The sequence below is a fragment of the Coregonus lavaretus genome, assembly GCF_964263955.1.
Source record: "Coregonus lavaretus genome assembly, chromosome: 16".
Taxonomy (NCBI): Eukaryota; Metazoa; Chordata; class Actinopteri; order Salmoniformes; family Salmonidae; genus Coregonus; species Coregonus lavaretus.
Window position 1 is genome coordinate 3,134,770 of NC_140003.1, and position 144,179 is coordinate 3,278,948.

The 144,179-nt window shown below is 44.0% G+C and overlaps 1 protein-coding gene across 1 annotated transcript; it reads left to right on the forward strand.

Annotated features, from left to right (window-relative positions):
• Window positions 1–37,316: 37,316 nt before the first annotated feature.
• LOC311143386 (phospholipase D1) lies at window positions 37,317–103,347 on the forward strand (the record flags this gene model as incomplete). Its single annotated transcript, XM_084179220.1, is given in 31 exon segments — window positions 37,317–37,367; window positions 37,371–37,479; window positions 37,648–37,778; window positions 40,703–40,756; window positions 40,758–40,849; window positions 41,427–41,544; window positions 45,344–45,413; window positions 56,147–56,201; window positions 56,475–56,567; window positions 56,911–56,962; window positions 56,964–56,967; window positions 57,129–57,225; window positions 57,536–57,685; window positions 58,074–58,157; window positions 58,297–58,378; window positions 58,573–58,683; window positions 67,710–67,907; window positions 71,622–71,712; window positions 73,842–73,997; window positions 78,162–78,280; window positions 80,984–81,091; window positions 81,206–81,316; window positions 81,595–81,684; window positions 97,328–97,446; window positions 97,807–97,819; window positions 97,823–97,856; window positions 98,223–98,350; window positions 98,352–98,358; window positions 99,273–99,426; window positions 102,029–102,125; window positions 103,132–103,347. Coding segments are annotated over 31 exon segments (2,994 nt in total).
• Window positions 103,348–144,179: the final 40,832 nt, after the last annotated feature.

Consider the following 144,179-nt stretch of genomic DNA (forward strand, 5'->3'; position numbering starts at 1 on the left):
TATCCATCCGGATCTTTGCCACCTAGGAAATTTGTGTCACTGGGCCATCTCAAATAGTAGTTGAGAACCCCTGACATAGAATGACCAGGTGAATCCAGGGGAAAGCTATGATCCCTTATTGATGTCACTTGTTAAATCCACTTCAATCAGCGTAGATGAAGGGGAAGAGACTGGTTAAAGAAGGATTGTTAAGCCTTGAGACAATTGAGACATGGATTGTGTATATGTGCCATTCAGAAGGTGAATGTGCAAGACAAAATATTTAAGTGCCTTTGAACGGGTGCTAGACGTACTGGTTTGAGTGTGTCAAGAACTGCAATGCTGCTGGGTTTTTCACGCTCAACAATTTCCTGTGTATATCAAGAATGGTCCACCACCCAAAGGACATCCAGCCAACTTGACACCACTGTGGGAAGCATTGGGCTCAACATGGGCCAGCATCCCTGTAGAATGCTTTTCGACACCTTGTAGAGTCCATGCCCCGACGAATCAAAGCTGTTCTGAGGGCAAAAGTGGGTGCAGCTAACACAAATATATGGAAATGTCTACTCTATCCAAAATTACAACCAACTAATTGCAGCATTACTGCAAAGATGGAAGAGGCAAGTGGAAGAGGGAAAAAGTAAGGAACTTGTCTGTCAGCCCTACATTAAAGACCAAAATTGATTAAAGAAAATTGTGATAAATAAAAATATATACCAGTTTCATTTCAGGACCAAACAATTGACAGCTGTGCCATATAGATTGCAAAATAGTTGGTGTACCGATTCCATGGCACATGTAATTTGCAAATGAACTGATACGCAAAACGACGCCGGATTCAAAACGTATAATTTTTCTATTTAAATTATTATACAAAATTATTGCAACCAATAGAATGTTATATATGGGGGATACAACCTTCCCAGCTCTGCAGATTTTGCAGCGAAGAGACAGAGTCATTAGATCATTTATTTTGGTACTGGCCATATGTAGCTTGTTATTGGTCACAGGTCCAGGAATGGCTGAAGAATTGCAACATTTAACTGGAGCTAACAATACTGGGTGATTTGAAAAGTCATAGTCAATCGATCAATAATGTAATAATACCTTTAGCAAAAAAATGTATCTTTAATTTACAATCTGTAGAAACTATGAGAATAGGAGGGTTCAGAACTTTTGTAAAGCAACACAGCACAGTTGAAAAATATATGGCCAAATAGAAATCCAATATGGATGGTGTTAAGAGATAGATGGGAGGGGTTGAATGGAGCTGAAGGGTGGGACTAATAACACAAGATAACAAATGTAAAATATACTGTGTCTGTAAAATGTATATAGGTTCAGAACTTTCGTGAAACAGCACAGTAAGAAATACATGGCAAATAGAAATCAAACTGGATGGACATCAGATATAGATGGGAGAGGTTGAGGGTAAAGGAAGGACTGGACTAAAAACAAACAAAATATAACTATTGTAAAATAGATTGTGTCCGTAAAATGCATAGTATATACAGTGAGAGAAAAAAGTATTTGATCCCCTGCTGATTTTGTATGTTTGCCCACTGACAAAGACATGATCAGTCTATAATTTTAATGGTCGGTTTATTTGAACAGTGAGAGACATAATAACAACAAAAAAATCCAGAAAAACGCATGTCAAAAATGTTATAAATTGATTTGCATTGTTTTGAGGGAAATAAGTATTTGACCCCTCTGCAAAACATGACTTAGTACTTGGTGGCAAAACCCTTGTTGGCAATCACAGAGGTCAGATGTTTCTTGTAGTTGGCCACCAGGTTTGCACACATCTCAGGAGGGATTTTGTTCCTCTTTGCAGATCTTCTCCAAGTCATTAAGGTTTCGAGGCTGACATTTGGCAACTCGAACCTTCAGCTCCCTCCACAGATTTTCTATGGGATTAAGGTCTGGAGACTGGCTAGGCAACTCCAGGACCTTAATGTGCTTCTTCTTGAGCCACTCCTTTGTTGCCTTGAACGTGTGTTTTGGGTCATTGTCATGCTGGAATACCCATCCACGACCCATTTTCAATGCCCTGGCTGAGGGAAGGAGGTTCTCACCCAAGATTTGACGGTACATGGCCCCGTCCATTGTCCCTTTAATGCGGTGATGTTGTCCTGTCCCCTTAGCAGAAAAACACCCCCAAAGCATAATGTTTCCACCTCCATGTTTGACGGTGGGGATGGTGTTCTTGGGGTCATAGGCAGCATTCCTCCTCCTCCAAACACGGCGAGTTGAGTTGATGCCAAAGAGCTCGATTTTGGTCTCATCTGACCACAACACTTTCACCCAGTTCTCCTCTGAATCATTCATATGTTCATTGGCAAACTTCAGACGGCCCTGTATATGTGCTTTCTTGAGCAGGGGTACCTTGCATGCGCTGCAGGATTACAGTCCTTCACGGCTTAGTGTGTAACCAATTGTTTTCTTGGTGACTATGGTCCCAGCAGCCTTGAGATCATTGACAAGATCCTCCCGTGTAGTTCTGGGCTGATTCCTCACCGTTCTCATGATCATTGCAACTCCACGAGGTGAGATCTTGCATAGAGCCCCAGGCCGAGGGAGATTGACAGTTATTTTGTGTTTCTTCCATTTGCGAATAATCACACCAACTGTTGTCAACTTCTCACCAAGCTGCTTGGCGATGGTCTTGTAGCCCATTCCAGCCTTGTGTAGGTCTACAATCTTGTCCCTGACATCCTTGGAGAGCTCTTTGCTCATGGACATGGTGGAGAGCTTGGAATCTGATTGATTGATTGCTTCTGTGGACAGGTGTCTTTTATACAGGTAACAAACTGAGATTAGGAGCACTCCCTTTAAGAGTGTGCTTCTAATCTCAGCTCGTTACCTGTATAAAAGACAACAGGGAGCCAGAAATCTTTCTGATTGAGAGGTGGTCAAATACTTATTTCCCTCATTAAAATGCAAATCAATTTATAACATTTTTGACATGTGTTTTTCTGGATTTTGTCGTTGTTATTCTGTCTCTCACTGTTCAAATAAACCTACAATTAAAATTATAGACTAATTTCTTTGTCAGTGGGCAAACGTACAAAATCAGCAGGGGATCAAATACTTTTTTCCCTCACGGTATATATATATATATATATATATATATATATATATATATATATATATATATATATATATATATAAGCTGGAAATAGAAGCCTAAGTGTTGTTGTTCATTAGTTTACTCCAATTAGGGGAGGGGTGGTAGGGTTAGTGAAAAATAATAAAGGAAAATATATTTTTAAAAGACGTGTGTATGTGTGAATATATATATATATATATATATATATATATATATATATATATATATATATATATATATATATATATATATATATATATATATATATATATATATGTATGTATGTTTGTACAGTACCAGTCAAAAGTTTGGAAACGTACTCATTCCAGGTTTTTCTTTATTTTTTAAAATGTTCTACATTGTAGAATAATAGTGAAGACATCAACACTATGAAATAACACATATCAAATAAAATTAAATTTTATTGGCCACATGCGCCGAATACAACAGGTGCAGACATTACAGTGAAATGCTTACTTACAGCCCTTAACCAACAGTGCATTTATTTTTAACAAAAAAGTAAAAATAAAACAACAACAAAAAAAGTGTTGAGAAAAAAAGAGCAGAAGTAAAATATAATAACAGTAGGGAGGCTATATATACAGGGGGGTACCGGTGCAGAGTCAATGTGCGGGGGCACCGGCTAGTTGAGGTAGTTGAAGTAATATGTACATGTGGGCAGAGTTAAAGTGACTATGCATAAATAATTAACAGAGTAGCAGCAGTGTAAAAGGATGGGGTGGGGGGGCAGTGCAAATAGTCCGGGTAGCCATGATTAGCTGTTCAGGAGTCTTATGGCTTGGGGGTAGAAGCTGTTAAGAAGTCTTTTGGACCTAGACTTGGCACTCCGGTACCGCTTACCGTGCGGTAGCAGAGAGAACAGTCTATGACTAGGGTGGCTGGAGTCTTTGACAATTTTGAGGGCTTTCCTCTGACACCGCCTGGTATAGAGGTCCTGGATGGCAGGAAGCTTGGCCCCAGTGATGTACTGGGCCCTACGCACTACCCTCTGTAGTGCCTTGCGGTCGGAGGCCAAGCAGTTGCCATACCAGGCGGTGATGCAACCAGTCAGGATGCTCTCGATGGTGCAGCTGTAGAATTTTTTGAGGATCTGAGGACCCATGCCAACTCTTTTCAGTCTCCTGAGGGGGAATAGGCTTTGTCGTGCCCTCTTCACGACTGTCTTGGTGTGTTTGGACCATGATAGTTTGTTGGTGATGTGGACACCAAGGAACTTGAAGCTCTCAACCTGTTCCACTACAGCCCCGTCGATGAGAATGGGGGCGTGCTCAGTCCTCTTTTTTTTCCTGTAGTCCACAATCATCTCCTTTGTCTTGGTCACGTTGAGGGAGAGGTTGTTGTCCTGGCACCACACGGCCAGGTCTCTGACCTCCTCCCTATAGGCTGTCTCATTGTTGTCGGTGATCAGGCCTACCACTGTTGTGTCGTCGGCAAACGTAATGATGGTGTTGGAGTCGTGCCTGGCCATGCAGTCATGGGTGAACAGGGAGTACAGGAGGGGACTGAGCACGCACCCCTGAGGGGCCCCCGTGTTGAGGATCAGTGTGGCAGATGTGTTGTTACCTACCCTTACCACTTGGGGGCGGCCTGTCAGGAAGTCCAGGATCCAGTTGCAGAGGGAGGTGTTTAGTCCCAGGATCCTTAGCTTAGATGTCGAGATGTGTAGCTGCTGCTACTCTCTGTTTATTATCTATTATCACTTTAATAACTCTACCTACATGTACATATTACCCCAATTACCTCGACTAACCGGTGCCCCCGCCCATTGACTCGGTACCCTGTATATAGCCTCGCTATTGTTATTTTACTGCTGCTCTTTAATAATTATTTTTTATTTTTTTTAGGTATTCTTTCTTAAAACTGCATTATTGGTTAAGGTCTTTTCACTGTAAAGTCTACACCTGTTGTATTCGGTGCATGTGGCAAATACAATTTTATTTTATTTTATTTGATCGACTGTTCAGACGAGACTGCGTGAATCAGGCCTTCGTGGTCGAATTGCTGCAAAGAAACCACTACTAAAGGACACCAATAAGAAGAAGAGACTTGCTTTGGCCAAGAAACACAAGCAATGGACATTAGACCGTTGGACATCTGTCCTTTGGTCTGATGAGTCAAAATTAGATTTTTTTGTCCGAACGCCGTGTCATTGTGATACGCAGAGTAGGTGAAATGATTATTTCTGCATATGAGGTTCCGAACGTGAAGCATGGAGGAGGAGGTGTGATGGTGTGGGGGTGCTTTGCTGTCTGTGATTTATTTAGATTTCAAGGCACACTTAACCAGCATGGCTACCACAGCATTCTGCAGCGATACGCCGTCCCATCTGGTTTGTGCTTAGTGGGACTATCATTTGATTTTCAACAGGACAATGACCCAAAACACACCTCCAGGCTGTGTAAGGGCTATTTGACCAAGAAGAAGAGTGATGGAGTGCTGCATCAGATGACCTGGCCTCCACAATCACCCGACCTCAACTCAATTGAGATGGTTTGGGATGAGTTGGACCGCAGAGTGAAGGAAAAGCAGCCAACAAGCGCTCAGCATATGTGGGAACTCCTTCAAGACTGTCGGAAAAGCATTCGTCATTAAGCTGATTTGATTTGTTTAACACTTTTTGGATTAATACATGATTCCATTTGTGTTATTTCATAGTTTTGATGTCTTCACTATTATTCTACAATGTAGAAAATAGTAAAAATAAAGAAAAACCCTTGAATGAGTAGGTGTGTACAAACTTTTGACTGGTACTGTACGTGTGTATATTGTATGTGTATATTTATGTATATGTGGGTATGTATGTATATACTGTATGTACACTACCATTCAAAGGTTTGGGGTCACCTCGAAATGTCCTTGTTTTCGAAAGGAAAGCAATTTTCTGTGCATTAAAATAACATCAAATTGATCAGAAATACAGTGTAAATGGCTATTGTAGCTGGAAATGGCTGATTTTTTGTGGAATATCTACATAGGCGTACAGAGGCCCATTATCAGTAACCATCAGTCCTGTGTTCCAATGGCACATTGTGTTTGCTAATCCAAGTTTATCATTTTAAAATTGATCATTAGAAAACCATTTTGCAATTATGTTATCACAGCTGAAAACTGTTGTGCTGATTAAATAAGCAATCAAACTGGCCTTCTTGAGACTAGTTGAGTATCTGGAGCATCAGCAATTATGGGTTTGATTATAGGCTCAAAATGACCAGAAACAAATAACTTTCTTCTGAAACTCATCAGTCAGGAAGCATGGGGTGAAATCTCTTCAGATTACCTCAACAAATGGACAGCTAGAATGCAAAAGGTCTGCAAGGCTGTAATTGCTGCAAATTGAGGATTCTTTGACGAAAGCAAAGTTTGAAGGACACAATTATTATGATTAAAAATCATTATTTCTAACCTTGTCAATGAATAAATTTCCAATTCATTTTGCTATATTTCCTATTCGAACTCATTTCATGTATGTTTTCTTGGAAAACAAGGACATTTCTAAGTGACCCCAAACTTTTGAATGGTAGTGTGTATATATATATATATATATATATAATTTTTTTTTTTGTAATATATACAGTGAGGGAAAAAAGTATTTGATCCCCTGCTGATTTTGTACGTTTGCCCACTGACAAAGAAATGATCAGTCTATAATTTTAATGGTAGGTTTATTTGAACAGTGAGAGACAGAATAACAACAAAAAGATCCATAAAAACGCATGTCAAAAATGTTATAAATTGATTTGCATTTTAATGAGGGAAATAAGTATTTGACCCCCTCTCAATCAGAAAGATTTCTGGCTCCCAGGTGTCTTTTATACTGGTAACGAGCTGAGATTAGGAGCACACTCTTAAAGGGAGTGCTCCTAATCTCAGCTTGTTACCTGTATAAAAGACACCTGTCTACAGAAGCAATCAATCAATCAGTTTCCAAACTCTCCACCATGGCCAAGACCAAAGAGCTCTCCAAGGATGTCAGGGACAAGATTGTAGACCTACACAAGGCTGGAATGGGCTACAAGACCATCGCCAAGCAGTTTGGTGAGAAGGTGATGACAGTTGGTGCGATTATTCGCAAATGGAAGAAACACAAAATAAATGGCAATCTCCCTCGGCCTGGGGCTCCATGCAAGATCTCACCTCGTGGAGTTGCAATGATCATGAGAACGGTGAGGAATCAGCCCAGAACTACACGGGAGGATCTTGTCAATGATCTCAAGGCAGCTGGGACCATAGTCACCAAGAAAACAATTGGTAACACACTACGACGTGAAGGACTGAAATCCTGCAGCTCCCGCAAGGTCCCCCTGCTCAAGAAAGCACATATAAAGGCCCGTCTGAAGTTTGCCAATGAACATCTGAATGATTCAGAGGAGAACTGGGAGAAAGTGTTGTGGTCAGATGAGACCAAAATCGAGCTCTTTGGCATCAACTCAACTCGCCGTGTTTGGAGGAGGAGGAATGATGTCTATGACCCCAAGAACACCATCCCCACCGTCAAACATGGAGGTAGAAACATTATGCTTTGGGGGTGTTTTTCTGCTAAGGGGACAGGACAACTTCACTGCATCAAAGGGGCGATGGGGATGCCATGTACCATCAAATCTTGGGTAAGAACCTCCTTCACTCAGCCAGGGCATTGAAAATGGGTCATGGATGGGTATTCCAGCATGACAATGACACAAAACACACGGCCAAGGCAACAAAGGAGTGGCTCAAGAAGAAGCACATTAAGGTCCTGGAGTGGCCTAGCCAGTCTCCAGACCTTAATCCCATAGAAAATCTGTGGAGGGAGGTGAAGGTTCGAGTTGCCAAACGTCAGCCTCGAAACCTTAATGACTTGTGGAAGATCTGCAAAGAGGAGTGGAACAAAATCCCTCCTGAGATGTGTGCAAACCTGGTGGCCAACTACAAGAAACGTCTGACCTCTGTGATTGCCAACAAGGGTTTTGCCACCAAGTACTAAGTCATGTTTTGCAGAGAAATACTTATTTCCCTCATTAAACAAATCAATTCATAACATTTTTGACATGCGTTTTTCTGGATTTTTGTTGTTGTTATTCTGTCTCTCACTGTTCAAATAAACTTACCATTAAAATTATAGACTGATCATGTCTTTGTCAGTGGACAAACGTACAAAATCAGCAGGGGATCAAATACTTTTTTCCCTCACTGTACATTCTGTTACACGTTTCTTCAACAACATCTCAGTTGGCACTCCCTTCTTTTATGGTATTATCTTGTACCCCAAGTCAGTATATTACATCTATCAATCATTCTAAGATAAACCCCAGTAATCTCCCTTGACATACTGGAATCCTTGTTATTCAGACTCTGCGACACCAAGAGTCACATATCTACTAGATTTAACCTTGTTCCCACAACACTGTGAAAATACATCATAACAACTACTAAGTGACTGCGATTGAATCGCAAAATAATCCACTTTAACTACAAGTCATATTGGAAAAAATGTATGAACAGTTCTAATAAATGAGTCAACTAGACAAAATGATCATGAGCAGCACTCACCTTAACTTAATAATAATAATAATCTATTAAATGTCTATAGCACTTTTCATAAGAATTTCAAAGCGCTTTAAAGCAAAAGACAAGCAAGCAATACATCATCATGAATACCCTGGTTATAGCTACAGTGGGGAAACAAAGTATTTAGTCAGCCACCAATTGTGCAAGTTCTCCCACTTAAAAAGATGAGAGAGGCCTGTAATTTTCATCATAGGTACACGTCAACTATGACAGACAAAATTAGAATTTTTTTCTCCAGAAAATCACATTGTAGGATTTTTTATGGATTTATTTGCAAATTATGGTGGAAAATAAGTATTTGGTCAATAACAAACGTTTCTCAATACTTTGTTATATACCCTTTGTTGGCAATGACACAGGTCAAACATTTTCTGTAAGTCTTCACAAGGTTTTCACACACTGTTGCTGGTATTTTGGCCCATTCCTCCATGCAGATCTCCTCTAGAGCAGTGATGTTTTGGGGCTGTCGCTGGGCAACACGGACATTCAACTCCCTCCAAAGATTTTCTATGGGGTTGAGATCTGGAGACTGGCTAGGCCACTCCAGGACCTTGAAATGCTTCTTACGAAGCCACTCCTTCGTTTCCCGGGCGGTGTGTTTGGGATCATTGTCATGCTGAAAGACCCAGCCACGTTTCATCTTCAATGCCCTTGCTGATGGAAGGAGGTTTTCACTCAAAATATCACGATACATGGCCCCATTCATTCTTTCCTTTACACGGATCAGTCGTCCTGGTCCCTTTGCAGAAAAACAGCCCCAAAGCATGATGTTTCCACCCCCATGCTTCACAGTAGGTATGGTGTTCTTTGGATGCAACTCAGCATTCTTTGTCCTCCAAACACGACGAGTTGAGTTTTTACCAAAAAGTTATATTTTGGTTTCATCTGACCATATGACATTCTCCCAATCCTCTTCTGGATCATCCACATGCACTCTAGCAAACTTCAGACGGGCCTGGACATGTACAGGCTTAAGCAGGGGGACACGTCTGGCACTGCAGGATTTGAGTCCCTGGCGGCATAGTGTGTTACTGATGGTAGGCTTTGTTACTTTGGTCCCAGCTCTCTGCAGGTCATTCACTAGGTTCCCCCGTGTGGTTCTGTGATAATTTTGACCCCACGGGGTGAGATCTTGCGTGGAGCCCCAGATCGAGGGAGATTATCAGTGGTCTTGTATGTCTTCCATTTCCTAATAATTGCTCCCACAGTTGATTTATTCAAACCAAGCTGCTTACCTATTGCAGATTCAGTCTTCCCAATCTGGTGCAGGTCTACAATTTTGTTTCTGGTGTCCTTTGACAGCTCTTTGGTCTTGGCCATAGTGGAGTTTGGAGTGTGACTGTTTGAGGTTGTGGACAGGTGTATTTTATACTGATAACAAGTTCAAACAGGTGCCATTAATACAGGTAACGAGTGGAAGACAGAGGAGCCTCTTAAAGAAGAAGTTACAGGCCTCTCTCATCTTTTTAAGTGGGAGAACTTGCACAATTGGTGGCTGACTAAATACGTTTTTCCCCCACTGTAGGTTAAATCAATAGAGGCCAAGTTAGTCTTTGAGTGCATGCATCCTCCAAAGATGGAGAGGGACAGTTCATGGCTTGATCAGAGGAAGGTGGTCAGGAAGATGGTTGATGAAGAGTCTGATGACAATCATGTAGGGGGCTACTCTGGGAACCAGCCTGAGTCGTGTAGCTACTGGACTTCTCCTCCTTCACAATGTATGGCACCCACTTGGGTGATGCCTCAGCAGCTCTGGGCGCCAGAAAGAGCACCTCACAAAGTTCAGAATAGTAGACAGTCATCCTCACTACGAGCCATCTGCCTCAGCACTGCATCTCCCATTCCTCTCATGCTTGATGTGACATCTCAATTTATGTTTCCAAAAGATCATAAACTAGCTGCCAGGTGAAACAAAAAAGCTGGCACAGTGTCCAGATGCATCATTCAAACAAAAACAATTAGCCAGCTAGCTAGCTAGCTAGTCAAGCCAAACGTTGATCTGCCAGTCCATCTGCAAATCTGTGGGTCAAAACATATTTACAGGAGCTCTCTGCTTAGGCTGCTACTAGGGCGCCATGGCAACTATATCATACTATATATAGCTATACTTAGCTAACATTTCCACAGCCTAATTGTAGCCAAACCAATATCCAAATGGAGATTCAGTGAAAAACAAAATCTGACATTGATTGATTTATCAAGACCCCACGCTTGTCTCAAAGCAGTGCAAATGGTAAAGAAATAATGTATTATGACAATTGGATGACTTTGGTCATTTCCGTAAGTGTCACGCCCTGGCTCTGGGGACTCTTATATGTTGAGCCAGGGTGTGGATTTTCTATGTTTTGTTTTCTATGTTTTTTTGGTTCTAGATTGTGTTGATCTATGTTGGCCAGGGTGGTTCCCAATCAGAGACAGCTGTAGCTCGTTGTCTCTGATTGGGGACCATACTTAGGCAGCCTGTTTTGCACTAGTGGGTGTGGGATCTTGTTCCGTAAGGTTTTGTGTATAACCTAGGACTTCACGTATCGTTTCGTTTGTTGTTTTGGTTTGTGTGTGTACTTAATAAAGAATGTACGCTTATCACGCTGCGCCTTGGTCCACATCTGTCGACGATCATGACAGAAGATCCCACCACCAGAGGACCAAGCAGCGTGCCCAGGAGGAGAAGTTGGCGATGTCCCAGGTGGGCGAATGGTGGTCATGGGAGGACATATTCGTGGGCAGAGGGCCATGGGCAAAAGTAAATGCCCAGGCAGGAGAGGAGAAACGGCGCCAACCGTGCCGACGTCGGACACGCGAGAGGCAACCCCAAGTAATTTTTTTTGGGGGGCACACGGCGTGGACGACGGGGCTGCTGGAGGCAGCTACAGGGCGAATCGGCGGACTAGGAGAGGAGGCCACCAGGTTTGGGGGGCTGGAGGGGTGGTTGGCGGAGCCTAGAGGTAGAGCAGAGCCAACTCCCCGTACTCAGGCTAGGCAGCGTGAGACTGGGCAGGTTCCGTGTTATGCGGAGCCACGTACTGTGCCGCGAGTGTTCCGGCACAGTCCTGTACGTCCTGTGCTAGCACCACGCACGTGTCGTGCTAAGGTGGGCATGCAGCCAGGACGGAGTGTGCCGGCTCAACGCTCGTGGCCTCCAGTACCCCTCCTCGGTCCCGGATATCCTGCGCCAGTGCCACATGCTGTAGCGCCAGTACGAGTGCACAGCCCTGTACGTCCTGTGCTGATGCCTCACGCATATTGTGTGGAGATAGGCATTCAGCCAGGACGGGTTGTGTCAGCTCTCCGCTCCAGACATCCAGTCCGCCTCCACAGTCCAGCCCGGCCTGTTCCTGTCCCTCGCACCAAGCCAGTGGTGCGCGTCGTCAGCCCGGTCCGGCCCGTTCCTGCTCCCCGCACCAAGCCAGTGATGCGCGTCGTCAGCTCGGTCCGGCCCGTTCCTGCTCCCCGCACCAAGCCAGTGGTGCGCATCGTCAGCCCGGTACGGCCCGTTCCTGCTCCCCGCACCAAGCCAGTGGTGCGCGTCGTCAGCCCGGTCCGGCCCGTTCCTGCTCCCCGCACCAAGCCAGTAGTGCGCATCGTCAGCCCAGTCCGGCCCGTTCCTGCTCCCCGCACCAAGCCAGTGGTGCGCGTCGTCAGTCCGGCACGGTCCGTGCCTGTTCCACCGGTGCCTGGTCCGGCACAGGTCAGCTGCTCCACACCGGAGCCTGAGCAATCCGCTCCATGGGTGTCCAGTCCAGCTCCGGCCAGCGGGGCCAGACCAGACCAGGGGCGCTACGGGGGGGTAGAGAGAGAGTGGTGGTCACGCCCGGAGCCGGATCCGCCTCCGAGGCGGAATGCCCACCCGGCCCCTACCCTCTTGTTTTTGTGTGGCGCGGTCGCAGTCCGCGCCTTTGGGGGGGGGGGGGGGTACTGTCACGCCCTGGCTCTGGGGACTCTTATATGTTGAGCCAGCCATTCAGTGACATTTATTCTTGTTGTGGTTTTAAAAAATTGTGTTTGTGGTGGGTTCTGCGAAGAGATGGGTGAAGTGACATGCCTTGCAAAGTTTAGAACTGCCAGGATGATAGTCGTAATGGGCACTGCCTAGCAACTCTCAAGCGCTTAAGAGTGTAGTGCGTGCCAATGCGGCCTCAGCATTACGGCTACATTTCAGAACTTTACCGCAATCATGAGTAGGTCGGTTGGCGGAAATAAAAGTATAGGCTTTGTCGCCGGCTATAATAAAACATAAAAAAACGTTGCCGGGATGCTAAAGTTGGCGGCAAAACGTCTTAGTTTGAAAGGTGTATTGTGATTGTAGACAATGTAGCAATGGTTTAACACACTACTGAAGGGATGAGGTTCATTTTGACCAAAATCTATCTTTTATAAGCTGCAAACGTAAAAGTTCAAAGGCTAGTATATTTGAAATAAACATATCAGAGATTGTGTGTGTGTGTGCACATAAATACATGTGAATGATATCCCTTCATCTTCACCCCCAGCCTCTGCAGATAGGCCTGTCTGCATATATAATATAGTCACTACTCCTTTTGTTCTTCTTCTTTTGATACAGACACTGAACATGTTCTCTTCTCTTAGTGCTTTGGCACAAAATAACCCCTCTCCAAAGGTCAATCCTCTCATTATCCCAATGAGAACGTCTGGTAACAGAACTTACCACAAATATTATCCTCCCTTTGATTTCAATGGAACAAAAGCAGCGGGAACAAGACACTTAAAGAAACTCAGAACACTCATGATTGGATATGAATTTCTATCATATATTTTTTTTTTGCAGTAAATCAAACCTAAATCAAAACTTAAGAAAAATGTATAATGAGACGCTATAGAGGTATCTCTGATATCACACTTAGATCACTAATACCAGCAGTGATATCATTATGGGCCCAGTCCTGGCCATGGTCTGCCGAAGTATGTAACGTGATAATCTTAATTAATGCAGATAGGCTCTCTCATTAGGGAGTGACTGTAATGCTGGCTCCAATACCCCTATGGCCAAAGACAATAATAGAATTTCATTATCTTTGACTGCGGGGGCTTTTTGAATGAATTAACAAGCTGTTAGCTGGACTGGTTACCATAACGATGTGAATTTCTGGAGCCAGAGAGGTAGAGAGGGGGAGGAAGAGCGTAAGAGAGACAGAGAGATGGAGAGAGAGAGGGGGGGGGACTCAAGCTCAAACTCTATCTCATTATTATCTAATGAATCAGAAAACTGATGAGCAAGCGCTTCTCCCACTGCCAGGGGACATAAGGCCTGTGCATATACAGTAGGTGCCATCTTCCATCACGTATACACGTCTCTATGAACATGGTGTGTGTGTGTGTGTGGGTGTAAGTGTGTATGTGGGTGTAAGTGTGTGTGTGGGTGTGCGTGTGTATACTTTTTGCATGTCATCTATAAGGAGAGGTTAGTAACATATAGGTGCAGTGCCTCATTGTCTGAAGTGGAATGTAACCTGATTGTTAATCCCACCAGCTGCCTAGCATGGCGGGAGCTTTAGACAATGTGGCCTATAGCAAGGACATGTTGTTAACTGTCTTTTATTCAATAGACTTATATAGACTCATTTACATTTACATTTTAGTCATTTAGCAGACGCTCTTATCCAGAGCGACTTACAGTTAGTGCATACATTATTTATTATTTTTTTCATACTGACCCCCCGTGGGAATCGAACCCACAACCCTGGCGTTGCAAACGCCATGCTCTACCAACTGAGCTACATCCCTGCCGGCCATTCCCTCCCCTACCCTGGACAACGCTGGGCCAATTGTGCGCCGCCCCATGGGTCTCCCCGTCGCGGCCGGCTACGACAGAGCCTGGGGAATTTTACCTTGCCTTTGCCTGCTGTGGTTGGATGTCTATGCAATAGGTAGACAGTGCGGAAAAATACCCCTATTGTCAAGGATAGCAGGGTGTTCACAAGCTTTTGAAGGTGTATTCATTGTATGTTTGAGAGTGTTTGAGAGAGAGGAAGATAGAAAAAGAGAGAGAAACAGAAAAACATGATAGATAGAAAGAGAGGGAGAGAGAGAGACAGAGAGAGAAGGTTCGAAGACAGAGAGGCCCTTCGCAGGCTGTTGGATTTTGTGCTCCATTTCACCTGTCATTGCTCGGGGTGGACTAGGACTCTCCCTAATGGCCATAGCAAGGGGCCCAGGGCTGTAGAGGATGGGGAGGGAGGGGGTGGAGGGGGAGGGAGAGGGAGAGGGTGGAGTGGGTGACCGCTCACATTCTAACCCCTAAACTGGGTCTTAAGTTTGGCTAGAGAGAGATACATGCATTCAGCAAGTAAGCATACTGTCACTAGGAGTATATTGTCAAATACCTCACAGCATCCTAACCAGCAGTTCAGAGCCAGTATATAAAACATAGCAAATCACACCAGTTCAGGATTCATACTGTAATGGTCAAATTCATCAATTAGAGATGGAATTGATAAGGCTATTTGGAGACTGTGGGATGTTTTAAAGGCCTCTGAGATTAGAAGAAGCAAACGTTTGACGTTGCTCTTAGCACATTCCAAAATGACCCAATTATATGACTCCTAAATGACACAACATGGTTATGATTGTGACGTTTCAAGTTTGTTAAATCCAGACCTCATTGTCAGAATCATAATATGGTGACACATTTAACATAATGCTTAAAGTTATAGATCAACTTTATTATCAACTAACTGGAGGTAGTATGAGACACTACATCTTTGTATCCATATTAGGCTAATGGTAAAAAAAGTACATCATATTAATTCATAAAAACACATGGAATCAGGTACCAGGGCAATATCTTTGTGACATTGCGTGATACTCAGTCATTTCCTCACTTTCACGCCATTTGACCCTGATCTTTCCTTTCTGTTGTCATTACATGTACCGTCAGACTGCTCCCAATCAATGTAGGCCTACCTTTGGGGGATCACAAGACATTAGGTCCCCCCTGTCCTCCTCTGGCGTGGCCTGTCACACCGCATTTGGGCCACTAGGCCTTCTGCGGGGTGATACAGGCACATCCCCCCTCATTACCCCCCACCCCTCCTCCACCCCCACCACTGCCCAACACCCCCTGTAAGTGATGCAAATCTCTGGCTGGTTGCCTGTCTGTCTGTGTGGCTGGATGTCTGTCTGTCTGTCTGTCTGTCTGTCTGTCTGTCTATCTGACGGAGGGAGGGACAGAGGGGTATGAGGCGGGCGAGTGGATCGGCTGACTGACTGAGTGATTGGCTCACTGTCTGTCTGTGTAGCTGGCTGGCTGCCTGTCTGTGTGGCTGTCTGTCTATCTGACGGATGGAAGGACAGAGCGGTGTGTGACGGGCGATCGGATCGGCTGAATAACTGACTTTTTGGCTGGCTGACTGACATGGCAGACAGAAAGGGAGACATGAAATCCATACTTTATGCATTTTGCATTGGGAGGTAATTAGTGTATATATTTGGCAGGTGTACTGAGTAGAAACTGGGAGTTAATTGCAACCACCAAGCAGAACTTAACAAGCAGTTGTGTTAGTACTGGTTTTCTTCAAACCTTTCCACTAGATGTTGGAACATTGCTGAGGGGACTTGCTTCCATTCAGCCACAAGAGCATTAGTGAGGTCGGGCACTGATGTTGGGCGTTTAGGCCTGGCTCGCAGTCGGCGTTCCAATTCATCCCAAAGGTCTTGGATGGGGTTGAGGTCAGGGCTCTGTGCAGGCAAGTCCAGTTCTCCCACCAATCTCGACAAGTAATTTCTGTATGGACCTCGCTTTGTGCACGGGGCATTGTCATGTTAAACAGGAAAGGGCCTTTCCCAAACTGTTGCCACAAAGTTGGAAGCACATAATCGTCTAGAATGTCATTGTATGCTGTAGCGTCAAGATTTCCCTTCACTTGAACTAAGGGACCTAGCCCGAACCATAAAAAATTACCCCAGACCATTATTCCTCCTGCACCAAACTTTACAGTTGGCACAATGCATTGGGGCAGGTAGTGTTCTCTGGCATCCGCCAAACCCAGATTTGTCCGTCGGACTGCCAGATGGTGAAGCGTGATTCATCACACCAGAGAACGCATTTCCACTGCTCCAGAGTCCAATGGCAGTGAGCTTTACACCACTCCAGCCGACACTTGGCATTGCGCATGGTGATCTTAGGCTTGTGTACGGCTGCTTGCCATGGAAACCCATTTCATGAATAAATTTGACAAACTGACTTGTTGGAAAGGTGGCATCCTATGACGGTGCCACATTAAAAGTCACTGAGCTCTTCAGTAAGGCCATTCTACTGCCAATGTTCGTCTATGGAGATTGCATGGCTGTGTGCTCGATTTTATACACCTGTCAGCAACGGGTGTGGCTGAAATAGCCGAATCCACTCGTTTGAAGGGGTGGCCACCTACTTTTGTATATATAGTGTATGTTGGAAGCTTGTGGAGCACAGCTTTGTAAACAAGAAGGGAGTAATGAAGTGATCTACGGGACTTTAGTGAGGTCCAGCCGACCTTCTGATACAGGATGCAGTGATGAGTATTAAAACTGTCACCAGTAATAAAGCGAAGGGCGCTATGGTAGACAGCATCCAAAGGTTTAAGAGTAGTGGCTGCTGCATTCTGGTACATGGTGTCACCATAGTCAAAAACTGGCAGGAAAGTTGACTGTAGAATCTGCTTCCTGCCGTTGATGGAGAGGCAGGATCTATTTCTAGAAAAGAAGCCCACTTTCAAACCTAGCTTTTTAACTAGCTCATCAGTATGTTTTTAAATGCCAAACGCCGAGATATTTATAGGCTGGAACCTGCTCAATGAGAGAACCATCCAGTGAGAGAATTTGTAGCCCATCTGACAAATTTTCCCTGAATTAGAGAACAACATGCTGTATATTTAGTTTTGCCCGCATTAAGTACAAGTTTTAAATCAACAAGGGCTTTCTGTAATGTAACAAAATCAGATTGCATCTCTAACATAGCTTGGTCAACAGTCGGTCCATAATCAATCAATCAACCAATCAATCAATCAAATTGTATTTATAAAGCCCTTTGTACAGTCGTGGTCAAACGTTTTGAGAATGACACAACTATTGGTCTTCACAAAGTTAGCTGCTTCAGTGTTTTTAGATATTTTTGTCAGATGTTACTATGGTATACTGAAGTATAATTACGAGCATTCCATAAGTGTCAAAGGCTTTTATTGACAATTACATAAAGTTTATGCAAAGAGTCAATATTTGCAGTGTTGACCCTTCTTTTTCAAGACCTCTGCAATCCGCCATGGCATGCTGTCAATTAACTTCTGGGCCACATCCTGACTGATGACAGCCCATTCTTGCATAATCAATGCTTGGAGTTTGTCCGAATTTGTGGGTTTTTGTTTGTCCACCCGCCTCTTGAGGATTGCTGACAGGTGTTTGAACAAGAGTTGGAAAATAGAGGTTGTGTTTTCTCTAGCAGGAGGTAAGCTTGGCTTCTTATATGGTGTTGAGTAAAGCTTAAACCATGTATTTAGATTGTAGGTAGGTATTGTAGTTAGGTATTATAGGTAGTTTACTCAGGTAGTTATTGTAGGTTATTATAGGTAATTATTGTAGGTAAGTATTGTATTCGGCGGACCCCGGCGAAGCACGAGGCTAGCTTACCCACTACTTGGACCAACAAAGCTAGCTAGCTAGCTAGCGGGTAGCTACTGGTAACTTTTAGCAACTGTGGTTAGTTGTTTCCAATGTTATTTCACGCTTAAGAGTACCTGTGATTGAGCCAGCTAGCTGCCACCATTCAGCTGTTTTTCTAACCTCATTATCCGAGGCATTTAACGTTAGGTGGTTGGTAGCTGCTGTACTTAATTACAGCTACTGATTGCAGTCTGCCAGTTTGGCTTTATACATAGCTTGGGCTTTGTCGAGTAAGGCTTAAACTATGTATTTAGATTGTAGTTAGGTATTATAGGTAGGCATCGTGGGCTGTATATTATTAAGTAGTATAGGTAGGCATCGTGGGCTGTTGTGGGTAGTTGTTGTGTAGTTATTGTAGGTTACTTTTGTATTCGGCGGTGCCGGGTGTAGCACGAAGCTAGCTAGCTAACTCACCTCCTGGATTAGCTGGCGAGTAGCTATTAGCAACGGTAGCAACTAAAAATAATATCCTTTTAGCCAGCTACATTCGTTCGCAGCGACGCCGTTTTTCAAACAAAGTCAACACAGCAGCCATTGCTAGCTAGCCAACACTACCAGCTGGCTGTACTGTAGTAGCTAAATACAATATCTTTGTGCTAGCTACCCAACGTTTAATCATTGCTGCGTTATGAAAGGTAAGCTTGGCTTCTTATATGGTGTTGAGTAAAGCTTAAACCATGTATTTAGATTGTAGGTAGGTATTGTAGTTAGGTATTATAGGTAGTTTACTCAGGTAGTTATTGTAGGTTATTGTAGGTAATTATTGTAGGTAAGTATTGTATTCGGCGGACCCCGGCGAAGCACGAGGCTAGCTTACCCACTACTTGGACCAACAAAGCTAGCTAGCTAGCTAGCGGGTAGCTACTGGTAACTTTTAGCAACTGTGGTTAGTTGTTTCCAATGTTATTTCACGCTTAAGAGTACCTGTGATTGAGCCAGCTAGCTGCCACCATTCAGCTGTTTTTCTAACCTCATTATCCGAGGCATTAACGTTAGGTGGTTGGTAGCTGCTGTACTTAATTACAGCTACTGATAACAGTCTGCTGTAGTTTACAACAATTCTATTTTCTAAAGTGGAAGTTGGGAGAGTTTTATTCGGGTGGTTCAGTGAAACAATTATAGTTTCTGAGGTGGAAGTTGGGAGAGTTATATTTTTTTGGTGAGGGAGGCCTGCTCTCTCCTTTCCCAGATGTTTAGTTCATTTCATTCCAATCTCCTCTGCATTATTGTAGCCATCTGCTGCAGCCTGTCAACTATGCCTCTGCCTATCCCTGTTCTCTCCTCTCCGCACAGGCTACACAAACGCCTCACACCGCGTGGCTGCTGCCTCTCTAACCTGGTGGTCCCTGCACGCACCACACACCTGGAGTTCCAGGTCTCAGGCAGCCTCTGGAACTGCCGTTCTGCCGCCAACAAGGCTGACTTCATCCCAGCCTATGCTACCCTCCAGTCCCTCGACTTCCTGGCGCTGACGGAAACATGGATTACCACTGAAAACACTGCTACTCCTACTGCTCTCTCCTCGTCTGACCATGTGTTCTCGCATACCCCGAGAGCATCTGGTCAGAGGGGTGGTGGCACAGGAATCCTCATCTCTCCCAAGTGGTCATTCTCAATTTTTCCCCTAACCCATCTGTCTATCTCCTCATTTGAATTCCACGCTGTCACAGTCACTAGCCCATTTAAGCTTAATATCCTTGTCATCTATCGCCCTCCAGGTTCCCTTGGAGAGTTCATCAATGAGCTTGACGCCTTGATAAGTTCCTTTCCTGAGGATGGCTCACCCTTCACAGTTTTGGGGGATTTCAACCTCCCTACGTCTACATTTGACTCATTTCTCTCTGCCTCCTTCTTTCCACTCCTCTCCTCTTTTGACCTCACCCTCTCACCGTCCCCCCCTACTCACAAGGCAGGCAATACGCTTGACTTCATCTTTACTAGATGTTGCTCTTCTACTAATCTCACTGCAACTCCCCTCCATGTCTCCGACCACTACTTTGTATCCTTTTCTCTCTCGCTCTCCTCCAACACTACTCACTCTGCCCCTACACAGATGGTAACGCGCCGCCGCAACCTTCGCTCTCTCTCTCCCACTACTCTCTCCTCTTCCATCCTATCATCTCTTCCCTCTGCTCAATCCTTCTCCCTCCAATCTCCTGATTCTGCCTCCTCAACCCTCCTCTCCTCCCTTTCTGCATCCTTTGACTCCCTGTGTCCCCTATCCTCCCGGCCGGCTCGGTCCTCCCCTCCAGCTCCGTGGCTTGATGACTCATTGCGAGCTCACAGAACAGAGCTCCGGGCAGCGGAGGGGAAATGGAAGAAAACTAAACTCCCTGCCGACCTGGCATCTTTTCACTCCCTCCTGTCTACATTTTCTTCATCTGTTTCTGCTGCTAAGGCCACTTTCTACCACTCTAAATTCCAAGCATCTGCCTCTAACCATACGAAGCTCTTTGCCACATTCTCCTCACTGCTGAATCCTCCCCCCCACCCCCCCCCTCCTCCCTCTCTGTGGATGACTTCGTCAACCACTTTGAAAAGAAGGTTGACGACATCCGATCCTTGTTTGTTAAGTCTAATGACACTGCTGGTTCTGCTCACACTGCCCTACCCTATGCTTTGACTTCTTTCTCCCCTCTCTCTCCAGATAAAATCTTGCGACTAGTGACTGCAGGCCGCCCAACAACCTGCCCGCTTGACCCCATCCCCTCCTCTCTTCTCCAGACCATCTCCGGTGACCTTCTCCCCTACCTCACCTCGCTGATCAACTCATCCTTGACCGCTGGCCATGTCCCTTCCGTCTTCAAGAGAGCGAGAGTTGCACCCCTTCTCAAAAAACCAACACTCGATCCCACTGATGTCAACAACTACAGACCAGTATCCCTTCTTTCTTTTCTTTCCAAAACTATTGAGCGTGCCGTCATTAGCCAACTCTCTTGCTATCTCTCTCAGAATGACCTTCTTGATCCAAACCAGTCAGGTTTCAGGACTGGTCATTCAACTGAGACTGCTCTTCTCTGTGTCACGGAGGCTCTCCGCACTGCTAAAGCTAACTCTCTCTCCTCTGCTCTTGTCCTTCTAGACCTGTCTGCTGCCTTTGATACTGTGAACCATCAGATCCTCCTCTCCACCCTCTCCGAGCTGGGCATCTCCGGCGCGGCTCACTCCTGGATTGCGTCCTACCTGACCGGTCGCTCCTACCAAGTGGCGTGGCGAGAAGCTGTCTCCGCACCATGTGCTCTCACCACTGGTGTCCCCCAGGGCTCAGTTCTAGGCCCTCTCCTTTTCTCCCTATACACCAAGTCACTTGGCTCTGTCATATCCTCACATGGCCTCTCCTATCATTGCTACGCTGACGATACACAACTAATCTTCTCCTTTCCCCCTTCTGATAACCAGGTGGCGAATCGCATCTCTGCATGTCTGGCAGACATATCAGTATGGATGACGGATCACCACCTCAAGCTGAACCCTGGCAAGACGGAGCTGCTCTTCCTCCCGGGGAAGGACTGCCCGTTCCATGATCTCGCCATCACGGTTGACAACTCCGTTGTGTCCTCCTCCCAGAGTGCGAAGAGCCTTGGCGTGACCCTGGACAACACCCTGTCGTTCTCCGCTAACATCAAGGCGGTGACCCGATCCTGCAGGTTCATGCTCTACAACATTCGGAGAGTACGACCCTGCCTTACACAGGAAGTGGCACAGGTCCTAATCCAGGCACTTGTCATCTCCCGTCTGGATTACTGCAACTCGCTGTTGGCTGGGCTCCCTGCCTGTGCCATTAAACCCCTACAACTCATCCAGAATGCCGCAGCCCGTCTGGTGTTCAACCTTCCCAAGTTCTCTCACGTCACCCCCCTCCTCCGCACACTCCACTGGCTTCCAGTTGAAGCTCGCATCCGTTACAAGACCATGGTGCTTGCCTATGGAGCAGTAAGGGGAACGGCACCTCCGTACCTTCAGGCTCTGATCAGTCCCTACACCCAAACGAGGGCATTGCGTTCATCCACCTCTGGCCTGCTGGCTCCCCTTCCTCTGCGGAAGCATAGTTCCCGCTCAGCCCAGTCAAAACTGTTCGCTGCTCTGGCACCCCAATGGTGGAACAAGCTCCCTCACGACGCCAGGACAGCGGAGTCACTCAGACATTTGAAACCCCACCTCTTTAAGGAATACCTGGGATAGGATGAAGTAATCCTTCGACCCCCCCCCCCCCCCCCCCAAAAAAAAAAAAAAAGATTGTTGTAAAGTGGTTAACCCACAGGCTATAGGGTGAATGCACCAATTTGTAAGTCGCTCTGGATAAGAGCGTCTGCTAAATGACTTAAATGTAAATGTAAATGTTAATGGGATTAAGGTCTGGGGAGTTTCCTGGCCATGGACCCAAAATGTCGATGTATCGTTCCCCGGGCCACTTAGTTATCACTTTTGCCTTATGGCAAGGTGCTCCATCATACTAGAAAAGGCATTGTTCGTCACCAAACTGTTCTTGGATGGTTGGGAGAAGTTTCTCTCGGAGGATGTGTTGGTACCATTCTTTATTCATGGCTGTGTTCTTAGGCAGAATTGTGAGTGAGCCCACTCCCTTGGCTGAGAAGCAACCGCACATATGAATGTTCTCAGGATGCTTTATTGTTGGCATGACACAGGACTGATGGTAGCGCTCACCTTGTCTTCTCCGGACAAGCTTTTTTCTGGATGCCCCAAACAGTCGGAAAGGGGATTCATCAGAGAAAATGACTTTACCCCAGTCCTCAGCAGTCCAATCCCTGTACCTTTTGCAGAATATCAGTCTGTCCCTGATGTTTTCCTGGAGAGAAGTGGCTTCCTCGCTGCCCTTCTTGACACCAGGCCATCCTCCAAAAGTATTCCCCTCACTGTGCGTGCAGATGCACTCACACCTGCCTGCTGCCATTCCTGAGCAAGCTCTGCACTGGTGGTACCCCGATCCCGCAGCTGAATCAACTTTAGGAGACGGTCCTGGCGCTTGCTGGACTTTCGTGGGTGCCCTGAAGCCTTCTTCACAACAATTGAACCTCTCTTCTTGAAGTTCTTGATGATCCAATAAATGGTTGATTTAGGTGCAATCTTACTAGCATCAATATCCTTGCCTGTCAAGCCCTTTTTGTGCAAAGCAATGATAACGGCACGTGTTTCCTTGCAGATAACCATGGTTAACAGAGGAAGAACAATGATTTCAAGCACCACCCTCCTTTTAAAGCTTCCAGTCTGTTATTCTAACTCAATCAGCATGACAGAGTGATCTCCAGCACTGTCCTTGTCAACACTCTAACCTGTGTTAACGAGAGAATCACTGACATGATGTCAGCTGGTCCTTTTGTGGCAGGGCTGAAATGCAGTGGAAATGTTTTTTGGGGATTAAGTTCATTTTCATGGCAAAGAGGGACTTTGCAATTAATCTGATCACTCATAACATTCTGGAGTATATGCAAATTTCCATCATAGAAACTGAGGCGATAGACTTTGTGAAAATTTATATTTATGTCATTCTCAAAACCTTTGACCACGACTGTACATCAGCAGATGTCACAAAGTGCTATACAGAAACCCAGCCTAAAACCCAAAACAGCAAGCAATTCAGATGTAGAAGCACGGTGGATGGGAAAAACTCCCTAGAAAGGCAGAAACCTAGGAAGAAACCTAGAGAGGAACCAGGCTCTGAGGGGTGGCCAGTCCCCTTCTGGCTGTGCCGGGTGGAGATTATAACAGTACTTGGCCATTAAGGCCATTAAGGCTAGCAGGGTCAAATAATATTCACAGTGGTTATAGAGGTTGCAACAGGTCAGTACATCAGGAGTAAATGTCACTTGGCTTTTCATAGCCGGGCATTTAGAGGTTGAAATAGCAGGTGCGGAAGAGAGAGAGAGTTGAAAACAGCAGGTCTGGGACAAGGTAGCACGTCCGGTGAACAGGTCAGGGTTCCATAGCCGCAGGAGAACAGTGGAAACTGGAGCAGCAGCACGACCAGGAGGACTGGGGACAGCAAGGTGTCATCAGTCCAGGTAGTCCTGAGGCATGGTCCTAGGGCTCAGGTAATCTGGGATGGGATGGAGAGAGGGAGAGAGAGAGAATTAGAGAGAGCATACTTAAATTCACACAGGACACCGGATAAGACAGGAGAATAACACCAGATATAAAAGACTGACCCTAGCCCCCCGGCACATAGACTATTGCAGCATAGATACTGGAGGCTGAGATGGGGGGGGGTCGGGAGACACTGTGGCCCCTTCCGACGATACCCCCGGACAGGGCCAACCAGGCAGGATATAACCCCACCCACTTTGCCAAAGCACAGCCCCCACACCACCAGAGGGATATCAACAGACCACCAACCTACTACCCTGAGACAAGGCTGAGTATAGCCCACGAAGATCTCCTCCACTGCACGAGCCCGAGGGAGCGACAAACCGGACAAGAAGATCACGTCAGTGACTCAACCCACTCAAGTGATGCACCCCTCCTAGGGACGTCATAGAAAGCACCAGTAAGCCAGTCACTCAGCCCCCGTAATGGGGTCAGAGGCAGAGAATCCCAATGGAGAGACAGGAACCGGCCAGGCAGAGACAACAAGGGCGGTTTGTCGCTCCAGTGCCTTTCCGTTCACCTTCGCACCCCTGGGCCAGACTACACTCAATCATAGGACCTACTGAAGAGATGAGTCTTCAGTATAGACTTAAAGGTCAAGACCGAGTCTCTTACATGGATAGCAGACCATTCCATAAAAATGGAGCTGTATAGGAGAAAGCCCTGCCTCCAGCTGTTTGCTTAGAAATTCTAGGGACAAGAAGGAGGCCTGCGGCTTGTGACCATAGCGTACGTGTAGGTATGTACAGCAGGACCAAATCGGAGAGATAGGTAGGAGCAAGCCCATGTAATGCTTTGTAGGTTAGCAGTAAAACCTTGAAATCAGCCCTAGCCTTAACAGGAAGCCAGTGTAGAGAGGCTAGCACTGGAGTAATATGATCAAATGTTTTGGTTCTAGTCAAGATTCTAGCAGCCGTGTTTAGCACTAACTGAAGTTTATTTAGTGCTTTATCCGGGTAGCCGGAGAGTAGAGCATTGCAGTAGTCTAATCCAGAAATGACAAAAGCATGGATTAGCTTTTTTGCATCATTTTTGGACAAAAAGTTTCAGATTTTTGCAATGTTACAAAGATGGAAAAAAGCTGTCCTTGAAATATTCTTGATATGTTAGTCAAAAGAGAGATCAGGGTCCAGAGTAAAGGCGAGGTCCTTCACAGTTTTTTTTAGGCGACTGTACAACCATCAAGATTAATTGTCAGATCCAACAGTAGATGTCTTTGTTTCTTGAGACCTAGAACTAGCATCTCTCTTTTGTCCGAGTTTAAAAGTAAAAAATGTGCCGCCATCCATTTCCTTATGTCTGAAACACAGGCTTCCAGGGTAGGCAATTTTAGGGCTTCACCATGTTTCATTGAAATGTAGAGCTGTGTGTCGTCCGCATAGGAATGAAAATTAACATTGTGTTTCCCAATGACATCACTAAGAGGTAAAATATATAGTGAAAACAATAGTGGTCCTAAAACGGAACCTTGAGGAACACCGAAACTGACAATTGATTTGTCAGAGGACAAACCATCCACAGAGACTAACGGATACCTTTCCGACAGATAAGATCTACACCAGGCAAGAAATTGTCTGTGTAGACCAATTAAGGTTTCCAATCTCTCCAAAAGAATGTGGTGATCGATGGTGTCAAAAGCAGCACTAAGGTCTAAGAGCACGAGGACAGATGCAGAGCCTTGGTCTGATGCCATTAAAAGGTAATTGACCACCTTCACGAGTGCGGTCTCAGTGCTATGATGGGGTCTAAAACCAGACTGAAGCGTTTTGTATAAATTTTTTGTCTTCAGGAAGGCAGTGAGTTGCTGTACAACAGCTTTTTCTAAAACTTTTGAGAGGAATGGGAGATTCGATGTAGGCCGATAGTTTTTTACATTTTCTGGGTCAAGGTTTGGCTTTTTCAAGAGATGCTTTATTACTGCCACTTTTAGTGAGTTTGGTACACATCCAGTGGATAGGGAGCCATTTATTATGTTCAACATAAGAGGGACAAGCATAGGAAGTAGCTCTTTCAGTAGTTTAGTTGGAATAGGGTCCAGTATGCAGCTTGAAGGTTTAGAGGCCATGACTATTTTCATGAATGTGTCAAGAGATATAGGATTAAAAAACTTGAGTGTCTCCATTGACCTTAGGTCCTGGCAGTTATTTGCAGTCTCAGGACAGCTGGGCTTTGGAGAAATACGCAGATTCAAAGTCCGTAATTTGCTTTCTAATGATCATGATCTTTTCGTCGAAGAAATTCATGAATTCATCACTGCTGGAGCGAAAAGCATCCTCTCTTGGGGAATGCTGCTTTTTAGTTAGATTTGCAACAGTATCAAATATACATTTTGGATTGTTCTTATTCTCCTCAATTAGGTTGGAAAAATAAGATGATCGAGCAGCAGTGAGGGCTGTACTTTCTTTCCAAGCTAGTAGGAAGACTTCCAGTTTGGTGGAGCGCCATTTCCGTTCCAATTTTATGGAGGCTTGCTTCAGGGCTCGGGTATTTTCTGTATACCAGGGAGCTAGTTTCTTGTGACACATTTTTTTTGTTTTTAGGGGTGCGACTGCATCTAGGGTATTATGCAAAGTTAAATTTAGATCCTCAGTTAGGTCGTTAACTGATTTTTGTACTCTGACGTCCTTGAGTAGGTGGAGGGAGTCTGGAAGTGCCTCTAGGAATCTTTGGGTTGTCTGAGAATTTATAGCACGGCTTTAGATGGTCCTTGGTTGGGGTCTGAGCAGATTATTTGTTGCGATTGCAAACGTAATAAGATGGTGGTCCGGTAGTCCAGGGTTATGAGGAAAAACATTTAGATCCACAATATTTATTCCACGGGACAAAACTACATACAGGGTATGACAGTGGCAATGAGTAGGTCCGGAGACATGTTGGACAAAACCCACTGAGTCGATGATGTCTCTGAAAGCCTTTTGGAGTGGGTCTGTACACTTTTCCATGTGAATATTAAAGTCACCAAATATTAGAATATTATCTGCCATGACTACAAGGTCCGATAGGAATTCAGGAGGAGCCCTGTAAACAGCAGCTATAGAAAGTGATTGAGTAGGCTGCAGAGATTTCATGACTAGATGCTCAAAAGACGAAAACGCAGTCATTTTTTTGGGGGGGGGGGTAAATTGACATTTGCTATCGTAAATGTTAGCAACACCTCCGCCTTTGCGGGATGCGCGGGGGATATGGTCAGTAGTGTAACCAGGAGGAGAGGCCTCATTTAACACAGTACATTCATCAGGCTTAAGCCATGTTTCAGTCAGGCCAAGCACATCAAGATTATGATCAGTGATTATTAGTTCATTGACCATAACTGCCTTGGAAGTGAGGGATCTAACATTAAGTAGCCCTATTTTGAGATGTGAGATATCACAATCTCTTTCAATAATGACAGGAATGGAGGAGGTCTTTATTCCAGTGAGATTGCTAAGGCAAACACCGCTATGTTTACTTTTGCTCAACCTAGATCGAGGCACAGACACAGTCTCAATGGGGATAGCTGGGCTGACTACACTGACTGTATTAGTGGCAGACTCCACTAAGCTGGCAGGCTGGCTAAAAGCCTGCTGCCTGACCTGCACCCTCTCTCATTGTGGAGCTAGAGGAGTTAGAGCCCTGTCTATGTTGGTAGATAAGATGAGAGCATCCCTCCAGCTAGGATGGAGTCTGTCACTCCTCAGCAGGCCAGGCTTGGTCCTGTTTGTGTGTGTGAGTCCCAGAAAGAGGGCCAATTATCTACTAATTCTATATTTTGGGAGGGGCAGATCCCCTCCCAAAAACAGTTTTCAACCAGTGATTGAGTTGTGAGACTGCTGTAGAGCTCATCACTCGCCCTAACTGGGAGGGGGCCAGAGACAATTACTCCATGCCGACACATCTTTCTAGCTAATTTACACGCTGAAGCTATATTGCTCTTGGTGACCTCTGACTGTTTCATCCTAACATCGTTGGTGCCGACATGGATAACAATATCCCTATACTCTTTACACTCGCCAGTTTTTGCCTTAGCCAGCACCATCTTCAGATTAGCCTTTATGTTGGTAGCCCTGCCCCCTGGTAAACAGTGTATGATCGCTGGATGATTATTTTTAAGTCTAATATTGCAGGTAATGGAGTTGCAAATGACTAGGGTTTTCAATTTGTCAGAGCTAATGGTGGGAGGCTTCGGTGGCTCAGACCCCGTAACGGGTGGAGGAGAGACCTGAGAAGGCTCGGCCTCCGACTCGTTGCTTAATGGGGAGAACCGGTTGAAAGTTTCTGTCGGCTGAATGAGTGACACTGGTTGAGCATGCCGACAGCATTTCTTTCCAGAAGCCTTGAGAAGATTGTCCGGCTGCGGGGACTGTGCGAGGGGATTTATACTACTATCTGTACTTACTAGTGGCACAGACACTGTTTCATCCTTTCCTGCACTTACATTGCCCTTGCCTAACGATTGCGTCTGAAGCTGTGTTTGCAGCATGGCTATCCTCACCATAAGGCGATAGTTCTCCTGTATATTATGAGGACAGCGACTGCAATTAGATGGCATAGTGTTAATGTTACTACTTGGAGGTGGAGGTCCTGTAGAACCATGTCCAGATAAAGCGTCCGGGGTGAAAAAGTTGAATGAAAAAAGTAGAGAGAGTAAAAAATATAAAAATAACTAAGACGTTGGTAAAATGTGTTAAATGAAGATAGATTAAACGGTTAAAAAAAAAACGTAAAGTTTGGCAGGTAGCCAAGCAGCAACAAACAGCATAGCAGACAAGTGACGCGCTCAAAACGGAAGTGACAAACCTCAAAAGTCCTAGCGTGTACAACTATAATGATTTGATGAAAAAAGTCCTATGATAAACCAGAAGCAACAATTCAACTTTTTCATAAATATATAATTCCAACTGCGGAGGAACAATTCGAAAGCTTTCTACACTCTCCAAAAATCTGAAAGGTAAAGGTAAAGACCTGTCATCTTTTCACTCCCTCCTCACATTCTATTCCTCTGTTTCCGCTGCTAAAGCCACTTTCTACCACTCTCAATTTCAAGCCTCTGCCTCTAACCCTAGGAAGCTCTTTGCCACCTTCTCCTCCCTGCTGAATCCTCCTCCTCCTCCCCCTCCCTCCTCCCTCTCTGTGGATGACTTCGTCAACCATTTTGAAAGGAAGTTTGATGACATCCGATCCTCATTTATTAAGTCAAATGACACCGCTGGTCCTGCTCACAGTACCCAAGCCTATGCTTTGACTTCTTTCTCCCCTCTCTTTCCAGATGAAATCTTGCGACTTTTGATGGCCGGCCGCCCAACAACCTGCCCGCTTGACCCTTTCCCCTCCTCTCTTCTCCAGACCATTTCCGGAGACCTTCTCCCTTACCTCACCTCGCTCATCAACTCATCCTTGACCGCTGGCCATGTCCCTTCCGTCTTCAAGAGAGCGAGAGTTGCACCCCTCCTCAAAAAACCTACACTCGATCCCTCCGATGTCAACAACTACAGACCAGTATCCCTTCTTTCTTTTCGCTCCAAAACTCTTGAGCGTGCCGTCTCTAGCCAACTCTCCTGCTATCGCTCTCAGAATGACCTTCTTGATCCAAACCAGTCAGGTTTCAAGACTGGTCATTCAACTGAGACTGCTCTTCTCTGTGTCGCAGAGGCTCTCCGCACTGCTAAAGCTAACTCTCTCTCCTCTGCTCTTATCCTTCTAGACCAATCCACTGCCTTTGATACTGTGAACCATCAGATCCTCCTCTCCACCCTCTCCGAGTTGGGCATCTCCGGCGCTGCTCACTCTTGGATTGCGTCCTACCTGACAGGTCGTTCCTACCAGGTGGCGTGGCGAGAATCTGTCTCCGCACCATGTGCTCTCACCACTGTGACCACCACTGGTGGTGTCCCCCAGGGCTCAGTTCTAGGCCCTCTCCTATTCTCTCTATACACCAAGTCACTTGGCTCTGTCATATCCTCACATGGTCTCTCCTATTATTGCTACGCAGACAACACACAATTAATTTTCTCCTTTCCCCCTTCTGATAACCAGGTGGCGAATCGCATCTCTGCATGTCTGGCAGACATATCAGTGTGGATGTCGGATCACCACCTCAAGCTGAACCTCGGCAAGACGGAGCTGCTCTTCCTCCTGGGGAAGGACTGCCCGCTCCATGATCTCGCCATCACGGTTGACAACTCCATTGTGTCCTCCTCCCAGAGTGCAAAGAACCTTGGTGTGACCCTGGACAACACCCTGTCATTCTCCGCTAACATCAAAGCGGTGACCCGATCCTGCAGGTTCATGCTCTACAACATTCGCAGAGGACTACCCTACCTTACACAGAAAGCGGCACAGGCCCTAATTAAACCCCTACAACTCATCCAGAATGCCGCAGCCCGTCTGGTGTTCAACCTTCCCAAGTTCTCTCACGTCACCCCCCTCCTCCGCACACTCCACTGGCTTCCAGTTGAAGCTCGCATCCGCTACAAGACCATGGTACTTGCCTATGGAGCAGTGAGGGGAACGGCACCTCTGTACCTTCGGGCTCTGATCAGTCCCTACACCCAAACGAGGGCATTGCGTTCATCCACCTCTGGCCTGCTGGCTCCCCTTCCTCTGCGGAAGCATAGTTCCCGCTCAGCCCAGTCAAAACTGTTCGCTGCTCTGGCACCCCAATGGTGGAACAAGCTCCCTCACGACGCCAGGACAGCGGAGTCACTCACCACCTTCCGGAGACATTTGAAACCCCACCTCTTTAAGGAATACCTGGGATAGGATAAAGTAATCCTTCTACCCCCCCCCCCAAACGAGGGCATCCTTCTACCCCCCCCCCCCCCCCAAAATTGTAAAGTGGTTATCCCACTGGCTATAGGGTGAACGCACCAATTGGTGAGTCGCTCTGGATAAGAGCGTCTGCTAAATGACGTAAATGTGCCCTTGAGCAAGGCACTTAACCCTAATTGCTCCTGTAAGTCGCTCTGGATAAGAGCGTCTGCTAAATGACTAAAATGTAAATGTAAATGTCTAATCCAGGCACTTGTCATCTCCCATCTGGATTACTGCAACTCGCTGTTGGCTGGGCTCCCTGCCTGTGCCATTAAACCCCTACAACTTACCCAGAATGCTGCAGCCCGTCTGGTTTTCAACCTTCCCAAGTTCTCTCATGTCACCCCGCTCCTCCGCACACGCCACTGGCTTCCAGTTGAGGCTCGCATCTACTACAAGACCATGGTGCTTGCCTATGGAGCTGTGAGGGGAATGGCACCTCCTTACCTTCAGGCTCTGATCAGACCCTACACCCAAACGAGGGCACTACGTTCATCCACCTCTGTCCTGCTAGCTCCCCCACCTCTACGGAAGCATAGTTCCCACTCAGCCCAGTCAAAGCTATTCGCTGCTCTGGCACCCCAATGGTGGAACAAGCTCCCCCACGACGCCAGGACAGCGGAGTCACTGACCAACTTCCGGAGACACTTGAAACCCTACCTCTTTAAGGAATACCTGGAATAGTATAAAGTCATCCTTCTACCCCCCACTCACAGCCAGGATGGGCCTGGGAGGGCATAGGCCCACCCACTTGGGAGCAAGGCCCACCTCGTGGGGAGCCAGGCCCAGCCAATCAGAATGAGTAATTCCCCACAAAAGGGCTTTATTACAGACAGAAATACTCCTCAGTTTCATCAGATGTCTGTGAGGCTGGTCTCAGACTATCCCGCAGGTAAAGACGGCCGTGGATGTGGAGGTCCTGGGCTGGCGTGGTTACAAGTGTTCTGCGGTTGTGAGGCTGGTTGGACATACTGCCAAATTCTCTAAAACGATGTTGGAGGCAGCTTATGGTATAGAAATTAATATTGAATTGTCTGGCAACAGCTTTGGTGAATATTCCTGCAGTCAGCATGCCAATTGCACGCTCCCTCTAAACATGAGACATCTGTGGCATTGTGTTGTGTAACCAAACTGCACATTTTAGAGTGGCCTTTTATTGTCCCCAGCAATAAAAGGCCAAGATGGCGTAGTAGTGCAGTTCTGTTTTTTGTCGTGTGTCTGTAAATAGCCTGTAAATACCCTGTTTTTTGTATTTTTCGTACATATTTCCCTATCAGACTTTTCATCCTACAAAATATACTTTCCTGCAACCCGCCTCACTCAATGTGGAACGGATTCTATTATTAACTTACCTTTATCTAGAATCTCCAGTTGAAACTAGCTAGCCAGCTAACTAGCTACCTGCTATTAGCCACAGTTAGCGGTATTTCACCCAGAACATTGGATTTTTCACCATTGTCCGTGGCCTGCACCACTCACCAGCCAGCTCTAGTCTGGACTATTGTTCGGCCAGTCTGCACAGCGCGTTATCGACCCAGAACATATCAGTTTTTCTGCCGGAATCACTGAATCACTGGACCTTTAACTCCGGATTCATCGCTCCCAGCTAGCTGCAACAAAATGGACGCTGTGGTCTGGCTAATCATCCTGAGCTAGGCCCATCTCCCGGATATCTACCTCTCTGTCAACCGGACGGGACCACCTAGTGTTGACACGGAGCCCCGCCGATCCTACACGACTGGTCTGCCGACGAAATCGTCTGATGTGGTTACGACGTCGACCACGAAGTTTCCATCTGCTAGCCCCGGCCCGCTAGCACACGCTAGCCGTGGCCTCTTACTCGCTAGTGCTTTAGCAGCCTCCGAACTATCCTATTGCTGTTCACCGGACCTTATGATAACTCAGCTATACAGCTGATGTCTGCTGGACTGTTCCTTTTTACGGTACTGCATCCTGTTTATGTTTAGCCTCAGCCCAAACATGGTTAGCTTATTGTTGTTTCGGTTATTTCTAATTGTACTATTTCACTGTAGATCCCCCAGCCCAGCTAAACCTGCCTTAGATAGCTCCTTTGTCCCACCCCCCATACACGCGGAGACCGACTCAATTGGTGCCTCCAGTGATGCTATCTCTTTCATTGTTACCCAACGCTTAGGTTTACCTCCACTTTACTCATATCCTTCCATATCCTTGTCTGTACATAATGCCCTGAATCTATTCTACAACGCCCGGAAATCTGCCCCCTTTACTCTCTGTACCCAATGCACTAGAAGACCAGTTCTTAAAGCCTTTAGCCGTATCCTTATTCTAGTCCTCCTCTGTTCCTCTGGTGATGTAGAGGCTAACCCAGGCCCTGCAGCCCTCAGTATCACTCCTACTCCCCAGGCGCTATCATTTGCTGACTTCTGTAATCGCAAAAGTCTTGGTTTCTTGCACGTAAATATCAGAAGTTTACTTCCTAAGTTTGAGTTATTCACTGCGTTAGCACACTCCGCCGACCCTGATGTTCTAGCAGTGTCTGAATCCTGGCTTAGGAAGGCCACCAAAAATTCTGAAATTTCCATCCCCAACTATAACATTTTCCGTCTAGATAGAACTGCCAAAGGGGGTGGAGTTGCAATCTACTGTAGAGATAGCCTGCAGAGCTCTATCATACTATCCAGGTCTGTGCCCAAACAGTTTGAGCTTCTACTTCTAAAAATCCACCTTTCCAGAAATAAGTCTCTCACTGTTGCCGCTTGCTATAGACCCCCCTCAGCCCCCAGCTGTGCCCTGGACACCATATCTGAATTGATTGACCCCATTTATCCTCAGAGTTCGTACTGCTTGGTGACCTAAATTGGGATATGCTTAATACCCCGGCCATCCTACAATCCAAACTAGATGCCCTCAATCTCACGCAAATTATCAACGAACCTACCAGGTACAACCCTAAATCCGTAAACATGGGTACCCTCATAGATATCATCCTGACTAACTTACCCTCTAAATAAACCTCAGCTGTCTTCAACCAGGATCTCAGCGATCACTGCCTTATTGCCTGCGTCCGTAACGGGTCCGCGGTCAAACGACCACCCCTCATCACTGTCAAACGCTCCCTAAAACACTTTAGCGAGCAGGCCTTCCTAATTGACCTGGCCCAGGTATCCTGGATGGATATAGATCTCATTCCGTCAGTAGAGGATGCCTGGTTGTTCCTTAAAAGTAATTTCCTCTCAATCTTAAATAAACATGCCCCATTCAAAAAATACAGAACTAAGAACAGATATAGCCCCTGGTTCTCCTCAGACTTGACTGCCCTTGACCAGCACAAAAACATCCTGTGGCGTACTGCATTAGCATCAAATAGCCCCCGCGATATGCAACTTTTCAGGGAAGTTAGGAACCAATATACACAAGCAGTCAGGAAAGCAAAGGCTAACTTTTTCAAACAGAAATTTGCATCCTGTAGCACTAACTCCAAAAAGTTTTGGGACACTGTAAAGTCCATGGAGAATAAGAGCACTTCCTCCCAGTTGCCCACTGCACTGAGGCTAGGAAACACTATCACCACCGATAAATCTACAATAATCGAGAATTTCAACAAGCATTTTGCTACGGCTGGCCATGCTTTCCATCTGGCTACCACTACCCCGGCCACCAACTCTGCACCCTCCGCTGCAACTTGCCCATGCCCCCCCAGCTTCTCCTTCACACAAATTCAGACAGCTGATGTTCTGAAAGAGCTGCAAAATCTGGACCCCTACAAATCAGCTGGGCTAGACAATCTGGACCCTTTCTTTCTAAAACTAGCCGCTGAAATTGTCGCAACCCCTATTACTAGTCTGTTCAACCTCTCTTTCATAACGTCTGAGATCCCCAGAGATTGGAAGGCTGCCGCGGTCATCCCCCTCTTCGAAGGGGGTGACACTCTAGATCCAAACTGCTACAGACCTATATCGATCCTGCCCTGCCTTTCGAAAGTATTTGAAAGCCAAGTTAACAAACAGATCACCGACCATTTCGAAAACCACCGTACCTTCTCAGCTATGCAATCCGGTTTCCGAGCTGGTCATGGGTGCACCTCAGCCACGCTCAAGGTCCTAAACGATATTATAACCGCGATTGATAATAGACAGTACTGTGCAGCCGTCTTCATCGACCTGGCCAAGGCTTTCGACTCTGTCAACCACCGCATTCTTATTGGCAGACTAAATAGCCTTGGTTTCTAAAATGACTGCCTCGCCTGGTTCACCAACTACTTCTCAGATAGAGTTCAGTGTGTCAAATCGGAGGGCCTGTTGTCTGGAACTATGGCAGTCTCTATGGGGGTGCCACAGGGTTCAATTCTTGGGCCGACACTTTTCTCCGTGTATATCAATGATGTCGCTCTTGCTGCTGGTGACTCTCAGATCCACCTCTACGCAGACGACACCATTTTGTATACATCTGGCCCTTCATTGAACACTGTGTTAACAAACCTCCAAACGAGCTTCAGTGCCATACAACACTCATTCAGTAGCCTCCAACTGCTCTTAAACACTAGTAAAACTAAATGCATGCTTTTCAATCGAACGCTGCTGGCACCCGCCCACCCGACTAGAATCACCACTCTCGACGGGTCTGACCTAGAGTATGTGGACAACTACAAATACCTAGGTGTCTGGTTAGACTGTAAACTCTCCTTCCAGACTCACATAAAGAATCTCCAATCCAAAGTTAAATCTAGAATCGGCTTCCTATTTCGCAACAAAGCCTCCTTCACTCATGCTGCCAAACATGCCCTCGTAAAACTGACTATCCTACCGATCCTTGACTTCGGCGATGACACTCTACTCAGCAAATTGGATGTAGTCTATCACAGTGCCATCCGTTTTGTCTCCAAAGCCCCATACACTACCCACCACTGTGACCTGTACGCTCTTGTTGGCTGGTCCTCACTACATGTTCGTCGTCAAACCCACTGGCTCCAGGCCATCTATAAATCACTGCTAGGCAAATCCCCGCCTTATCTTAGCTCATTGGTCACCATAACAACACCCACCCGTAGTCTGCGCTCCAGCAGGTATATCTCACTGGTCATTCCCAAAGCCAACACCTCCTTTGGCCGCCATTCCTTCCAGTTCTCTGCTGCCAATGACTGGAACAAATTGCAAAAATCTCTGAAGCTGGAGACTCTTATCTCCCTCACTAACTTTAAGCATCAGTTGTCAGAGCACCTTACCGATCACTGCACCTGTACACAGCCCATCTGAAATTAGCCCACCCAACTACCTCATCCCTATATTGTTATTTATTTTGCTCTTTTGCACCCCAGTATCTCTATTTGCACATAATCTCTTGCACATCTAGCATTCCAGTGTTAATACTAATTGTAATTATTTTGCACTATAGCCTATTTATTGCCTTACCTCCATAACTTGCTACATTTGCACACACTGTATATATATTTTCTGTTGTATTTTTGACTTTATGTTTTTTTTTACACGATGTGTAACTCTGTGTTGTTGTTTTTATCGCACTGCTTTGCTTTATCTTGGCCAGGTCGCAGTTGTAAATGAGAACTTGTTCTCAACTGGCTTACCTGGTTAAATAAAGGTGAAATAAAAATAAAAATAAAAGGTGCACCTGTGTGATAATCATGCTGTTTAATCAGTTTCTTGATATGCAACACCTGTCAGGTGGATGGATTATCTTGGCAAAGGAGAAATGCTCACTAACAGGGATGTAAACACATTTCTGCACAGAAGCTTTTTGTGCGTATGGAACATTTCTGGGATCTTTTATTTCAGCTCATGAAACATGGGACCAACACTTTACATCTTGCGTTTATATTTTTGTTCAGTGTAGTTGCAGTAGCGTCTTTTGAAATAGACATGTTTGTAATCTAGTTATCTGCTGTCACTTCAAGCAGAATACAATATTTCAATATGAAAACAACATAATTTTGACATCCCATGCTAAATTCCACCAACTGGGGTGTAGCTTCTACTCTCCTGTCTACATTTGATCATTATTGCTCGACAGCCTCTATGCTTTGTTTATGCCAGTGTATGACTACAGGTAGTCCTCTGGGACTGCAGTTACTTGTACAAACCCGTACTGAATCAGGCCCAACTCTGCTGTCTGTTGTCAGATGGCGTCAGTGAGAGGCAGACAAAGAGCTCTGGCTCTGGTGCGTCTGGAGTGAGTCATGAGCCAGTTCTCTGGTAGTCTGGATTGCTACGATCTGCCCGACGACACCAATGAGGAAGTGGCCCTCTGCTGTCATGGCGACCATTGCGATAGGAAGCTACCAGGCCAGTGACTGGTCAACTTTCACCTCAAGATGCCTGGAACACACACGCATGCACAGACACACACAGGCACATACAGACACACACACACTATCATTCAGCTTTCATAAGTATAGCTTTGATTCAGCATGTTTTGTTGTTACAACTGTAATCCTATTCTTAATTTTTCAGAGACGAGAATCATTCCTTTTCAAGCAATTTACAACTTTCTTCGGTTCAAGTCCTTTGATTGTGTGGTGTTTCTGGAGAATCCTATCTTTGTCCGGGTGACTGAGGTGGAGCGTTTTACATCCATAACAAGGGTGAGTGGAACATACATGTATGAACATGTACCCATAGGCTACATACAGATAAGAAACCATATACCTAGTGTGTCACTGTATCTACACTGAACAAATTTATAAACATAACATGTAAAGTGTTGGTCCCATGTTTCATGAGCTGAAATAAAAGATCCCAGAAATATTCCATACGCACAACAGGCCTATTTCTCTCAAATGTTGTGCACAATTTTTTTTACATCCATGTTAGTGAGCATTTATCCTTTGCCAAGATAATCAATCCACCTGACAGTTGTGGCATATCAAGAAGCTGATTAAACAGCATGATCATTACGCAGGTGCACATTGTGCTGGGGACAATAAAAGGCCACTCTAAAATCTGCAGTTTTGTCACACAACACAATGCCACAGATGTCTCAAGTATTGAGGGTGTGTGCAATTGGCATGCTGACTGCAGGAATGTCCACCAGAGCTGTTACCAGATAATTTAATGTTAATTTCTCTACCATAAGCTGCCTCCAATGTTGTTTTAGAGAATTTGGCAGTGCGTCCAACCAGCCTCACAACCGCAAACCACGTGTATGGGGTTGTGTGGGCGAGTAGGTTGCTGATGTCAGCGTTGTGAACAGAATGCCCAATGGGGGCGGTGGGGTTATGGTATGGGCAGGCATAAGATACAGATAACAAATACAATTGCGTTTTATTGATGGCAATTTGAATGCACCAGACGTCACCCATTGAGCATGTTTGGGATGCTCTGGATCGACGTGTCCGACAGTGTGTTCCAGTTCCTGCCCATATCCAGCAACTTCGCACAGCCACTGAAGAAGAGAGGGACAACATTCCACAGGCCTCAATCAACAGCCTGATCAACTCTATCCGAAGGAGATGTGTCGCGCTGCATGAGGCAAATGGTGGTCACACCAGATACTGACTGGTTTTATGATCCACGCCCCTACATAAAAAAAAAAGGTATACGTGACCAACAGATGCATACAGTGAGGGAAAAAAGTATTTGATCCCCTGCTGATTTTGTACTTTTGCCCACTGACAAAGACATGATCAGTCTATAATTTTAATGTTACGTTTATTTGAACAGTGAGAGACAGAAAAACAAAACAAAAATCCAGAAAAACACATGTAAAAAATGTTATGAATTGATTTGCATTTTAATGAGGGAAATAAGTATTTGACCCCTCTGCAAAACATGACTTAGTACTTGGTGGCAAAACCCTTGTTGGCAATCATAGAGCTCAGACGTTTCTTGTAGTTGGCCACCAGTGAAGTTGTCCTGTCCTCTTAGCAGAAAAACACCCCCAAAGCATAATGTTTCCACCTCCATGTTTGACGGTGGGGATGGTGTTCTTGGGGTCATAGGCAGCATTCCTCCTCCTCCAAACACGGCGAATTGAGTTGATGCCAAAGAGATCGATTTTGGTCTAATCTGATCACAACACTTTCACCCAGATCTCCTCTGAATCATTCAGATGTTCATTGGCAAACTTCAGACGGGCCTGTATATGTGCTTTCTTGAGCAGGGGGACCTTGCGGGCGCTGCAGGATTTCAGACCTTCACGGCGTAGTGTGTTACCAATTGTTTTCTTGGTGACTATGGTCCCAGCTGCCTTGAGATCATTGACAAGATCCTCCTGTGTAGTTCTGGGCTGATTCCTCACCGTTCTCATGATCATTGCAACTCCACGAGGTGAGATCTTGCATGGAGCCCCAGGCCGACGGAGATTGACAGTCTTTTGTGTTTCTTCCATTTACGAATAATCGCACCAACTGTTGTCACCTTCTCACCAAGCTGCTTGGCGATGGTCTTGTAGCCCATTCCAGCCTTGTATAGGTCTACAATCTTGTCCCTGACATCCTTGGAGAGCTCTTTGGTCTTGGCAATGGTGGAGAGTCTGGAATCTGATTGATTGATTGCTTCTGTGGACAAGTGTCTTTTATACAGGTAACAAACTGAGATTAGGAGCACTCCCTTTAAATTGTGCTCCTAATCTCAGCTCGTTACCTGTATAAAAGACACCTGGGAGCCAGAAATCTTTCTGATTGAGAGGGGGTCAAATACTTATTTCCCTCATTAAAGTGCAAATCAATTTATAACATTTTTGACATGCGTTTTTCTGGATTTTTTTGTTGTTATTATGTCTCTCACTGTTCAAATAAACCTACCATTAAAATTATAGACTGATCATTTCTTTGTCAGTGGTCAAACGTACAAAATCAGCAGGGGATCAAATACTTTTTTCCCTCACTGTATCTATATTCCCAGTCATGTGTAATCCATAGATTATGGCCACATTTATTTATTTAAATTGACTGATTGCCTTATATGAACTGTAACTCAGTAAAATATTTTAAATTGATGCATTTTGCATTTATATTTTTGTTCAGTATAGTTTAGTGTTTCTAATTTAGACTCCAAATTCTCATTAGCCTATTTGCTTTAATTCAGTTATGGGAAAGCTATCCCTAAGCATATCCTTTCCATCATAATAATAATAATATGCCATTTAGCAGACGCTTTTATCCAAAGCGACTTACAGTCATGCGTGCATACATTTTTTTTTGTGTACGTGTGGTTCCGGGGATCGAACCCACTACCTTGGCGTTACAAGCGCCGTGCTCTACCAGCTGAGCTACAGAGGACCACATGTAATACTGATGCAATATTTTTCAAGAAGAGTGAAAAAGCTAAAGTAACCCTCTTCATACAATATCCAGTTGCGACCCTTTTAGTATTTTCACTGTGACTTGCGAGTGTCACACTACTAAAACATTTCTTAATGTCACGATCTCTCCAAAAAAACTCTGCTCTGTGGAAGATACACATTATTGTTTTGTTTTTCCCATCTCATCTCCTCCAAAGTGCTTTGTAAGGCAGTATTGACGAGTGTTGACCTGAACTGGTGTCTTTTGAAACGTTCACCTCAAAGGTGCTGAATCCCAACCTCTACACGATTGAGCTGAGCCACGGGGACTTCACGTGGAAAAATCAACCGCCGTTTCAAGCACTTCCAAGCTCTTCATCAGGAGCTGCTCAAGTTCAAGGCACTTCTAAAGATCCCTCTGCCAACCCGGATGTAAGCACTTCTCATGTACTTACCTTTCACAGTACGCTTACAGATACACACAGCACAGGGGCACACACACGCCCTGCATGTGCAGAGAAACACAGGCACAGGCAAAGGCACAGACAGGCAGACAAACAGACAGACAGACACACACACACACACACACACCAACACACACAGTTCTAGTCCATTAAATGTTCTATATTCCTTAGTGTTCATTTCTCAGATGAGGGTGCTCAAGTTATTTCAGATATATTTACTGTTGTTCACCTGCATAGAAAAATACACCATGTTCTCATTGACAATGGCAAGCAATTCGTAGAGTAGGTTTACAGATGGAAGTCAAAATTACTACTTCTAATCCAAATGAAGTCAGGCAGGGATAGTATGGGAATTTGAGGTGGTTAATTAGTGTAGTAATTATTCAAGATACATTTATTTGATATTTAATTTAGCCTCTTTTATCCAGGTTAATTTCATTTCAATAAGATGCGTATTTAACAGAGATTTGAAAAAGCAACAATGAATTATCCGTTCTTGAAGGCATTTGAGATTGCTGTTAATTCTGTCCATGTGTCTCCTCCAGCCACTCAGTGAAGAGGAGATCCTTTAAATGCCACAAGCATTTCCAGGGAGGACACATCCCGACATTACCACAGAGACCAGATGCCCGGGTCAAAGAGGAGCAGCTCAACAGCAGAAAAGTCAGAAAACGTTTACATTATTATTAATCTTGTGTGTGTGTGCATGTGTGCGCACATGTACAGTGGGGAAAAAAAGTATTTAGTCAGCCACCAATTGTGCAAGTTCTCCCACTTAAAAAGATGAGAGAGGCCTGTCATTTTCATCATAGGTACACGTCAACTATGACAGACAAATTGAGAAGAAAAAAATCCAGAAAATCACATTGTAGGATTTTTTATGAATTTATTTGCAAATTATGGTGGAAAATAAGTATTTGGTCACCTACAAACAAGCAAGATTTCTGGCTCTCACAGACCTGTAACTTCTTCTTTAAGAGGCTCCTCTGTCCTCCACTCGTTACCTGTATTAATGGCACCTGTTTGAACTTGTTATCAGTATAAAAGACACCTGTCCACAACCTCAAACAGTCACACTCCAAACTCCACTATGGTCAAGACCAAAGAGCTGTCAAAGGACACCAGAAACAAAATTGTAGACCTGCACCAGGCTGGGAAAACTGAATCTGCAATAGGTAAGCAGCTTGGTTTGAAGAAATCAACTGTGGGAGCAATTATTAGGAAATGGAAGACATACAAGACCACTGATAATCTCCCTCGATCTGGGGCTCCACGCAAGATCTCACCCCGTGGGGTCAAAATGATCACAAGAACGGTGAGCAAAAATCCCAGAACCACATGGGGGGACCTAGTGAATGACCTGCAGAGAGCTGGGACCAAAGTAACAAAGCCTACCATCAGTAACACACTACTCCGCCAGGGACTCAAATCCTGCATTGCCAGACGTGTCCCCCTGCTTAAGCCAGTACATGTCCAGGCCCGTCTGAAGTTTGCTAGAGTGCATTTGGATGATCCAGAAGAGGATTGGGAGAATGTCATATGGTCAGATGAAACCAAAATATAACTTTTTGGTAAAAACTCAACTCATCGTGTTTGGAGGACAAAGAATGCTGAGTTGCATCCAAAGAACACCATACCTACTGTGAAGCATGGGGGTGGAAACTTCATGCTTTGGGGCTGTTTTTCTGCAAAGGGACCAGGACGACTGATCCGTGTAAAGGAAAGAATGAATGGGGCCATGTATCGGGAGATTTTGAGTGAAAACCTCCTTCCATCAGCAAGGGCATTGAAGATGAAACGTGGCTGGGTCTTTTAGCATGACAATGATCCCAAACACACCTCCCGGGCAACGAAGGAGTGGCTTCGTAAGAAGCATTTCAAGGTCCTGGAGTGGCCTAGCCAGTCTCCAGATCTCAACCACATAGAAAATCTTTGGAGGGAGTTGAAAGTCCGCGTTGCCCAGCGACAGCCCCAAAACATCATTGCTCTAGAGGAGATCTGCATGGAGGAATGGGCCAAAATACCAGCAACAGTGTGTGAAAACCTTGTGAAGACTTACAGAAAACGTTTGACTGTGTCATTGCCAACAAGGGGTATATAACAAAGTATTGAGAAACTTTTGTTATTGACCAAATACTTATTTTCCACCATAATTTGCAAATAAATTCATAAAAAATCCTACAATGTGATTTTCTGGAATTTCTTTTCTCATTTTGTCTGTCATAGTTGACATGTACCTATGATGAAAATTACAGGCCTCTCTCATCTTTTTAAGTGGGAGAACTTGCACAATTGGTGGCTAACTAAATACTTTTTTTCCCCACTGTATGTATGTGTGTGTGTGTGTGTGTGTGTGTGTGTGTGTGTGTGTGTGTGTGTGTGTGTAAACTCATGTACAGTTGAAGTCGGAAGTTTACATACACTTAGGTTGGAGTCATTAAAACTAGTTTTTCAACCACTCCACAAATATCTTGTTAACAAACTATAGTTTTGGCAAGTCGGTTAGGACATCTACTTTGTGAATGACACAAGTCATTTTTCCAACAATTGTTTACAGACAGATTATTTCACTTATAATTCACTGTATCACAATTCCAGTGGGTCAGAAGTTTACATACACTAAGTTGACTGTGCCATTAAACAGCTTGGAAAATTCCAGAAAATGATGTCATGGCATTAGAAGCTTCTGATAGGCTAATTGACAACATTTGAGTCAATTGGAGGTGTACCTGTGGATGTATTTCAAGGCCTACCTTCAAACTCAGTGCCTCTTTGCTTGACATCATGGGAAAATCCAAAGAAATCAGTCAAAACCTCAAAAAAAAAATGGAGACCTCCACAAGTCTGGTTCATCCTTGCGAGCAATTTCCAAATGCCTGAAGGTACCACGTTCATCTGTACAAACAATAGTATGCAAGTATATACACCATGGGACCACGCAGCCATCATACCGCTCAGGAAGGAGACGCGTTCTGTCTCCTAGAGATGAACGTACTTTGGTGCGAAAAGTGCAAATCAATCCCAGAACAATAGCAAAGGACCTTGTGAAGATGCTGGAAGAAACAGGTTCAAAAGTATCTATATCCACAGTAAAACGAGTCCTATATCGACATAACCTGAAAAACCGCTCAGCAAGGAAGAAGCCACTGCTCCAAAACCGCCATAAAAAAGCCAGACAACGGTTTGCAACTGCACATGAGGACTAAGATCATACTTTTTGGAGAAATGTCCTCTGGTCTGATGAAACAAAAATATGACTGTTTGGCCATAATGACCATCGTTATGTTTGGAGGAAAATGGGGGGGCTTGCAAGCCGAAAAACATCACCCAACCGTGAAGAACGGGGGTGGCAGCATCATGCTGTGGGGGTGCTTTGCTGCAGCAGGGGTACCAGTCACTTCACAAAATAGATGGCATCATGAGGAAGAAAAATAATGTGGATATATTGAAGCAACATCTCAAGACATCAGTCAGGAAGTTAAAGCTTGATCGCAAATGGGTCTTCCAAATGGACAATGACCCCACACATACCACCAAAGTTGTGGCAAAATGGCTTAAGGACAACAAAGTCAAGGTATTGGTGTGGCCATCACAAAGCCTTGACCTCAATCCTATAGAAAATGTGGGCAGAACTGAAAAAGCGTGTGCGAGCAAAATTCACCCAACTTATTGTGGGAAGCTTGTGGAAGGCTACCCGAAACATTTGACCCAAGTTAAACAATTGAAAGGCAATGCTACCAAATACTAATTGAGTGTATGTAAACTTCTGACCCACTGGGAATGTGATGAAAGAAATAAAAGCTACTATTATTCTGACATTTCACATTCTTAAAATAACGTGGTGATCCTAACTGACCTAAGACAGGGAATTTTTACTAGGATTAAATGATCAGGAATTGTGTACACTATATCTTTGCCATATAGGGTGATGATCTAGCATTGCTAAATTCAGCAATTGTTTGGCGACTTGTTTAACAATCTGTCTGTCCGTCTGTATCATATGCTCAGTGTTAGGGAAGCTACTCTGAAAATATTGTTTACCAAGCTACCAATTACTTCACACTGGAAGAAGTTAAGCTACACTAAAGCTACCCTTAAGAAAAATATTGTTTACCTAACTAAAGTTACTTTGTAAAAATGGTTCACTACATCCAAACTACTTCATGAAAAATTATAATATCTAAATCTGAAATGCCATAGACTACAAATTGCAAGAACATATCACTCTGGAGTCAGATGTTAACATAATGTGTAATTTAGCCTATTAAACACAAAATGTTTGAGTTAGGATGGTCTGATGCTAAAAAAGAAAGACAATTCTTGCCTACTTCAACTACCAACAAGCTACTGCGAAATTTCATAAAATGACTAGTTGAACTCAATGTAGTTTGCTACTCCCCAACACTGCATATACCTGTAAAAAAAATCTGCATAACTCCTTCACAATACTTTTTTCCAATAGTTGCAGTTGGAGGTCTATCTCAGAAACATCCTGAATAGAACCGTGTACAGGATACACCCTGCTACGGTGAGTCATTGACTGTGAGGTCGTCGTCGGGTGAGGTCGTCGGGTAAGCTTGGCTTTATACATAGTTTGGGCTTTGTCGAGTAAGGCTAAAACTATGTATTTAGATTGTAGTTAGGTATTGTAGGAAGTTATCGTGGGTTGTTGTATGTAATTATTGTAGGTTAGTATTGTATTCGGCTGAGCACGAAGCTAGCTGTATTCGGCTGAAGCTAGCTGGCTAACCCACCACCTGGACTAGCTGGCGAATAGCTACTGGCAACTATTAGCAACGGTATAGTTGTTTCACGCCTGAGAGTGCCTGTAATTACGCCAGCTGGCTGCCTACAATAGTTACATACAATAATTGCCTACCATTCAGCTGTTTTCTACCATTCAGCTGTTTTCTAACCTCATTGTCTGAACCGTTAACGCTAACTAGTAAACAATAGCTGGAACGACCGAGCGAGCAGACGCGAACTGGCTGAGTCAATTCAGTGGCTAGCTTTGCACTTGGCTAGCTAACAGTAGCTGCTAGGGGTAAGTCATAACCTACATATGTATTTAGATTGTAGTTAGGTATTGTTGGTAGTTATCGTCGGTTGTTGTATGTAATTATTGTAGGTTAGTATTGTATTCGGCGGCGCCGGGCGTAGCACGAAGCTAGCTGGCTAACCCTCCACCTGGACTAGCTGGCGAGTAGCTATTAGCAACGGTATAGTTATTTCACGCCTGGGAGTGCCTGTGGTTACGCCAGCTGGCTGCCTACAATGATTACATACAATAATTTCCTACCATTCAGCTGTTTTATAACCTCATGTCTGAATCGTTAACGTTAGGTAGCAAGTGGCTACTGTGCTTGAAATTTAGCTAGCTTGTTGCTACCTGGATAGCTACTAGTAAACAATAGCTGGAACGACCTAGCGAACAGACGCGAACTGGCTGAGTCAATTCAGTGGCTAGCTTTGCACTTGGCTAGCTAACAGTAGCTGCTAGGGGTAAGTCATAACCTACATTTGTGTTTAGTTTTTTACATATTGATAGCCCGAGTCGTTCAGGGAATTTGGGACATGGGTGACTAGTTAACGTTAGTTTGGCTCTCTCTGTGTGTTCGTGCCGTGAAAGGAGGGGTTCTTCTTTGTCTGAAAGCAATGGCTAGCTAGTTTGCTAGCTATTCTAGCTAACTAGCTGTTCACGGAATAATGCTGCACCTAGTTAGCTAGCTGAGTTAGCCTATTCTTAGAAAACATTGAACCGCTGTAGTTTACAACAATTATAGTTTCTGAGGTGGAAGTTGGGAGAGTGATATTTGGGAGTTGTGGTGAGGGAGGCCCCGCTCTCTCCTTTCCCAGATGTTTAGTTCATTTCATTCCGATCTCCTCTGCATTATTGTAGCCATTTGCTGCAGCCTGTCAACTATGCCTCTGCCTATCCCTGTTCTCTCCTCTCCGCACAGGCTACACAAACGCCTCACACCGCGTGGCTGCTGCCTCTCTAACCTGGTGGTCCCTGCACGCACCACTCACCTGGAGTTCCAGGTCTCAGGCAGCCTCTGGAACTGCCGTTCTGCTGCCAACAAGGCAGAGTTCATCCCAGCCTATGCTACCCTCCAATCCCTCGACTTCTTGGCGCTGACGGAAACATGGATTACCACTGAAAACACTGCTACTCCTACTGCTCTCTCCTCGTCTGACCATGTGTTCTCGCATACCCCGAGAGCATCTGGTCAGCGGGGTGGTGGCACAGGAATCCTCATATCTCCCAAGTGGACATTCTCAATTTTTCCCCTAACCCATCTGTCCATCTCCTCATTTGAATTCCATGCTGTCACAGTCACTAGCCCATTTAAGCTTAATATCCTTGTCATCTATCGCCCTCCAGGTTCCCTTGGAGAGTTCATCAATGAGCTTGACGCCTAGATAAGCTCCTTTCCTGAGGATGGCTCACCCCTCACAGTTCTGGGGGATTTCGACCTCCCTACGTCTACATTTGACTCATTTCTCTCTGCCTCCTTCTTTCCACTCCTCTCCTCTTTTGACCTCACCCTCTCACCGTCCCCCCCTACTCACAAGGCAGGCAATATGCTTGACCTCATCTTCACTAGATGCTGTGCTTCTACTAATCTCACTGCAACTCCCCTCCATGTCTCCGACCACTACTTTGTATCCTTCTCTCTCTCGCTCTTCTCCAACACTACTCACTCTGCCCCTACACAGATGGTAATGCGCCGTCGCAACCTTCGCTCTCTCTCTCCCGCTACTCTCTCCTCTTCCATCCTATCATCTCTTCCCTCTGCTCAATCCTTCTCCCTCCAATCTCCTGATTCTGCCTCCTCAACCCTCCTCTCCTCCCTTTCTGCATCCTTTGACTCTCTATGTCCCCTATCCTCCCGGCCGGCTCGGTCCTCCCCTCCAGCTCCGTGGCTTGATGACTCATTGCGAGCTCACAGAACAGAGCTCCGGGCAGCTGAGCGGAAATGGAAGAAAACTAGACTCCCTGCGGACCTGGCATCTTTTCACTCCCTCCTCTCTACATTTTCTTCATCTGTTTCTGCTGCTAAGGCCACTTTCTACCACTCTAAATTCCAAGCATCTGCCTCTAACCCTAGAAAGCTCTTTGCCACATTCTCCTCCCTGCTGAATCCCCCCCCCCCCCCCCCCCCCTCCCTCTCTGTGGATGACTTCGTCAACCACTTTGAAAAAAAGGTTGACGACATCCGATCCTCGTTTGTTAAGCCAAATGACACTGCTGGTCCTGCTCACACTGCCCTACCCTATGCTTTGACTTCTTTCTCCCCTCTCTCTCCAGATAAAATCATGCGACTTGTGACGGCAGGCTGCCCAACAACCTGCCCGCTTGACCCTATCCCCTCCTCTCTTCTCCAGACCATCTCCGGTGACCTTCTCCCCTACCTCACCTCGCTGATCAACTCATCCTTGACCGCTGGCTATGTCCCTTCCGTCTTCAAGAGAGCGAGAGTTGCACCCCTTCTCAAAAAACCAACACTCGATCCCTCTGATGTCAACAACTACAGACCAGTATCCCTTCTTTCTTTTCTCTCCAAAACTATTGAGCGTGCAGTCTCTAGCCAACTCTCTTGCTATCTCTCTCAGAATGACCTTCTTGATCCAAACCAGTCAGGTTTCAAGACTGGTCATTCAACTGAGACTGCTCTTCTCTGTGTGACGGAGGCTCTCCGCAATGCTAAAGCTAACTCTCTCTCCTCTGCTCTTATCCTTCTAGACCTGTCTGCTGCCTTTGATACTGTGAACCATCAGATCCTCCTCTCCACCCTCTCCGAGCTGGGCATCTCCGGCGCGGCTCACTCTTGGATTGCGTCCTACCTGACCGGTCGCTCCTACCAAGTGGCGTGGCGAGAAGCTGTCTCCGCACCACGTGCTCTCACCACTGGTGTCCCCCAGGGCTCAGTTCTAGGCCCTCTCCTATTCTCGCTATACACCAAGTCACTTGGCTCTGTCATATCCTCACATGGCCTCTCCTATCATTGCTACGCTGACGATACACAACTAATCTTCTCCTTTCCCCCTTCTGATAACCAGGTGGCGAATCGCATCTCTGCATGTCTGGCAGACATATCAGTATGGATGACGGATCACCACCTCAAGCTGAACCTTGGCAAGATGGAGCTGCTCTTCCTCCCGGGGAAGGACTGCCCGTTCCATGATCTCGCCATCACGGTTGACAACTCCGTTTTGTCCTCCTCCCAGAGTGCGAAGAGCCTTGGCGTGACCCTGGACAACACCCTGTCTTTCTCCGTTAACATCAAGGCGGTGACCCGATCCTGTAGGTTCATGCTCTACACAGGAAGCGGCACAGGTCCTAATCCAGGCACTTGTCATATCCCGTCTGGATTACTGCAACTCGCTGTTGGCTGGGCTCCCTGCCTGTGCCATTAAACCCCTACAACTCATCCAGAATGCCGCAGCCCGCCTGGTGTTCAACCTTCCCAAGTTCTCTCACGTCACCCCGCTGCTCCGCACACTCCACTGGCTTCCAGTTGAAGCTCGCATCTGTTACAAGACCATGGTGCTTGCCTATGGAGCTGTGAGGGGAACGGCACCTCCGTACCTTCAGGCTCTGATCAGTCCCTACACCCAAACGAGGGCATTGCGTTCATCCACCTCTGGCCTGCTGGCTCCCCTTCCTCTGCGGAAGCATAGTTCCCGCTCAGCCCAGTCAAAACTGTTCGCTGCTCTGGCACCCCAATGGTGGAACAAGCTCCCTCACGACGCCAGGACAGCGGAGTCACTCACCACCTTCCGGAGACATTTGAAACCCCACCTCTTTAAGGAATACCTGGGATAGGAGAAAGTAATCCTTCTACCCCCCCCCCTTACCCCAACCCACCCCCCCCCCACCCCCCCTAAAAAAAAAAAAAAAAAAAAAAAACACATTGTAAAGTGGTTGTACTACTTGCTATAAGGTGAATGCACCAATTTGTAAGTCGCTCTGGATAAGAGCATCTGCTAAATGACGTAAATGTAAATGTAAATGAAATAGTTTGTATATCTTTACAGGAATTATATCAGGTATAATCATAGGAGGTGATTGATTCCTTAAAGAATTACCTTATAATTAATTGTACAATAATAATGATCCTCCGTCCCTGTCAGAGCTCTATTCTGTGTGATACACCCCTAGTTGGATGGAGAATGAGTTGCATTAATAAGATGATGCACAGCAGGTGGATGGAAGGAAACTATCACTTAAAGAACCAAAATGGCCTCTAATATCCATTATATACAGTATGAAAATTATGAGGGTGACACATTAAGATAATGATACATACAGTGGGGAAAAAAAGTATTTAGTCAGCCACCAATTCTGCAAGTTCTCCCACTTAAAAAGATGAGAGAGGCCTGTAATTTTCATCATAGGTACACGTCAAATATGACAGACAAATTGAGAAAAACAAATTCAGAAAATCACATTGTAGGATTTTTAATGAATTTATTTGCAAATTATGGTGGAAAATAAGTATTTGGTCACCTACAAACAAGCAAGATTTCTGGCTCTCACAGACCTGTAACTTCTTCTTTAAGAGGCTCCTCTGTCCTCCACTCGATACCTGTATTAATGGCACCTGTTTGAACTTGTTATCAGTATAAAAGACACCTGTCCACAACCTCAAACAGTCACACTCCAAACTCCACTATGGCCAAGACCAAAGAGCTGTCAAAGGACACCAGAAACAAAATTGTAGACCTGCACCAGGCTGGGAAGACTGAATCTGCAATAGGTAAGCAGCTTGGTTTGAAGAAATCAACTGTGGGAGCAATTATTAAGAAATGGAAGACATACAAGACCACTGATAATCTCCCTCGATCTGGGGCTCCACGCAAGATCTCACCCTGTGGGGTCAAAATGATCACAGAACCACACGGGGGGACCTAGTGAATGACCTGCAGAGAGCTGGGACCAAAGTAACAAAGCCTACCATCAGTAACACACTACGCCGCCAAGGACTCAAATCCTGCAGTGCCAGACGTGTCCCCCTGCTTAAGCCAGTACATGTCCAGGCCCGTCTGATGTTTGCTAGAGTGCATTAGGATGATCCAGAAGAGGATTGGGAGAATGTCATATGGTCAGATGAAACCAAAATATAACTTTTTGGTAAATACTCAACTCGTCGTGTTTGGAGGACAAAGAATGCTGAGTTGCATCCAAAGAACACCATACCTACTGTGAAGCATGGGGGTGGAAACATCATGCTTTGGGGCTTTTTTTCTGCAAAGGGACCAGGACGACTGATCCGTGTAAAGGAAATAATGAATGGGGCCATGTATCGTGAGATTTTGAGTGAAAACCTCCTTCCATCAGCAAGGGGATTGAAGATGAAACGTGGCTGGGTCTTTCAGCATGACAATGATCCCAAACACACCGCCCGGGCAACGAAGGAGTGGCTTCGTAAGAAGCATTTCAAGCTCCTGGAGTGGCCTAGCCAGTCTCCAGATCTCAACCCCATAGAAAATCTTTGGAGGGAGTTGAAAGTCCGTGTTGCCCAGTGACAGCCCCAAAACATCACTGCTCTAGAGGAGATGTGCATGGAGGAATGGGCCAAAATACCAGCAACAGTGTGTGAAAACCTTGTGAAGACTTACAGAAAACGTTTGACCTGTGTCATCGCCAACAAAGGGTATATCACAAAGTATTGAGAAACTTGTTATTGACCAAATACTTATTTTTTCCACCATAATTAGCAAATAAATTCATAAAAAATACTACAATGTGATTTTCTGGAGAAAAAAAATCTCATTTTGTCTGTCATAGTTGACGTGTACCTATGATGAAAATTACAGGCCTCTCTCATCTTTTTAAGTGGGAGAACATGCACAATTGGTGGCTGACTAAATACTTTTTTTCCCACTGTAAGTGCAATGTAAGCATCTTTAGCTACAGTGATTTTGCCTTCAAAAATTGCGAGCAATACATGGCAAATCAAAAATGGATATAGATACCAAATTGCCTGGAATGACATGCTGGAATGACATCCAGGAAGTACAAAGACACACTATTCAATTAAAAAAACAGACTTATGAATAGCATGTTCAGCATATTTTAATTCATTCGCCCTAGGCAGACTGAAGAAGCAGTGTTTGATATTTCTGGATCACACGTATATCTTATAAAGGCTTAATGAAGCCTTTATAAGCGCTTTATAATGTCTACATAGATTCTTCGCAAATAATAATAAGCAATGTCATACTATAAAAGGGGAAAAAAGATGTAAGGACATGTTATATCACTCATGTCTAATATAACAATTGCATAAACTATTTGTGAAGCATGTACAGTATGTGGGCTATAAAGTGTCATAAAGCCTTATGAGTTATACTTTGTTTAAAGAGTGACCTGTTTCTGGTTTGTTTCAGCTGGAGTTGTGGTAGAAATATTTAACTCAAAAGTATCTCTCAAAACACCGGAACTTGTGAATTCAAAGATATACTTTATTATAGTGCAACAAAGCCGAGCTGGTCCATGGAGCAACTGCCTGCCCTGACTCTGTGCTCTCCTTTAACACAGAATCAATGCATAGTCATGTTGATACAACCTACACAGTTACTCCCTTATATGTACATGATTAACAAGTCAAATCAAATCAAATCAAATTTTATTGGTCACATGCGCCGAATACAACAGGTGCAGACATTACAGTGAAATGCTTACTTACAGCCCTTAACCAACAGTGCATTTATTTTAAACAAAAAAGTAAGAATAAAACAACAACAAAAAAAGTGTTGAGAAAAAAAGAGCAGAAGTAAAATAAAGTGACAGTAGGGAGGCTATATATACAGGGGGGTACCGTTGCAGAGTCAATGTGCGGGGGCACCGGCTAGTTGAGGTAGTTGAGGTAATATGTACATGTGGGTAGAGTTAAAGTGACTATGCATAAATACTTAACAGAGTAGCAGCAGCGTAAAAAGGATGGGGAGGGGGGGCAGTGCAAATAGTCCGGGTAGCCATGATTAGCTGTTCAGGAGTCTTATGGCTTGGGGGTAGAAGCTGTTGAGAAGTCTTTTGGACCTAGACTTGGCACTCCGGTACCGCTTGCCGTGCGGTAGCAGAGAGAACAGTCTATGACTAGGGTGGCTGGAGTCTTTGACAATTTTGAGCGCCTTCCTCTGACACCGCCTGGTATAGAGGTCCTGGATGGCAGGAAGCTTTGCCCCAGTGATGTACTGGGCCGTACGCACTACCCTCTGTAGTGCCTTGCGGTCAGAGGCCAAGCAGTTGCCATACCAGGCGGTGATGCAACCAGTCAGGATGCTCTCGATGGTGCAGCTGTAGAATTTTTTGAGGATCTGAGGACCCATGCCAAATCTTTTTAGTCTCCTGAGGGGGAATAGGCTTTGTCGTGCCCTCTTCACGACTGTCTTGGTGTGTTTGGACCATGATAGTTCATTGGTGATGTGGACACCAAGGAACTTGAAGCTCTCAACCTGTTCCACTACAGCCCCGTCGATGAGAATGGGGGCGTGCTCATTCCTCTTTTTTTTCCTGTAGTCCACAATCATCTCCTTTGTCTTGGTCACGTTGAGGGAGAGGTTGTTGTCCTGGCACCACACGGCCAGATCTCTGACCTCCTCCCTATAGGCTGTCTCATCGTTGTCGGTGATCAGGCCTACCACTGTTGTGTCGTCAGCAAACTTAATGATGGTGTTGGAGTCGTGCCTGGCCATGCAGTCATGGATGAACAGAGAGTACAGGAGGGGACTGAGCACGCACCCCTGAGGGGCCCCCGTGTTGAGGATCAGTGTGGCAGATGTGTTGTTACCTACCCTTACCACCTGGGGGCGGCCCGTCAGGAAGTCCAGGATCCAGTTGCAGAGGGAGGTGTTTAGTCCCAGGATCCTTAGCTTAGTGATGAGCTTAGAGGGCACTATGGTGTTGAATGCTGAGCTGTAGTCAATGAATAGCATTCTCACGTAGGTGTTCCTCTTGTCCAGGTGGGAAAGGGCAGTGTGGAGTGCGATAGAGATTGCATCATCTGTGGATCTGTTGGGGCGGTATGCAAATTGGAGTGGGTCTAGGGTTTCTGGGATTATGCTGTTGATGTGAGCCATGACCAGTCTTTCAAAGCACTTCATGGCTACAGACGTCAGTGCTACGGGTCGGTAGTCATTTAGGCAGGTTATCTTAGAGTTCTTGGGCACGGGGACTATGGTGGTCTGCTTGAAACATGTTGGTATTACAGACTCAGTCAGGGACATGTTGAAAATGTCAGTGAAGACACTTGCCAGTTGGTCAGCACATGCTCGGAGTACACGTCCTGGTAATCCGTCTGGCCCTGCGGCCTTGTGAATGTTGACCTGCTTAAAAGTCTTACTCACATCGGCTACGGAGAGCGTGATCACATAGTCATCCGGAACAGCTGGTGCTCTCATGCATGCTTCAGTGTTGCTTGCCTCGAAGCGAGCATAGAAGTGGTTTAGCTCGTCTGGTAGGCTTGTGTCACTAGGCAGCTCGCGGCTGTGCTTCCCTTTGTAGTCTGTAATAGTTTTCAAGCCCTGCCACATCCGACGAGCGTCAGAGCCAGTGTAGTATGATTCAATCTTAGACCTGTATTGACTCTTTGCCTGTTTGATGGTTCGTCGGAGGTCATAGCGGGATTTCTTATAAGCGTCCGGGTTAGAGTCCCGTTCCTTGAAAGCGGCAGCTCTACCCTTTAGCTCAGTGCGGATGTTTCCTGTAATCCATGGCTTCTGGTTGGGGTATGTACGTACGGTCACTGTGGGGACGACATCATCGATGCACTTATTGATGAAGCCAGTGACTGATGTGGTGTACTCCTCAATGCTGTCTGAAGAATCCCGGAACATGTTCCAGTCTGTGCTAGCAAAACAGTCCTGTAGCTTAGCATCTGCGTCATCTGACCACTTTTTTATTAACCGAATCACTGGTGCTTCCTGCTTCAGTTTTTGCTTATAAGCAGGAATAGAATCAGGAGGATAGAGTTATGGTCAGATTTGCCAAATGGAGGGCGAGGGAGAGCTTTGTATGTGTCTCTGTGTGTGGAGTAAAGGTGGTCTAGAGTTTTTTTCCCTCTGGTTGCACATTTAACATGCTGGTAGAAATTAGGTAGAACGGATTTAAGTTTCCCTGCATTAAAGTCCCCGGCCACTAGGAGCGCTGCATCTGGATGAGCGTTTTCCTGTTGATTAATGGCCTTGTACAACTCATTCAGTGCAATCTTAATGCCAGCATTGGTTTGTGGTGGTAAATAGACAGCTATGAAAAATATAGATGAAAACTCTCTTGGTAAATAGTGTGGTCTACAGCTTATCATAAGATACTCTACCTCAGGCGAGCAAAACCTCGAGACTTCCTTAGTATTTGATTTTGTGCACCAGCTGTTGTTTACAAATATACACAGACCGCCACCCCTTGTCTTACCAGAGTCTGCCGTTCTGTCCTGTCGATGTAGCGTATAGCCTGCTAGCTGAATGTTATCATTGTTGTCGTTCAGCCACGACTCCGTGAAACATAAGATATTACAGTTTTTAATGTCCCGTTGGTAGGATAACCGTAATCTTAAATCGTCCATTTTATTCTCAAAAGCTTGAACGTTGGCTAGTAGGATTGCTGGGAGAGGCAGTTTACTCGCTCGCCGTTGGATCCTTACAAGGCACCCGGATCTGCGTCCGCGATATCTCCGTCTCTTCCTCACGCGAATGACTGGGATTTGGGCCTTGTCGGGTGTTTGTAGGATATCCTTCGCGGCCGCCTCGTTGAAGAAAAAATCTTCGTCCAATGCGAGGTGAGTAATCGCTGTCCTGATATCCAGAAGCTCTTTTTGGTTATAAGAGACGATGGCAGAAACATTATGTACTAAATAAATTACAAATAACGCGGAAAAACACACATAATAGTACAATTGGTTAGAGGGCTGTAAAACGGCAGCCATCTTCTCCGGCGCTGTTCATTCGCTTTGATCATTCGCTTTGATATATTTGTCACGCCACCACCATCTTCCAAAGTCCAAGTACCACACATAGTTTCCTTACAAGGGCTACGTGCACTTCTCTAGGTGGGGCCTCTGTCTCTTATCCTATTATATTGGTGGCGTGACTCAGACACTTTCTTAAAAAATAATATTCATACACACATTACAGAACAGTTACACACTGCATTGACTATATTCACTATTCAAGCATGCATCTGGATTACAAAGTATCAATCATGTTTACTATGTTTTACCTTTATCATTTCACAACATTTGTATTAGAAAATGATCTATAGAGTTCTTAGAAGTCAGTCAAATGTATTTTATCCGGGACCTGGGACCAAAAAGAATGTAAGAGTGTCTTCACCTAATCATTATGTTACAAAACTTCAATTTCTACAATGAAAAGACAAATGCTTACTTCCTTTACCTCCTTCATTTAGCAAGAATAGCAATTGGGGATGTAGCAAATAATGGTGCAATGTCAGTCTTTTGTGGTGGTTCAGTATATTACAGTGACAGTGAAAGGTATGCATTTTTGTTATGTGAGCTTTATGTACAACACACATTGATTGATGCCATTCTCTCTCATGTTGTTCTGATGTTTTGTGTATGTATCTAAAGTGAAGTTCTGATCCTGAAGAAGTCAGGAGGAAACCCGTTCCCTGTGTGTTACTGGTGTGGCTCCAACAGTGTGTGTTACCGCTGGTCAAAGAGGTAAGAGGGCAAATGTACGATTTACTGAACAGACCTGAATAGTATTGTTTTCTTTCAAATACTTCAGCTGCACTTGATTGAGATTGCCTGGTGCAATGCAACTAATGGAAAAGTCTCAAATGTGTGTGTGTGTGTGTGTGTGTGTGTGTGTGTGTGTGTGTGTGTGTGTGTGTGTGTGTGTGTGTGTGTGTGTGCATGTGTGTGTGTGCTTGTGTGTGTGTGTTTGTTTGCTTGTGTGTTTTCTTATGTGCTTGTGCATGTGTGTGTGGTGTGATGTGGGTTTGTGTGTGCATGTGCGTATGTGTGTGTGTGTATATGTTTGTGCATGTGCATTATACTACAGATGGCTGCTGGTGAAGGACTCTTTCGTCCTCTACATGCGGCCAGGGGATGGCTAAGTGTAGTCCCGTGTAGCTCAGTTGGTAGAGCATGGCGCTTGCAATGCCAGGGCTGTGGGTTCGATTCCCACAGGGACCAGTATGAAAAAAATATTATGCACTCACTAACTGTAAGTCGCTCTGGATAAGAGCATCTGCTAAATGACTAAAATGTAAATGTAAGTAGGAAAGGTAATTTTGTATGACAAGGGCTTCCACATCAAGATAGGCACCCAGGACACAAGTGTTCGACATGGAGTCACCATCGAGAACCCCTTCGGGCATGTTCTAAAGACACAACAAATCACTCCCTAAGGCTGTGGTCATAAGTAGTGCAATAAATGGGGATTATGGTGTGATTTGACTTGGATATAATGTACTGTACTTCATTTGAGCTGTCATACATTACTGCACATTCTGTCATTGATGTTGCATTTGGCAAATGCCAAACGAAAAGTTTACTGATGACAAATACATTTATACAAATTATATTGATACTATAATTGATACTATGGATGTTCATCAATTGCTGATGTTAATTTAATAAATACACAAAAAAATGTATAAATTTCATTGACTTTTCTTCTTCAGGGCACTCACCATCAAGTGCTCCACATGCAGGCAAGCTCGCTGGTGGGGTCACTCCATCGATGAGTTTGCTCAGAAGTACGGGAAAGACTTCCTTCAGGAGAACCGGCATGGATCCTTTGCTCCAGTCAGAGAAAACACCAAAACACAATGGTGGGAAACATCCCTGATTTTCTCTCTGTGATGCCCAACCTTTTCTTGAATGGCTTGCAATGCCACCTGGTTTGTCAGTGAAATGTCTGATCCATTAAAGTCATTTTGACATCAGACGACAGTAATTCAACATAGGCAAGCTATGTTTGTTACGTCCAATATGGTTAATTTTTCAGTTTTGTGGCATATTATATTATGCCACAACCTTCAGATGATATTGTAAATCTGCTGTTGATACCACAGCGAGAGCTCTCTATCAGCTGGTTGGTGCTCATGTGTTTCACCCCAGGTCTCCTGCGTGCTGCAAGACCATCTTAGCCTGCTGAGATAAAGCCAAGGCATTTCATGGCTCATGCAACATGGTTCACCACCTCTGTTACATTTGCAGGTTTGTCAACGCAGTGGGCTACTTTGACAACATCGCTGACGCCCTAGAAGGAGCAAAAGAGGAAATCTTAATCACAGCCTGGTGGTACAGAAAAGTTTTATTTAGCATGCCATTTTTTGGGCATTCAATTATTTATATCTGTGAATACCTTATATTGGGGTTTTGAAGGCTTTATAAAGCATTTGCAGTTATTGTTCATTATTGGAACCACATTCTCTTTCAGGTTGAGTCCTGAAATCTTCTTAAAAAGGCCTGTGGTTGATGGGAACACCTGGAGATTGGATTATGTTCTGAAACGTAAAGCAGTAAATATTACTAGTGGTGAGAGGAGCATTGATTATCACTGATTTACAGTGTGGTCCAAATGACTTAATTCCATCAAATATTGCGATTGACTGAATTACATAGTTTAGTAAACTACTGTATATGTCTGACATTACATGTAATGTATGCTCTGGGAAGCCATCTGTATACATGGTCATTTATTATATCCCTACAGGAGCAGGAGGTTAATATCTGTGTTCTCCTCTACAAGGAAGTGGAGGTTATTCTGGGACTGAACAGCGAGTATACCAAGAGAACCCTCATGGGCCTCTACCCAAACATAAGGGTAAGAGAACCTGCATGGGCTTCCAGCCAAACATCAGAGTAAGGGAACCATCATGGGCCTAGACCAATGTTGGAATTCTCCAAGATGGCGCAGTAGTGCGGTCGTGTATTGTGTTATGTCCTCATGTAAATAGCCTGTCTGTTATTCGTATATATTTCTCTATCTCACTTTCCATCCTTTAACTAAATATACTTTCCTGCAACCCACCTCACCCAATGTGGAACAGATTCTATTATTTATTTATTTTTATCAAGAACCTATGGCTGAAACTAGCCAGCTAGCCAGCTAACTAGCTACTTGCTATTAGCCACCGTTAGCGGTCTTCACCACTGTCCGTGTCCTGCACTACCTACCAGCCAGCTCTAGCCTGGACAATTATCGCCCAGTCTGCACAGCGCGCTGTGGAAACACTGAATCACTGGACCTTAACACCGGACCATCGCAACTAGCTAGCTGCAACCGAATGGCTGTTGTTGGCTAATCACCACTTCCCGACGTACCAGTTAGCCTTGAGCTAGCCACGAGCCAGGCCCATCTCCCGGCTATCTACCTCTCTGTCAACCGGACGGGACCTCCTAGTGTCGACACGGAGCCCCGCCGATCCATCCATCTCTGTGTCACGGAGTCTCTCCGCACTGCTAAAGCTAACTCTCTCTCCTCTGCTCTTGTCCTTCTAGACCTGTCTGCTGCCTTTGATACTGTGAACCATCAGATCCTCCTCTCCACCCTCTCCGAGCTGGGCATCTCCGGCGCGGCTCACTCCTGGATTGCGTCCTACCTGACTGGTCGCTCCTACCAAGTGGCGTGGCGAGAAGCTGTCTCCGCACCACGTGCTCTCACCACTGGTGTCGCCCAGGGCTCAGTTCTAGGCCCTCTCCTATTCTCCCTATACACCAAGTCACTTGGCTCTGTCATATCCTCACATGGCCTCTCCTATCATTGCTACGCTGACGATACACAACTAATCTTCTCCTTTCCCCCTTCTGATAACCAGGTGGCGAATCGCATCTCTGCATGTCTGGCAGACATATCAGTATGGATGACGGATCACCACCTCAAGCTGAACCCTGGCAAGACGGAGCTGCTCTTCCTCCCGGGGAAGGACTGCCCGTTCCATGATCTCGCCATCACGGTTGACAACTCCGTTGTGTCCTCCTCCCAGAGTGCGAAGAGCCTTGGCGTGACCCTGGACAACACCCTGTCGTTCTCCGCTAACATCAAGGCGGTGACCCGATCCTGCAGGTTCATGCTCTACAACATTCGGAGAGTACGACCCTGCCTTACACAGGAAGCGGCACAGGTCCTAATCCAGGCACTTGTCATCTCCCGTCTGGATTACTGCAACTCGCTGTTGGCTGGCCTCCCTGCCTGTGCCATTAAACCCCTACAACTCATCCAGAATGCCGCAGCCCGTCTGGTGTTCAACCTTCCCAAGTTCTCTCACGTCACCTCCCTCCTCCACACACTCCACTGGCTTCCAGTTGAAGCTCGCATCCGTTACAAGACCATGGTGCTTGCCTATGGAGCAGTGAGGGGAACGGCACCTCCGTACCTTCGGGCTCTGATCAGTCCCTACACCCAAACGAGGGCATTGCGTTCATCCACCTCTGGCCTGCTGGCTCCCCTTCCTCTGCGGAAGCATAGTTCCCGCTCAGCCCAGTCAAAACTGTTCGCTGCTCTGGCACCCCAATGGTGGAACAAGCTCCCTCACGACGCCAGGACAGCGGAGTCACTCACCACCTTCCGGAGACATTTGAAACCCCACCTCTTTAAGGAGCACCTGGGATAGGATAAAGTGGTCCTTCTACCCCCCCCCCCCCCCTAAAAAAAAAAAAAAAAAAAAAAAAAGTGTAAAGTGGTTATCCCACTGGCTATAGGGTGATTGCACCAATTTGTAAGTCGCTCTGGATAAGAGCGTCTGCTAAATGACTAAAATGTAAATGTAAATGTCTGCCGACGTAATCGTCTGATGTGGTTTCAACAGGCTTCCCGTTGCGACGACCACAAAGATCCATCTGCTAGCCCCGGCAAGCTAGCATGTGCAATCAACAGCTGTGCCTCCTGCTCACCTGTGCTTTAGCAGCCTACGATCTGCTCCCAGACTTACTTAGTGCTGTTCACTGGACTTTATGATCACTCAGCTACACAGCTAATGCCTGCTGGACTGTTCCTTTACACGGTACCCCGTCCTGTTTATCTGTTTAGCCTTAGCCCAAACCTTCGTCGCCATTACCAGTTGTTGTCTTAGCCCTCTCGAATAACACCTGTGATTGCGTTATGCCTCTCTCCCATGTCAATATGCCTAGCCTATTGCTGTTTGGGTTAGTTCTTATTATACAATTTCACTGTAGAGCCCCAAGTTCAGCTCAGCCAGCCTCAGAGAGCTCCTTTGTCCCACCCCCCATACACGGAGAGACCGGCTCAATCGGTACCTCCAGTGATGCTATCTCTTTCATAGTTACCCAATGCTTAGGTGTACCTCCACTGTACTTATATCCTTCCATATCCTTGTCTGTACATAATACCCTGAATCTATTCTAAAATGCCCGGAAATCTGCCCCTTTTATTCTCTGTACCCAATGCACTAGAAGACCAGTTCTTAAAGCCTTTAGCCGTATCCTTATTCTATTCCTCATCTGTTCCTCTGGTGATGTAGAGGTTAACCCATGCCCTGTAGCCCCCAGTATCACTCCTACCCCCCAGGCGCTATCATTTGTTGACTTCTGTAACCATAAAAGCCTTGGTTTCTTGCATGTTAGCATCAGAAGTCTCCTCCCCAAGTTTGAGTTATTCACTGCGTTAGCACACTCTGCCAACCCTGATGTTCTAGCAGTGTCCTTGGCTTAGGAAGGCCACCAAAAATTCAGAAATGTCCATTCCGAACTACAACATTTTCCGTCTAGATAGAACTGCCAAAGGGGGCGGAGTTGCAATCTACTGTAGAGATAGCCTGCAGAGCTCTATCATACTATCCAGGTCTGTGCCCAAACAGTTTGAGCTTCTACTTCTAAAAATCCACCTTTCCAGAAATAAATCTCTCACTGTTGCCACTTGCTTCAGAACCCCCTCAGCCCCCAGTTTTGCCCTGGACACCAAATGTGAATTGCTTGTCCCCCCCCCATCTATCCTCAGAGTTCGTACTGCTTGGTGACCTAAACTGGGATATGCTTAACACCCCGGCCGTCCTACAATCTAAACTAGATGCCCTCAATCTCACACAAATTATCAAGGAACCTACCAGGTACAACCCTAAATCCGTAAACATGGGCACCCTCATAGATATCATCCTGACTAATTTACCCTCGAAATACACCTCCGCTGTCTTCAACCAGGATCTCAGAGATAACTGCCTCATTGCCTAGTCCGTAATGGGTCCGCAGTCAAACGACCACCCCTAATCACTGTCAAATGCTCCCTAAAACACTTCAGTGAGCAGGCCTTTCTAATTGACCTGGCCCGGGTATCCTGGATGGATATTGACCTCATTCCGTCAGTAGAGGATGCCTGGATGTTCTTCAAAAGTGCTTTCCTTTCCATCTTAAATAAGCATGCCCCATTCAAAAAATTCAGAACTAAGAACAGATATAGCCCCTGGTTCACCCCAGACTTGACTGCCCTTGACCAGCACAAAAACATCCTGTGGCGTACTGCATTAGCATCGAACAGCCCCCGTGATATGCAACTTTTCAGGGAAGTCAGGAACCAATATACACAATCAGATAGGAAAGCAAAGGCTAGCTTTTTCAAACAGAAATTTGCATCCTGTAGCACTAACTCCAAAAAGTTCTGGGACACTGTTAAGTCCATGGAGAATAAGAGCACCTCCTCCCAGCTGCCCACTGCACTGAGGCTGGGAAACACTGTCACCACCGATAAATCTACGATAATCGAGAATTTCAATAAGCCTTTTGCTAGGGCTGGCCATGCTTTTCACCTGGCTACCCCTACCCCGGCCACCAGCTCTCTACCCTACGCTGCAACTTTCCCATGCCCCCCCCTCCCCCGCTTCTCCTTCACCCAAATTCAGATAGCTGATGTCCTGAAAGAACTGCTAAATCTGGACCCCTACAAATCAGCTGGGCTAGACAATCTGGACCCTTTCTTTCTAAAATTAGCTGCCGAAATTGTCGCAATCCCTATTACTACTATTACTCTATAGGGGGTGCCACAGGGTTCAATTCTCGGGCCGACTCTATTCTCTGTGTATATCAATGATGTCGCTCTTGCTGCTGGTGACTCTCAGACCCACCTCTACACAGACGACACCATTTTGTATACATCTGGCCCTTCATTGGACACTGTGTTAACGAACCTCCAAACGAGCTTCAATGCCATACAATCAATCAATCAATCAATTTTATTTTATATAGCCCTTCTTACATCAGCTAATATCTCGAAGTGCTGTACAGAAACCCAGCCTAAAACCCCAAACAGCTAGTAATGCAGGTGTAGAATACAACACTCCTTCCGTGGCCTCCAACTGCTCTTAAACGCTAGTAAAACTAAATGCATGCTCTTCAATCGAACGCTGCTTGCACCCGCCTGCCCGACTAGAATCACTACTCTCGGCGGGTCTGACTTAGAATATGTGGACAACTACAAATACCTAGGTGTCTGGTTAGACCGTAAACTCTCCTTCCAGACTCACATTAAGCATCTCCAATCCAAAGTTAAATCTAGAATCGGCTTCCTATTTCGCAACAGAGCCTCCTTCACTCATGCTGCTAAACATGCCCTGGTAAAACTGACTATCCTACCGATCCTTGATTTCGGCGATGTCATTTACAAAATAGCTTCCAACACTCTACTCAGCAAATTGGATGTAGTCTATCACAGTGCCATCCATTTTGTCACCAAAGCCCCATATTCTACACACCATTGTGACCTGTATGCTCTCGTTGGCTGGCCCTCACTACATATTTGTCACCAAACCCACTGGCTCCAGGTCATCTATAAATCACTTCTAGGCAAATCCCCGCCTTATCTTAGATCATTGGTCACCATAGCAACACCCACCCGTAGTATGCATTCCAGCAGGTATATCTCACTGGTCATCCCCAAAGCCAACACCTCCTTTGGCCACCATTCTTTCCAGTTCTCTGCTGCAAATGACTGGAATGAACTGCAAAAATCTCTGAAGCAGGAGACAATTATCTCCCTCACTAACTTTAAGCATCAGTTGTCAGAGCAGCTTACCGATCACTGCACCTGTACACAGCCCATCTGTAATAAGCCAACCCAACTACCTCATCCCCATATTGTTATTTACATTGTTATTTATTTTGCTCATTTGCACCCCAGTATCTCTATTTGCACATCATCTTCTGCACATCTATCACTCCAGTGTTAATACTAAATTGTAATTATTTGGCACTATGGCCTATTTATTGCCTTACCTCCATTACTTACTACACACACTGTATATAGATTTTCTATTGTGTTATTGACTGTACATTTTGTAACTCTGTGTTGTTGTTGTTTTTATCGCACTGCTTTGCTTTATCTTGGCCAGGTCACAGTTGTAAATGAGAACTTTTTCTTATCTGGCTTACCTGGTTAAATAAAGGTTAAATAAAAATAAAATTAAAAATATATATATTTAAACAAATGTTGCCTCAAAGAAAATTAAGCACTGAGCAAATGTCAGGGCGCAAACTTTGACATTGTGAAAATTCTGTGCAACTTCCAGCGCACGTTTACTGTGAACACTGAGTCTGTACCCGCTTTAAGTTACCATTTTAGACATTGGTCAAGCAGGCTACTGTGGCTATTTGATCATAATGTAGGCCTACCAGTGGCCTACAATCAAAAACAATGGAAAAAATGCATCCCATAACATTTTAACATGGAAATAGCTGTTCTATCATTCAGCCTACAGTAGCAGCCAATGTGTCGTGTTCAATGTAGGCTTACATTCCATGAGACTTTGGAGAGAAAAAAACATGCAAGGCTTGACATTAACCTGTTTATCCACTTGTCCTTCAGACAAGGAGGTGACTGAAAATGTTGTTGTGTTGTTTGATGCAAGAATCCACTTTACAAAATAAAATGCATTATTATTCCATTATTACAGAGAATCAGACATATTATGCTACCCTCTGCCTATTGGCTACTTAGCTTATTCGAGACTGTCTCAAAATACAACACTGCCCCTTTAAGACAAAAAAAAGCTCTTTACCTGACTCGCTTTTCAAAGATGTCTAGAAATGTACACGTTTTGTAGGAAGCCATCGCTCCCCCATTGCTGACTACAAATGATCTATATCTGGGCTAATAACTCACTAACTAGCAAACGATATGAACAAATGTGCACACGTGGCTACATGCAGCTCTCGCTTTGATCTCAAAACAAGCGCATCTACTCATGACTGCTCATGCTGTAAACACAGTCCAGTTCAAAGTGAATGGCACAGATCCATATATGGCAATGGTCTATTTGCAAATAGGCCTACTGCAGCTCTGATTAGTTATGCTGAACCGGTCTGTGTAAGAGTACTGGCTGAGTTGTGTGTGTCAATGCAATAGAATCATACTCCGATGCATTCTGCCTGCAACAATAGCTCTTGCATAGTCTTGTATAATTCGTTTTGTTTAGGTATGTTGCATTGAAAGTGGCTAATATTGCATTAATTCGATCACAATTCCCACAGTAAAGGGAAACGTTGATACTCTTAACTAACGGGGAAAACTCTAGAAAGTTGAGTGAAGTTCAAGCTTGTAAGCAGGAATCAGGAGGATAGAATTATGGTCAGATTTGCCAAATGGAGGGAGAGGGAGAGCTTTGTACGCGTCTCTGTGTGTAAAGGTGGTCTAGATAATTTTTTTCCTTATACAGCTTGTTGAGTGCGGTCATAGTGCCAGCATCGATTTGTGGTGGTAAATAGACAGCTATGAAAAATATAGATGAAAACTCTCTTGGTATGTGGTGTAGTCTACAGTTTATCATGAGGTACTCTACCTCAGGCGAGCAATACCTTGAGGCTTCCTTAATATTAGACATTGCGCACCAGCTGTTATTGACAAATAGACACACACCACCACCACATCTGCGCATCTTCCCAAGTGTTTTGAGATTCCTGTCCCTAGAGCAAACACACACACAGACACACACATACACCAATAAGGCCCATAAATTCCTCTATTTGTGTTGTGTTGGAGTTCCTCAGGGTGTGTGTTTGGGTGTGTGTGTGTGTTTGTGTGTCTGCACGTACATGGGTCTGTGTGTGATAATTCCCAGTATCACTCCGTGGCACGCTCTCTGCCAGCGCTGTCATAAGATAATGTGACAGGGTGTCAATCATGCCAGTGCCCGGGGTGTCATGCCGACAAGAGCATTTCTTGTGAGCAACACCAGGGCAAAAAGAAGCAGCAGGGACCGATAATACTACAATATAAACAAACCCACCACTGCCAGATTTTTTGTCAACCCCCTCCTCACCCTTCCCCCATCCAACAAATTCCGTCTGGCCAACACACACGCAAACACAAAGCATTCCTTCCACATTCCGAGAGGGATACCTATCCCATTTCAACTCCCAGTGGGGAGTCTGACTCCAAATAAAGTGATCCCCCTCCATGGGTATTTGCCACTTGATCTAAGTATCCATCCCCTACTCCTCCACTCCCTTCCCTGTGCCCACAGGCCTGCATTGCACAACCTGCCAGGGCACTGACACTCTGCCAGCCTGCGCCATGATGTGTTGTGATGTGGCCGTCACTCTCTCTGAGACGTCACGGCAGGCAGGACTCAGACACCTGTGGAGGGAGAGGGTAAAGCTGATCTGGAGGGACAGGTCATCTCTCTAGTGATCTATAGAACTGATGCTTTTGGTAGGGGAGAGGGGGAGGGAGTGCTTGACACTATGACAGACAATTTTGGAATTTGATACACGTGTAGCTCAGTTGGTAGAGCATGGCACTTGCAACGCCAGGGTTGTGGGTTCGTTTCCCACGGGGGGCCAGTATGAAAATGTATGCACTCACTAACTGTAAGTTGCTCTGGATAAGAGCATCTGCTAAATGACTAAAATGTAAATGTAAAATGATGTGGAAAGAAGTAACAACTCAATGGTCTTGTGGTTAGTATGTCTGCCCTGAGATTGGAAGGTTGGGGGTTCGATCAACAGTCGAAGTCATACCAGACTCTTCAGGCGTTCAGCATTAAGGAGATGGTTTGGGGTAAGCATCCTGTCAAGGGGGTATACTTATTTTTACCCCTTTTTCTCCCCAATTTCGTGATATTTACAGTCTTGTCCCATTGCTGCAACTCCCGTACGGACTCGGGAGAGGCGAAGGTCAAGGACATTCCGGCCGGCCAAACCCTCCCCTAACCCGGAAGACGCTGGGCCAATTGTGCATCGCCTCATGGGTCTCCCGGTCGTGGCCAGCTGCGACACAGCCTGGGATCGCACCCGGATCAAGCACTGCAGTGCCTTAGACCGCTGCGCCACTCGGGAGGCCCTAAGGGGGTATACTTGTACATCAAGCTGCCTCACGCTACAGAAACAGGAGATATGCTTCTTCCCTATGGGCCTTTCTGGCTCGGACAAGGCTTACTTAATGTGGCAAAAAAGGTTGGACATTTTCCTCTTTTGAAAGCGCAGTAAAGATGTATGGATTAGACGATATACGTTGAGTAGAGAAAGGAGGATGCGGAAGATGTTAGTTATTTTTTTGCCCTCTCTGCTAAAGAAAAATGTACACTGTCACCACTTCACAGTCCAACTTAAGAACACGTAAAGACATCGAATCGGTAGATACAGTCCAAAAGATACTCAGGCACTTCAGAAAGTGGAATTAAATGTTTCTTAATCATTAAACCTGCTGCAACCATAATCAAGATCAGACCTGGGTTCAAATACCATTTGTCTTCTTTCAAATACTTTTGCCTGCCTGTAGTCCAAGATGGGTGGGGTTTACACTGTTGGGACTATTCCATTGGGTCCATTGTGCCATGGAAAGCTCAATCAAGCGTGCCTAGATCTGATTGGGGAACCTTTTTTCTCTGTCACTGTTAGGTGATCTAGCACCCTGACCATGTACCCTCTGCTGCCATGTTGTGGGCGCACCACGAGAAGACTGTGGTGATTGACCAATTGCTGGCATTCCTGGGAGGCATTGACCTGGCCTACGGACACTGGGATGACTCCCAGCACAGACTCACTGATGTGGGCAGTGTGCGGAGTCCCCAGCCCAGCCCAGACCTGTCTCCCAACCCCACTAGGGTAAGTTAACCAAGCCCATCCCAGCCCTCTACCCAGCCCCACCAGAATGCGTGTTACTTTTCTGGTCCTCTGTGTGGCTAGAGACTGTACTAGCCCATTGATATCCTCAACATGAACTACTTTGTCTTCAGGTAATAGCCAAGGTTACTGCACCAGAGTAATCCTAGCCTAGCCTAGCCTAGCCTAGCCTAGCTCAGCCCAACCCAGCCCATCCCAACCCTGGCCCAACACTCTTAGAAAAAAATGGTTCCAAAAGGGTTCTGCGGCTGTCCCCATAGGAGCACCTCTTTTGGGTTCCAGGTAAAACCCTCTGTTAGGGTTCCATATAGAACCATACATGGAACCCAAAAGGGGTTATTCAAAGGGTTCTCCTATGGGGACAGCTAGGTAGCTCTTGCACAAACCTAGCCCAGCCCAAACCTAGCCCAGCCCAAACCTAGCCCACCCCAAACCTAGCCCAGCCCAAACCTAGCTCAACCCAAACCTAGCTCAGCTCATGACACAAACCATTGTTTCGGACTGCTAACCATTGTTTTGGACAGATGGTGACTGGTCTTTCCTTCATCAAAGTAGATTTGGTTGACAGACTTCAGACTTCATCTGACTATCCCCATACACTTGAGGAATACTTATTTGCCCGTGGCTTGCAGTGGACCTCCAATGTTTGTCCACATAGGTCTGACCCCCGTCTGTGGTCTGGGTCTGGAGCAGTGCTGCATGGGTGACATGTCAACAACAGCTGGGTGTGGGTGATGACTGTCAGACTATGCCACATGTCAAACCACAAGACATGCACCTGACTGATTAAAACACAGTGCTGTAGCCTCCAAATGTGTAACAGGGATCTAAGCGGATGGTCGCTTTTGCCTAACTTGAGATCTCCACACAACTCAGACTTTAGCGTAATTCATGCATAGATGTCAATGGGAGATTTTCTTTTGTACTTTACCGGTATATTTATTTGTTTACCTTTATTTCACCTAGTAAATCGATAGATAGCACACCTTCTCATTTGCACTAACGACTGGGTGAAGAGCAGATGCATGTTTCAGTGTCATAAGCTAAAACTACTTTGATTATGAATGTAAAATAAACTACGTACAGTACACTAAATCATCCATACACCGTAAAGAGGTTGCTGTGAATTTGACAGTAACTGAAAGGCAAGTCAGTTACTGTATTTCAGATTGCAGTAAACCTACTGTAATTTCAATGTAGAATCAAAGAAAGTACTATGTAATGACAAACAGTAGGACAATACAGTCAAATTGACTGTATTATACTGTAAAAAGTAAATGCTACTCTAATCGTAATGGATTAATTAATTAATTAATTAATTATTTAATTAAATGAATTGAGGGGCGATGGGGTTTGTATTTCATAGTATTTTGCACTGGATTGGCAAATTACAGTATTTCAATGAATATTTGCACTACTAGAGGCCTTAACAAAGGCTTCCAAACTGGCAGTGACGACAGGTCAAAATAGACCAAAGGAACATGGCAAAATGTTCAACCATTAAAACCTCATCCGGACCGAGGACCCCAGCAAAAATAAGCGTTTTTTTTCTCACTATTTTCATTTATCTGCATGTCTAGCCCTTATATTTAGCATCACAATTAAATGTTTTACCATTTTCTTTTCAGGACAACCAGCGCTACAAGTAGAACACAAAACAATTTGACATAAACAGTTGCATTCATGAGTTTTATTGACAAATGTCAATTAAAAAAAGAAGTCTGCCATGCAAAAACCTGATAAAAAGGAATTTATAAGAATGCTGTAAGTACATAAATTGTTTGCTCAGTGGGAAATGTATATCCAACTGGTCAGTGACAACTGTGTGGAGTTTAGAGTTTGTGACAGCAACTACGTGAGCTTATTACAGTATTATAGACACTATGTCCTGGTATTCTCTGGGATATTATATGTAGAATAACTCCTTACCTTCTAACTACTCTTGTGTGGCTTGTGAGCGTCAAAGAGCAAAACAGATTGCATGTACGTGTTTGTGAGAGTCATGTAGCTCAAACCATTTTGACTCTACAGATGTTTTTGTGAGAATAGCCGGCCCCCGAACCCTTTAGGATCCGCCCTTGTCTCACAAAACCACTCTAGCTTAGCCCCCGTTTTTCACACGGACACAATGTTTAAAAGGGGTTAGAAGTCCAAAACACGCAGGCGATACGGTGAGACTCAAGGAGTTTTAAATCTTTAAGACTTACTGCCACTCCAGTCTGTCCCCTACATATTTTTTGATGATGGGGCACTATTACCACATATGTTAAATTGTTACAGCACTCACTAAATACAGCCTCTTACAAGGCACGTCTCAACATATGTTAATGAGCCCGAAACAACAATACCGTGCACCCACTAGTGGTGAAAAGGTTTTGGGATCTCCAAATATATGGTATGGTACTGTATTCTGTGGGGTAGAATTACAGGACCATTCGAAATACAGCAATTACTTCCCAGCCCACAACATTTTTCCACAATGTACCATAATTTGCAGTATGCTGCAGTAAAACATTTAACAGTAATTTATTGTTGCTAATACAGAATTTACTTGTATCAATTACAGTTTTCTGTTACAGTGTATATTCTTCTGCATATGTATGTATGTCAAAAGTATTTCTGCTGTGATTTGTTAGTGATTTAAATAATTTCTGGAGAGAAGTCTTTTTGTTAGCCAGTTTCCTGGACACCGACAGAATCTCAGCAGTTAATTTGCTTATTATGCGGATCAATTTTGGGGCCCATATATTCAGGTGGGTCGAGGGCTAATGTAAAATGGCAATTAGAGAGCATCTGGGGTTCGCTTTGAAGGGCTGCTAACTCTCTCCTCTCCCTCATGCTCCCCCCTCACTCATCTTCCTCCTATTTCTCCCACCTCAACCCTCTCTTTCCTTGGGAGGTGTGCATTAAACATAAAGACCCTGCATGGATGAGTGAGTCAACAAATTACCACAGTCACTAAATGGAGAAATTATCTGGCCCTCTATACACCACCCATTTCTCTCTCTCTCTCTCTCTCTCTCTCTCTCTCTCTCTCTCTCTCTCTCTCTCTCTCTCTCTCTCTCTCTCTCTCTCTCTCTCTCTCTCTCTCTCATGGTTGACTGCTTGTATCCATCAACTTGGGGGGCCTCCCTGCCTGTAAAATATTGGCTAATACACATGAAACTGTTACAGCTGTTGGTCTAACCTTTGCGAACGTCTCCTACGGAGCACAGTGATATTTGCACTTAATAACATTATGCCTTCCAGGAGAATACGGCGCTGACATTTGCCATTTGTCAAATTGAGGCGGCAGTGATGTTTTATGAGCCATTAGTTCTCATACATGAGAGGCCATGTCCCCCTTACACGTTACTCTCTCAGATCAGTCACTCTGCCTATCACAGCATGGTTTATATGGATTTCGTGTATTATGTATTATATCACAGCACACTGTATATTATAATGTAATTCCACTACTGTATTTCTACTGTTGTATTGATACTGTTGCTCATACTTCTTGATATTGCTTGACAAGTTCAGGATACTTCCTCACTAAAACTACAAAATGTATCCCAATAAGTACTTTGTCAAGAATTGTATGGGATTTTGTACCCTTTACCACTCTGTCTTACACTGTATTACCCTGTCAAAGTTCAAAGCTTTTTATTGACCTTGAAAGCTTTTATCAATTACTCTTTCTGTGTCTCTCCCCAGCAATTGGCCACTATTGCCAAGGAAGAGGAGGAGGAAGAGGAGAGGAATTACAGCGAGGGGGATATCCTCGCTGACCTGAAGAGGAGACACAGTAGACATGGTCCTTCAGAGGATCGGGGGGGGGGGGGGGGGGGGGGGGGGGGATCCTGGGTATGTCTACAGCACTGTCTCCCTCCCCAGTCGGCAGCCCCAGAGACCGAGTTACAGAGGCCTTGCCCAGAGAGAGACTTCTATAGTTGCACAGCAAAGGGATGTGGATGCCAATGCTGGCCACCCTAGTATAGAACGCCAAGAGAAGGGCTATGGAAAAGCCCCCTTCCCCAGCAGGGAGCCCCAGGGTGGGTCTTATGAAAAGGAGTGTCTTGCCCCTCCTGTAGTAACAGTGGCAGGGGACGGTGACAGTAACGTTGCCTTTCAAAGGGAGACCTATGAAAGCGCCCCCCACCGCAGTATTGGAAATCAGGTAGAGAGCATTGGAAGAGATGCCCAGCCCAGCATGAGGCAGCAGAGGGGGTGCTATGGCAGTCTTTGCCCTCGTACAGTGGCAGAGCTAGGGGAGGCCTATGGAAGACAAACCCTGCCCAGTATCAATCTCCAATACCACCACAGCTCCGACTCAGATCGTGAAACAGATTCAAGTGAGAGGAACCTGTATTTTTTATCTCTTTATGTGTCTGTCCATCCATTCGTCTGTCCGTCTGCCCTTCCGTCCGTCAATCTGTCTGTCAGTCAGTCAGCCCGTCCACAGTATTTTTTGTAAGTATCTCTCTGTGCCTCTGTACTTCTATTTGTATCTATGTATCCTGAACCAAAATATAAACGCAACATGCAAAAATGTAAAAGATTTTACTGAGTTACAGTTCATATAAGGAAATCAGTCCATTTAAATTAATTAATTAGGACATAATCTATGGATTTCACATGACTGGGAATACAGATATGCATCTGTTTATCACAGATACCTTTAAAAAAAAGGTAGGGGCGTGGATCAGAAAACCAGTCAGTATATGGTGTAACCACAATTTGCCTCAAGCAGCGCGACACATCTCCTTGACATAGAGTTGATCAGGCTGTTGATTGTGGCCTGTGGAATGTTGTCCCACTCCTCTTCAATGGCTGTGCGAAGTTGCTGGATACTGGTGGGAACTGGAACACGCTGTTGTACACGTCGATCCAGAGCATCCCAAACATGCTAAATGGGTGACATGTCTGGTGAGTATGCAGGCCATGGAAGAACTGGGACATTTTCAGCTTCTAGGAATTGTGTACAGATCCTTGTGACATGGGGCCATGGCTTATCATGCTGAAACATGAGGTGATGGCAGCAGATTAATGGCACGACAATGGGGTCTCAGGATCTCGTCACGGTGTCTCTGTGCAGTCACATTGCCATCGTTAAAATGCAATTGTGTTTTGTTGTCCGTAGGTTATGCCTGCCCATACCATAACCTCACCGCTACCATGGGGCAATCTGTTCACAATGTTGACATCAGCATCTGCCCGGTACAGTTGAAACCGGGATTCATCCATGAAGAGCACACTTCTCCAGCGTACCAGTGGCCATCGAAGGTGAACATTTGCCCAATGAAGTCAGTTACAACGCCAAACTGTACTCAGGTTAAGACCCTGGTGAGGATGACGAGCACGCAGATAAGCTTCCCATAGACGGTTTTGTGCAGAAGTTCTTCGGTTGTGCAAACCCACAGTTTCATCAGCTGTCCGGGTGATTGGTCTCAGATGATCCCGCTGGTGAAGAAGCCGGTGAAGAAGTGGTCTGCGGTTGTGAGGCCGGTTGGACGTACTGCCATATTCACTAAAACAACGACTTATGGTAGAGAAATTAACATTAAATTCTCTGGTAAAGCACTGGTGGACATCCTTGCAGTCAGCATGCCAATTGCACGCTCCCTCCAATCTTAAGACAAACTTGTGGCATTGTGTTGTGTGACAAATGATCATGCTGTTTAATCAGCTTCTTGACATGCCACACTTGTCAGGTTGATGGATTATTTTGGCAAAGGAGGAATGCTCACTAACAGGGATTTAAACAAATGTGTGCAAAACATTTGAGAGAAATAAGCTTTTTGTGCTTATGGAACATTTCTGGGATCTTTTATTTCAGCTCATGAAACATGGGACCAACACTTTACATGTTGCGTTCATATTTTTGTTCAGTATATTTGCCTCTTTGTGCCTCTGTGTATATCTATGTATCTCTAGAAATGGATTTCTATCTCTGTATCCCCTCCATCTCAGAGAACTGCAGTAGCCGGGTCAACCTCATCTTGAGTATGCTGGCTCATAGAGAATGGCACAACAACAGTATTTCACTGCGCTCCAGTGAGTCTCTACACTACTCCCTGCCCTTGCCCTATGGTGAGTTATACACTTACATTAGGGGAGAGTGGGTTAAGTTGAGCCAAAAGGGTAAGTTCAGCCACCCTTGTTTCTAGGAAACCATACTCTAAATGAATCATTTGATCAAATATTTAGGAAGAGGTCATCATTTGATGGAGTCTGTGAAGGAAGAAACCACATGGAAAAAGTGGTAAGCAAGTTAGGACCAAAAACTGATTTTCATAAAGTTAAATTAATTTATTGTGTTAGAGGTTTCATGATGCTTGTATCTAATCCAAAGTAGATCATTTAAAAAAGTAAATCAGTTGGGACGGGGTCTCTATACGCTTCAATATGAGGTCCTAAACCTAGCATGAAAGTGCATCCTTGTAGCTGTATGGGCTAATATAGTTTGCCTTGGGGTAAGTTTAGCCACTGACCATGGGGTAAATTGAGCCAATGTCAACCATTGCAAGTTGGCAAGTTGAGCAAATGTAAGTGTTTTTTTCCCAGGTGTAATGCCAGGCAAAAGTGTTTAAAAAAAAGTACAAAGTGTTTGTTAGGTGTTAAAAATGATTAAAAGACAAATAATCGATTGTGATTGTGTTGAATTGTGTTTGAGAAATATAAACAGACATTTTTTAAAAGGTAGTGGTAATATTTAATTCAGTACAGAAATGTGTAGTCGGCTTAGCTTACCCTGTCCAGCGGCTCAACTTACCCCACACCTGGGGTAAGTTGTGCCATGACTTTGCTCTCACACAGTCACACAGAGTAGAAGCGTGAAGCACACCTGTGCACATGCACAGATAATCTGTGTGAGAGCAAAGTCTTGCATTGTGCTCATCTCAATGGGCGCATTTGAGAGGGTTACTTTTGTCAAGTCGTCACCGCCTTTCAAAGTGTGCTGCATTCAATGTGGTTGATACAAGACCAAAAGAGCGGAGAAGTTTAGCCTTGCGATTCAATGCTCCTGGTTGTTGCGGAAATTGACCCACTACTACTGTTTACTTCGTGCATCTATGTCATCTCACTAGCCCTGTTTATACCTGGTTCTAACATGCGTCCTTTGTTCTGATCTTGTCCATATTCTGATTGGGCCCACATTTATTGACAGCTGTAGACGATTAAAAGAGGGATTGTGATCTGATTGTGATCTTCCTGACCACCTCTGGAGGTAGTCAGGCACGCATTGTGTCTTGATATCTTACAAGTGTAGACGGGTCTGGACAGTGAAACCATTTAAATCATCATTATCCCACCTTCTAAAATCATTGACAGGGGGCACCATTGACTTATGGCATCAATATGTGTCTTAAAAGAAATAAATATTATTTTGAAAGAATACCAGTCAAATAATTTGCATACATGGAGGGACCAGGAAATCTGGTCACAATGTAGACGGATAAGAGAAGGGTGAATGTTAGCGCCAGGTATAAACGCGGCTACTGAGTCTACCATTTAACCTAACCTAACCTATGACCTGACCCATCATCTTATTGATTACTGTCCCACAGTGGCAAGAAGTGACATCCCTAAAACTAAAACTAAATAATATAAAAACTAAACCAAAATGTTTTTTATAAAACTTTAACTAAATAAAAACTAATCAAGTGGATCTGAAAACTAACAGAAACTAAACTGAAAATGAATAGAAATAAAAACGAATATAAAAACACAAAACTCTAATAACCTTGCTACTATCACTATTACTACTACTGCTACTGCTACTGCTACTGCTACTGCTACTGCTACTGCTACTGCTACTACTACTACTACTACTACTACTACTACTACTACTACTACTACTACTACTACTACTACTACTACTACTACTACTACAACCTCAGTACTCCTGACTCTTACCCTATTGTAAGTCACATTCAGTGGCTTGCGAAAGTATTCACCCCCCTTGGCATTTTTCCTATTTTGTTGCCTTACAACCTGGAATTAAAATGGATATTTTGGGGGTTTGTATCATTTGATTTAGACAACATGCCTACCACTTTGAAGATGCAAAATATTTTTTGGGTGTGAATCAAACAAGAAATAAGACAAAGAAATAGAACTTGAGCGTGCATAGCTATTCAAAGTCAATATTTTGTAGAGCCACCTTTTGCAGCAATTACAGCTGCAAGTCTCTTGGGGTATGTCTCTATAAGCTTGGCACATCTAGCCACTGGGATTTTGCACATTCTTCAAGGCAAAACTGCTCCAGCTCCTTCAAGTTGGATGGGTTCTGCTGGTATACAGCAATCTTTAAGTCATACCACAGATTCTCAATTGGATTGAGGTGTGGGCTTTGACTAGGCCATTCCAAGACATTTAAATGTTTCCCTTAGACCACTCGAGTGTTGCTTTAGCAGTATGCTTAGGGTCATTGTCCTGCTGGTAGGTGAACCTCTGTCCCAGTCTCAAATCTCTGGAAGACTGAAACAGGTTTCCCTCAAGAATTTCCCTGTATTTAGCGACATCCATCATTCCTTCAATTATGACCAGTTTCCCAGCCCCTGCTGATGAAAAACATTGGATGGTGTTCTCGGGGTGATGAGAGGTGTTGGGTTTGTACCAGACATAGCGTTTTCCTTGATGGCCAAAAAGCTCAATTTTAGTCTCATCTGACCAGAGTACCTTCTTCCATATGTTTGGGGAGTCTCCCACATGCCTTTTGGCAAACACCAAACGTGTTTGCTTATTTCTTTCTTTAAGCGATGGCTTTTTTCTGGCCACTCTTCAGTATAGCCCAGCTCTGTGGAGTGTACGGCTTAAAGTGGCTCTATGGACAGATACTCCAATTTCCGCTGTGGAGCTTTGTAGCTCCTTCAGGGTTAGCTTTGGTCTCTTTGTTGCCTCTCTGATTAATGCCCTCCTTGCCTGGTCCGTGAGTTGTGGTGGGCGGCCCTCTCTTGGCAGGTTTGTTGTGGTGCCATATTCTTTCCATTTTTTAATAATGGATTTAATGGTGCTCCGTGGGATGTTCAACGTTTCAGATTTTTTTTTATAACCCAACCCTGATCTGTACTTCTCCACAACTTTGTCCCTGACCTGTCCATTATTTAGTTCAGTTCTGGACTGTTCGACATTCCTCCATTTCAGTTGCGGCCTGTATTCTGATATAACCAGTTTGACTTTCCAACGTCATCCACAACCACTGCATAGTGCTGTGCCTTGTCAAGCATAGACTAACCTGGAACATGCCACAAACCATGAAGGACATCGAGTTAGTTTTGATTTCATTGGTGTGTGTCTGTATGTGTGTGTGTGTGTGTGTGTGTGTGTGTTTTTTTACAATTGCAGAAACAACAAAAGGTCACATTTTTAAAAATGAACTATACGACAACTGGATTCTCTTTCATTCGATCAATCCCAAATCATCAAATGACCCAAAAAATGAAACAAAGAAACAAACCACAATAAAGAATCCCTCACAAACAAAAGAAGAAACAAACCACAAAAACAAAAAATTGAAGTTGTCAGTTTTGCACCTGAGTTCTCCCAAACCATCCCATTCTGCAGCCAGTGGGGGTTGCTGTCAGTTCTCTCTCCACCGCTCGCAACATGTGCATTCCAAATGGCACCCTATTCCCTATATAGTGCATTAATTTTGACCAGCCCTGTAGGCCCTGGTCAAAATGTGTGCACTGAATAGGGAATAGGGTGCCATTTGGGACGAAGCATACCTCTCCATTCCCCCAGCCCTGGCATCTGTGCTTTTATAAAGCTGTGTGTCTAGGGCTCACACCGTAATAACTAGGTAAGACACAGCAGGGGGAGGGGACTGTTGGCAGATACATACATTAAAATATTCTGCCATTTCCAGACGAAGGAAAGGGGAAATGTGGGCAGGCGGGGAATGACTGAGATTAAAGCCAATCTTTGATCACCCCCCTCCCCCCAGATAGGATGAGGGGCCATGTTTTGTTTCGTATTGAGTTGGGGTGGGTGGTGGGGAAGGTATTTTTACTTTTTTTTGTGTGAATGCACGATCACAATGCACCCAGGCTCAATTGTGTCTGTGTTTGTCAAATCAAAATCAGATCAAAGTTTATTGGTCGCGTACACAGTTGAACAGATATTATAGTGGGTGCAGCTAAATGCTTATTTTACTAGCTCCTAACAATGCAGATGTAGTCCTGTTACTGGTAGGCTTATCAAAGTTATGTTGTTGAATTGTTCTTATTTGTTTTTTTGCTTGTGTTGAAGACTTTATCGACAGTTACAAAACACCCCGAATGCCGTGGCATGATATTTGGGTGGCGGTGCAGGGCAGTGGCGCCCAAAATATCGCTAGGCATTTCATTCAGAGATGGAATTTTACAAAGGTAAGAGAAACTAACATTGTTTCTTTACATACTGTTTGTTTCTGGTTATCATATCTTTCTCTTCTCAATATCTTATGATATGGAAGTCCTGAAGTAATACACATAATACACATAATATAAAACATTTATTTCATGTACAGGCAGCTATCATTTCTGATGTTGTTAACAACTTTCCAAAAGCTTAAGACAATGCATCAATTATCATCTTCACACTCTGCACTCTCATATACAAACACCATTTCATCCCTACAGTTTTGAAATAATAGCACAGCAATTTCGCATAAAGCAAGGTCGAAAAACGTGAAAAAATGAACTAAATATACCTTAAGTGCTGCAGTCGGAGACAATCATGCTATCTAAATGACCTATAAGGTTGTTGATTTGTTTCCCACTTCTCTGAGTGCTCCAGTCCTTCTCCAGTCATTCTCCAATAGAGGGATATATTTATTAGCTTGAGCTTAGCACCCCCTGCAGTTAGTCTTTGTGTGCTGCTCACCCATACAACAACCACCACCACCATCTCTACCTCGCTCCCATTTCAGGGCAATTTGAGGCCCTTTCTACTTTGATTGTCGGGTAATTGAATTGGTTTGAGCCTGTATGGTTTCCTTTAGAATAACGCCAGTCATATTTCAGGCTTGGCTGGGGATCAAAGGAGTAGCGTTTTTTTTTTTCTCGAGTAATTAAAGAAAGGGAGAAGCTAGGTGTGAATGGGAGAAAGAGAGAGAAAGAGGAGAAAACAGGGGGACCACAGCCAGATGAATGGCCCTGATTATGTGTTTGAGTGAAAATGAGAAATTTCTGGCTCAAAGACAAAGTGCAATTGCATTGGGTTGCCCCGGGTAGTAAATTGGGGTGGCAATTGACTACTGCTGATCAGGGAACAAGGCCCGAAGCCATTTTCTCCATTCATTGGTCTCAAAAAGAAAGCACAGTTTCAAAGTGAAAAGAATTTATTCAGAGATATGAATATGAAGCTGTATCAGATGTATAGTAACTTTGTGTATAAGCTGTAGGCCCTCAGAATCAGTTACTATAAAGACTTCTAGTATTTTCCCGACTGTATAATCCCCAGTTTGTGTCTGCCAGTTTGTGTCTGTTACTATAGATTAGTTGTTGCCCAAAACATAATTAATACACAATAACCATCCCATTAAAATATATACATTTTATGCCTGTTACTGTTTCTATATAATAGATCACTTGCCATGAATCCAAATAGCAGTGCTCAATAGAACAGTAGAACGATCTGAAACAATTTATAACCAGACATTTGCTCAATATCCAGTTTTGTTGAATTCAGGTTATCAACGAATGTGAATTCAACATTAAATAAGTTACACGTTGTGGCCTGTCGTTTAATTTTTCTAAAAGGTGGATTCAACCTGTGCTAAAAAAAACACACGCAACCTAATGAACCCAAAGACCCAGTTTGTTTATTGTGTTAACCTCTCCATTCCTCTCCATTGTCTCTCCATAAAACAACTAGACCAACACTTGACCGACCTCGATAAACAAAGACTGAATGAACACAGTATCTGAAATTGTTATTTTTGTCTTTGGTAACTCTACCGTTGTCTCTCTCTGCATCAAGGTCACCGTAGTTTGAGTAGCTGGCTCTCGGATGTGTGCCAGTCTAGGCGGAGAAGGAGAGCGTTTCTCTCTTCATTGAGACTGAATGGATTTTTAATCAACACATTATGCCAGTTGTTAATTGCCTGAGACGCCTGCTGCTAAAATAATTTGCTACTTTTTATTGTACTAGTAACCATCTGTTTAAAAACACAGGGCTGGGATTAGCCTCGGTCCTGTGGTGAATGTTGACATGAGATACAGACGGCTAATTTGCACCACCACCACCTTACTTATCAGGACACACATTTGCAGAGGGAGAAAAAATAAGAGATTAAATGAATGTTTTGAAAATGACCGAAGATGAGAATGCAGCTTCTGATAATGAAAGTGAAATGTTGATAAGGAAATAAGGAAACTTGAATAAAGCTAAAATCCAAGCATTGTCACTTTAAAAAGCTAGTTTAACCTCTCATAAATTCAATCAACAAAATACAGCACATACAGTACATTACTTTTTGTCGGTCCTTTCTTAAAAGCATAATTTGAGAGATGTGTGGCGGTTGCTTTGCTAAGTAAATCTGCTTTGCAACAAACAAAGCTAATCGCTCAGCCGGGCACCCAGACTAGCAGTTAGTTGCCCCCTGAAGAACAATACTGTTCTTATGAGAGCACCATTCTACTGACCTCTGTCATTCTCCTTGATTTGGTCAAGCTCATCAAGAGACACCAGACATAGTAGTTAAAGAGTAGTGTCTGGTGTAGACAATAGGGATTATAGAACATTAAGAGCACAGTTAGTGGATGAGCTTATCCTCGTCCACCCCGCATTCACTGCAATCAGAACCACTGTTAAAGTAGACAGAGAAGGCCAGTGACTTCTGAGCACCACACACTGATCCTCTGTCTAAGTGGATGTAAGGGCAGCATATTGGAGTCAAAGGGAACTGTGACATCACATAGCTATTCTCCTGTGTAATTAGTAGCCTTTTTCTGGGGATGATTTTCACAGTCAACGTAATGCTCTGATGTCTGGTCTTAATCAACTCTCTTTTTGTCTCTTTGTGTGTTTTTTTTTTTTGTGTGTGTATGTGTGTTTGCTCACCTGCGTGCATGTGTGTGTGCTTGTAGTTGGTGAAGAAGCGCTCCGGAGCAACGTTTTACCCCTGTCTGATGCCCAAGTCTCTCTCTGCCCCCATGGAGCTGCCGCCACTCCTGGGGAAACATACACAGGCTAATGTACAGATAGGGAGAACACACACACATACAATAGTATACGCATATACTGTACTATCAGCAAGTGTTGTAAAACTGTATGTGTGTGTGTTTTAAAGGTATAAAAAATGTATTTAGGTATTGAGGTCGATAGGCCAGTGGTCTATTGGGACTAAAGTCCACGAGGAGTCAATCCACCTGGCCTACATCTCTGCCATCCAGAACAGCGAATATTTCATCTACATAGAGGTGACCATCATACTTTAGCTATAAGACTGCTCACCTAGGTCACATGAGGTTGAATGATAAGTTACTTGTCTTAGGCTGGGATTCAAACAAGTCACACTGCGCCAACATCGCACTGCACTTGGCTTTTAAAGGTCATTTATACTTGAGCTGACTTCCGCTGAGTTTACCGTGAATGCGATCTCCGCTAATGTCAGGGAAATTCCCTTCAAGTAAAGTGCAGTGCGATGTCGGCGCAGTCTTACAATAAGTCATGTTTTGGCACTTCATCAGTATTCCAGAACCACTTTTTCATCATCTGTGCAGATAGAACCATTCACAACAGCATAGGAGATGCACTGATAGAGAGGATCCTGCGAGTGTACAGGTGTGTGTGTGTGTGCGCACATATGTGTATACTATTGTACACTACATGTGTTCATGTGTGTGTGTGTGTTTGCATGTGTGTTTTTATGACGTGTGTTTATGATGTGTGTGTTCACATGTGGGTTTACAATGTGTGAGTGTGTGTCTGTGTGTCCACACGTGTGTGTGTGTTTGTGTTTGGTTTTACTATCCTTGTCGGGACCAGAATTCCTCAAAAGAAGTAAAACAAGACAAATTTCATTTTGCCGGTCCCCACAAGACAAAAGGCTATTTTAGGCTTATGGTTTAGGTTTAGGGTTACAATTAGGGTTACAATTAGGAGTTAGGGTTTAGGGTTAGGAGTTAGGGTTAGGGGTTAAACTTATGGTTATGTTTAGAATTAGGGGTTAGAGAAAATATGATTTTGAATGGGAATCAATTGTTTGGTCCCCACAAGGATAGTAAAACAAACGTGTGTGTGTGTGTGTGTCAGGGTTGGGCTTAATTCAAATTGCGACCCGAGTTAAGCGTGCATAAATGGAACGTAAATCCCTTTTTATGCACTTCTCTCTACCCTTATTCTGACTTTGAACTTAAGCATGAGAATAGCATGTTATTAACCCTCTTCGTTGGGGGGTGGATATGAATTAATGAATATGTGGCGGAGGGGTGTCTACAGATACTGCATATTCTGACCTTGACTTCATTCCCTCATAATTCCACCACCTTTACACGTGATGAAACGATGAATAAAGTTGAGCAACCTGTCGGTTCCAAGTGCAACAACATCTACTTTTATTTTTTCCCGATAGAAATAACACCATTCTCCATACACTGTAATTTACAAATTGATAACAGCTATTGATAACAGCTAGGTAAATGAGCAGTGGCTGTAACGCAGACGCAGGGAGTCAGGAAGCAGGTGCAGTTAGTGAGTTTAATAATAACAAACATGGAGCGATACAAAACAAGAGAAGTGTCTGACATAGAAACATATACAATACTATCTGATGACTGATAACAAAAGAGTGCTATATAAAGGGTAAGTAATCAAGGTAGTAATGAAGTCCAGGTGTGACTGATGATAGGGCGCAGGTGTGCTTAATGATGGTTGCCAGGTGTGCGTAAAGATGGGTAGCCAGGTCAGGTAGTTAGTAGACCGGTGAAGTCGAGTGCCAGTGCGGGGAAGTGGTCCGGACGACGAAGGTGTAAATCTCGGATGATGTTTGGATCTATAACGTCGTCCACCGGAACCCAACACCGCTCCTCTGGACCGTACTCCTCACAGGCCACCAGGTACTGGAGCCGACCCCCACGACATCGGGAGTCTAGGAGTGATCTGACGGCATAGGCGGGGCTCCCCTCGATGTCCAAGGAAGGTGGAGGGGTGTCGTGGGGGACGGCATCAGCTAGGGGACCAGGAACCATCAGCCTGAGGAGGGAAACATGAAAAGATGGTGAGATCCGGTAGTTAGTGGGGAGTTGTAATCTGCAAGTTACCTCGCTGACCCTCCGGAGGACCTTGAACGGTCCCACTAACTGGGGACTCAACTTCTTACAGGGCAGGCGGAGTGGGAGGTTCCTGGTGGAGAGCAAGATGCGATCACCAGGATGGAACACGGGAGCCTCACTGCAGTGGCGATGCGTCTGCTCTTTCTGACGGCGGACGGCGCGCTGGAGTCTCACGTGGGCATCGTTCCATACCTCTTCTGCATGCCTGAACCACTCGTCCACCGCAGGAGCTTCGGTCTGGTTTGGAGTCCATGGAGCAAGGGCTGGCTGATAACCCAGAACATACTAGAAGGGAGTCAGCCCAGTGGAGGAGTGTCGTAATGAATTCTGGGGGGATTCAGCTCAAGGAAGGAATCGGGCCCACTCCCCCTGCCGGTCCTGGCAGTGGCTCCTCAGGAACCTCCTCAGCTTCTGGTTCATCCTCTCCACTTGTCCATTAGACTGAGGCTGGTACCCGGAAGTGAGGCTGACCGTGATCCCCAGCTTCTCCATGAAAGCCTTCCATACACGTGATGTGAATTGGGGCCACGATCGGAGACTATATCCTCCGGAAGCCCATAGTGCTGGAAGACCTGCTGGAACAGTTCCTCAGCGACCTGGAGAGCAGTAGGGAGACCAGAGAGAGGGATGAAACTAATTGATTTAGAGAATCTGTCCACGATCACCAAAATGGTGGTAAAAAACATCAGAAGAGGGGAGATCAGTGACAAAGTCAATGGACAGATGAGACCAGGGACGCTGACGCACACGAAGGGGGGATTTGGCCTGCTGGAGCGTTCCGGGGGGATTTGGATGGGCACATACAGAACAGGAGTTGACATAACGAGTGACGTCCTCCACCAAGGTGGGCCACCAGTACTTTCCAGAGATGGACTGAATGGTGAGGGTGATACCTGGATGTCCAGCGACGACAGCTCTGTGTGCCCAGGTCAATAGCCAATCCTTTATCCCCGTGGGAACGTAGGTGCGCTCAGGAGGACAAGTGGCAGGTGCGGGTTCCTTCTCCAGGGCCTGGCCAATGTCTACATCTACATCTCAGAGCACGGGGGCTATGACTCGAGAGTGCAGGATTATGGGTGCACTCAAGACAGGAACCTCTCCCAAATCATAGTGACGGGACAGGGCATCGGCTTTGATGTTTTTTTAACCTGGGCGATATGTCAGCGTGAAATCGAATCTGGTGAAGAAAAGGGCCCACCTGGCTTGGCGCGGGTTCAGTCGCCTCGCTGTCCGTATGTACTCCAGGTTCCGTGGTTGGTGAGGATGAGAAATGGGTTATGGGTGCCCTCCAGCCAGTGTCTCCACTCCTCTAATGCCAACTTCCCCACCAGGAGCTCCCGATCGCCAACATCGTAGTTCCTCTCTACAGGAGACAGATTTTTTTTGTAATATGCACATGGATACAATTTCTGTGGATTACCTTGACCTACTTATGAAGCGTCCACCTCCACCACGAAGGGCAACGCAGGATCTGGATGTTTAAGCAACGGGGTGGAGGTGAAACGACCCTTTAGTAGGCGGAAGGCTGCAGAATTCCATCCCAACTTCCAGGGCCCACCCTTAAAGAGAAAAGTGAGAGTAGAGGCCATCGAGCTAAAATTTCTAATGAATCGGCAGCAGAAGTTGGTAAATCCCTAAAAACTTCGTAACCCCTTTATGGTGGTTGGGACTGGCCATGACCTGACAGCATCCATCTTCCTCTCATCCATCACGACTCCTTGTGGGCTGATATGGTAACCCAAAAAGGAGACATCCTCCTGATGGAATTGGCACTTCTCCGCCTTGATGTACAGGTGGTTGGCCAGGAGGCTTTCCATGACTACTCGGACGTGAGCAATGTGCTCCTCCAAGGTAGCCAAGTAGACCAGGATGTCGTTGATATACACGAACACCTGGCATCCAATCATGTCCCGGGACACCTCGTTGACAAATATCTGGAACACTGACGGAGCATTGACTAATCCAAAAGGCATCACCAGGTACTCGTAGTGACCAGACGTTGTCTTCCATTCATCCCCTTCTTGGATGCGGATCAAATTGTAGGCACTCCGCAGGTCCAACTTGGTGAAAAACCGGGCCCCACAGAGTTGTTCAATCGCGGCGAAGGTAGAGGTACTTCCTGGTGATGGAATTCAGATTTCTGTAATCGATGTACGGGCGCAATCCTCCGTCCTTCTTGGCCACGAAGAAGAAGTCTGCCGACGCAGGGGAGGTGGACGTGTGAATAAAACTCTGCTGGAGAGCCTCCTGGTTGTACTCCTCCATAGCCTTGGTGTCGGACACTGACAGAGCGTAGTTGCGGCCGGCGGAGTACGCGCTCAACTTTGGACAGTGGCAGCATCCTGCGGATGGTTGCATGAAGAGGTCCAGACGGAGTTGGCGTGCCGAGACGACAACCTATCATTGGACGCCCTCATCGGAAACTAGTTCTTCCTCTCCTTTCTCCCAGACTGCCATGGCCCATTCCAACGCCTGTCCAGTCAGCAGAGAAATAACCGTGGCAACCTTGGACCGCTCGGTGGTGGGTGCTCTCATCTGATGAGCGAAATAGAGGGAGCACTGGAGTAGGAAGCCACAGCATTTCAATGGAGTCCCGTCATATTTGTCCGGGAGGGACAATCGGGCCTGCTGGATGGGCTGGGGTACTGGCTCGCTGGGTCGACTTGTGATAGAGAATCCTCCACTGTTTGGAGATGATGCCCCTTGAGTAATGTCGACTCGTTGAAGAATGTAGAGGACCTCATCCATAGCCGTCCCCAAATGAGCCAGCTGGTCATGGTGTTGACGAAGTAGGTGTCCCTGTTCGCCGACCATCTTGGAGATGTCTTGGTTAACTGCTGCTTCCATTTGTTGAGGTAATATTCTGTAACATAGACGCAGGGAGTCAGGAAGTAGGTGCAGTTAGTGAGTTTAATAATATCGAACATGGAGCGATACAAAACAAGAGAAGTGTCTGACATAGAAACATATACAGTGGGGAAAAAAAGTATTTAGTCAGCCACCAATTGTGCAAGTTCTCCCACTTAAAAAGATGAGAGAGGCCTGTAATTTTCATCATAGGTACACGTCAACTATGACAGACAAATTGAGAAAAAAAATCCAGAAAATCACATTGTAGGATTTTTAATGAATTTATTTGCAAATTATGGTGGAAAATAAGTATTTGGTCACCTACAAACAAGCAAGATTTCTGGCTCTCACAGACCTGTAACTTCTTCTTTAAGAGGCTCCTCTGTCCTCCACTCGTTACCTGTATTAATGGCACCTGTTTGAACTTGTTATCAGTATAAAAGACACCTGTCCACAACCTCAAACAGTCACACTCCAAACTCCACTATGGCCAAGACCAAAGAGCTGTCAAAGGACACCAGAAACAAAATTGTAGACCTGCACCAGGCTGGGAAGACTGAATCTGCAATAGGTAAGCAGCTAGGTTTGAAGAAATCAACTGTGGGAGCAATTATTAGGAAATGGAAGACATACAAGACCACTGATAATCTCCCTCGATCTGGGGCTCCACGCAAGATCTCACCCCGTGGGGTCAAAATTATCACAAGAACGGTGAGCAAAAGTCCCAGAAGCACACGGGGGGACCTAGTGAATGACCTGCAGAGAGCTGGGACCAAAGTAAAATTTACATTTACATTATTTAGCAGACGCTCTTATCCAGAGCGACGTAACAAAGCCTACCATCAGTAACACACTACGCCGCCAGGGACTCAAATCCTGCAGTGCCAGACGTGTCCCTCTGCTTAAGCCAGTACATGTCCAGGCCCGTCTGAAGTTTGCTAGAGTGCATTTGGATGACCAGGAGAGGATTGGGAGAATGTCATATGGTCAGATGAAACCAAAATATAACTGTTTTGTAAAAACTCAACTCGTCGTGTTTGGAGGACAAAGAATGCTGAGTTGCATCCAAAGAACACCATACCTACTGTGAAGCATGGGGGTGGAAACATCATGCTTTGGGGCTGTTTTTCTGCAAAGGGACCAGGAAGACTGATCTGTGTAAAGGAAAGAATGAATGGGGCCATGTATCGTGAGATTTTGAGTGAAAACCTCAGCAAGGGCATTGAAGATGAAACGTGGCTGGGTCTTTCAGCATGACAATGATCCCAAACACACCGCCCGGGCAACGAAGGAGTGGCTTCGTAAGAAGCATTTCAAGGTCCTGGAGTGGCCTAGCCAGTCTCCAGATCTCAACCCCATAGAAAATCTTTGGAGGGAGTTGAAAGTCAGTGTTGCCCAGCGACAGCCCCAAAACATCACTGCTCTAGAGGAGATCTGCATGGAGGAATAGGCCAAAATACCAGCAACAGTGTGTGAAAACCTTGTGAAGACTTACAGAAAACGTTTGACCTGTGTCATTGCCAACAAAGGGTATATAACAAAGTATTGAGAAACTTTTGTTATTGACCAAATACTTATTTTCCACCATAATTTGCAAAATAATTCATTAAAAATCCTACAATGTGATTTTCTGGATTTTTTTTCCTCAATTTGTCTGTCATAGTTGACGTGTACCTATGATGAAAATTACTTGCACAATTGGTGGCTGACTAAATACTTTTTTTCCCCACTGTACAATGCTATCTGATGACTGATAACAAAAGAGTGCTATATAAAGGGTAAGTAATCAAGGTAGTAATGAAATCCAGGTGTGACTGAGGGTGCAGGTATGCGTAATGATGGTTGCCAGGTGTGCGTGAAACCGCCAGGACCGGTGGTTAGTAGACTGGTAACGTCACGCAGGGGAGCGGGAGTGGATGTGACAGTGGCGGCCGCTGATTGGATGAATACCCGCCGCGCGAGGTGGTTGGAGTTGTCAACAAAGCAGCATGACAGAAATGATGCCAACTTCCAGCTCCAACTTCCCTGACCTGAGTGTCGCAGCTGACTTGGCTCATTCAAGATAACATACTACAAATCAATGAAATCAGGCTGGTTTAGACACAGAATAATTAACTAGCTAGTTAGCAATGTAGTAGTAATAAATTGTCATTTACAATCAACAATGTATTGATGAATACAAGGATTTTGATCTTGTCTACAAGTAGCCGTACGCTGGAGCTAATGAGTAACGTTCAAAAAGAGGTTCACACTTTTCTTCCGATGTTGCTTGATCAGTGGGTAGGCCTATTAGCTGGCCAAAATGGAATGAAAAGTGATCAAAATATATTAACAGTATTGCAATAATTTCAGCAGTTCAGAATTATTTTTATTTTAGAAAGCAATGCAATCAATATCCTATCCTAAACTTGTTGGAAGCGAGAGGCATCTTGCTGTCGGTTAGCTATGTCATTTTGAGCCGCATCCCAATTCTTGCTAGCCCTGGCCACTCGCCTTCAATCCCAATCAATCATCGTTGAAGCGGACAGCTGCCTTCTCAGATAAATAGCGATGTTGCTTGTTGTTTGATTTAGCTAGTTAGTTGTCATTACTTTGTGCAAAGCTGCCACTATGCTCTGAATTACCGCTAATCAAGGATTATTTTACTAGTGGTCCCGACGATTGTCTGTCACCTCAGATCATGGATGGAGAGATGAGAGAGCATCTTCAACGAGGAGCAAGCAAGGTATGTTAAGCTAGCTAGTTAAGTGCACATTGTATTAACTTTATAAACTATCAGGCCTTCACTACCTGCATCTTCTTTGTATTGTTCAAGGTAGGCTGTAGCCAGTGTTGTTGGAGTGACAGTACTATTGAAGACACTTTTGAAGACAAGCTGCTATAGCTAACGTTATCCTAAATGTTTCACTTACTATTTCACCATTTTTAATTCCTGTATCCCACAAAACAAGTTAGGTAGCTAACAAGTTAATGTTCATTCATTGAGAGAGAAGAGGAAGAGAGATCCTTCTTTGTGTGTGTGTGTGTTTTAAAAACAATTTACTTTATTACGGACCCAAATAAATAAGACTGATACAGCACTGAAACATTTTTTTTCCCCCTCAGGGTAAGATGGTGAAGGGAATAGACAGGCTCATGGATCTGGTGGCCAGCAATGGATCCAACGTGGTCGTCACCATGAATCACTCAGCTAAGGTAAGAATGATGACCTAGTAGTTTGTGTTGGCATGTGTTAGAGATCTCTGTGTTTGTTTGTCAGAGAGAGAGAGAGAGTCAATAATCATGAATCTCAATATGAATCATTAATATCAATATGAATTCAATCCTTCTTGCCCACTGCCATCCGGGCCTTTAACAACACCAGGTCACAGTCAACACACGACACTACCCAATCACTTTATTGGCTTTTGCACACTAGTACTGTACTATTTTACTTGCTTCTCTACAGTTATTTATGTGTTGCGTGATTGTCTTGTAGTGTTGTGAGTATTGTATTGTTTTTACTTTGCCTGTATGACAAACTAATATAATCTTATCTCTCAGCAGATGAGATTGTTCTTCCTGGCCATGGAGACGTCGGCCACTCGTTCGAGTACCCCATTCCTGCAAACTGAATTTCTATTATTATCATTATTTTTGCATTATTTCATGCCATCCAGTGTTGTACAGTACAATATCTAGTCAAATGAAACAAATATCTTTAATGTTTTTCTTTTTAACGATTTGCTGTTGACGGTTCATAATCACGCTGAAATTTACATTATTTTGTATGTATCTATTACTGTACAGTGTAATAATTTGTTCTAGTAATGATTATTTAATGCAAACAATACCAGCAGTCTATGTTTAAAAAATAATACATATATTGACAATCTCTTTTGAAACAATCAAGCTAAGTTTCTAGCTAGTGTATCCCTCTGTTCTTCGACTCTTGTTGGATGTAGTTTTTCGGTTTATCAAGTCCCAGGCTCCCATGACTGTTATTATTTATTTACAAGTTAATTGCAAGTAGCTTTTTGCTTTAGCGCCATATAATATATAATATAATATGCCATTTAGCAGACGCTTTTATCCAAAGCGACTTACAGTCGTGCGTGCATACATTTTTGTGTATGCTAAATGTGTGTATGCCATCTGTACCTGATAGAGCAGATCTAGTCTCACATGCGGAAGTAAGCTGTCTGGCGCGAGCAACTCATTGGGACGGAGGAGACTAGAGCAGACCCAGAATTTCTAACTGAACGGACGCACATTTGAGCGCCCCCAGGACGGTCCATTTAATTTCTGCTGTTATAATTTATGCTATGAAATCCTGTGATTTCATTGGGGCATTTCCCTCTCACAGCAAATAGCTGGCAAAACAATCGAGGTGGAGCTGGCAGTCACTGAAGGACAGAGTAGTATGTAACTGAACAGCTTGTTTTGAACAATATATTTTTGAAACAGGAAAATGTACACATTTACCACACTTTTATGAGCATTTAAAACATTATCCATGAATTATGTAATATATATATATATTTTTAATACAATTTATTTATTTTCTTGGCCAAGTGGGGTGTCGCCCCTAAGGGGGGGGGGTAGAAGGATTACTTTATCCTATCCCAGGTGTTCCTTAAAGAGGTGGGGTTTCAAATGTCTCCGGAAGGTGGTGAGTGACTCCGCTGTCCTGGCGTCAGCTTTGACTGGGCTGAGCGGGAACTATGCTTCCGCAGAGGAAGGGGAGCCAGCAGGCCAGAGGTGGATGAACGCAATGCCCTCGCCTGGGTGTAGGGACTGATCAGAGCCTGAAGGTACGGAGGTGCCGTTCCCCTCACTGCTCCATAGGCAAGCACCATGGTCTTGTAACGGATGCGAGCTTCAACTGGAAGCCAGTGGAGTGTGCGGAGGAGGGGGGTGACGTGAGAGAACTTGGGAAGGTTGAACACCAGACGGGCTGCGGCATTCTGGATGAGTTGTAGGGGTTTAATGGCACAGGCAGGGAGCCCAGCCAACAGCGAGTTGCAGTAATCCAGACGGGAGATGACAAGTGCCTGGATTAGGACCTGTGCCGCTTCCTGTGTAAGGCAGGGTCGTACTCTCCAAATGTTGTAGAGCATGAACCTGCAGGATCGGGTCACCGCCTTGATGTTAGCGGAGAACGACAGGGTGTTGTCCAGGGTCACGCCAAGGCTCTTCACACTCTGGGAGGAGGACACAACGGAGTTGTCAACCGTGATGGCGAGATCATGGAACGGGCAGTCCTTCCCCGGGAGGAAGAGCAGCTCCGTCTTGCCAGGGTTCAGCTTGAGGTGGTGATCCGTCATCCATACTGATATGTCGGCCAGACATGCAGAGATGCGATTCGCCACCTGGTTATCAGAAGGGGGAAAGGAGAAGATTAGTTGTGTATCGTCAGCGTAGCAATGATAGGAGAGGCCATGTGAGGATATGACAGAGCCAAGTGACTTGGTGTATAGGGAGAAAAGGAGAGGGCCTAGAACTGAGCCCTGGGGGACACTAGTGGTGAGAGCACGTGGTGCGGAGACAGCTTCTCGCCACGCCACTTGGTAGGAGCGACCGGTCAGGTAGGACGCAATCCAGGAGTGAGCCGCGCCGGAGATGCCCAGCTCGGAGAGGGTGGAGAGGAGGATCTGATGGTTCACTGTATCAAAGGCAGCAGACAGGTTTAGAAGGACAAGAGCAGAGGAGAGAGAGTTAGCTTTAGCAGTGCGGAGAGCCTCCGTGACACAGAGAAGAGCAGTCTCAGTTGAATGACCAGTCCTGAAACCTGACTGGTTTGGATCAAGAAGGTCATTCTGAGAGAGATAGCAAGAGAGTTGGCTAAAGACGGCACGCTCAATAGTTTTGGAAAGAAAAGAAAGAAGGGATATTGGTCTGTAGTTGTTGACATCAGTGGGATCGAGTGTTGGTTTTTTGAGAAGGGGTGCAAGTCTCGCTCTCTTGAAGACGGAAGGGACATGGCCAGCGGTCAAGGATGAGTTGATCAGCGAGGTGAGGTAGGGGAGAAGGTCACCGGAGATGGTCTGGAGAAGAGAGGAGGGGATGGGGTCAAGCGGGCAGGTTGTTGGGCGGCCTGCAGTCACTAGTCGCAAGATTTTATCTGGAGAGAGAGGGGAGAAAGAAGTCAAAGCATAGGGTAGGGCAGTGTGAGCAGGACCAGCAGTGTCATTAGACTTAACAAACGAGGATCGGATGTCGTCAACCTTCTTTTCAAAGTGGTTGACAAAGTCATCCACAGAGAGGGAGGAGGGGGGGGGGGGGGGGGGGGGAGGATTCAGCAGTGAGGAGAATGTGGCAAAGAGCTTCCTAGGGTTAGAGGCAGATGCTTGGAATTTAGAGTGGTAGAAAGTGGCCTTAGCAGCAGAAACAGATGAAGAAAATGTAGAGAGGAGGGAGTGAAAAGATGCCAGGTCGGCAGGGAGTTTAGTTTTCTTCCATTTCCGCTCAGCTGCCCGGAGCTCTGTTCTGTGAGCTCGCAATGAGTCATCAAGCCACAGAGCTGGAGGGGAGGACCGAGCCGGCCGGGAGGATAGGGGACACAGGGATTCAAAGGATGCAGAAAGGGAGGAGAGGAGGGTTGAGGAGGCAGATCAGGAGATTGGAGGGAGAAGGATTGAGCAGAGGGAAGAGATGATAGGATGGAAGAGGAGAGAGTAGTGGGAGAGAGAGAGCGAAGGTTGCGGCGGCGCGTTACCATCTGTGTAGGGGCAGAGTGAGTAGTGTTGGAGGAGAGCGAGAGAGAAAAGGATACAAAGTAGTGGTCGGAGACATGGAGGGGAGTTGCAGTGAGATTAGTAGAAGAGCAACATCTAGTAAAGATGAAGTCAAGCGTATTGCCTGCCTTGTGAGTGGGGGGGGATGGTGAGAGGGTGAGGTCAAAAGAGGAGAGGAGTGGAAAGAAGGAGGCAGAGAGAAATGAGTCAAATGTAGACGTGGGGAGGTTGAAATCCCCCAAAACTGTGAAGGGTGAGCCATCCTCAGGAAAGGAACTTATCAAGGCGTCAAGCTCATTGATGAACTCTCCAAGGGAACCTGGAGGGCGATAGATGACAAGGATATTAAGCTTAAATGGGCTAGTGACTGTGACAGCGTGGAATTCAAATGAGGAGATAGACAGATGGGTTAGGGGAAAAATTGAGAATGACCACTTGGGAGAGATGAGGATTCCTGTGGCACCACCCCTCTGACCAGATGCTCTCGGGGTATGCGAGAACACATGGTCAGACGAGGAGAGAGCAGTAGGAGTAGCAGTGTTTTCAGTGGTAATCCATGTTTCCGTCAGTGCCAGGAAGTCGAGGGACTGGAGGGTAGCATAGGCTGGGATGAAGTCAGCCTTGTTGGCGGCAGAACGGCAGTTCCAGAGGCTGCCTGAGACCTGGAACTCCAGGTGTGTGGTGCGTGCAGGGACCACCAGGTTAGAGAGGCAGCAGCCACGCGGTGTGAGGCGTTTGTGTAGCCTGTGCGGAGAGGAGAGAACAGGGATAGGCAGAGGCATAGTTGACAGGCTGCAGCAGATGGCTACAATAATGCAGAGGAGATCGGAATGAAATGAACTAAACATCAGGGAAAGGAGAGAGCAGGCCTCCCTCACCAAAAAAAAAAATATATATATAACTCTCCCAACTTCCACCTCAGAAACTATAATTGTTTCACTGAACCACCCGAGTAAAACTCTCCCAACTTCCACTTTAGAAATTAGAATTGTTGTAAACTACAGCAGACTGTTATCAGTAGCTGTAATTAAGTACAGCAGCTACCAACCACCTAACGTTAATGCCTCGGATGAGGTTAGAAAAACAGCTGAATGGTAGCAGCTAGCTGGCTCAATCACAGGTACTCTTAAGCATGAAATAACATTGGAAACAATTAACCACAGTTGCAAAAAGTTACCAGTAGCTACCCGCTAGCTAGCTAGCTAGCTTTGTTGGTCCAAGTAGTGGGTAAGCTAGCCTCGTGCTTCGCCGGGGTCCGCCGAATACAGTCCTTACCTACAATAATTACCTACAATAACCTTCAATAACTACCTGAGTAAGCTACCTATAATACCAAACTACAATACCTACCTACAATCTAAATACATGGTTTAAGCTTAACTCAACACCATATAAGAAGCCAAGCTTACCTTTCATAACGCAGCAATGATTAAACGTTGGGTAGCTAGCACAAAGATATTGTATTTAGCTACCACAGTACAGCCAGCTGGTAGTGTTGGCTGGCTAGCAATGGCTACTGTGTTGACTTTGTTTGAAAAACGGCGTCGCTGCGAACGAATGTAGCTGGCTAAAAGGATATTGTTTTTAGTTGCAACCGTTGCTAATAGCAACTCGCCAGCTAATCCAGGAGGTGAGTTAGCTAGCTAGCTTCGTGCTACACCCGGCACCGCCGAATACAAAAGTAACCTACAATAACTACACAACAGCTACCCACAACAGCCCACGATGCCTACCTATACTACTTAATAATATACAGCCCACGATGCCTACCTATAGTACCTAACTACAATCTAAATACATAGTTTAAGCCTTACTCGACAAAGCCCAAGCTATGTATAAAGCCAAACTGGCAGACTGCAGTCAGTAGCCGAAATTAAGTACAGCAGCTACCAACCACCTAACGTTAATGATAATGAGATTAGAAAAACAGCTGAAGGTGGCAGCTAGCTGGCTCAATTACAGGTACTCTTAAGCGTGAAATAACATTGGAAACAGCTAACCACAGTTGCTAAAAGTTACCGGTAGCTACCCGCTAGCTAGCTAGCTTTGTTGGTCCAAGTAGTGGGTAAGCTAGCCTCGTGCTTCGCCGGGGTCCGCCGAATACAGTCCTTACCTACAATAATTACCTACAATAACCTACAATAACTACCTGAGTAAACTACCTATAATACCTAACTACAATACCTACCTACAATCTAAATACATGGTTTAAGCTTTACTCAACTACTAATCTCACTGCAACTCCCCTCCATATTACCTTTTCCACAGTGAAGCTTATGAAATGCTGGCATTGTAATTTGGGATGAAAGTTTCCCAGTCTTTTCACTGTATTTTTTACAATTTGTATTGTGTTAAATAGTAGCCACTATCAGTAGCCACCGTCAGTTTTACACACATGCATTTATAACTGTCACTGACTTTAATGTTAGTTTCTTTACATTAGTGTTAGTTTCCTTACATTTTGCTTAATTCCATTCCATTGTTAGTTTACCATTCTTTCCTCTGTCACATTCGTGTGGTTGTTCCTGAGGATCATATTAGGCTAGTGTATTACAAGTTGTGCAATAATTTGGGACATGTAGGCTATTTGTATCATTATGGAAAACAGACCATAGGTAACAGTTTAACCCTGGAGCCTGGCGCACGGTTCACGATGACTGGACCGTTGTCATCACAGTTTCATGATTAGAGAGGATTATTAGGGTCGATTTATAGGACTACTGTTGTATCTTACTACAGTATGTATCTTGTGTGTGTGTGTTCTGTCCGCTGGGAGAAATGGCGGTTCCGGGTATACAGTGGGGAGAACAAGTATTTGATACACTGACGATTTTGCAGGTTTTCCTACTTACAAAGCATGTAGAGGTCTGTAATTTTTATCATAGGTACACTTCAACTGTGAGAGACGGAATCTAAAACAAAAATCCAGAAAATCACATTGTATGATTTTTAAGTAATTAATTTGCATTTTTTTGCATGACATAAGTATTTGATCACCTACCAACCAGTAAGAATTCCGGCTATCACAGACCTGTTAGTTTTTCTTTAAGAAGCCCTCCTGTTCTCCACTCATTACCTGTATTAACTGCACCTGTTTGAACTCATTACCTGTATAAAAGACACCTGTCCACACACTCAACCAAACAGACTCCAACATCTCCACAATAGCCAAGACCAGAGAGCTGTGTAAGGACATCAGGGATAAAATTGTAGACCTGCACAAGGCTGGGATGGGCTACAGGACAATGGGCAAGCAGCTTGGTGAGAAGGCAACAACTGTTGGCGCAATTAATAGAAAATGGAAGAAGTTCAAGATGACGGTCAATCACCCTCGGTCTGGGGCTCCATGCAAGATCTCAACTCGTGGGGCATCAATGATCATGAGGAAGGTGAGGGATCAGCCCAGAACTACACGGCAGGACCTGGTGAATGACCTGAAGAGAGCTGGGACCACAGTCTCAAAGAAAACCATTAGTAACACACTACGCCGTCATGGATTAAAATCCTGCAGCGCACGCAAGGTCCCCCTGCTCAAGCCAGCTCATGTCCAGGCCCGTCTGATGTTTGCCAATGACCATCTGGATGATCCAGAGGAGGAATGGGAGAAGGTCATGTGGTCTGATGAGACAAAAATAGAGCTTTTTGGTCTAAACTCCACTCGCCGTGTTTGGAGGAAGAAGAAGGATGAGTACAACCCCAAGATCACCATCCCAACCGTGAAGCATGGAGGTGGAAACATCATTCTTTGGGGATGCTTTTCTGCAAAGGGGACAGGACGACTGCACCGTATTGAGGGGAGGATGGATGGGGCCATGTATCGTGAGATCTTGGCAAGCAACCTCCTTCCCTCAGTAAGAGCATTGAAGATGGGTCGTGGGTCTTCCAGCAAGACAACGACCCGAAACACACAGCCAGGGCAACTAAGGAGTGGCTCCGTAAGAAGCATCTCAAGGTCCTGGAGTGGCCTAGCCAGTCTCCAGACCTGAACCCAATAGAAAATCTTTGGAGGGAGCTGAAAGTCCGTATTGCCCAGCGACAGCCCCAAAACCTGAAGGATCTGGAGAAGGTCTGTATGGAGGAGTGGGCCAAAATCCCTGCTGCAGTGTGTGCAAACCTGGTCAAGACCTACAGGAAACATGTTATCTCTGTAATTGCAAACAAAGGTTTCTGTACCAAATATTCAGTTCTGCTTTTCTGATGTATCAAATACTTATGTCATGCAATAAAATGCAAATGAATTACTTAAAAATCATACAATATCTGTTTGGTTGAGTGTGTGGACAGGTGTCTTTTATACAGGTAACGAGTTCAAACAGGTGCAGTTAATACAGGTAATGAGTAGAGAACAGGAGGGCTTCTTAAAGAAAAACTAACAGGTCTGTGAGAGCCGGAATTCTTACTGGTTGGTAGGTGATCAAATACTTATGTCATGCAATAAAATGCAAATTAATTACTTAAAAATCATACAATGTGATTTTCTGGATTTTTTTTTAGATTTTAGATTCCGTCTCTCACAGTTGAAGTGTACCTATGATAAAAAATTACAGACCTCTACATGCTTTGTAAGTAGGAAAACCTGCAAAATCGGCAGTGTATCAAATACTTGTTCTCCCCACTGTACATAGTGATGCCTCTGCTACCCGGCTTCGAAGGCGACATCTCCTCAGGAGGGGGCCAAGCCATCAAAGCCATCATGTACTTTAATTACAGGTAATCACTGCTCACACAATCTCACACCCTCTCACACACTCCTTCCCTAATTGCCTCAATTAAGCTCTAAATAAGCACTGGACACACGCCTTTGCCTTAGAGACAGGCAAATTACAATGGCCAGGCTAAAAACAACAGTTCCCTCATCTCACGCTTAAAAGGCGATTAAGAAACACACAAAAACATCACGTCTCCCATGCAGTGCGAAAATGAGAAAAGAGAGAAAAAAAAGCTTTGATGAGCCAGTTCTGCGCTAAGTGGGCGAAGAAGAGGGGATGGCCAGAGAGGAGAGAAAGGGGAAAAGAAAAGAGAAATGAAAGTGGAGATGAATTGATGTCTGTTTCTTATCCTCCTATACAGGACCATGTGCCGGTGAGATCAATCCATCATCGAGAGACTGAAATGTATGAGTAAGTAGACGTCCCATGGGCTGCCAATTCACATCACGGCGCTCTATCTCTCACTGCCCCCTGAACACTCATTATCGACAGTGCACATAACCCTCATACACATGGCGTCAACTGTGAAGCGCACTGGCCCTTTTGTAAAGACAAATAAAGATCCCATGCTTTTTAATGGGCTAATTCTCTGACTAACGACAATTCATACACCCAGGTGCAGCCAGTGGTATTAGTAGGAGTACACTAGTCAATTAGCTGAAATCTAACCACCAAGTGTTGCTGTGTGAGGGGGTCTAGATGTTGGATGCTTTGATAGGAGAGAGCAAATGATACATGTGTGCGTGTGTGTGTGTGTGTGTGTGTGTGTGTGTACAGTGGAAGACTGCTGGATCAACTACATCTCGTTCTGTGGGCTGAGGACTCATGCTGACCTGGATGGCAGACTAGTCACTGAGCTGATCTATGTCCACAGCAAACTGCTCATAGTGGACGAAAACACAACACAACCACAGTAAACTGCTCATAGTGGACGAAAACACAACACAACCACAGTAAACTGCTCATAGTGGACGAAAACACAACACAACCACAGTAAACTGCTCATAGTGGACGAAAACACAACACAACCACAGTAAACTGCTCATAGTGGACGAAAACACAAAACAATAGTGGATGATCATCATCAGTCAGCAACATAACAACAAAAATAACATGACAGTTGGACTGCATTTAACCCTGTACACTATAAAATATGACATGACAAATAACTACACAACACAACACACTCAGGAAGACACACCAAGTACTGGTGCTGTGCAACCGTTTTTTAAACTTATTTTGCAGTTGAAACAGATTGTAGTACACCATCTGCCCAGTACATGGCAGTGTCACCCAGGGAAATAGCAGAGAACATGCTCCAGCTTCAGTCTATGCTGCAATGTGACTGCAGATGTATTCTGAAAACCATTCAAAGAACATCTGTCACCCAGAACATCTGTCCCCTAGTTAACTCATTTTCCTCATAAAAAGATGCTTAACATCCAGATACATGAAAAGAGATTAGGTGTACCCGTAACAGGAGATGGAAGTAATTTTCGTCTACATCCAGATACCTAGTGAAAGGTACCCTAAATCCCAAATCAAGCCCTAGCCCACAGTGATTTTGTAACTTTTCCTGTTGAAAAGCGATATCCCAAGTATAAGTAAAGTACACACACTAAAGGGAACGTTTTGAGCAAAATTGTGATTTTTAGACACAACTGCAAACTTCAAGGAGTTGGGCTTACCCCCCACTTGTGCTATGTCATGACACACATAGACCACCTATTGAGATGTAAGTAAATAAGGTGTTAAATGAGGTGAAATGGAGACTGGAGTGCCACTTTAAACACAATTTAGAAGTTCATCCTGTGCGACTAACGGCAGCCTCAGCCAATATCAACGACAGGAGCATGCTGGGTAAGCGCGACAATGAGATGGCGGTGGTAGTGGAGGACTCAGACATGGTTACGGCCGTAATGGATGGAGAGAGCTACCAGGCCGGGAGGTTCGCCCTGTCACTCAGAGAAGAGTGTTTCAGGTCAGGACACACACATCGCTGTCATTACAAATAATAAGAGAAAGGGAAAGTTGAGCGATTTTTTACATTCAGCATCACTCCGTCAAAGGAAATATTATTTATTTCTAACAAAGATATATACATATATTTCAGGATGTTGTGTATCCCTGGAAATAATCAGAATTCATGTAAACATTACACTTTACACTCCCGGTATGGAGTAAGTTGTGCCGCAGGACAGGGTAAGTTAAGCCGCCTACACATTTCTGTACTGAATTAAATATTACCACTACCTTTTTAAAACCATGTCTATCTTTATTTCCCAAACACAATTCAACACAATTACATTCTCATTTTTGTATTTAAATCATTTTAAGCACCTAACAAACACTTTGTACTTAAAAAATAAAAAGTACATAGGCTAGGCCCTGTTGTTACCTCATATCCCAGCGATAATTTCTTGAATTACGCCTGGGAAGAAAACACTTCAATTTCCTCAACTTGCCATTGGCTCAACCATTGTCTCAATTTACCCCAAGGCAAACATTTTGACTAGATTACCCCACACAGCTACAAGGATGCACTTTCATGCTAGGTCTAGGACCTCATATTGAAGCTTATAGAGACCCCAACTGATGTACAGAACAATCTTAAAATGTTCTACTTTGGTTTCGACACAAGCATCATGAAACCTCTAATACTATAAATTCATTTGACTTGGACCTAACTTGCTTACCACCTTTTCCATGTGGTTTCTTCCTTCACAGACTCCATGAAATGATGACCTCTTCCTAAATATTTGATCAAATTATACATTTTGTGGATGGTTTCCTAGAAACAAGGCTTGCTGAACTTACCCCTTTTGCTCAACTTACCCCACTCTCCCCTAATCATTAAAATAAGAATATAAGATACTTCATAAAAGTGAAGGTATTAATGAAAGTACACTGCTCAAAAAAATAAAGGGAACACTTAAACAACACAATGTAACTCCAAGTCAATCACACTTCTGTGAAATCAAACTGTCCACTTAGGAAGCAACACTGATTGACAATACATTTCACATGCTGTTGTGCAAATGGAATAGACAATAGGTGGAAATTATAGGCAATTAGCAAGACACCCCCAATAAAGGACTGATTTTGCAGGTGGTGACCACAGACCACTTCTCAGTTCCTATGCTTCCTGGCTGATGTTTTGGTCACTTTTGAATGCTGGCGGTGCTTTCACTCTAGTGGTAGCATGAGACGGAGTCTACAACCCACACAAGTGGCTCAGGTAGTGCAGCTCATCCAGGATGGCACATCAATGCGAGCTGTGGCAAGAAGGTTTGCTGTGTCTGTCAGCGTAGTGTCCAGAGCATGGAGGCGCTACCAGGAGACAGGCCAGTACATCAGGAGACGTGGAGGAGGCCGTAGGAGGGCAACAACCCAGCAGCAGGACTGCTACCTCCGCCTTTGTGCAAGGAGGAGCAGGAGGAGCACTGCCAGAGCCCTACAAAATGACCTCCAGCAGGCCACAAATGTGCATGTGTCTGCTCAAATGGTCAGAAACTGACTCCATGAGGGTGGTATGAGGGCCCGACGTCCACAGGTGGGGGTTGTGCTTACAGCCCAACACCTAGCAGGACGTTTGGCATTTGCAAGAGAACACCAAGATTGGCAAATTCGCCACTGGCGCCCTGTGCTCTTCACAGATGAAAGCAGGTTCACACTGAGCACGTGACAGACGTGACAGAGTCTGGAGACGCCGTGGAGAACGTTCTGCTGCCTGCAACATCCTTCAGCATGACCGATTTGGCGGTGGGTCAGTCATGGTGTGGGGTGGCATTTCTTTGGGGGGCCGCACAGCCCTCTATGTGCTCGCCAGAGGTAGCCTGACTGCCATTAGGCACCGAGATGAGATCCTCAGACCCCTTGTGAGACCATATGCTGGTGCGGTTGGCCCTGGGTTCCTCCTAATGCAAGACAATGCTAGACCTCATGTGGCTGGAGTGTGTCAGCAGTTCCTGCAAGAGGAAGGCATTGATGCTATGGACTGGCCTGCCCGTTCCCCAGACCTGAATCCAATTGAGCACATCTGGGACATCATGTCTCGCTCCATCCACCAACGCCACATTGCACCACAGACTGTCCAGGAGTTGGTGGATGCTTTAGTCCAGGTCTGGGAGGAGATCCCTCAGGAGACCATCTGCCACCTCATCAGGAGCATGCCCAGGCATTGTAGGGAGGTCATACAGGCACGTGGAGGCCACACACAGTACTGAGCCTCATTTTGACTTGTTTTAAGGACATTACATCAAAGTTGGATCAGCCTGTAGTGTGGTTTTCCACTTTAATTTTGAGGGTGACTCCAAATCCAGACCTCCATGGGTTGATAAATTTGATTTCCATTGATAATTTTTGTGTGATTTTGTTGTCAGCACATTCAACTATGTAAAGAAAAAAGTATTTAAGATTATTTCCTTCATTCAGATCTAGGATGTGTTATTTTAGTGTTTCCTTTATTTTTTTGAGCAGTGTAGATAAGATAGCACAACTATTCTCAGATTAGCATAGCTCACACTGTTTATATACCTCACACTTCACACTCACTTTTTTGACCTGGGGCTTTTCTATCATAGGCTGGTCCTGGAGTTGCTAGGTGACACCAGTGTTGATATCAGCGATCCAGTCAGTGACCACTTCTACAAGGAAGTGTGGATGGTGACCACCGGCAGGGTGAGTGGACTTCAAACAAAGTTTTTTGTGTTGGTGTGTGTGCGTTTACAGAAGCGGTTCCCAAACTAGGGGTCGCGACCCCATGTCGCCTGATATGACAATAGGGTTGCTGGGAGAATTTCCAAAAAATTCAAATTATATAAAAAATGAATATATTGTCTTTGTATCACAAAGTCATTGTAATGTGGTTAACCTTAAAAATCTAAATGAAAATGATTGAAATTGAAAACATTAAATTCAACCAGAGTGCCGTTAGATCATGGGAAAAGGCCACACTTGACTGTTGCGTTTGAATCGGAATGATTCAAGTGCAACAGTCAAGTGCCGTCTTTCGTGCTGTCATGTGACCAAATGCTGCAGACAAAGCATTCACTGGTCATTACGGAGGAGTTTTGGTTCCTGACTCAAAGGGAATAGCCTGCAATCTCCCTCAGAGCATTACAACTCATGGTACCCTTCTCCAGCTCATATCTGTGTGAAGCTGGATTCAGCAGTGCTCTCGTCTGCATTAAAATCAAATATCGATCCAGGTTGGATGTAACAACAGAGATGAGGTGCGCACTGTGACTTTGAGAAGCTCCGACGCGACATGCATCAAGCGTACCCATCTCATCAGTGGTGGTGAGATAAGAGATTATGTCAGACTAATTTGCAATTGACCGTCATAGCCCCACATTAAACGTATGTGATCGTGAGTTAAGAAGACAATCAGGAATACTGTTAGAATGTTTTGCATTTGACTGCCATAACCCCAAATAATAAAGTAAACATTGGCTGTTAATTACATAATATTTTTCACATGGTTGGGTCAAGAGAAGTTTCAGATATCAAAATGGGGTGGTGGATGAAAAAAGGTTGGGAACCCCTGGTTTACAGGTTCAAGTGTGTGTGTGTGTGTGTGTGTGTTATCTTTTCACCTGGTTGTGTATTTTACTATTCCTTGTGAAGGTGTCCTGGTATGTATTGTGTGATTACCTGTATATGTATTTTCTATTTCTCTGTGCAGGTGTTCAGTTGTGTGCCCACAGATGCAGTGTTGAACTACAAAATCATGAGGGACTACATGTCCCACCCCTGCCTGGCCCATGAAGACCCCTCATTGGCCAGCGAGGAGCTCTGGAAGGTCCTGGTTCAGTTCCCATTCTACTTCCTGTTTGAGGAGAACCTCTTCGCCTCCATCATTTCCAAGGAAGGCATGATGCCTATCGAGCTCTGGACATAGCATCATGGGAAAATGAGTTTTTAGATGTGCCAATTCATCCCATTAGGAATTCGAAGAAAGAGCAAGACTAACAGATTCTATGGTAAAATAAGCTACAGTACATTATGTTAACTACCTCTTTGTATTTAGTTTATTACAAGTAGTCAGATTGCAGACACATTGTTGAATATAAAAAATTAAGCTTGCTCTAGATTAATACATGTATATTTTTAAATACCTGTATGTATTTGTGATTTTATTGACTGATATCAATAATTATAAATGTAAAAAAATATTGTTGACCCTGAGTACACAAAGTTTCCACTATCCCTTTTGACCGAACTAACAGTCATTAAAAAAACATTATACAATCTACCTGTACATACTGTAGGTGCAAAAAAATCATTTATTTGAAATTATGCAAGATTGTACAAACAAACCAAAATTGATTTATATACTGTAGTTTATAAATAAAATATATGATAATTTGCCCTACACAATTCAACACATGAATACATGTACCAACATATTTCCTTTCACACTTTAATTATAAATATCTTACATTTGGCTTGTTCTACTACGGAACAAGAAACCTCGATTCGCAAATAATTTAGTGATTATAAGCAAATTGACAGTAAGTATACAATGAAACACTGGAGACTGAGAGAGACATTGGCACAATAAACAAAGAGAACAGCAGAATCCCACTTAAAAATGGCTATAAAGTTCAAGCACTTCAATCATCATATTGTATTTATTAAAGTTGAAGCAACAAAATACAATACATACGTATCAATTGTTTTGGTATTGTATTGTATTGTAATAAAAGCAGCCAGGTCGTTCAAGATTGACATTGAAATTTCCTGAGGCCTTTGGGAAATGCCTTCAAAACCGTCCACTAGGGGCAACAGTGAGCGCTATTACCGTCAAGTAGGCTTGGGTTTTGCTTGGGTTTTGCTTGGGTGTTGTGGACGGGGGTGGTGGATGAACGTAATCCGATGACTCTGGATCAGAAGGTTGCGTTGCGTGTTCGATCCCAGTCGCGGACACTGTTTTTTTATTTTGGTTTTAACCCTATCCCAAACCTTAACCGTTACCTCAACCATTTGGAATGAGTGCCTAAATGTAATGTTTTAACCCTATCACAAACCTTAACCTTTACCTTAACCATTCGGAATGAGTACCTAAATTTAACCTTTAAAATTTTACATTTGGAGAAATGGAATGATACAGAGCAGCAGGAGGCAACAAATACACTTCGAAATTTGACGTTTGGACCAAATTCGAAATTTGAAGTTTGGAGAACGTGGATGAACGTCTAATTCTGCAGTGAGACTGTGAGAGCTAGTTGATAAAATAATCTCTGAAGACGACATAATAACAAGATGACGCATAATGTCCTGTAACAGCTTGTAGACTTGATATTTTATATGACTCACATTTTGCATTTCCGATAAACAGTCCCTGACATTCACAACCCAAAGGAAATTGATGCTAATCAAAGGTCGTTGTGACAGAGTACCACAAAGAGGTTCTGTTGAATGGACACCATAAAAACTCACTGCATAGAAAAACATAAACATGGAAAAGTACAAATGTCATTGGAACTCTAAAATTTGTGATACTAAAACTTTGCATTGAGGCATTGAGCATTTTCAATGTTCTTGTGAGCCACCAAAAAGCTAAAAACATGTTTCTAACAACCAATGGTCTTGAAACAAACTTAAAGGGATAATTCACCCAAATTCCTTACCCTTTAAGCAACCTATGGACGAGGTATGACAGCAATTCACGCTTTGGTTTTATTTCCCTGCAATGTTTCCAAATTCTAATTTTTTAGCATTTGTGGCACAAATCCTGTTCAAGTCATGGGGACCGATAGCATTTTTCACTCATCATGCCCAAATCATCCGAAAGTATGTAAATTGTATAGTGAAGATGATTTGAACATGATGTGCGAAAAATTCAAAAATAAGTCCCATGACTTAAATGGGATTTGTGCCACAAATGTTAAATGAGATTTGTGCCATAAATGCATTTGGAAACAGTGCCAGGGAAACTAAACCAAAGCATGGATTGCTGTCATACTTTGTCCATAGACTGCTTACAGGGTAAGGAAAGCAATATGTATTTTTGTAATTTTGCAATGTGGGTGAACTATCCCTTTAACTGAAACCCAAGAGCGATTTTCCAGTGACCACAAGCCCCCATTTTGAGAAAACACTACTGTACATTTACATTTACATTTTAGTCATTTAGCAGACGCTCTTATCCAGAGCGACTTACAGTCGGGAATCGAACCCACAACCCTGGCGTTGCAAACGCCATGCTCTATCAACTGAGCTACATCCCTGCCGGCCATTCCCTCCCCTACCCTGGACGACGCTGGGCCAATTGTGCGCCGCCCCATGGGCCTCCCGGTCGCGGCCGGCTGCGACAGAGCCTGGATTCGAACCAGGATCTCTAGTGGCACAGTTTGCACTGCGATGCAGTGCCTTAGACCACTGCGCCACTCAGGAGTACTGTACCACAGATGTCTAGTAAGACGAATGCTGACGGAGAGACTTGTGTGAAGGATGTCCACACTGTCACTCAATGTCACTTCCCCAATCAGTCAAGTATAATTGGGATATGTTTGAAAAAAAGTTGATAGAACTTTTGAAGAAACGTTTTAACCACCAAAGTACTGTCTTGCCACTAAGCGCTCAGAGCTTCAGTAGGCTAACTCTGATCTTGTCCGATATGTGAGCGTTGGTGAATTTTCAGCGTTGCTCCTTTAAATATCTCTGAGGTCATCACCACTCTCGTCACTCTCCACGGTCAGTTGATGCGTCCACCATTTCTTGACCTCTGATCCCGAGGAGGCTTCGTCGCTCACAGGGTTCATCTTACACACCATGGACTTGACACTGGTACCACCTGGCCAGATAGACAGAGCAGAGAAGACATTTGGGTAATGAAAAAATAAATAAACATGTTAGTATCTGTTGGCACGCAGCATTGCTCCAACGTAATTGTTCGTTATTATACAGTACATTAAAACTCCCTGTGCTGATTCCTAGGCTTCAGTCACGCGGATAACATGGGTTCGATACACATTGGTCAAATGATCACATAGTTTATGTTTGTTGACAATGCACACACACACGGTACTGACCTGCACGTAGTCTCCAGTTTTCTCTGAGGGCGTTCTGAGGAGTCCTGTCTGTATCCCCCACGTTCTGACAGAGTAGGAGTAGCTGTTTGAGACCACTCAACTACAGGTAGGTAGGAGAAGAAACTGCTTTTATAGTATATGTATGAAACCTCTTTAAAACCTTGAATCATTTGAAACGGGAATTTCCTGTGACGAGCATTTGCAAATGTGTAGTACTCCAAGTGTCTTACCTGGCAAAGGACTATGTGTACCTACTACAGACTGTATAGAAAACATTACCATGCAAACTCAACCATCTTATCCATCTCGCTTGTGTGAGGTGAGTGTGTTTGCTGTACCTCTGGCTGTGTTGGGTGGTCCTGGTCAGCGTTGATGTCCTCACTAGGCAGGGTGGTCTGTATGCTGGGGGGGTTGAGGAAGTGACTGAGCTCCTGCTGCTGGCTCTCTCTCAGGCTGTGGATGATGCTGCATGACTGCTGTTGTTTTAATTTTTAATTTTTAATTTAAAAAATATATATTTCCCTTTATTACTTTCCAACCCCACCACCCCTTCCCTAATTGGAGTAAACTTGTGAACAACAATGCTTAGGCCTCTATTTCCAGCTTATACCTACTATATATATTTTATGGACACAGTCAATTTTACAATAATTCTATTTTGCTTGTTTTTACTCCTGAACTTCCTCTACCCTCTACCTCTCAGATCATTTTCAACTGTGCTCCTTCACAAAAGCTCTCAACCTATAACCTATATACTTATTATGGACACAGCATGCCCTACATTAGTTATCTTGCTGTTATTAGTTGTTGTAACTTGTTATTAGTACCATCCTTCAGCTCCATTCAACACCTCCCATCTATCTCTTAACACCATCCATATTGGATTTCTATTTGCCATTTATTTTCAACTGTACTGTGATGTTTCACAAAAGTTCTGAACCCTTCTATTCTCATTGTTCCTACAGATTGTAAATTGAAAATAAACATTTTGGCTAAAAGTATTATTATATTATTGATCGATTGACTATGACTTTTCAGGGTTAGCTCCAGGTAAATATTGCAATTCTTCAGCCATTCCTGGACCTGTGACCAAAAACAAGCCACAAATGGATAGTACCAAAACAAATGATCTAATGATTCTGTCTCTTCGCAGCAAAATCTGCAGAGATGGGAAGATTGTATCCCCCATATAAATAACATTATATTGGTAGCAAGAATTTTGTATAAGAATTTAAATTAAAAAATTCGAAGTTTTGAATCCGGCGTCGTTTTGTGTATCAGTTCATAAACACTATGACATGGAATCGGTACGTCACAAATCTCTTCCCAACTATTTTGCAATCTATATGTGACGGCTGTCAATCCATTGGTTCTTAAGTGAATGACTGCTGTTGTTTCTGTAGGGGGGGGGGACAGGGAGAGTGAGTCCTCAAAGAACACTACACAGCACCGAACAGTGGGTCCTCACAAGCCACGAAATGGAACAGTGTATGCAAGCACAACTGCTGCTGTTTCTGTAGGGGGAGAAACAGGGCCAATGGGTCCTCAAAAAACACACACCTACAGTGGGGAAAAAAAGTATTTAGTCAGCCACCAATTGTGCAAGTTCTCCCACTTAAAAAGATGAGAGAGGCCTGTAATTTTCATCATAGGTACACGTCAACTATGACAGACAAAATGAGGAAAAAAAATCCAGAAAATCACATTGTAGGATTTTTTATGAATTTATTTGCAAATGATGTTGGAAAATATGTATTTGGTCAATAACAAAAGTTTCTCAATACTTTGTTATATAGCCTTTGTTGGCAATGACACAGGTCAAACGTTTTCTGTGTCTTCACAAGGTTTTCACACACTGTTGCTGGTATTCTGGCCCATTCCTCCATGCAGATCTCCTCTAGAGCAGTGATGTTTTGGGGCTGTCGCTGGGCAACACAGACTTTCAACTCCCTCCAAAGATTTTCTATGGGGTTGAGATCTGGAGACTGGCTAGGCCACTCCAGGACCTTGAAATGCTTCTTACGAAGCCACTCCTTCGTTTCCCGGGCGGTGTGTTTGAGATCATTGTCATGCTGAAAGACCCAGCCACGTTTCATGTTCAATGCCCTTGCTGATGGAAGGAGGTTTTCACTCAAAATCTCACGATACATGGCCCCATTCATTCTTTCCTTTACACGGATCAGTCGTCCTGGTCCCTTTGCAGAAAAACAGCCCCAAAGCATGATGTTTCCACCCCCATGCTCCACAGTAGGTATGGTGTTCTTTGGATGCAACTCAGCATTCTTTGTCCTCCAAACACGACAAGTTGAGTTTTTACCAAAAAGTTCTATTTTGGTTTCATCTGACCATATGACATTCTCCCAATCCTCTTCTGGATAATCCAAATGCACTCTAGCAAACTTCAGAAGGGCCTGGACATGTACTGGCTTAAGCAGGGGGACACGTCTTGCACTGCAGGATTTGAGTCCCTGGCGGCATAGTGTGTTACTGATGGTAGGCTTTGTTACTTTGGTCCCAGCTCTCTGCAGGACATTCACTAGGTCCCCCCGTGTTGTTCTGGGATTTTTACTCACCGTTCTTGTGATCATTTTGACCCCACAGGGTGAGATCTTGCGTGGAGCCCCAGATCGAGGGAGATTATCAGTGGTCTTGTATGTCTTCCATTTCCTAATAATTGCTCCCACAGTTGATTTCTTCAAACCAAGCTGCTTACCTATTGCAGATTCAGTCTTCCCAGCCTGGTGCAGGTCTACAATTTTGTTTCTGGTGTCCTTTGACAGTTCTTTGGTCTTGGCCATAGTGGAGTTTGGAGTGTGACTGTTTGAGGTTGTGGACAGGTGTATTTTATACTGATAACAAGTCCAAACAGGTGCCATTAATACAGGTAACGTGTGGGGGACAGAGGAGCCTCTTAAACAAGAAGTTACAGGTCTGTGAGAGCCAGAAATCTTGCTTGTTTGTAGGTGACCAAATACTTATTTTCCACCATAATTTGCAAATAAATTCATTAAAAATCCTACAATGTGATTTTCTGGAAAAAAAATTCTCAATTTGTCTGTCATAGTTGACGTGTACCTATGATGAAAATTACAGGCCTCTCTCATCTTTTTAAGTGGGAGAACTTGCACAATTGGTGGCTGACTAAATACTTTCTTTCCCCACTGTATATACAGTTGAAGTCGGAAGTTTACATACACCTTAGCCAAATACATTTAAACTCAGTTTTTCACAGTTCCTGACATTTAATCCTAGAAGAAATTCCCTTTCTTAGGTCAGTTAGGATCACCACTTTATTTTAAGAATGTGAAATGTCAGAATGATAGTAGAGAAAATGATTTAATTCAGCTTTTATTTCTATCATCACATGCCCAGTGGGTCAGAAGTTGCAATTAGTATTTGGTAGCATTGCCTTTAAATTTTTTTACTTGTGTCAAACGTTTCGGGTAGCCTTCCACAAGCTTCCCACAATAAGTTGGGTGAACTTTGGCTCATTCCTCCTGACAGAGCTGGTGTAACTGAGTCAGGTGTGTAGGCCTCCTTGCTCGCACTCGCTTTTTCAGTTCTGCCCACACATTTTCTATAGGATTGAGGTCAGGGCTTTGTGATGGCCACTCCAATACCTTGACTTTGTTGTCCTTAAGCCATTTTGCCACAACTTTGGAAGTATGCTTGGGGTCATTGTCCATTTGGAAGACCCATTTAAAATCAAATCAAATCAAATTGTATTGGCCACATGCGCCGAATACAACAGGTGCAGACATTACAGTGAAATGCTTACTTACAGCCCTTAACCAACAGTGCATTTATTTTTAATAAAAAAGTAAAATAAAACAACAACAAAAAAGTGTTGAGAAAAAAAGAACAAAAGTCAAATAAAATAACAGTAGGGAGGCTATACATACAGGGGGGTACCGGTGCAGAGTCAATGTGCGGAGGGACCGGCTAGTTGAGGTAGTTGAAGTAATATGTACATGTGGGTAGAGTTAAAGTGACTATGCATAAATAATTAACAGAGTAGCAGCAGCGTAAAAAGATGGGGTGGGGGGGCAGTGCAAATAGTCCGGGTAGCCATGATTAGCTGTTCATGAGTCTTATGGCTTGGGGGTAGAAGCTGTTGAGAAGTCTTTTGGACCTAGACTTGGCACTCCGGTACCGCTTGCCATGCAGTAGCAGAGAGAACAGTTTATGACTAGGGTGGCTGGAGTCTTTGACAATTTTGAGGGCCTTCCTCTGACACCGCCTGGTATAGAGGTACTGGATGGCAGGAAGTTTGGCCCCAGTGATGTACTGGGCCGTACGCACTACCCTCTGTAGCGCCTTGCGGTCGAAGGCCAAGCAGTTGCCATACCAGGCGGTGATGCAACAAGTCATGATGCTCTCGATGGTGCAGCTGTAGAATATTTTGAGGATCTGAGGACCCATGCCAAATCTTTTCAGTCTCCTGAGGGGGAATAGGCTTTGTCGTGCCCTCTTCACGACTGTCTTGGTGTGTTTGGACCATGATAGTTCATTGGTGATGTGGACACCAAGGATCTTGAAGCTCTCAACCTGTTCCACTACAGCCCCGTCGATGAGAATGGGGGCGTGCTCTGTCCTCTTTTTTTCCTGTAGTCCACAATCATCTCCTTTGTCTTGGTCACGTTGAGGGAGAGGTTGTTATCCTGGCACCACACGGCCAGGTCTCTGACCTCCTCCCTATAGGCTGTCTCATCGTTGTCGGTGATCAGGCCTACCACTGTTGTGTCTTCGGCAAACTTAATGATGGTGTTGGAGTCGTGCCTGGCCATGCAGTCATGGGTGAACAGGGAGTACAGGAGGGAACTGAGCACGCACCCCTGAGGGGCCCCCGTGTTGAGGATCAGTGTGGCAGATGTGTTGTTAACTACACTTACCACCTGGGAGCGGCCCGTCAGGAAGTCCAGGATCCAGTTGCAGAGGGAGGTGTTTAGTCCCAGGATCCTTAGCTTAGTGATGAGCTTTGAGGGCACTATGGTGTTGAATGCTGAGCTGTAGTCAATGAATAGCATTCTCACGTAGGTGTTCCTCTTGTCCAGGTGGGAAAGGGCAGTGTGGAGTGCAATGGAGATTGCATCATCTGTGGATCTGTTGGGGCGGTATGCAAAATGCAGTGGGTCTAAGGTTTCTGGGATAATGGTGTTGATGTGAGCCATGACCAGCCTTTCAAAGCACTTCATGGCTACAGACGTCAGTGCTACAGGTCGGTAGTCATTTAGGCAGATTATCTTAGTGTCCTTGGGCACGGGGACTATGGTGGTCTGCTTGAAACATGTTGGTATTACAGACTCAGTCAGGGATATGTTGAAAATGTCAGTGAAGACACTTGCCAGTTGGTCAGCACATGCTGGTAATCCGTCTGGCCCTGCGGCCTTGTGAATTTTGACCTGCTTAAAAGTCTTACTCACATCGGCTACGGAGAGCGTGATCACATCCGGAACAGCTGGTGCTCTCATGCATGCTTCAGTGTTGCTTGCCTCGAAGCGAACATAGAAGTGGTTTAGCTCGTCTGGAAGTATTGTGTCACTGGGCAGCTCGCGGCTGTGCTTCCCTTTGTAGTCTGTAATAGTATTCAAGCCCTGCCACATCCGACGAGCGTCAGAGCCTTTGTAGTACGATTCAATCTTAGTCCTGTATTGACTGTTTGCCTGTTTGATGGTTCGTCGGAGGGCATAGCGGGATTTCTTATAAGCGTCCGGGTTAGAATCCCGCTCCTTGAAAGCGGCAGCTCTACCCTTTAGCTCAATGCGGATGTTTCCTGTAATCCATGGCTTCTGGTTGGGGTATGTACGTACGGTCACTGTGGGGACGACGTCATCGATGCACTTATTGATGAAGCCAGTGACTGATGTGGTGTACTCCTCAATGCTATCTGAAGAATCCCGGAACATGTTCCAGTCTGTGCTAGCAAAACAGTCCTGTAGCTTAGCATCTGCATCATCTGACCACTTTTTTATTAACCGAGTCACTGGTGTTTCCTGCTTTAGTTTTTGCTTATAAGCAGGAATCAGGAGGATAGAGTTTTGGTCAGATTTGCCAAATGGAGGGCAAGGGAGAGCTTTGTATGTATCTCTGTGTGTGGAGTAAAGGTGGTCTAGAGTTTTTTTTTTTTTTTTCACATTTAACATGCTGGTAGAAATTAGGTAGAATGGATTTAAGTTTCCCTGCATTAAAGTCCCCGGCCACTAGGAGTGCTGCCTCTGGAAGAGCGTTTTCCTGTTCACTTATGGCCTTATATAGCTCATTCAGTGCAATCTTAATGCCAGCATTGGCTTGTGGTGGTAAATAGACAGCTATGAAAAATATAGATGAAAACTCTCTTGGTAAATAGTGTGGTCTACAGCTTATCATAAGATACTCTACCTCAGGCGAGCAAAACCTCGAGACTTCCTTAGAATTTGATTTTGTGCACCAGCTGTTGTTTATAAATATACACAGACCGCCACCCCTTGTCTTACCGGAGTCAGCAGTTCTATCCTGCCGATGTAGCGTATAGCCCGCTAGCTGTATGTTGTCCATGTCGTCGTTCAGCCACGACTCGGTGAAACATAAGATATTACAGTTTTTAATGTCCCGTTGGTAGGATAACCGTCATCAATTCATCCAATTTATTCTCAAATGATTGAAGATTGGCTAATAGGATTGATGGGAGAGGCAGTTTACTCGCTCGCCGTCGGATCCTTACAAGGCACCCCGACCTAAGTCCACGATATCTCCGTCTCTTTCTCATGCGAATGACAGGGATTTGGGCCTTGTCGGGTGTCTGTAGGATATTCTTAGCGTCCGCCTCGTTGAAGAAGAAATCTTTGTCCAATATGAGGTGAGAGGTGAGATGTTGCTTCAAAATATCCACATAATTTTCCTTCCTCATGATGCCATCTATTTTGTGAAGTACACCAGTCCCTCCTGCAGCAAAGCACCCACACAGCATGATGCTGCCACCCCCCTGCTTCACGGTTGGGATGGTGTTCTTCGGCTTGCAAGCACCCCCTTTTTCCTCCAAACATAACGATGGTCATTATGGCCAAACAGTTATTTTTCTGTTTCATCAGACCAGAGGATATTTCTCCAAAAAGTGCGATCTTTGTCCCCATGTGCAGTTGCAAACCGTAGTCTGGCTTTTTTATGGCGGTTTTGGAGCAGTGGCTTCTTCCTTGATGAGCAGCCTTTCAAGTTATGTTGATATAGGACTCGTTTTACTGTGGAGATACTTTTGGACCTGTTTCCTCCAGCATCTTCACAAGGTCCTTTGTTGTTGTTCTGGGATTGATATGCACTTTTCGCACCAAAGTAAGTTCATCTCTAGGAGCCAGAACGCGTCTCCTTCCTGAGCGGTATGATGGCTGCGTGATCCCATGGTGTTTATACTTGCATACTATTGTTTGTACGGATGAACGTGGTACCTACAGGCGTTTGGAAATTGCTCCCAAGGATGAACCCGACTTGTGGAGGTCTACACATTTTTTTCTGAGGTCTTGGCTGATTTCATTTGATTTTCCCATAATGTCAAGCATAGAGGCACTGAGTTTGAAGGTAGGCCTTGAAATACAACCACAGGTACACCTCCAATTGACTCAAATGATGTCAATTAGCCTATCAGAAGCTTCTAAAGCCAATTTTATGGAATTTTCCAAGCTGTTTAAAGGCACAGTCAACTTAGTGTATGTAAACTTCTGACCCACTGGAATTGTAATACAGTGAATTATAATTGAAATAATCTGTCTGTAAACAATTGTTGGAAAAATACTTGTGTCAAAGTAGATGTCCTAACCGACTTGCCAAAACTATAGTTTGTTCACAAGAAATTTGTGGAGTGGTTGAAAAACAAGTTTTAATGACTCCAACCTAAGTGTATGTAAACCTCCGACTGTAGATTGAGTCTCTTACAGCACGGATGCGTTTAAGGCACTTCTTGAGCCACATGCGTATGGTCTACTTGGCCACCTCTTCTTCTATGGTGTACTCCAGCTGCTCTCTAGCCAGCAGATCCTCCAACTGTATAGACTTCCAGATGTCCACTGAGCGGTATGACAACATACTGCAGCAACACAGGGGGATAACGAGGAGAATGAATGTTAGAAGTGAGTGTATTTGGCATTGATACTTGAGCATGTTGTGGAAGGTGTGTGTCTATGTGTGTGTGGCATTGTCAGATGAGCACGTTGTGGATGTGTGTGTCTATGTGTGACCATGTGTGTGTGCCGTTGTCTCCTGAGCACATCATGGAAGGTAACATCTCCTCTGTTGTGCAGCCTCTCCATCTCGTAGCACATATGTTTGAACAGCAGCTTGTCCTTGTCCAGGTCTACCTCTAGCCTGCCCCTCAGCATACGCAGCAGGAACTTCACCCGCGATGTGGGGATTAGGGGAAAGAGGTTAAAGTTCACCCCACCTGTCCAGACTTTCTTTCCCTACCTCCCTCCATCCATCCTGCTCTTCTCCAGTTCCAACTCTTACCTCCCCACACAGTAATTTCCCTATCATATCAGTTGTTTTCTCCCTCTCTTTCTCCATCTCTGCTCTCTATTTTCTCCCTCTTTCTCACTCTCCCTGTATCTCTCTCCTCTCTCCCTCCATCCCTCCATCCCTCCAGCTCTCCTCCACTTCCAAACCTTACATCCCCACATGGTTCCCTCTCCCTCTCTCCGCCCACCTCTCTCTTGTCATCCACTATGTTACAGATGACCTAAAAGTGTCTCAGCCCCTTTTCACCCCCACCACCCTCCACCATCTCTCCCTTCTCTCCCTCCACCCCCTCTCTCCTCTCACCTCTCTCTTGTCGTCCACATTGTTCCAGATTATCTGAAAGTGTCGGAGGTCGTTGTAGCTCAGCAGCTGATCCTCCTCAGTAGAGTAGAACAGAGAGACGTTTTCCAAGATGATGGCTGCGAAACACACAAATATCCGGGGATATCACTTGTCTGAACACTTCAATGCACTGTAGCATACTTACACCCAGCATATATGGCTGACAGACACAACAATTTACAGGTAGAGTTTTAAAAAATACTTATTTGCTACCATACAGTCTTTAATGCCTTAAGAAATGTTGAGGTGGCTACAGTTATGTTGTGATGTGTCACCTTTCATGGTGTGTACTCCTACTAGCATTGGAGTAGTCGTGGAACCATACTTGTGATTCGCTAATGGCACCTGCTTTTAGTTGCTCAGAGCCTTAAGTAAATGGATTATGAATGACAGGCCTATGTTGTTTTTAGTGTTGACTGGTGAAATGTTATAAATAGTCAATTCCCTACAACATTCACAGCATCAAGCTCTTTAGACATTTAAGGGACAGGTTATGCTAACAGACACGGTCCATAAAACCAAAATAATATACACGCCAGATCATATTCAGAAGGAGAGAGATGGATAGCTAGAGTTGACTTTGGCTCGCTTCCTACACTCTCTCTCTCTCTCTCTCTCTCTCTCTCTCTCTCTCTCTCTCTCTCTCTCTCTCTCTCTCTCTCAGGTAGTGAGGTGGACCCAGACGCGCGAGGTAGATAATGATTTCTGCATGATTTGATGGCTGTCCGGATGATGTCTTGTATAATAACAGTGTTAAAATGTCCAGGGGAGAAATGACAAGGCTTACTGTGCTTTATGAGATAGTCACACACATATCTTATCGCAGGAAATGAAATATGGACCTGAAAGATGATACAGGAAATTGTTCTTTGCAGGAGTGGACACACACACATGCATGCATGCACGTACAATCTTATATGGTTATGGCACACACACACACACGCGCACACACAAACTCTTACCCACGAGGAGGTTGAGCATGATGTAAGCGATGATGACATAGAAGGAACAGAAATAGATGAGTGCTCCTTCGTAGTTCCCACAGTCCGTCTCCCAGTAGCGATGTTTATCGGGTGTACAGAACGGAGGCAGCACCTGGGGAGGGGAACAATCCAAACAAAATGTAATAAACATATGGGGCTCCACACTACAACGTGAACCCACAAAGAGCAGACCACAGAATTAAATATATTTAATTCTCTAATTCCACTGGGGCAAACCTTACAGAAATGTAGGCCTATGCACGCAAGTCGCTTTGGATAACAGCGTCTGTTAAATGGCATATAGTATTATTATTATATAATATTGTATCTCTATGGAGCAGACATAGAGGCAGAACAATAACATCAACAAACCCTCTGAAGTCATGACCTTTTGTTTGTTTACTTAAAATAATACTGTAACAGTGTGTCTCTTTTTTCGATTAATGGAATATGTAATTTTTTTGAAGTTAGATATTGCAGCTTTAAAGATGCAATATGCAGAAATTGCTCCGCCATTTCCTGGTTGCTAAAATTCTAATAGTTTGCTTAATTTCAGTTTATGTCACAAAACAAGCAATTATAGTGTAGAGAATCAATTTACCATCTAAACCGCTGTGAAATTTATTTTCCATAACCAAAAATATTTCATTTTCAGCTGTTTGAAGCTGGTGTACAAAACCGAAAGTAAAAGACGCAAAAACTAAACTTTAGAACCGGAAGCTTAGAAATAGCGCACATAAAACATATCTACCACTTTTTTTTTTTTAGGGGGTAGATCAACTTTAATATTGCAGATAGATTGTAACTTCCATCAATGTAATTGTATGAATCACTTCCAATCCCCCATATGTTTTTTTCTCTCGCATAAATATATATATATATATATATATATATATATATATATATATATATATATATATATATATATATATATATATACATATATATATATATACAGTGGGGAGAACAAGTATTTGATACACTGCCGATTTTGCAGGTTTTCCTACTTACAAAGCATGTAGAGGTCTGTAATTTTTATCATAGGTACACTTCAACTGTGAGAGACGGAATCTAAAACAAAAATCCAGAAAATCACATTGTATGATTTTTAAGTAATGAATTTGCATTTTATTGCATGACATAAGTATTTGATCACCTACCAACCAGTAAGAATTCCGGCTCTCACAGACCTGTTAGTTTTTCTTTAAGAAGCCCTCCTGTTCTCCACTCATTACCTGTATTAACTGCACCTGTTTGAACTCGTTATCTGTATAAAATACACCTGTCCACACACTCAATCAAACAGACTCCAACCTCTCCACAATGGCCAAGACCAGAGAGCTGTGTAAGGACATCAGGGATACAATTGTAGACCTGCACAAGGCTGGGATGGGCTACAGGACAATAGGCAAGCAGCTTGGTGAGAAGGCAACAACTGTTGGCGCAATTATTAGAAAATGGAAGAAGTTCAAGATGACGGTCAATCACCCTCGGTCTGGGGCTCCATGCAAGATCTCACCTCATGGGGCATCAATGATTATGAGGAAGGTGAGGGATCAGCCCAGAACTACACGGCAGGACCTGGTCAATGACCTGAAGAGAGCTGGGACCACAGTCTCAAAGAAAACCATTAGTAACAAACTACGCCGTCATGGATTAAAATCCTGCAGCGCACGCAAGGGCCCCCTGCTCAAGCCAGCGCATGTCCAGGCCCGTCTGAAGTTTGCCAATGACCATCTGGATGATCCAGAGGAGGAATGGGAGAAGGTCTTGTGGTCTGATGAGACAAAAAGACAGCTTTTTGGTCTAAACTCCACTCGCCGTGTTTGGAGGAAGAAGAAGGATGAGTACAACCCCAAGAACACAATCACAACCGTGAAGCATGGAGGTGGAAATATCATTCTTTGGGGATGCTTTTCTGCAAAGGGGACAGGACGACTGCACCGTATTGAGGGGAAGATGGATGGGGCCATATATCGTGAGATCTTGGCCAACAACCTCCTTCCCTCAGTAAGAGCATTGAAGATGGGTCGTGGCTAGGTCTTCCAGCATGACAACGACCCAAAACACACAGCCAGGGCAACTAAGGAGTGGCTCCGTAAGAAGCATCTCAAGGTCCTGGAGTGGCCTAGCCAGTCTCCAGACCTGAACCCAATAGAAAATCTTTGGAGGGAGCTGAAAGTCTATATTGCCCAGCGACAGCCCCGAAACCTGAAGGATCTGGAGAAGGTCTGTATGGAGGAGTGGGCCAAAATCCCTGCTGCAGTGTGTGCAAACCTGGTCAAGACCTACAGGAATCTCTGCAATTGCAAACAAAGGTTTATGTACCAAATATTAAGTTCTGCTTTTCTGATGTATCAAATACTTATGTCATGCAATAAAATGCAAATTAATTACTTAAAAATCATACAATGTGATTTTCTGGATTTTTGTTTTAGATTCAGTCTCTCACAGTTGAAGTGTACCTATGATAAAAAATTACAGACCTCTACATGCTTTGTAAGTAGGAAAACCTGCAAAATTGGCAGTGTATCAAATACTTGTTCTCCCCACTGTATATATATATACACATACATACATACATACATACATACATACATACATACATACATACATATATGCATACATATATACATACATACATACATACATACATACATACATACATACATACATACATACATACATACATACATACATAGATACATACATACATACATACATACATACATACATACATACATACATACATACATACATACATACATACATACATACATACATACATACATACATACCTACATACCTACATACATATATACACATGCATATACATATCCTTTAAAAAAATATGTTTCCCTTAATTACTTTCCAACCCCACCACCCCTTCCCTAATTGGAGTAAACTAGTGAACAACAATGCTTAGGCCTCTACTTCCAGCTTATACATACTATAAACACTTTATGGACACAGTCAATTTTACAATAATTATATTTTGTTTGTTTTTACTCCTGAACTTCCTCTACCCTCAACCTCTCCGATCATTGTCATGATGTCCATCCGTTTTGTTTCTATATGCCACATCTTTCTAACTGTGCTCTTTCACAAAAGCTCTCAACCTATAACCTATATACTTATTATGGACACAGTATGCTTACATTATTAGTTATCTTGTTGTTATTAGTTGTTGTTAATTGTTTTTAGTCCCACCCTTTAACTCCATTCAACACCTCCCATCTATCTCTTAACACCATCCATATTAGATTTCTATTTGCCATATATTTTTCAACTGTTCTGTGTTGTTTTACAAAAGTTCTGAACCTATCTATTCTCATTGTTCTACAGATTGTAAATTGAAAATAAACATTTTTGCTAAAAGCATTATTATATTATTGATCGATTGACTATGACTTTTCAGATCACCCAGTAATGCTATCTGCAGGGTTAGCTCCAGGTAAATATTGCAATCCTTTAGCCATTCCTGGACCTGTGTCCAAAAACAAGCTACAAATGGACAGTACCAAAACAAATGATCTAATGATTCTGTCTCTTCGCAGCAAAATCTGCAGAGATGGGAAGATTGTATCCCCCATATAAATAACATTATATTGGTAGCAAGAATTTTATATAACAATTTAAATTGAAAAATTATAAGTTTTGAATCCGGCGTCGTTTTGCGTACAAGTTCATAAACACTATGCCATGGGATCGGTACGTCAAAAATCTCTTCCCAACTATTTTGCTATCTATATGGGACAGCTGTCAATCCTTTGGTCCTTAAATGAAACTGGTATACTTTTTTATTTATCACAGTTTTCTTTAACCAATTATGTTCTTTAATGCAAGGCCGACAGACAAGTTCCTTACTTTATCCCCCTTTCACTTTCCTCTTCCATTTTTGCGGAAATGCTGCAATTATTTGGTTGTAATTTTGGGTAGAGCAGACATTTCCATATGTTTTTGTTAGCTGCATGTGCGACATAACTCCACCAGTCCTACCGATGATATCATTTACGAAGATTATACCTTTTTTAAACATTTTGTATATCCACATCACCATCAGACCATTTTATTGGTAAACTACATGATAATGTAAAAATTGTATTTTTTAGTGATCCAATACGTAATATAGTACATTTATCATAATTTGGTTGTAATCCAGAGAGGTTAGAACATGTATCTATATCCTCTATGAGGCTGTGGAGGGATTCAAGTTGTGGATTTAAAAGAAAACATGAATCATCAGCATACAATGACACATTTGATTTTAAGCCCTGGATTTCTAATCCATTGATATTATTGTTTGATCTGATTTTAATAGCTAACATCTCGATGGCCATAATACATAGATATGCCGATAGAGGACAACCTTGTTTCACTCCTCTTGACTTTCTGAGAAATAGCCATTATTTACTATTTTACACCTAGGGTTACTATACATGGTTTTAACCCATTTCATAAGAGATTCTCCAAAATGTAAATGCTCCAGGCATTTATATATAAACCCCAGTCGTACTTTATCAAATGCCTTTTTGAAGTCTGCTATGAATAGCAGGACTGGTTTCCCAGATTTTTCACAGTGTTCTATTGTTACCAGCACTTGCCTTATATTATCGCCAATGTGTCTTCCATGTAAAAAATCTGTCTGATTAGAATGAATAATGTCCGACATTACCTTTTTAATTCTATGAGCTATACATTTTGCTAGAATTTTTGCATCACAACACTGAAGTGTAAGGGGCCTCTAATTCTTTTAATGGACTGGATCTTTCTATTTTCCACTTGTATCCTGTTTCAGTAATAATGAAATCAGACCTTCTTCTTGAGTGTTGATAATCTACCATTTACATAGGAGTGGTTAAAACATGCTAATAACGGTCCTCTGAGTATATCAAAAAAGGTTTGGTATACTTCGACTGGTATGCCATCCAACCCTGGAGTTTTCCCGGACTTAAAGTTTTTAATTGTATCCAGCGGCAGGTAGCTTAGTGGGTAAGAGTGTTGTGCCAGTAACCGAAAGGTCGCTGGTTCTAATCCCTGAGCCGACTAGTTGGAAAAAATCTGTCGATGTGCCCTTTAGCAAGGCACTTAACCCTAATTGCTCATGTAAGTCGCTCTGGATAAGAGCGTCTGCTAAATTGTAAAATTGTAAGTTCCTCCTCTGTAATTTCACATGAGTCTTTCTGTATGGTTGTTAATTTTACATTATCAATAGAAAAAAATCTCTACAATTAGCTTCAGTTAGAGGAGATGGAGGTGACTGAAATAAAAACATATGCTTAAAGTACTTTGTTTTCTCCTTCAAAATATCATATGGTGAATCATGGGTGACTCCGTCATTTGTAACCAGTTTCAGTAAATTATTTTTGGTAGCATTCCTATGTTGAAGATAAAAACATAATTTGGTGCATTTTTCCCCATATTCCATCCAGTTTGCTTTATTTTTGTAATATATTACACTTGATCTTTCTTGAATAGGTTTCTCCATTTCTTTTTGATTTTCCTCTCATTTATTCTGAGCCTCTGTGTTACGGTTTTTATTGCTATCTATCTGTTCTGTTAGACCTTCTATTTCCTTTGTTAGTATGGACTCTTTTGACCTAAATTGCTTTTTTTTTTCGAGATGAGTACTGAATTGCATGACCTCTAAAGGCACATTTAAAGGTGTCCCATACAATAAAGGGATTTGCTGTACCTATGTTATGTCGGAAGAAATCAGTTATAAATTCCTCTGTCCTGGTTAAAAACAAGTTATCATCCAATAGGCGTTTGATTATATTTCCAATATCCTCGTCCACGTGGAAATTCAGTAAGAGTAATGTATATGCCAAATATATAATGGTCTGACTGCATTCTGTCCCCTAACAACAATTTTTTAACTGCCTTGATTGAGTCTCCGCCATGTATATCTCACTAGATCAGGATATTTAAGCCTCCATATATCTACTAGTTCTAATGTATCCATGACATTCACAATTTCCTTAAGAGCATGAGGGTTATTGTTGTAGTGTGATTTCCTTTACGGTCCATTGAGCTATTTAAAACGGTATTATAATCTCCCACCATAATAATAGAGTCTTGAATTGCTTGCAGGGTTGATAATTTATTATATATATTGTCAAAGAAGTGTGGATCATCATTATTTGGTCCGTAAAGGTTTATGGTCCAATAACATATTTAGAATAATCCATCTACCCCATCTAGAATTGTTGAATGAGTTTCCTGTAAACAATAGATATTATATTCCTTCAGTTTGAGCCATGTAAATATTGTTCGTCTTGTTATTATCTACTAAGCCATTACAATTATAACTGGCTATACTTATTTCACCATATACCATAATCAGATACAAGTTTCAAATCTAATTATCATTATATATGTTTGTAAATTTACCAATAAAAAATACCATAGTGATTGAGTGTCCATATAGCTGTACCATCATATTTGCATTGCTACTAAGTAACCCTCCAATTGTTCTCCACTAATTCCCCCGCTAAAGCCCCTGCCCATCCCAAATTGGGCCATCATCCCAGTGATAGGCATACCACCCCCATCCCTCCGGATCCCTAGGGCCCCAAGAGGCCAGGACCCATCCTTCGAAAACAGCACACAGTGCCACCCACAAAACAGAAGCAGGTCAACCGCCAAAAGCATTTCCAATGCTCTCACCTCAATATATATATAGCTATTTAAAAATATATATATATCTATTCAAATATCTTACATATTTTATTTTCCATCATTATCAATTAATATGCGTAATAATGTTGGCAGTTCATGCGTAGGATTTTTACCTATAACCCGGATTGCCATTATATTACATTACATTTTTGACAAGCAATTATTATTTTAGCAAACAATTATTGTGGTTCATCCTATATTCTCCCTAACATCCTTTCCCCCTTGCAACAGATGTGGGATAAACACACACGCACATACTCTAACACACTCAACCCCTTTCCTACACAATCAACCATAAAATCAGATGCTCAACCGTTGTTACATCCCAGAGCCGAACTCAAGAAAGGACCTGATTTACGAATGCATATACGAATGCATATACAGTTACAGCTGTTTGAGAAAGCATGCAAGATTGAGCAAAAATCTATTTAATGTCAAGTCCTAGGTGATGGAGATCAGATCCACCCTCTTCACCTGAGACACAAACACTCTGGTCCTCCGTTGTAACCATTTTTCCCAAGCATCTCCGTGCCTTTGATTATTTTGTGCCACCTGGGCCACAATGATAAGCCCCCTCTCTGATTGTCCGAGTGTGACCCCCTCCCCATAGGTTACTGCAGCCAGTGTTGCCAGCACTGCCAACCTGGAATCCCCACCGGCTAGGTACAAGGTCGTCAAGGTTCTCATTAGCTGCTTTGAGAATTTCCTTGTATATTATGCTCTCCCATCAGGGGGCTCTGGCTTTGTAGGACCAACCCTGCCAGGCAGGCTCAGAACCTTGAGGGGGCGGTGCTACTCAAGTAGGTCTCTGACCACATTTATTTTTCTGATTGGCTGCATATAGGCAACTCACAGCAGGTCCATAAAACAGATGGGGACTTCTCTTTGATGTATGGGTCGCTCAGGTGTGTGTCTAGGATATAGTGTTGAGGATCGTTCCATCATGATAGGACAATAAAAATATATATTAGTATGTATACTATATTTTAAAATGTATATCCCTCATCTGCACAAAATTGAAAGCTCTCTCACAACCCCTGCTCACAGACACACGTTGGTTCTGGGATATGCAACCATTTCCTTTCTCACTCACTTAACGCCACACTTATTCAAGCACAAAATCGCACACCACACCTTCCATCACAATTCATCCACACATACCCACATACTGTGCCTTCTATGTCTTCTGTTTGCTATGTTTTTATCTCCACTATGTTGATTGAGTACTTGTGTTCTAATTTAGTTGTATTTGAAGATGTATTATTTTCCTTGTTGTCTTTTCTTGTAATACCGTCTTATCCCTTTATAAAATACTATACCTACTATAAATGTGCTTTATTATTACAATCCCTACCATGGCTAGTATTGGGTGTTCTATTATTTGACTCCTCTATTAGAACTTTCAGAATAGCCATGGATTAGTCTTTGTGTCGCAGAACATTTTGTTGTCAATATACAGTTTATCGACAACAAGAGCAACACGCTTCCCTTTTAATCTATTTTCCTTGAAGATTGGGTACAGAACTTTGTGCCATTCTGCAATCTCCCTCGGGAACTGATCATTCATGCCTATTTTCGTGCCAGCAAGTATTTTACCTAAGCTTTTAACCATTACTTTATCCTTGGACGCTCATTTCTCTGTCCTCTTTGTCCGAAATGGTGTACACAATGTTTGCTGTAATCTCTCCCTCTTTTTCCTGAGTACCCGTAAGTACTAGATTTTCTAGTAAGGCTTCTCTCAGAAAGTTGGTCTCCTTTTTAAGTTCCTTAACGTCCATTTCTATCAATTTTAGTTATTTTGTATCGCTCTCCATGATCACAGCTTTTCCATCACTCATTTCAAGACTCGCCTTCAACTCTTTTACATCATTAGTGACCAACTCTAGTATGCCCAGTCAGCGGTGAGGAAAGCTCTTTGGTAGAGTACAAATTATTGTTGTCAGCCACATGAAGTGTGTGTTATTAACACTGACATGCTTCCCACAGATGGCGAAGAACATGAAGACGATCACACAAGTGCCCATCATGTAAGTACAGTGGCTTGCGAAAGTATTCAACCCCCCCCTTGTTAAAATTAACTTTTAACAAGGCACACCTGTTAAATGAAATGCATTCCAGGTGACTACCTCATGAAGCTGGTTGAGAAAATGCCAAGAGTGTGCAAAGCTGTAATCAAGGCAAAGGGTGACTACTTCGAAGAATCTCAAATATAAACTATATTTTGATTTGTTTAACACTTTTTTGGTTAATACATGATTCCATATGTGTTATTTCATAGTTTTGATGTCTTAACTATTATTCTACAATGTAAAAAATAGTAAAAATTAAGAAAAACCATTGAATAAGTAGGTGTGTCCAAACTTTTGACTGGTAGTGTACATGATTACATTATATATATATATATATATATATATATATATATATATATATATATATATATATATATATATATATATATATATATATATATATATATATACAGTTGAAGTCGGAGGTTTACATACACCTTAGCCAAATACATTTAAACTCAGTTATTCACGATTCCTGAAATGTAATCCCAGTAAAAAAATTTAGGTTTTAGGTCAGTTAGGATCACCACTTTATTTTAAGAATATGAAATGTCAGAATAATAGTAGAGAGAAGGATTTATTTCAGCTTTCATTTCTTTCATCACATTCCCAGTTGGTCAGAAGTTTACATACAGTCAATAAATATTTGGTAGCATTGCCTTTGAACTGTTTAACCTGGGTCAAACGTTTCGGGTAGCCTTCCACAAGCTTCCCAAAATAAGTTGGGTGAATTTTGGCCCATTCCTCCTGACAGAGCTGGTGTAACTGAGTCAGGTTTGTAGGCCTCCTTGCTCGCACACGCCTTTTCAGTTCTGCCCACACATTTTCTATAGGATTGAGGTCAGGGCTTTGTGATGGCCACTCCAATACCTTGACATTGTTGTCCTTAAGCCATTTTGCCACAACTTTGGAAGTATGCTTGGTAGGGTTGCACGATATTGGAAATATCTGACATTGCGATATTTTGTTTTTCTGCGATAAATATTGCGATATGAAAAAATACAGGATGTATGTATGATCCTCTGGGAAAAATGCAGTTTGCAAACAATGACTTTTCAGGTGGAACTCCTCATTAATAAAGTGTACATTCAGACTATTGTAGGGCTCCGTTGTCCGGCTGGACCACAAGTCCGTTGTTGATGTATAATATTCCACTTGTGACAGGTCTGTTTCAACTTGTGCCTTGCATTTCTCGTACAACTCTGGGATGGCAACTTGAGAAAAATAGTTGTGTGATGGCATTACAAACCGCTTGTCAAGCGACCGGATCATGTTTTTAAAACCCTCTTTGGTAACCGTGTTAATTGGTACCATGTCTTTGGCGATGTGAAATGTTATTGAATCTGTGATTTCTCTCTGCCGTTTGGAATCTTTCTCGTATGGTGTAATACTGGCAAAGGCATCTGAAATAGATTTTTGCTTTTGAGGACATTGAGATGCTTTGCACTCGTCATACGAAGATTTGTGGTGCCGCCTTAAATGATCGAACAAATTGGTCGTGTTTCCTCGTGTTGTGGCAACAATTGCAAGGCACTCTCGACAAAGTATATGTTTTTGGTCAACATCATCCTGTTTGTAGCCGAAATATTTCCATATAATTGACGATGCATTTCTTTTTGAACCAATTTCTCAATTTCAGTCTTTTTTGCCTGTTCCTCACTGATCATTTCGTCACGCGCAAGCAGAGCCTGCATGTCAACCATGTACAGCAACGAACTCTGTGTTTAAAATAATAATAATAATAAACTGTGTATCCAATAACCCATAAATCGGAGTAAATTACGTTATATCAGACAGATATCAAGCTAGTTTAACATTTAAAAAATATATATATTGTAGACTGATATATGTTTACCTTACTAAATCGCACGTTCTGCGATGTGACTATTGTGGATGCATACATCGTAATGTCGATGCTGAAACGATATATCGTGCAGCCCTAATGCTTGGGGTCATTGTCCATTTGGAAGACCTATTTGCGACCAAGCTTTAACTTCCTGACTGATGTCTTGAGAAGCTGTTTCAATATATCCACATAATTTTCCTTCCTCATGATGCCATCTATTTTGTGAAATGCACCAGCCCCTCCTGCAGCAAAGCACCCCCACAGCATGATGCTGCCACCCACGTGCTTCATGGTTGGGATGGTGTTCCTCGGCCTGCAAGCAACCCCCTTTTTCCTCCAAACATAACGATGGTCATTATGGCCAAACAGTTATTTTTGTTTCATCAGACCAGAGGATATTTCTTAAAAAAGTATGATCTTTGTCCCCATGTGCAGTTGCAAACCGTAGTCTGGCTTTTTTATGGCGGTTTTGGAGCAGTGGCTTCTTCCTTGCTGAGCAGCCTTTCAGGTTATGTCGATATAGGTCTCGTTTTTACTGTGGATATAGATACTTTTCCTCCAGCATCTTCACAAGAATGCGTCTCCTTCCTGAGCGGTATGACGGCTGCGTGGTCCCATGGTGTTTACATTTACGTACCATTGTTTGTACATATGAACGTGGTACCTTCAGGCGTTTGGAAATTGCTCCCAATGATGAACCAGACTTGTGGAGGTCTACAGTCTTTTTTCTGAGGTCTTGGCTGATTTCTTTTGATTTTCCCATGATGTCAAGCAAAGAGGCACAGAGTTTGAAGGTAGGCCTTGAAATACATCCACAGGTACACCTCCAATTTACTCAAATTATGTCAATTAGCCTATCAGAAGCTTCTAAAGCCATGAAATCATTTTCTGGAATTTTCCAAGCTGTTTAAAGGCACAGTCAACTTAGTGTATGTAAACTTCTGACCCACTGGAATTGTGATACAGTGAATTATAAGTGAAATAATCTGTCTGTAAACAATTGTTGGAAATATTACTTGTGTCATAAACAAAGTAGATGTCCTAACAGACTTGCCAAAACTATAGTTTGTTAACATTAAATAACGTGAGACTTGACTTGGAGACTCAAGACTTGGGGCCACAACTTTGACTTGAATGACTTGAAATGATCTGGCCAGGCTAGTGAAAAGCACACTCGGCCCTCTGATTAGACCAGCAAACTGTCAATCAACACAGGTCGGGTGAGCTGGTGAACATATTGCTGATTTGCTGTACAGCTAAAGGATCAGGTGCAGTGCAAGTGTAAAATTGAAGGGAGAGAGGATTACCATAATACAGTGAGGGGAAAAAAGTATTTGATCCCCTGCTGATTTTGTAAGTTTGTCCACTCACAAAGACATGATCAGTCTATAATTTTAATGGTATGTTTATTTGAACAGTGAGAGACAGAAGAACAACAAAATAATCCAGAAAAACGCATGTCAAAAATGTTATAAATTGATTTGCATTTTAATGAGGGAAATAAGTATTTGGCCCGCTCTCAATCAGAAAGATTTCTGGCTCCCAGGTGTCTTTTATACAGGTAACGAGCTGAGATTAGGAGGACACTCTTAAAGGAAGTGCTCCTAATCTCAGCTTGTTACCTGTATAAAAGACACCTGTCCACTGAAGCAATCAATCAATCAGATTCCAAACTCTCCACCATGGCCAAGACCAAAGAGCTCTCCAATGATGTCAGGGACAATATTGTAGACCTACACAAGACTGGAATGGGCTACAATACCTTCGCCAAACAGTTGGTGCAATTATTAACAAATAGAAGAAACACAAAAGACTGTCAATCTCCCTCGGCCTGGGGCTCCATGCAAGATCTCACCTCGTGGAGTTGCAATGATCATGAGAACGGTGAGTAATCAGCCCTGAACAACACGGCAGGATATTTTCAATGATCTCAAGGCAGCTGGGACCATAGTCACCAAGAAAACAATTGATAACACATTACGACGCGAAGGACTGAAATCCTGCAGTGCCCGCAAGGTACCCCTGCTCAAGAAAGCACATATACAGGCCCGTCTGAAGTTTGCCAATGAACATCTGAATGATTCAGAGGAGAACTGGGTGAAAGTGTTGTGGTCAGATGAGACCAAAATGGAGCTCTTTGGCATCAACTCAACTCGCCGTGTTTGGAGGAGGCAGAATGCTGCCTATGACCCCAAGAACACCATCCCCACCGTCAAACATGGATGTGGAAACATTATGCTTTGGGGGTGTTTTTCTGCTAAGGGGACAGGACAACTTCAGTGCATCAAAGGAACGATGGACAGGGCCATGTACCGGCAAATCTTGGGTGAGAACCTCCTTCCCTCAGCCAGGGCATTGAAAATGGGTCGTGGATGGGTATTCCAGCATGACAATGACCCAAAACACATGGCCAAGGCAACAAAGGAGTGGCTCAAGAAGAAGCCCATTAAGGTCCTGGAGTGGCCTAGCCACTCTCCAGACCTTAATCCCATAGAAAATCTGTGGAGGGAGCTGAAGGTTTGAGTTGCCAAATGTCAGGCTCAAAACCTTAATGACTTGGAGAAGATCTGCAAAGAGGAGTGGGACAAAATCCCTCCTGAGATGTGTGCAAACCTGGTGGCCAACTTCAAGAAACGTCTGACCTCTGTGATTGCCAACAAGGGTTTTGACACCAAGTACTAAGTCATGTTTTGGAGAGGGGTCAAATACTTATTTCCCTTATTAAAATGAAAATCAATTTATAACATTTTTGACATGTGTTCTATACCTGGGCCACATTTAGTAAGCAAACGTTGTGAAAATTTGCAGATAGAAATGTCATGAATAGAACTGGCATGCATCCTTATCATTCCACAATGTTGTGCACTGTTGAACGCCGCCCAGTGTTTCCCAAAACCCTCCGCAAGTACTCCCAGACATTTTAAACAGATTGCCTATGTTTATGTTGGACTATATATGGCTGGTCAGTTGCTTTACACCATATTGTACCCATAAGTTTAATTCCCCCTTCTTGGAAACCAACAAAAATCTAAAAATCTGATTCAGTGCTGCAATCAGGAGAAATCTTTCCAATGTTCTTGGAATAAGATCTAGAGCTTGTCAGTTGAGGTCTTATCTTAGCTATTTGAAAAATATGAGTCTCATATGACTTTGGAACATTGGCACCAAATAACACAGGATAAAAGCATACTGTAAATCATTGTTAATACTTTACTTGTTACTGCTCATAGTCTCCTGAGTTAGCAGGACAAGAAGATTAGCCTCACCATTGTTTTAAAAGCAGCCTCATCATCTCTTTCATATTATGTATATACAGTGCCTTCAGAAAGCATTCACACCCCTTTTTCCACGTTTTGTTGTGACATCCTGAATATGAAATTGATTAAATTGCGATTTTGTGTCACTGGTCTACACATAAAACCCCATCATGTAAAAATGTAATGTCGCTTTTAGATTTTTTTTTCAAATTAATACAAACCAAAAAGCTGAAATGTCTTGAGTCAAAAAGTATTCAACCCCTTTGTTATGGCAAGCCTAAATACATTCAGGAGTAAAAATGTGCTTAGCAAATCACATAAGTTGCACAGACAATAATAGTGGTTTACATTATTTTTTTTATGACTACCCCATCTCTGTACCCCACACATACAATGATCTGTAAGGTCCATCAGTCAATTCCAAGCACAGATTCAACCACAACGACCAGAGAGGTTGTCCAATGCCTCGCAAGAAAGGGCACCTTTTGGTAGTTGGGTAACCAAAAATAAAAGCAGACATTGAATGTCCCTTTGATCATGGTTAAGTTATTAATTAGGCTTTGGATGGTGTATCAATATACCCAATCAACATAAATATGCAGTTGTCCTTCCTAACTCAGTTACCGGAGTGGAAGGAAACCGCTCAGGGATTTCACCATGAGGTCAATGGTGATTTTAAAACAGTCACAGAGTTTAATGTCTGTTATAGGAGAAAACTGAGGATGGATCAACAACATTGTAGTTCCTCCAAAATACTAACCTAAATGACAGAGTGAAAAGAAGGAAGCCTGTACAGAATAAAAAATATTCCAAAACATGCATCCTGTTTGCAATAAGGCACCACAGTAATACTGGAAAATATTTGTCCTCAATTTGTCCTCAATACAAAGTGTTATATTTGGAGCAAATCAAACACAACACATCACTGGGTACCACTATCCATCTTTTCAAGCATGGTGGTGGCTGCATCATGTTATGGGTATGCTTGTCATCGGCAAGGATACCCATAACAGGATAAAAAGAAACAGAATACAGATAAGCACAGGCAAAATCCTAGAGGAAAACCAGGTTCAGCTTTCTAACAGACACTAAAAGATGAATTCACCTTCTAGCAGGACAATAACCTAAAATGCAAGGCCACATCTACACTAGAGTTGCTTACCTAGACGACATTGAATGTTTCTGAGAGACTTCGTTACAGTTTTGACTTTAATCTGCTTGAAAATCAATGGCAAGACTTCAAAATGGCTGTCTAGCAATGATCAACAACTTACATGACAGAGCTTGAAGACATTTTTTAATAATAATGGGCAAATATTGCACAATCCATATGGGCAAAGCTCTTAGACTTACCCAAACAGACTCACAGCTGTAATCGCTGCCAAAGGTGTTTCTAACATGTATTGACTCAGGGGTGATTACTTATCTAATCAAGATACAGTGGGGAAAAAAAGTATTTAGTCAGCCACCAATTGTGCAAGTTCTCCCACTTCTTCAAACAAAGTCAACACAGTGGCCATTGCTAGCTACCCAACACGACCAGCTAACTGTACGGTAGTAGCTAAATACAATATACTTGTCCTAGCTAGTCAACGTCTAATCATTGCTGCGTCATGAAAGGAACTTGACACAGACACGAATGATCTGTTTAGTGTGTTATCACACTATTGGTGGTTTGTTGTGACCAAGTGTTGGTGCTAAACGGTGTGTTATTGTTATTGGATGCTAGCTTGCTAGTTAGCTATGGTGTCATAGTTGGCTAGCTGAATAAAGTGGGTTGAGTCTATTCCTTTAAACATTGAACCGCTGTGGTTCACAACAATTCTGATTTCTAAAGGCGGAAGTTGGGAGAGTTTTTGTTCGGGTGGTTCAGTGAAACAATTTTAGTTTCTGAGGTAGAAGTTTTTGGTGAGGGAGGCCCTGCTCTCTCCGCTCCCAGATGCTTAGCTCATTTCATTCCGATCTCCTCTGCATTTTTGTAGCCATTTGCTACAGCCTGTCAACTATGCCTCTGCCTATCCCTGTTCTCTCCTCTCTGCACAGGCTACACAAACGCACCACACCGCGTGGCTGCTGCCTCTCTAACCTGGTGGTCCCTGCACGCACCACCCACGTGGAGTTCCAGGTCGCAGGCAGCCTCTGGAACTGCCGTTCTGCTGCCAACAAAGCTGACTTCATCCCAGCCTATGCCAACCTCCAGTCCCTCGACTTCCTGGCGCTGACGGAAACATGGATCACCACTGAAAACACTGCTACTCCTACTGCTCTCTCCTCGTCTGACCATGTGTTCTCGCATACCCCGAGAGCATCTGGTCAGAGGGGTGGTGGTACAGGAATCCTCATCTCTCCCAAGTGGACATTCTCAATTTTTCCCCTAACCCATCTGTCTATCTCCTCATTTGAATTCCATGCTGTCACAGTCACTAGCCCATTTAAGCTTAATATCCTTGTAATCTATCGCCCTCCAGGTTCCCTTGGAGAGTTCATCAATGAGCTTGACGCCTTGATAAGTTCCTTCCCTGAGGATGGCTCACCCCTCACAGTTTTGGGGGATTTCAACCTCCCTATGTCCACATTTGACTCATTTCTCTCTGCCTCCTTCTTTCCACTCCTCTCCTCTTTTGACCTCACCCTCTCACCGTCCCCCCCTACTCACAAGGCAGGCAATACGCTTGACCTCATCTTCACTAGATGCTGCTCCTCTACTAATCTCACTGCAACTCCCCTCCATGTCTCCGACCACTACTTTGTTTCCTTTTCTCTCTCGCTCTCCTCCCACACTACTCACTCTGCCCCTACACAGATGGTAATGCGCCGCCGCAACCTTCGCTCTCTCTCTCCCACTACTCTCTCCTCTTCCATCCTATCATCTCTTCCCTCTGCTCAATCCTTCTCCCTCCAATCTCCTGATTCTGCCTCCTCAACCCTCCTCTCCTCCCTTTCTGCATCCTTTGACTCTCTGTGTCCCCTATCCTCCCGGCCGGCTCGGTCCTCCGCTCCAGCTCCGTGGCTTGATGACTCATTGCGAGCTCACAGAACAGAGCTCCGGGCAGCGGAGCGGAAATGGAAGAAAACTAAACTCCCTGCCGACCTGGCATCTTTTCACTCCCTCCTCTCTACATTTTCTTCAACTGTTTCTGCTGCTAAGGCCACCTTCTACCACTCTAAATTCCAAGCATCTGCCTCTAACCCTAGGAAGCTCTTTGCCACATTTTCCTCCCTCCTGAATCCTCCCCCCCCCCCCTCCTCTCTCTCTGTGGATGACTTCGTCAACCACTTTGAAAAGAAGGTTGACGACATCCGATCCTCGTTTGTTAAGTCTAATGACACTGCTGGTCCTGCTCACACTGCCCTACCCTATGCTTTGACTTCTTTCTCCCCTCTCTCTCCAGATAAAATCCTGCGACTTGTGACTGCAGGCCGCCCAACAACCTGCCCGCTTGACCCCATCCCCTCCTCCCTTCTCCAGACCATCTCCGGTGACCTTCTCCCCTACCTCACCTCGCTGATCAACTCATCCTTGACCGCTGGCCATGTCCCTTCCGTCTTCAAGAGAGCGAGAGTTGCTCCCCTTCTCAAAAAACCAACACTCGACCCCACTGATGTCAACAACTACAGACCAGTATCCCTTCTTTCTTTTCTTTCCAAAACTATTGAGCGTGCCGTCTTTAGCCAACTCTCTTGCTATCTCTCTCAGAATGACCTTCTTGATCCAAACCAATCAGGTTTCAGGACTGGTCATTCAACTGAGACTGCTCTTCTCTGTGTCACGGAGACTCTCCGCACTGCTAAAGCTAACTCTCTCTCCTCTGCTCTTGTCCTTCTAGACCTGTCTGCTGCCTTTGATACTGTGAACCATCAGATCCTCCTCTCCACCCTCTCCGAGCTGGGCATCTCCGGCGTGGCTCACTCCTGGATTGCGTCCTACCTGACCGGTCGCTCCTACCAAGTGGCGTGGCGAGAAGCTGTCTCCGCACCACGTGCTCTCACCACTGGTGTCCCCCAGGGCTCAGTTCTAGGCCCTCTCCTTTTCTCCCTATACACCAAGTCACTTGGCTCTGTCATATCCTCACATGGCCTTTCCTATCATTGCTACGCTGACGATACACAACTAATCTTCTCCTTTCCCCCTTCTGATAACCAGGTGGCGAATCGCATCTCTGCATGTCTGGCAGACATATCAGTATGGATGACGGATCACCACCTCAAGCTGAACCCTGGCAAGACGGAGCTGCTCTTCCTCCCGGGGAAGGACTGCCCGTTCCATGATCTCGCCATCACGGTTGACAACTCCGCTGTGTCCTCCTCCCAGAGTGCGAAGAGCCTAGGCGTGACCCTGGACAACACCCTGTCGTTCTCCGCCAACATCAAGGCGGTGACCCGCTCCTGCAGGTTCATGCTCTACAACATTCGGAGAGTACGACCCTGCCTTACACAGGAAGCGGCACAGGTCCTAATCCAGGCACTTGTCATCTCCCGTCTGGACTACTGCAACTCGCTGTTGGCTGGCCTCCCTGCCTGTGCCATTAAACCCCTACAACTCATCCAGAATGCCGCAGCCAGTCTGGTGTTCAACCTTCCCAAGTTCTCTCACGTCACCCCCCTCCTCCGCACACTCCACTGGCTTCCAGTTGAAGCTCGCATCCGCTACAAGACCATGGTGCTTGCCTATGGAGCAGTGAGGGGAACAGCACCTCTGTACCTTCAGGCTCTGATCAGTCCCTACACCCAAACGAGGGCATTGCGTTCATCCACCTCTGGCCTGCTGGCTCCCCTTCCTCTGCGGAAGCATAGCTCCCGCTCAGCCCAGTCAAAACTGTTCGCTGCTCTGGCACCCCAATGGTGGAACAAGCTCCCTCACGACGCCAGGACAGCGGAGTCACTCACCACCTTCCGGAGACATTTGAAACCCCACCTCTTTAAGGAATACCTGGGATAGGATAAAGTATTCCTTCTAACCCCCCCCCCCCCCCCCCCCCCGCCCCAAATTGTAAAGTGGTTATCCCACTGGCTATAGGGTGAACGCACCAATTTGTGAGTCGCTCTGGCTAAGAGCGTCTGCTAAATGACGTTAATGTGCCCTTGAGCAAGGCACTTAACCCTAATTGCTCCTGTAAGTCGCTCTGGATAAGAGCGTCTGCTAAATGACTAAAATGTAAAAAATGTAAATGTTAAAAAGATGAGAGAGGCCTGTAATTTTCATCATAGGTACACGTCAACTATGACAGACAAATTGAGAAAAAATATTCCAGAAAATCACATTGTAGGATTTTTAATGAATTTATTTGCAAATTATGGTGGAAAATAAGTATTTGGTCACCTACAAACAAGCAAGATTTCTGGCTCTCACACACCTGTAACTTCTTCTTTAGCTCCTCTGTCCTCCACTCGTTACCTGTATTAATGGCACCTGTTTGAACTTTTTATCAGTATAAAAGACACCTGTCCACAACCTCAAACAGTCACACTCCAAGCTCTACTATGGCCAAGACCAAAGAGCTGTCAAAGGACACCAGAAACAAAATTGTAGACCTGCACCAGGCTGGGAAGACTGAATCTGCAATAGGTAAGCAGCTTAGTTTGAAGAAATCAACTGTGGGAGCAATTATTAGGAAATGGAAGACATACAAGACCACTGATAATCTCCCTCGATCTGGGGCTCCACGCAAGATCTCACCCCGTGGGGTCAAAATGATCACAAGAACGGTGAGCAAAAATCCCAGAACCACACGGGGGGACCAAGTGAATGACCTGCAGAGAGCTGGGACCAAAGTAACAAAGCCTACCATCAGTAACACAATACGCCGCCAGGGACTCAAATCCTGCAGTGCCAGACGTCTGAAGTTTGCTAGAGTGCATTTGGATGATCCAGAAGAGGATTGGGAGAATGTCATATGGTCAGATGAAACCAAAATATAACTTTTTGGTAAAAACTAAACTCTTCATGTTTGGAGGACAAAGAATGCTGAGTTGCATCCAAAGAACACCATACCTACTGTGAAGCATGGGGGTGGAAACATCATGCTTTGGGGCTGTTTTTCTGCAAAGGGACCAGGACGACTGATCCGTGTAAAGGAAAGAATGAATGGGGCCATGTATCGTGAGATTTTGAGTGAAAACCTCCTTCCAACAGCAAGGGCATTGAAGATGAAACGTGGCTGGGTCTTTCAGCATGACAATGATCCCAAACACACCGCCCGGGCAACGAAGGAGTGGCTTCGTAAGAAGCATTTCAAGGTCCTGGAGTGGCCTAGCCAGTCTCCAGATCTCAACCCCATAAAAAATATTTGGAGGGAGTTGAAAGTCTGTGTTGCCCAGCGACAGCCCCAAAACATCACTGCTCTAGAGGAGATCTGCATGGAGGAATGGGCCAAAATACCAGCAACAATGTGTGAAAACCTTGTGTAGACTTACAGAAAACGTTTGACCTGTGTCATTGCCAACAAAGGGTATAAAACAAAGTATTGAGAAACTTTTGTTATTGACCAAATACTTATTTTCCACCATAATTTGCAAATAAATTCATAAAAAATCCTACAATGTGATTTTCTGGATTTTTTTTCTCATTTTGTCTGTCATAGTTGACGTGTACCTATGATGAAAATTACAGGCCTCTCTCATCTTTTTAAGTGGGAGAACTTGCACAATTGGTGGCTGACTAAATACTTTTTTTCCCCACTGTATGCTTTTATTCATTATCAATATTTTTTCTTCCACTATGACATTTCAGAGTATTTTGTGTAGATTGTTGACAATATAATGACAATTAAATACATTTTAACCACACTTTGTAACACAACAGAATATGGAAAAAGTCTAAGGGTTTGAATACTTTCTGAAGGCATTGTAACTAAGGAAAGGTAATTCATAACAGGAGGATGTGTGTACATGGTAGGCATATTGCCCTAGCCCAGCTTGGACAAGACGAGACCTGTATGTACTTCATACCCCAGCCAAGACTAGCCCAGACCCAACCCCAGTAAACACTAGCCCAGCCCCAGCTCCTGTCCGAGACAGCACAAGCCCCAGCCCTATACAGTACCACTGCCTCAGCCCCAGCCTTATGACCCAGCCAGCCCACAGAAAGGGTCCTACTAATCACCCCAAACAACGCCAAACAGTACCCCAAACAGTACCCAGTGGTGTAAAGTACTTAAGTAAAAATATTTCAAAGTACTACTTAAGTCGTTTTTTGGGGTGTCTGTACTTTGTTTTACTATTTATTTTTTTGAAAACTTTTATTTTTACTTCACTACATTCCTAAAGAAAATAATGTACTTTTTACTCCATACATTTTCCCTGACACCCAAAATTACTCATTACATTTTGAATGCTTAGCAGGACAGGGAAATGGTCCAACTCACACACTTATCAAGAGAACACGTGGTCATCCCTACTGCCTCTGATCTGGCGGACTCACTAAACACAAATACATAACTTGTAAATTATGTCTGAGTATTGGAGTGTGCCCCTGGCTATCTGTAGATTGTAAAAACAAGAAAAAGGTGCTGTCTGCTTTGCTTAATATAAGGAATTTGAAATTATTTGTACTTTTACTTGTACTTTTGATAGTTAAGTATATTTAGAACCAAATACTTCTAGACTTTTACTCAAGTAGTATTTTACTGGGTGAATTTAACTTTTACTTGAGTAACTTTCTATTAAGGTATCTAAACGTTTACTCAAGTATCACAATTGGGCACTTTTCCCACCACTGACAGTACCCCAAAGCACCAAAAACTACCCCAAACAGGTACCCAAAAGTACCCAAGGTACACCGCCAGGTCACTGACCTTCTACCTGTAAGCTGTCTCATTGTTAGACATGTTATATATCACAAGCTGACAACTTCAACCTTTCAAATCTTCCTGTTGGAATTTTGATTTCCATTGGAAAGGACTAAAACAATGCACTAAGATGATATACTAGGACATGCTGGTAAAGATCTCTCAATATGTACATGATTTATGCCAATTCAAACCTGCAGATTGTCCTCAGACAACACAAAACAATATTAGGCTTTACAGTTCACCTTATAAGTTGAAACAGTATAATCGCCAAATCCGATTTTCTTTATAATCACCCGAAATATCATGAAAGTGGTATGACTGAAAATAATGGGTCAAATAAATTGTGTGCATTATCTGTTATTATCTACACTTTATCTGATATCATGGTCTCTCTTGCCCTCTACTGGCCTTTAGCGAGATAGCCAAAGACAGCACAGTATGAAGATAAGCAGAAACTGCTTCTCCAATAGAAATCCCTGATCAAGTTTGTAAGTGATGTAATGGCGATGTTGGTTAGCTAAGCTTATGCAGCAGAAACACGTCATCGGGTCTAACGGTCGTCTCGCGCCGAACTGCGCATGTGCAGGCCGTCAAATCAGGCCATCAAATCAAAGGCACTCCTTCGATATAAAGTTGTTTTTGACAAAAATTAAAACGTGTCAGTTTGTCGCATTCACGAGGTTGCCGTTATAACATGTTCAACTACTTAAGACATTGGCTCGAATGTAGGTTGGGTTGTGCCTTTAGATTTCGAGAAAATGAACATCTAAGGAATAATTTTTCACTTCTCTCATTGACTTCTTAATCACCAAACCCCGGCCTGGTCTGCTTGGTCTGTTTCGCAAGCGTTCTCGGAAGTCTAGTGATGTTGCACCTCTGGGTTTAGAAACTCTGTGGTATAACATTCTGGTAAGAGCTAAAAGCCAAATACAGTGCTTTCAGAAAGTATTCATACCCCTTGACTTATTCCACATTTTGTTGTGTTACAACTTGAATTCAAAATGGTTTACATTTATTTTTTCTCATCCATCTACACACAATACCTCATCATAGCAAAGTGAAAACATGTTTTTAGAAATTTTAGCAAATGTATTGAGAATGAAATACAGAAATATCTCATTTACACCCCAGAGTCAATACTTTGTAAAAGCACCTTTGTAAGCGATTACAGCTGTGAGTCTTTCTGGGTAAGTCTCTAAGAGCTTTCCACACCTGGAATGTGCAGCATTGGCACATTATTCTTTTCAAAATTATTTTAAGCTCTGTCAAATTGGTTGTTGATTAGTGCTAGACAACCTTTTTCAGGTCTTGCCATAGATTTTCAAGTAGATTTAAGTCAAAACTGTAACTCGGCCACTCAGGAACATTCACTGTCTTCTTGGTAAGCAACTCTAGTGTAGATTTGGCCTTGTGTTTTAGGTTATTGTCCTGCTGATAGGTGAATTCATCTCCTGTGCTTAGCTCCATTCCGTAATTTTTTTTGCCTGAAAAACTCCCAAGTCCTTAACGATTACAAGCATACCCATAGCATGCTGCAGCCACCACTATGCTTGAAAATATGGAAAGTGGTACTCAGTAATGTGTTTTATTGGATTTTCCTCCAACATAACACTTTGTATTCAGGACTAAATGTTAATTACTTTGCCACATTTTTTGCACTATTACTTTAGTGCCTTGTTGCAAACAGGATGCATGTTTTGGAATATGTTTTATTCTGTACAGGCTTCCTTCCTTTGGCTCCATCAATTAGGTTAGTATTGTGGAGTAACTACAATGTTGTTGATCCATCCTCAGTTTTCTCCTATCACAGCCATTAAACTCTGGAATTGTTTTAAAGTCACCATTGACCTCATGGTGAAATCCCTGAGCGGTTTCCTTCCTCTCCGGCAACTGAGTTAGGAAGAACACCTGCATCTTTATATTGACTGGGTGTATTGATACACCATCCAAAGCCTAATTAATAACTTAACCATGATCAAAGGGATATTCCGTGTCTGCTTTAGATTTTTGTACCAATCTACCAATCGGTGCCCTTCTTTGCGAGGAATTGGAAAACCTCCATGTTCTTTGGAACCTTACATATAATTGTCACGATCATCATACATAGAGGACCAAGGCGCAGCGTTGAAGGCGAACATATTTATTTAGATAATGATCACCCGATCAAAACAACAAAACGATGACGTGACAGTCAATGGTAATACACAAACCAAATACGAACAAGAAACCACATCAAATGAATGCCTAACGGCTACCTAAGTATGACTCCCAATCAGAGACAACGAGCTACAGCCGTCTCTGATTGGGAGCCACCCTGACCAAGATAGATATACAACACCAGAAAGTGAAACCTAGAACACACATAGACTTTACACACCCTGGCTCAACATATTAGAGTCCCCAGAGCCAGGGCGTGACAATAATTGTATGTGTGGGGTACAAAGATCAGGTAGCCATTAAAAAATCATGTTAAACACTATTATTGCACATACAGTGAGTCCATGCAACTTATTATGTGACTTGTTAAGCAACATTTTACTCCTGAACGGCCCATGGTCCGCTTGATTCCTGGAACCAAGCGGGATATCCAGCCTCGTTCGATATCTGGTACTGACCTCGAACCAAGTCGGCCGGTGGGTGGGGTTACAAATGGCCGTACTCAATGATTGCTCACACGCAATGATGTCACAGTGTAGGTTGTTTATACTCATGCTCGAGTCACTGGCTCCATTTTTAAAAGAAAAGGTCAATCTGACTATGAACGGTACAGCTACAGTAACGAATAACTGTAAAGCTAAAAACTAACAATGGAAGCAGCAAATTGGTCAGTTGGAGATTTCCAAGCGCCTTTGAGCATCTGTGCAGACTCCAGCATCCAGAGGCAACTAGATTCTTTTTCCACCAGGAATGAAAAGGTCTTCTAAAAAATATTGGATACGTTAGCTGAGATGGGAATGCATCTGTCAATAAAACAGTTCAGGGAAATCATTAAGAAACTCAAACAAGAATATAAAAAGATAAAAGACAACAACAACAGAAGTGGATCAGACCGCAAAACATACTGGTGGTTCGACACCAAGCTGTGCTGGGATGCAGACCAGTGATCTCTAGTTGGGGACCGCTGGACTTGACATCACCGACAGCAATATTTGTGGCCGAGCAGCGATGATCAGCACGGTAATACATTGTTTTCAGCCAAATTACAATCTAACTAGCTACCAATATCTTTAGCGTAGCTAGCTGTAGTGTGTGAGAGTGAGCACTGCGATGCGACGTGAACCAGCATCGATAACTTGCAGTGGTGTTAAGTGAAAATACATAATAGTTTATTTGGGGTATCTGTACTTTGCTCTACTATTTATATTTTTGCCAACTTTTACTTTTACTAAAGAAAATAATGTAGTTTTTACTCAATATATCTTCCCTGACACCCAAAATAACTTTTTACATTTTAATGCAAATAGCAGGACAGGAAAATGGTCCAATTCACGCACTTATCAAGAGAACATTCCTGGTCATCCCTACTGCCTCTGATCTTGTGGACTCACTAAACACACATGCTTCATTTGTAAATTATGTTTGAGTTTTGTTGTTTGCCCCTGGCTATCCATAAAACATATTGTGCCATCTGGTTTGCTTAATATAAGGAATTTGAAGTGATTTATACTTTTACTTTTGATACTTAACTATATATAAAACCAAATACTTTGAGACTTTTACTCAACTCAGTATTTTACTGGGTGACTTTCACTTTTACTTGAGTCATTTTCTATTAAGGTATCTTTACTTTTACTCAAGTATGACAATTGAGTACTTTTTCCACCACTGATAACTTGTCATATACTCAAAACATTCATGGAAGGACAACACTGTGGACTTAGCTACAGTGGGGAAAAAAAGTATTTAGTCAGCCACCAATTGTGCAAGTTCTCCCACTTAAAAAGATGAGAGAGGCCTGTAATTTTCATCATAGGTACACGTCAACTATGACAGACAAAATGAGGAAAAAAAATCCAGAAAATCACATTGTAGGATTTTTAATGAGTTTATTGGCATATGATGGTGGAAAATAAGTATTTGGTCAATAACAAAAGTTTCTCAATACTTTGTTATATACCCTTTGTTGGCAATGACACAGGTCAAACGTTTTCTGTAAGTCTTCACAAGGTTTTCACACACTGTTGCTGGTATTTTGGCCCATTCCTCCATGCAGATCTCCTCTAGAGCAGTGATGTTTTGGGGCTGTCGCTGGGCAACACAGACTTTCAACTCCCTCCAAAGATTTTCTATGGGGTTGAGATCTGGAGACTGGCTAGGCCACTCCAGGACCTTGAAATGCTTCTTACGAAGCCACTCCTTCGTTGCCCGGGCGGTGTGTTTGGGATCATTGTCATGCTGAAAGACCCAGCCACGTTTCATCTTCAATGCCCTTGCTGATGGAAGGAGGGTTTCACACAAAATCTCACGATACATGGCCCCATTCATTCTTTCCTTTACACGGATCAGTCGTCCTGGTCCCTTTGCAGAAAAACAGCCCCAAAGCATGATGTTTCCAACCCCATGCTTCACAGTAGGTATGGTGTTCTTTGGATGCAACTCAGCATTCTTTGTCCTCCAAACATGACGAGTTGAGTTTTTACCAAAAAATTATATTTTGGTTTCATCTGACCATATGACATTCTCCCAATCCTCTTCTGGATCATCCAAATGCACTTCAGACTGGCCTGGATATGTACTGGCTTAAGCAGGGGGACACGTCTCGCACTGCAGGATTTGAGTCCCTGGCGGCGTAGTGTGTTACTGATGGTTGGCTTTGTTACTTTGGTCCCAGCTCTCTGCAGGTCATTCACTAGGTCCCCCCGTGTGGTTCTGGGATTTTTGCTCACCGTTCTTGTGATCATTTTGACCCCACGGGGTGAGATCTTGCGTGGAGCCCCAGATCGAGGGAGATTATCAGTGGTCTTGTATGTCTTCCATTTCCTAATAATTGCTCCCACAGTTGATTTCTTCAAACCAAGCTGCTTACCTATTGCAGATTCAGTCTTCCCAGCCTGGTGCAGGTCTACAATTTTGTTTTTGGTGTCCTTTGACAGCTCTTTGGTCTTGGCCATTGTGAAGTTTGGAGTGTGACTGTTTGAGGTTGTGGACAGGTGTATTTTATACTGATAACAAGTTCAAACAGGTGCCATTAATACAGGTAACGAGTGGAGGACAGAGGAGCCTCTGAAAGAAGAAGTTACAGGTCTGTGAGAGCCAGAAATCTTGCTTGTTTGTAGGTGACCAAATACTTATTTTCCACCATAATTTGCAAATAAATTCATTAAAAATCCTACAATGGGATTTTCTGGATTTTTTTTCCTCAATTTGTCTGTCATAGTTGACGTGTACCTATGATGAAAATTACAGGCCTCTCTCATCTTTTTAAGTGGGAGAACTTGCACAATTGGTGGCTGACTAAATACTTTTTTTCCCCACTGTACATGTTTGACGTTAGCTGGAGTATCCAACTTTACGTTATACAAACAAACACACTTTTCAGAGGACCTTCCTGAACATACGGACTCAGATAATCTGTGTGCTCGAATGGTGAAGCCACAACCTCAAAGCCTGCACCCCCAGACACCCAGGGTCCATTGACACAATCAATGTTCCTGCAACCCCTGAGCCCTGCACCCCCAGGCACCAAGGGCCCATTCTTGGTTGGTAAACAGTTCAATGTCAATTGGTTGGCATGTTCACTTGTATAGCCATAATCACAGAATTTAGCTGTCTTCAACAGGGGTGGGCAATCTTATCCACACAGGGCTTTTGTCATGGCAGGGTTATGTTCCTAAACATTATTCAAGGAATTTATATATAAAAATGTCACACTGAATCAATTAATCATATTCTAACCCAATACCTTTATTATTTGCATCATTGGTGTATCTGGTTGGTAGATCTGGTTGGTCCAACACTGGCCTTTGCTGGATAAGATATAATACATTTGATGAGACAATACATGGTTGGAGAACAAAACTGCACTCACACTGGATGCCCTCAGGTTTGATATGGAGTCTGTAACTTATTATTCCTGTACTGTACATCTTATTACTTCTGCCTACATATTTTCCCAGGGAAGAGAAAACACACTCTGTGTCACGCTTGCTCCCGCTCCCGCTCCCTGGCGCTCGAGGGCGCCAGGCTGCCCATCATTACGCATACCTGTCACCATCGTTACGCACATCAGCGCCTCATTGGACTCACC